At 49.6% G+C, this 117,960-nt stretch overlaps 4 protein-coding genes and 1 long non-coding RNA gene across 15 annotated transcripts; 2 read left to right on the top strand and 3 right to left on the bottom strand.

Moving 5' to 3' along the window:
• Positions 1–308: 308 nt before the first annotated feature.
• LOC123387631 lies at positions 309–7,379 on the bottom strand. 2 transcript variants are annotated; one of them, XR_006602092.1, is made up of 4 exons: positions 7,011–7,379; positions 6,409–6,607; positions 5,839–6,305; positions 309–1,273 (listed from the first exon to the last, which is right to left on the bottom strand). It is a non-coding gene; the product is annotated as an uncharacterized LOC123387631 (long non-coding RNA). The 2 variants fall into 2 exon arrangements; XR_006602090.1 differs by lacking the exon at positions 7,011–7,379 and having other exon boundaries at positions 309–849; positions 1,144–1,273; positions 6,409–6,538.
• SPTBN2 (spectrin beta, non-erythrocytic 2) lies at positions 6,413–36,753 on the top strand. Of its 2 annotated transcripts, none has more exons than XM_004759484.3 (36): positions 6,413–6,569; positions 10,940–11,091; positions 11,538–11,711; positions 12,544–12,635; positions 12,795–12,875; positions 13,202–13,317; positions 15,112–15,224; positions 15,360–15,547; positions 16,821–16,938; positions 17,303–17,461; positions 17,808–18,110; positions 19,053–19,206; positions 19,387–20,257; positions 22,221–22,358; positions 22,727–23,483; positions 24,087–24,289; positions 24,640–24,730; positions 24,975–25,121; positions 27,246–27,509; positions 28,677–28,901; positions 29,210–29,299; positions 29,621–29,881; positions 29,966–30,096; positions 30,361–30,565; positions 31,069–31,443; positions 32,135–32,379; positions 32,479–32,617; positions 32,897–32,981; positions 33,235–33,431; positions 33,760–33,902; positions 33,990–34,065; positions 34,157–34,207; positions 34,430–34,650; positions 34,949–35,122; positions 35,664–35,706; positions 35,894–36,753. In XM_004759484.3, exons 1-36 carry the CDS (start codon positions 6,413–6,415, stop codon positions 36,125–36,127), a joined length of 7,173 nt encoding a protein of 2,390 aa, XP_004759541.2. In that variant the 3' UTR covers positions 36,128–36,753. The 2 variants fall into 2 exon arrangements, with proteins under 2 accessions (XP_004759541.2, XP_012915369.1); XM_013059915.2 differs by lacking the exon at positions 6,413–6,569 and adding an exon at positions 8,550–9,017.
• A 5,378-nt stretch (positions 36,754–42,131) lies between these two features.
• LOC101682611 (RNA-binding protein 4B) lies at positions 42,132–52,595 on the top strand. Of its 4 annotated transcripts, none has more exons than XM_004759456.3 (4): positions 42,132–42,355; positions 43,023–43,446; positions 48,803–49,479; positions 51,104–52,595. In XM_004759456.3, the coding sequence occupies exons 1-3, from the start codon at positions 42,152–42,154 to the stop codon at positions 49,468–49,470; spliced, it is 1,296 nt and encodes a 431-aa protein (XP_004759513.1). In that variant the 5' UTR covers positions 42,132–42,151; the 3' UTR covers positions 49,471–49,479; positions 51,104–52,595. The 4 variants fall into 4 exon arrangements, with proteins under 4 accessions (XP_004759513.1, XP_004759512.1, XP_004759514.1 ...); XM_004759457.3 differs by having other exon boundaries at positions 42,136–42,355; positions 51,985–52,595; XM_004759458.3 differs by having other exon boundaries at positions 42,202–42,336; positions 51,985–52,595.
• Positions 52,596–75,355: 22,760 nt separating this feature from the next.
• Positions 75,356–83,036, bottom strand: LOC106003383 (RNA-binding protein 4). Of its 3 annotated transcripts, none has more exons than XM_045065463.1 (4): positions 82,898–83,036; positions 81,518–81,940; positions 78,267–78,345; positions 75,356–75,801 (listed from the first exon to the last, which is right to left on the bottom strand). In XM_045065463.1, the coding sequence occupies exons 2-4, from the start codon at positions 81,927–81,929 to the stop codon at positions 75,591–75,593; spliced, it is 702 nt and encodes a 233-aa protein (XP_044921398.1). In that variant the 5' UTR covers positions 81,930–81,940; positions 82,898–83,036; the 3' UTR covers positions 75,356–75,590. The 3 variants fall into 3 exon arrangements, with proteins under 3 accessions (XP_044921398.1, XP_004759509.1, XP_004759504.1); XM_004759447.3 differs by having other exon boundaries at positions 75,614–75,801; positions 77,652–78,345; XM_004759452.3 differs by lacking the exon at positions 78,267–78,345.
• Positions 82,959–98,845, bottom strand: LOC101680596 (RNA-binding protein 14). Of its 4 annotated transcripts, none has more exons than XM_004759451.3 (3): positions 98,400–98,845; positions 92,879–92,989; positions 82,959–83,091 (listed from the first exon to the last, which is right to left on the bottom strand). In XM_004759451.3, the coding sequence occupies exons 1-3, from the start codon at positions 98,734–98,736 to the stop codon at positions 83,072–83,074; spliced, it is 468 nt and encodes a 155-aa protein (XP_004759508.1). In that variant the 5' UTR covers positions 98,737–98,845; the 3' UTR covers positions 82,959–83,071. The 4 variants fall into 4 exon arrangements, with proteins under 4 accessions (XP_004759508.1, XP_004759510.1, XP_004759502.1 ...); XM_004759445.3 differs by lacking the exon at positions 82,959–83,091 and adding an exon at positions 89,862–90,748 and having other exon boundaries at positions 91,525–92,989; XM_004759450.2 differs by lacking the exon at positions 82,959–83,091 and adding an exon at positions 90,535–90,748.
• Positions 98,846–117,960: the final 19,115 nt, after the last annotated feature.

Raw genomic sequence — 117,960 nt, 5'->3', positions numbered from 1 at the left:
CCCGGGCCTCCCGCGGGAGCCGGCGGCCTGCGGCAGGGGGGAGGCTATTGTCCTCCTTCCGCGGCGCCGCAGTCCCGCCGCTCGCGCCCGCGCGCCGCCACGCGCCCCGCCGCCGCCGGCCCCGCGCGCCCCCCGCGCCGCTCGCGCCCCGTGACAGCGCCCGCCGCCGCTCGCCGTGCGCCCCGCCGCCGCCGCCCGGCCACCCGCCGCCGCCGCCCGCAACCGCCCCTCGCGGCGGGGCTGCGGGCGCGGCGACGACCGGTGCGCCCCCGTCCGCCGCACTCCCGCCTGGCCGGCCGGCGCTCCGCACCGAGGTAGGTGCCGGCGCCCGGGCCCGCTTTGTCCCGGCGGCGGGGCGGCGCGCTTTGTGCGGCCGCGTGCGGGCGGCGGGGTTGGGGTCGGGGTCGGGGCTCGGGGCCGGCCGCGGGAGCCGAGGAGGGAGGATGCGGCGCCTGGCCCTCGCTCCCGCCCGGTCCGGGGGACAGGATGGAGAGTCATGTGCCAGCCACCCAGGTACCGGGGGTGAGGGTCGAGGCGTGGGGGACGCGGGCCTTTCCGGAGCGGAGCGAAGAGTCTTGCAAGAGTTGCGGCTGACAAACGCGTTGAGGGCTCGGGCCGGCTGTGCTCAGAGCGTGTGTGACAGCGCCGGCTGTGCTGGTGGCCGCCGCTCCTCCGCCGACCGCCGGCGCTGATCCAGGTGCTGCGGACACGCTCTGCCGTCGTCTGTGCCCGGCGTGTGCGGACGCCCGGCTCCCTCTCCGGAGCTTGCTGGGGGCTTCCCTCGGGAGCCGGGGGTGGGCTCCTCCTAAGCCTCTTTGGTAGCTATCCCCATGCGCCCCTTTATGCTTCCTGTGTGAGAGGGGACACGGCTGGCCGTGGGGACCAGAACGCTGGCAGAGGGAGCATGCAGCCCCCTTCGGCCGGTGGGGAAGGAGCGGCGGAAGGTGTTTCTGTGGCCGGGACATCCGGACGGCTTAGAGTCCGCCCCGCACACAACTACCCCGCAAGGCCTCCGCGCTGGGGTGTTCCAACTCCAGCACCACGGTGGGCATTTACTGTCCACTCTGGCGCGGGACGACTTCACCCCACTGACCCCGTGGCGTTGCACGCTCGGCTGCGCCGCGGGCTTGTCCCTTTCCTAACCTGCTGCATGTTGTCTCCGCGGGTTGCTTCTCCGCCGCCCTCCTCCTCTCCCTCGAGCCGCCACGGTTCCAGCGCTGGCGAGCCGGTCGGTTCAGGCAGGCACGGGCAGGGTATCCACGAACCAGTTTTCCTTGAAGGTGGAAGGGGCAGAGTGAGTTCCAAATATGCGTCGGGTGCTGGACCAAGCTCTTGGTCAATTCGGAAGAGGAAAGGTTTAGAGAGGAAAAAGTTATTATGGATCTTAGGTTTGTCCCTTGGAGAAACTGATGTAACCCAGCCGGTGCAGGCTTGGGGGAGGGGCATAGCAAGGGAGTGAAAATTAGTCTGAATAATTCTGCCTTGAGTGGAGGATTCCAGAGAGGATCAAACAACAATTCAGTGCCACTCTTCAGCCTGGTCCTTAAGTTCCGTGGAGGAGAGTCCCTGCGTTTCACCAGGAATACAGCCTTGAGGGAAATGGGTTAGGATGTTTTTCTCTGCAAGGGTCTCTGATTGCCCTGAGTGCGTTTTCTTTGGCCCTCCTAGGAGCCCTGAGTTTATTTGTAATCCCTTTTTCCTTTTATGTCTCTGCCGGTCCACTCAGACTTTGAGTCTAAGATTTTTATTTGGCCAAGGTCCCCATTTCTTCTCATCTGTTACTCACCCTGCTGTCATTTGGTCAACTCTCCTCCCCCCCACCGCCCATAGCATCTCCAGCCATCTCGTCCTTCTTCCGCACATCTGTGATTCGCCTGTGTCCGGGCCTCCGCTCTATTTGTCTCATTAGATCCAGAGTTCACTCTGTCTTCATTTCCTCTCTCATCGCCTGACCCTTCTGGTTCTTTGTGGGTCTTGAAGTTTCTCAGAGAAGTTACATTTTGAGTTTAGCATTGGATAGAGCCTGAGTTAACCCACCCAGAAGTTAACCTCGGATCACCCTCACCCCTGAAACTTGGTGTCTCTTCAGTCCTCATAGCTCCCCTAGCCAATTCTATCGCTCCTCATCTTTGGACAAGGGTACCCTCAAATCAGGTCTTTAGTGTCCTCTGGGAACAAGGAGGAAAAGCAGGCTCCTGGGCCTCACCCCAGATCTACTGAATCAGAAACCTTGTGGTGGTGGTAAGGGAGGAAGGGGACAAGGGGGCCCTCAGGTCAGGGCCCAGTGGTCTGTGTTTTAATAGCCTCCAGGTCATTGTAATTCATGCAAGTTGGAGAATCCCTCATCCTGAACTATAGAGTTTAACCCTGAGCGTACTTCGACAGAGGGTCTCCTCCATTCCTATTTTTATTCTTTCCTTGTGTCTTTCTCCAGCTCTAAGAAAGACATTAATTGGCTGGCAAAAAAAAAAAAAAAAAAAAGAAAGAAAGAAGAAAAAAGAGTTACGGTCGAGTCATTCACTATTTCTTTCCTGAATGCCTCTTGTACCAGGCTGGGAAAAGACAAACATGAATAAGACGCAGCCCTTGCCTCCATGGGTTAAAAATGGAGCGCACAGAGAGGCTCATAAACAAGCAAGAGTAATACAATGTGACGGGGGCAGTAATAGCTTCTCTCCCATGTGCTGTGGGATCTCCGAGGAGAGAACCATCAACTGTCTCTGAGGGAGGCAAAGACTTAATCAGGAGCAATATGTGGCCAGAGGAGGAATTAGGGTACAAGACAGGCTATATAGCCAGGGGATAGGATTTCGAGCGTGCATGCCAGCTGAAACGGGAGGAAAGGGGAAGTGGGACAGCTGCCCTTGAGGATCCGCCCGCAGCTGAATCCAGCAGCAGCCGGTGGAGAATCCAGCAGGACCCCCAGGCTTGCAGCTGGTGGGAGTTGGCTTTATTCTAGCATGAACAATGTAAGCTACTTGGGCCTGGCCTCGAGGTCAGTGGCTAAGAATAAGGTGCCGGTGGAACTGTAATCTGGATTAGCTGCCGTGCCATCCTGTTGCCGGAGTTTGGGAATCCATGGGGAGAATGAGGATTCTTCAGCATACAGACACTCAGGGGTCATGAGTCTGGTGGACAAGCAGACTAAGCAGATGTGAGTATGGAGACCCAGATCCTAGGTGAGGAGTGATGTACTCAATGAAAGAACTCGGAGCAGGATCTATGTAAAGAAACTCCGTAGAGAACTGTAGGAATCTAGAGATGGCAGCAGGGGACAGAGAACACCAAGTATTGTCCCAAAGGCCAGGGACTGCAGAGCGCAAATGCTTGTCAGCCAGACCTCAGAGGCAATAGCACTGAACAACACCAGAGAGCACTATTCACATGCAAGTCCGTGGGAACCAACTCCTTGGAATCCCAACATGTGGCCCTAGAGAGATCCGTAATCGAAGGACACCGGTGCCATCCTGGTTCTTATCTATCTGACGGCATCCCTGGGAACTCAGGACACAAAGCATGTGTGTCAAAATTTGACTTGGCCAAAGGAGCATTTAAGTAGCTGAATTTTTCTTTGGGAGGAGGGGAGATTCCAAATCCATACTTTCTCTGCAAAATGATAGGATTCCATGGAGAGGCTCTAACAGCCAGACCTCACTGGGAGGTCTGGATCCCACGCCTGGGTCCCACTACGGGAGGACCAGGTTGGATCACCAAAAGGAATCCAGAGTAATACATGTTTGAGTTTTGTGCAGGTTATGGGGCCCCAAGGACACACAGTGGTTTGGAGACAGAGTCAGTCTATCTCTTTAAGGGTCTGCTCTTTGGTAGTACTAAGATATAAAGGAAGATTTAAGAATCTCGAGGTCTTCGGGGCCCCAGAGGTGACAAAAATATGTGACATGGGGGTGCCTGGGTGACTTAGTGGGTTAAAACCTCTGCCTTCAGCTCAGGTCATGATCCCAGGGCCCTGGGATCGAGCCCCATATCAGGCCCTCTGCTTAGCAGGGAGCCTGCTTCCTCCTCTCTCTCTGCCTGCCTCTCTGCCTACTTGTGATCTCTGTCATCAAATAAATAAATAAAATCTAAAAAAAATATATATGTGACATGGCTGGGAAGGAGAGAGGGAATGGTGGGGTCTGTAGAGAACTGGAAAGTGCCAGGCCCACCTAAAGGAATCCAAACTCAGTTGTGTATTTTGTTTGTTTGTTTTTGTTATCTTTTAGTTTTACTTGTTTAAGTAATCTCTATACCCAATGTGGGGCTCGAACTCATGACCCCGAGATCAAGAGTCACATGCTCTTCTGAATGAGCCAGCCAAGTACCCCCCAAATTAGTCCTTTTTAAACAGTTTATTGGCCATAGGCCTGGGGGCTGGCTTTAGTAGGTTCTGTGACTCTTGATAAAAGGAAAAAGGGTTATGGAAACAGAAGGCTGAAGGGCATTGTATGTGTGTAGGACTTTTGTGGGGAGGTCTATGTAGAGAGCATGTGAGTGCTGGAAATGTCAATCCCAGAGCTAAGTGTGAGCATGGCTACTGGCAAGGAAGCCTGGACCTGAATGGCTGAGAAAAATGGAATTGGTACCAGTTCGGGGCTTAAGCTCCTTCCCTGTTCAGTGCCTGCCAGCGTTAGGTGACTCTAGTTTAGGTCACACCTTGCCCACAGCACTCTTTGCTCAGGGTGACTCAATTCTGCCCTAGAATTTATTTTTATATAAATATTTACAGAGCAAATTCAAAGACTCTGTTGGGTATTAAGAGAAATGATGAATTTTAAAGGAGCAAGGTGTCCCAGCTAGTGGAAATTAAGCTCTTTTCCCTATTACAGGGAATGCAAAACCCAGTCTAGGAGCCTTAGACCTTAGCTCCCTCACACCTCATTAATGCTACTCCCAGGGAAATCCTTGTGCCTGATTTCTCTTTGAGAGAAAGGGAAGGGGCAGACAGTCCTGGCTCCCTGTGGGTCAGGGTCAGGTTCAGCTTCATGGAACCAGTTAATGACAGAAGCCAAGTTCTGCTTTTGCGTGCCCAGGGGAACACACCTCCCTACCCACCCACAACTCACCACCCATCCCTTCTCCTTTCCCCCAAACTACACACGAGGTCCTCCTGTCCACCCTCCCGGAACCAGAGACTGCCAATATCATAGCCTTCACCCTAGGAAGTGGTGTTAAGGGTTAAAATGTCTTCATGTTTGAAAAGTACTAGGAAAATGAGAAATGCAGACTTGGGGTTCTAATGAAGTTGCAGACCCAGCCCCCTCCATTCCCTTGAACGGCTGCTGAATGCTGAAATATACAAGAAACTGGACAGTAGAGGGTTTTTTAAATCCCGAGCAGCTAATCTGAATCTCCTTTGTTCGTTTTGAGAAGGACAGAGTTTGCATAACGTAGACCCATGAGTAGTGCTGGCAAGCATATGTGGTCCTAATTTCCCTAGCCTGGGCCCTTGAAGGGAGCCCCAGCTGCTGATGCTTCCCAGGGAGCTCCAAAGGACTCCAGGATGCTCGAGGAACATGTAAGTGTTATGATTGGGAGCTTGTTCCCCAAAGTCAGAAAGAACCTCTCTCTGGAACCCAGCTCTGCTCCTTCCAGCTGTGTGACCTTGAACCATGACTTAACTTTCACCGTGCAGCTTCCTCTATGAGTGGGGATGACCATGAACCCTTGCCCCGTAAGGGTTGTGGTGAGGTGACACATGTACATAGCAGGGCCACGTCTCACAGCTGACATTTACCTAGCACCTGTCAGGTATTCCCTGTAGCAAACAAAAGGAAACAAAGGGGGAGAGAACCATACCGTGTCCTCCTCTGAACTCTTGGGCACTTTGTCTCTACTTACCTAAGAGTGCATCACAGGCTTCCTGGTATATTCTAAATCCATCTCAGCTGGAGAGCAGGATTAGGGTCTTTTCATCTCAGATCACGTACTGGGTATAAGAGGTCGTCTTATGTGGAGTGGGACCTCCGAGCAGTTTGTGGAACCACGAAATGGAAGAACTCCAGTTTAGACTAGGGTCCTACGTCTGCTTCCTGTGCTACCCTGGTTTGTGCACTGCCCTCCCGAGCCATGCTGTTAGCCATCGTCATTTTCAGTCTCCAGCTTCACCCACTGTCCCTCCCTGGAGCCTGTTTTCTCTGCCACAGCACTCTGAGACACTCTTGCCTTCCTGTCCCCCTCCATGTTCATCTCTTGGGTTCCTGTCGCTCTGCTTCCCCACTGTGGCTTCCCCTCTCCCACTAGGGGCTGATCTCCATTGACAAGAGAAACCAACCACAGCCTTTGGCCCTCAGGAGAGTGGAGAAGATCTAGGGCAAGAGGAGAGAAGGACATGGTGAGTAGTGGGCGCAGTGGTCCTGAGATGCCCCTCACCAGCCACGTTCCCCCTTGCAGGAGCAGGCGGCCACCTACCACCATGAGCAGCACCCTGTCACCCACAGACTTCGACAGCTTGGAGATCCAGGGCCAGTACAGCGACATCAACAACCGCTGGGACCTGCCCGACTCGGACTGGGACAATGACAGCAGCTCAGCCCGCCTCTTTGAGAGGTCCCGCATTAAGGCCCTGGCAGGTGAGGTCAGGGGAGGGCCAGGGGAGATGCTGAGGAGGCTGGGGAGAGAAACTAGTCAGGCAGAGTCCTCCACTGTCACAGGAAGACCAACTTTCTTTCTAAGCTGCCAGCTGATCCGGATTACCCCGTCAAGCCCCTGGTCCCCAACTGCAGTTCCAAGAACAAACTTCATACAGTCCAAAATGTTCCCCATCTTCCCTTCCCCAAGCACAGGACGCAGCTCTGTTCCCCTCTGCCCCTGAGTCATGGTCTTTAACTCTCTGGCATTTAGTCCTGCCATGTCCACCCATCTGTCCCTTACCTTTCATCCCCTCGTTGGGGCTTCCTTGGTTTTCCCTGTCACCTGTCACACCTGTTATCTCTCCCAGTCCATGACCCTCCCCCTTCCTTCCCCACCTGTTCCTTCCACCTGCCTCCTGTTCCTCCCATTATTTCGTCTACCTGTTCCCTGAAACAGGTTCCCTCCACCCGCCGCCGGTTTCTGCAGCCGCCCATTCTCCTGGGTTTGTTCTCAACCCGCCTCTTCCTCTGCCCTCCCCTACGGCCTGGGCTCTTCCCTCAGCTCCGCTGAGCACAAACAAACCCGTCTGACGGGCCTCCCTGCGTTCCGGGAGGAGTTGTCATGGCAACAAGAGTGCAGCTGCCACCTGACACCGTCAGCGGCTGGCTGGCGTGGGGCTGAGTCACCCACACACCCTAAGGCCACCCACCCCGTCTGGCTTCCCTCCTCCGGCCCACCCTCATCTCCTCCACCGACCTGCTGGCCTTCCAGCCCCATGCCCTGGGAGGAAGCCACAGCCACGCCCAGCCATCGCAGGCAGAGTCCCCAGTATGAGTGGGTGGTGGCCTCCTGGGAGAAGGGAGACACTGAGGGGGTGGTTCCCAAACCGGGCAGCACTTTTTATAGGCTCACCCAGGGACAGTTTTACAAATACACATCCCGAAGCCCCCTCCTAGATGCACTGAATTAGGATCGTTGGACCCATATATGGTCCAGAAATGAGGATTTTTTAAAAAGCTCTCCAGGTAATTCCTCTCCGGCAGCACAGCATCCCAGGACCCTTGCGTGGTGGCTTTAGGTCTGGGAAGCCCTATCGTGTATTTTCTCCCCGACGTCTCTGCCCTTCTGGCTGAGTCTCAAGCTGGCTTGTGAAATACTCATTTCAGTGTTTCTGCAGACAAGAGAAGACAGAACAGTGGGTTGTGGACAATGTCACCTCTTTGAGGAGAAGTTTCCCTGGTACCCCGGTTTTGGGGTCATGATGTCTGTGCACATGCCACATGCCACCCAGGACTGTCCCCATGTTTGTAGCCCAAGTGACACATGCCACTTTGAGCTGTCATTTCTCCACCACCAAACCGGGCTCTCCTGTGTGGGCTTCACCTAGCACGGCCCCTCGCACCAGCAGGCGTCAGAGAAATGATGAATGAAGACAGGAGAGACGGAGAGTAGCCTGTAAGGGCCAGGAGCTGAAGCCCAGGGAGAGGTGGGAAGAGAATCTGGCCGACGTCCCAGCAGCAGGATGCACTGGGGGCCCGGGATGGCCTGGTTGAGGAGGGCTTGGTGAGCCTCCCGCCAGGGAAGGGTCGGGAACCGGAGGCGGTGACAAACAAGTGGGGAAGACCGGAACACCAATTTCACAGATCAGAGAACTTAAGCAACCACCCAGCGGAGTGCCCCGCACCTACGGAGCTGGTTTCACCTCTCCAGGGATTTCTCTCTCTCTGCCCTACGAGCTGGGGACCAGAGCTCAGGTCCTGAAGGGGGGACCTCCTACAGTCCCCCCAAGAGGGGACCATCCTTGTCCCACCTGCAGACCTTCGAGAGGCAGGAGTTTGCTTCGGGGACCCGGGGACCCGCGCTGAGCAGCTGGGGCCCGGGGCGGGGGGCCGGTCCGCACGGCGCCGGCGGTTCCCTGTTCGCCGCGCAGGGCCGGGCCCGCCGCCGCCGCGAGCCGCGCCCCGCCTCCCGCCCCTCCCCCGGCACCGTCCGACCTGTTTGTCGGGAGCCGCCTCGGTCTCCCCTCGCCGCAGCCAGGTGTGCTCTGCCCACGGGCCCCGGAGCTCGGGCGCTCAGACGGCCGGCGCTCGGCTTCCCGCCGCTCCGCGACACGTCCCCTGCCTTCGGACCGACTCCCCGCCGGGAGCCCGGGCGCTCGGGACCCCGCGCTGCGGTGGGGCAGGGGGGAGGCGCGGAGCGGAGCCGTGGCGCGCGGCGCGGGCAGGGCATGGACGGCGGGCCCCGGGCCGCGTGAGAGGCAGCGGGCGGCATGAATGGGAACGGGGTGAGCGGGGCGCACGGGCCCGGCCTCAACGGCGCGGGCGACTTCTACTATGAGGCCGTGGAGGGGGCTCAGAGCCCGGGGGGCCTCCTGCTGTCGCCGGCCGCCTTCATCAACCCGGCGCAGTACGCCAGCGTGCTGGAAGGCCGCTTCAAGCAGCTTCAAGGTGAGCGGCCGCGCCCAGGGGCCCCGGGACGGAGGGGCCCGAGCAAAGCCGGCGAGACCGTTTGCGCGGGGACGGACTACGAGGGACCCAACCCATGGGCGCCTGCAGAGTCGGGAAAGGCTTGGGCCCCCCTGGAAGAAGGGACGTGAGCGTGGTGGCAGCGCCCGGGTCAGCACCGAGCCGGTCCGCTGTCCCCGCTAAGGGTTTGGAGGAGAAGCACCTGCTGGGATGGCTGTTAGGAGAGACAGCGGTCACCCCCCGGAGGGCCGAGCCACCCAGGGCTTGTCCCTGTGGCTTTTGTTTTTTGAGTGGGTGTCTGGAGCTGTGTGTGTGTGTGTGTGTGTGTCAGGGAGTGTGTCAAAGGGAGTTGGTGCAGACGGGCAGGCCTGTGTTCATTCTGGCACGGATATTTCAGTGTATTTCCAGGACCACTGAGTCCGGGGGGGTGCCTGCGGATGTTGTGGACACCTTGTAAAGTGATGCTTTATCTCTGGGCCTTGGCTTTGCCCAGTTTTCTCCTAGCTGCTACGGATTTGGTCTTCCTCTCTTTTTCTACCTGTAGGCCAGAATGGCCTCACCCCAGTGTGCCTGGCATCAGGGCCATCTTCACGCCTCCAGCCATGGCCGGTGCTCTGGGCAGTGCTGGGCTCAGGCAGGGCCTGGAGACCCTGAAAGGCGGCCCACAGAGCAGGGGCCTGCCGGTGTAGTTGTTAGGACCCGGAGGAGGCTGGCTTAGGTACTGGGCTTGGAGGTAAGAGAGACAGGAATAGACGTGGGTGTGTCGTTATGTTTTATGGGTGAGGTGCACAGGAATGTGAAATTCAGGGATGGGTCTTTTCGGTTTCTGAGATGCTGGGGCTGAGAAGGGAAACAAAAGTGACTCTTCAGGCCTCAACCCCTTGGATTGGGTCCTCGCACTGGGCTCCTGTGGGGGAAACAGGCAGAAATCCGAGTGGCCAGACCCTCTTCCCTCACTTTGTCGTTTATAACGTCTAAAATGTTAAATTTTCCTATGGAACCTAGAAAGCATGCTTCATCAGCAGCCTGTCCTGTGGGCCAGGCAGCAAGGCATTTCCTCACCTTCTTTGAGATCGGCACCCAGCTCTGCCTGTTTTATCCTCCCTGTGTGTCCTGGGCTCAGCGATTTCCTTATTCCCAACATTCAAGATTGTTTTCAGTCTTAGAGTTGGGATGTTGCTGTCCCAGGACTGGATCCCACTGAATGAACTGAATGAGCCTACCCCAGAAGTAGAGGAGCCCCATCTTTTCTTTAAATTATCCCAGAAGAACAAGCTGACTCAGGAGGCTAGAGCCTCTGTAATGTCTTGTCCTTCTAATGACCACTTGGAAGAGCTGCTGGTGTCATTTAAGTCTACGCCCTGTCCGCCAGCAAAGAGAATGGCCACGCCTCCTGCTGCTTCCGAGAGCTCTGGGTCTCCTTCGGGTTAGATCATGCCCGGATAACTGTAACTCATCAAGGAGCAGGCATCATGTGTGCGGGGCAGCTGACGTACATTGTCTCATTTCGTCAACAGTCACGGGTTGAAGTGGAAAGTCAAGCAGTATGCCCATTTAACAGATGAGGACAGCAAGACTGATGATGATAACAGTGTCTCTCCACTGTTATAGGACAGCCCTGATCCCAGATCCCAGCCCTTCCTCGCATGTCTCACTGCTTCTAATTTCTTTCCTCCTTTCTTCTCAAAGCCTGTTTGCTCATTTCTCTTTTTTACCCTATGAGCTCATCCCAATTTCTTTATTCCCTGCTTTTTAAGTCAGGGATTTTGTCTCAGGCGTTTTCCTGCCTAGACCTCACTTCTGGGTCCTCAAGCACCCCCCAGCCCCCCAACCCCGACAGCTGGTGTTTAGAAGCAGGTGCACTGTACTTGAAGGACAGAAATGACCCCTTGTTGCCACCACAGATGAGCGAGAAGCTGTGCAGAAGAAAACCTTCACCAAGTGGGTGAACTCGCACCTGGCCCGGGTGACATGCCGGGTAGGAGACCTGTACAGTGACCTCCGGGATGGACGTAACCTCCTGAGGCTCCTCGAGGTGCTCTCGGGAGAGACACTGGTGAGCTGTGGTCACAGAGGGAGGAGGGAGCCCAAGAAACAGTGGTCAGGGGGACAAGCTGGGTGTCGCCCTTTGAAGAGTGACGGCGCAGAGCGGGAAGCAGTTGGCTGCCCTCTGCTCAGAAGATGGTTTTGTTTTGAGAGGCTTTGCCACCTGGATTAAATAAGAGCATTGCTTCACGGAGACAGGAACAGTGGCCCCATTGAAAACTTTTCTTTTCCCACCCACTCTGGGTGCAATTAATTCCCTTGGGAATCTTAATCTGCCCAAGCCACTTCTGGAAACTGCACTTTGGCTCCTGAACTTGGGCCCAGGCTTGGGGGCTGTACCCGCGTTTCCAACGGGGGTCCCGGGGAAGGTGCGTAGAGCAGGGCCCTGAGAAGGCTAAGAGGGAAAGAGGAGGAGCCCCACAGTCCCATGTTGTTGTGTCCCCTGTCCCTTCACAGCCAAAGCCCACCAAAGGCCGCATGCGGATCCACTGCCTGGAGAACGTGGACAAGGCCCTCCAGTTCCTGAAGGAGCAGAAAGTGCACTTGGAAAACATGGGCTCCCACGACATTGTGGATGGAAACCACCGTCTGACCCTTGGGCTGGTCTGGACCATCATCCTTCGGTTCCAGGTAGCCCGGCACAGCGTCTCGCAGAGTGGACGTCACACATCGGTGCCGTACCGCCATCGGGCACTGCCAGTCCACAGCGGGACTGACGAAAACACGCAGGGTCTAGAACTTCATAGAGTGTTTGAGGTTGCTGCGCTATCCAAGCCCCAGACCCAGACAGCCTCCCCCTCCCACGGGGTAGAGACCAGTGTGGGTGTTGTCAGACTTCTGTGGCAGGTCCCCCGTGGCCTGGTCTGTTCACTGGCCACATGTGGTAGGACCACATGTTGGTCCACAAGGGACGGGAGATTGTACAAACTGGACCAACCTTCACCCCTGAGAGTTTGAGAACTCTACCTGGGGCCTGGTCATTGGTCCACTTTTCCGCTTCCAACTCTGCTTGCCTCTCTAGAACAGTCACCCTGTTGCTTCTTATGCTCTGAGCATAGGCAGGCCAGTGTCCCCGTACCATCGCAGTTCTCCCGGTGGTCCCCTCACTCCCCGGCGCTCCTCCCAGCCTGGAGCAGAGCTCCATCGGTGCCCCCTTGGAAACCCAGCTCCCAGGCAGCGCTCTCACTCGCCCCCTCACCACTCCCCACTCCAAGGAGCCAGCATCCTTCACTTTGAGGCCCTTCCACTCTTCTGACTTCTGACCCCATCCTGCTGCCTCAAATCCTTTTGAACTGATGTTTTGTGGTCATTATCCCAGGAGGAAAAGTCCTCCGGCTCCATCCCGGCACCCTTCTTCCAGGAGTCTACAAAGAGCAGTTTCCTGCTGTGTATCTCCGAGTGTCTCCGATAACTCCAGGAGCCCCTGTTGGGGGACTGAGGCGCTCCCTTCTTTCCTTCTTAGATCCAAGACATCAGTGTGGAAACAGAAGACAACAAGGAGAAGAAGTCGGCCAAGGACGCCCTGCTGCTGTGGTGCCAGATGAAGACGGCGGGGTGAGGCTGCCCAGGGACCGTGGCCTTGGAGGGTTGGCTGCACCGAGGCTGTGCGGTAAAGGAGGGATGGGCTCCCGGAGCCACGAGCTGGGGATCCATCCTTGAGTCACAGACCGGGGCTAGGCCCTACTCACTGTTCTTCCCGGTCTCCATTTATAGGTATCCCAATGTCAACGTGCACAACTTCACGACCAGCTGGAGGGACGGGCTGGCCTTCAACGCCATTGTGCACAAGCACCGGTGAGGGGCTGGGGTCGGCGAGCCTGCCGGGCGGCCGGACGGGCTCATGGCCCTCGGGTGCGCACACGCCCACACGGACCATGAGATGGGCTACCCGGCAGTGACGAGGGGTGAACGTTCAGACGAGAGCTGGGATGTGGGGGCACCACGCTGCACAGAGGGCAGTGGTGGGAGCCAGGGCGGGTGGGAGCAGTGGGTGTGGGCTTGGGGTGCCTGGTTCGGGACAAAATGGAGTTGGTGGCAGGGATAAAGACAGGGGTGGCTTCACTTTTCCTCTTTAGGGGCTCACGTGCTCTTGATACCTTCTCTATCCCCTCCCCTTGTAGGCCGGATCTGCTGGATTTTGAGTCTCTGAAGAAATGCAATGCACATTATAACCTGCAAAATGCTTTCAATCTGGCTGAGAAGGAGCTGGGGCTCACGAAGTTGCTGGATCCCGAAGGTGGGTCAAAGTGACGGAAAGAAAGTGCTGTGGGATAGAGGCAGAGGCAGATGAGTGGGGGCCAGGGGCTGAGGGCAGGGGGCTGGGGTCAGGTGACTGCTAATGGGTATGGAGTTTCCTCTGGGGGTGATAAGAATGTTCTGGAATAGATCATGGTGAGGACTGCACCACTTTGTGAAGGTACTAAAAGCCGCTGAATTGTCCCCTATAAAAGGGGGAATTGTATGATGTGAAAATTACATCCCTCCTCCAAAAAAAGATATAGGGAGACGGGCAGTCCTATGGCAGAAAGAGCCCTCGAATGTGGTTCTATGCCAGCCCCGCCACAGAGCAGCTCTGTGACTTAGAGCCAATCGCTTAACCTCTCTGTGGCTCATTTTCCTCATCTCTAAAATGAGAAGATTGGTCTCTGAGGTCTCTAAGGTTCCGTCTTCCTCTAAAATTCTAGGGTTCTAACTTAAGCTGCGTGACACTGAGATCTCACCCAGCTCTGGCCTTAACGGTCAGCGGGCCCTGCTGACTGGCCCCGCTGGTTGTGATCTGGATGTTGCTGAGACAGGCAGTGGTCCCTGGCTCTTATTTCGGACCTGGCCCTGCACTCGACAGGCTTTACTCAACTCAGTCCTCACTACACGCTCTGGAAATCAGGGCCGTTACTGTCCTCAGTTTATGGAAGAGAAGATGGGGACCTATCCACCGGGTTAAGTGGCTTTCCTGAGGTCATACAGCGGGTGGGGCAGAGATCCAAACTCCAGACCTGCTTCCTCAGCCAGTTCTCAGGGAGAGCAGGCTCGGTGCTGCCAGAAAAGGGAGGCAGAGGAGGGCCAAGAGGCTTCCCTGCTGGAAACGCTCCTCCCTAAGCTCACTGCGCAGACTTGCGTCTCTGTATTTTTCTCCCTGTTTTCTGTCCCACCATAGCCCCATCTCAGTCCAGAGCGACACTCATCAGCCATCTAGCGACGGAAGTCGCGCACACAGGTTCCTGGGAAAGCATTTGAGAGGCACAGTTATGATAAAGAACATTTAAGTAAAACAAAGTCTCCTATAACTTTATGACATGACTTCGATGGGCCCTTCTTGCCTGTGGACTTTCAGAGGGGACCACAAGAGCTTCCAGCCCTATAGTGTTCCCTGTAGGTAGGGTGGAATCAGCCGACTGTGGGCGTAGAACCCAGGCCTTTCAAGTCCCAGTCTTGGTCTTTGTGGTAGAAGCTGGTTTGCCCAAAGGACACTCACCTCCTTAGACTCACAGCTGAGCTTTGGGACTGAGGTCAGAAATAGCCATGACTGAGCCCCAAGATGGCCCTGAGAACAGCTGGGGCTCGCTGGGCCCCTCCCTCTGCACATTCCGGCTTCAGGAAGCTTGGTTTTTATCTTCCGTGTTGCTGCCCCCAAATCCACTGATTTCTTAGACAGTTTTCCAGCCCCTAAGTACAAGATCCATCCCCAAACTGGAATGCTGTTTCTTTTCTTGCCTTTCCTGCCCTCAACAGCTAATTTTGGTCTCCCTTAGAAACACTGGGTAAAAGTCTCCTTGGGCTTCTGCATTTTGTCCTCTGCTTGTTTCTAGAGCAGGTGGGGCATGGGGAGAAACTTCACTTCCTCATGTCCTTTTAGTCCAAATGATTTATTTGTCTTTTTGCCCTGAGAGGAGCAGGAAGGATGTCAGTTTCGGAGGGCTGAGGTGGGGGCCCTGGGATTGGGGTAAGCGCTCCAAGTTGCAGGTGTACTTCTGGAAGGCAGGTTTCTAATCTCTAAACATCAGGGCCTGACCTGAGTGTTCCTTCTTCTCAGATGTGAATGTGGACCAACCAGACGAGAAATCGATCATCACTTATGTGGCTACTTACTATCACTACTTCTCCAAGATGAAGGCTCTGGCCGTGGAAGGCAAAAGGATTGGCAAGGTACCCCTCTGCCGTGAGGCGGGTAGGACAGAGCTCAGGCCTAGGGGTCTTCCTTCCTGAAAGCAGAGACAGTGGGGAGCTGCTGTGCTGGGCCAGGGACCCCGTCGGCAAGACCCCCTTGTTGCTGTCTCGCAGGTGCTGGACCATGCCATGGAGGCCGAGCGCCTCGTGGAGAAGTATGAGTCCTTGGCCTCGGAGCTGCTGCAGTGGATCGAGCAAACAATTGTGACCCTCAATGACAGGCAGCTGGCCAACTCCCTGAGTGGGGTCCAGAACCAGCTGCAGTCCTTCAATTCTTACCGCACCGTGGAGAAGCCACCCAAGTAGGTGTCCCTGGGCCGCCCCCGGCTGCAACGTGCCAGCCCTGAGCCTAAATTAGGATGGCCTTTTGGGAGGGAGATTTGGCAGGACATAAATGCAGGGAAGGCTCATTTCCCCCAGTTCAAAGTGCCAGAAGCAATTCCAAGATAAATTTTTTAAATGATGATCCATTAAAAAAAATATATATCACGTTGGGGAAATGCTTACTATGGTAGGTAGAGTCAACGCAATCCACTCCGATATTACTGGCTGGAGTGTCCCAGAACCCAATGCCAGCTTAGGGCCAGGCGGACTGGATCTGACGGGCAGATCATCACCAGCAACACAGGAGTGTGGCTGCTTCTGCGCATGCTGCAAAGGCTCTGTTGGTCTGCTTTAGAAATGGACTTTCTAAATGGGATCGCCAGGAGGCAGCTCTGTACGGCACATGCTACAGCCTCCGCTTGCCCAGTATTGAGCTCTTCCGCAGTTAATACGTTTAGCCCCCAAACTAATACTAATCCAGAAAACGTCTGTTCCTACACATTCCAAGAATGGTTTGAGGTGAGGCTTGAATGGTTGAGGTTTGGGCCCCGTGACCCAGAAAGCCCTCTGCTTTCTGGAAGTTAGAACTTCCGGGATGTTCACTCACCTGACCTTTGTAAAAGAAAAATAAGTCCGGGGAGAGCCACTAGAGATCGTGTTGAAGGAATGCACTTACTGGCATGAAAAGATGTTCATGAAACGGAAACGAAGAAGCAGTTTACAGACCCGCGTATTTGTAGGCGGCAGGGAGCACGTGGCTAAGGGGTCAGGTTCGAAGTACCTGAGTTAAAATCCTGCCTCTGCCGTCAAGCAGTCATGAGGACTGGGCAGCTTCTCCGGCCTCTCCGTGCCTCCGTTTTCCCAACTGGAAAATGAAAGTGATGAGAGAATACGGGTGACGGTGAGAGCCAGACACAAGCAGGGCCTGCCTCATGGTGGATGAGTCCTCAGTGATCGTCAGCCATGGTTCTGGAATAATCCCGTCTGTGTAACCAAAAAAAAAAAAAAAAAAAAAAAAAAAAAAAAAGATAAAGGAAGAAGAAGAAGTACACACATGCCGAAGTGTAACTGGTCATTTCTGTCCGGTTTTCATTTGTTTTCAAATTATGTTCTTTTTGCTTGCCCATATTTTCTGGCTTTTGCACTGAGCTCACGAGAAGACAAGCACCACAGGTCCTTTCGGTTTGAAATGTAGAGTCCTTGTGCCTGTGTGGCCTTTGACTCTGACCCCAGCCCGGCCTCCTGCCTCAGGTTCACCGAGAAGGGGAACTTGGAAGTTCTGCTCTTCACCATCCAGAGCAAGCTGCGGGCCAACAATCAGAAGGTCTACACGCCCCGCGAGGGCCGGCTCATCTCTGACATCAACAAGGTGCCCGGCCCCCCTCCTTGCCCCACAGATGTCCCATCCTTGGCACCAGCACCCCCACTGCCCTGATCGGAAGGCTTGTCCTGGCCTCCTGCATAAGATTAATATAAGTGATAAGGTTCACCTCTAGTCCCACCACCAGAGACAAATCCAGTGGTCTTCACTGTTCCCTGTCCCTTTCCGGTTTTCATGCGTAAGCAGAAGTGCTTTCATGTGGTTGCGTGGCCCTCATGCTGTCCGTTTCTCCTGCTTCCATGCACAAGTGTCTCACTGACCACACCCGCTAGACGGAGCTCCTCTGGGACTCATCATGTGCCCCCCAGTCCCGATGACCCCTCCTCACCAACCCTGTCCCCCTACCTCGCAGGCTTGGGAGCGGCTGGAGAAAGCGGAGCACGAGCGCGAGCTGGCCCTGCGCACCGAGCTGATCCGCCAGGAGAAGCTGGAGCAGCTGGCCGCCCGCTTCGACCGCAAAGCGGCCATGCGGGAGACCTGGCTTAGTGAGAACCAGCGCCTCGTGTCCCAGGTAGAGCGAGGGGGGCGGGGGCTCTTGGTCTGTGCAGGCGGGGCAGGAGGTACAGAGAGAGGGAGGGGGAGAGGGAGGTGGGTTAGGAGGCCTGCTATGTGGGGAAGCTAAAGAAACAAGGAGGCCATCACCAGAAGACAACCCAGAGTCCCCGGAACCGGGGGCACCAGGGGCCAGAGGCTTGAACTGGGGAAAGGGAGCCAGGCTGGGACAGGATAGAGAGGAGACGGGCCACCTTGTGGAGTTGGCGTCTCGTGGCGGGAGTGCCCTGGAGGGTAGACGCGGCCGGTGGGCCGAGCTGGGGGCCTGCGTTCCCCCACTTCCCCTTGCCTGCCGTCTGCCCCAGGACAACTTCGGGCTGGAGCTGGCGGCCGTCGAGGCGGCCGTGCGCAAGCATGAGGCCATCGAGACGGACATCGTGGCCTACAGCGGCCGGGTGCAGGCCGTGGACGCCGTGGCCGCGGAGCTGGCGGCCGAGCGCTACCACGACATCAGGCGCATCGCGGCGCGGCAGCACAACGTGGCGCGGCTCTGGGACTTCCTGCGGCAGATGGTGGCGGCCCGGCGGGAGCGGCTCCTGCTCACCCTGGAGCTGCAGAAGGTGTTTCAGGACCTGCTCTACCTCATGGACTGGATGGAGGAGATGAAGGTAACCGACGGCCCAGGGGGCGCGGGGGAGCCTCTCGGGGGAGCAGGTCCCCACACCGGGCCTCGTACGCAGAGCAAATGGGCCCTGCCATCGTGGGGCTCACCTTCTAGTGGAAGGAGGCTGCCGAGGGAACCCCTGGGCCTGTCATGAAACAGAATAGCAGGCAGACCCTCTGGGGACACAGGGCCGCAGGGTGAGGTCCAGGAAGGCCTCTGAGGAACCGCAGACCCACAAGGAGCCGGCGTGGGGAGGTGTGAGCAGGGAGTGTCATAGGCAGAAGAACAGCCCTGGGCCTGCACAGGCGTGCGGCGTTCGCGTCGGAAGGAGGGCCAGGGGCACTGGAAGAACAGGAGGGGCCGTGGATGAGGTAAGGGTGGGAACAGCCAGCCCCGCACCCCCACTTCCCTGGGCCTGCCAGGCCTGCTCAGGCTTTGGGTCTTGTTCAGAGTAGCATGGATCACTGAGCGTGATCAGAAGTTTCTGGAAAGGAGAGACATGATTCTGCCTTCATGTTTTTAAAGGTCACTGTGACCACAATGTGCAGGAGGGCCGTGGACAGCCCACGGGGCAGTTAGGTGCGGTGCGGGGATCTAGGCCAGGGACGGAGAGGACGCTGGGTCTGGAGAGACCCTGGACTTGCTGGGGTGCAGGGGGCTGAGCAGTGACCCGCAGGAGGGTGGTGAGAATTCTGGGGCTGAGAAGATGAGTCAGAACAGAGATTTTGGGAGCAAGATTTAGTAAGAAAGTCGGTCGTTCCATAGGAGGGCAGTTGAGTACAAGGTGACGGGGGTGCCGGCCCAGAGCCGGGGTGCCACTGCCTGTGTGAGTGGGAGCCCACGGACAGGGGCGGCTGTGCTCCTCGGGGTGTGACCCCCGCAGCCACCCAAGGAGGTTGGGTGGGAGGCCCTCGGGTGGGCACCGGCATGCCGCCTGTCCCCGCAGGGCCGGCTGCAGTCTCAGGACCTGGGCAAACACCTGGCCGGAGTGGAGGACCTGCTGCAGCTACATGAGCTGGTGGAAGCCGACATCGCCGTGCAGGCCGAGAGGGTGCGCGCCGTCAGCGCCTCGGCCCTGCGCTTCTGCGACCCAAGCAAAGGTGAACCTGGGGAAGGAGGAAAAGCTGGGACAGGAAGCGTGGGGGCAGATGGGAGGGGCTGGGGCTGGGGAGGGGGCCTCAGGGATGGGGGCGGGGCGGTGGAGATTCCTAACCAGGGACTGGTCGGGGCAGCGGGCGGGCTGGGCTACAGCTCTCAACCCTCCACCCCAACCTTTTCAGAGTACAAACCCTGCGACCCCCAGCTGGTGTCGGAGCGGGTGGCCTCCCTGGAGCAGAGCTACGAGGCGCTGTGCGAGTTGGCCGCCACCCGGAGGGCGCGGCTGGAGGAGTCCCGGCGCCTCTGGCGTTTCCTCTGGGAGGCGGGTGAGGCCGAGGCCTGGGTGCGGGAGCAGCAGCACCTCCTGGCCTCGGCAGACACCGGCCGGGACCTGACCGGCGCCCTCCGCCTGCTCAACAAACACACGGCCCTGCGGGGCGAGATGAGCGGCCGCCTGGGGCCCTTGAAGCTGACGCTGGAACAGGGCCGGCAGCTGGTCGCCGAGGGCCACCCCGGCGCCAGCCAGGCCGCCGCCCGCACCGCCGAGCTGCAGGCCCAGTGGGAGCGGCTGGAGGCCCTGGCCGAGGAGCGCGCCCAGCGGCTCGCCCAGGCCGCCAGCCTCTACCAGTTCCAGGCCGACGCGAACGACATGGAGGCCTGGCTGGTGGACGCGCTGCGCCTGGTGTCCAGCCCCGAGCTGGGGCACGACGAGTTCTCCACGCAGGCCCTGGCCCGACAGCACCGGGCCCTGGAGGAGGAGATCCGCAGCCACCGGCCAGCCCTGGATGCCCTGAGGGACCAGGCCGCCGCCCTGCCCCCTGCGCTGAGCCGCACACCGGAGGTGCAGGGCAGGGTGCCCAGCCTGGAGCGGCACTACGAGGAGCTGCAGGCCCAGGCAGGCGAGCGTGCGCGGGCCCTGGAGGCGGGCCTGGCGCTCTACACCATGCTCAGTGAGGCCGGGGCCTGCGGCCTGTGGGTGGAGGAGAAGGAGCAGTGGCTCAATGGGCTGGCCCTGCCCGAGCGCCTGGAGGACCTGGAGGTGGTGCAGCAGAGGTAGGCCCCCCCCGCAGACCTCCCCCAGCCCCACCACTGCAGGCCTGGCGAGTGGGGCCGCCCACGTGTGGGCCGCCGGCCCTACCATAAACCGCCTGCTCTTGCTACGACCCTTTGAGTCTTTTTTTTTTTTTCTTTTTAAGATTTTATTTATTTATTTGAGACCGGGAGCAAGAGAGTGCAAGTAGGGAGAGGGAGAAGCAGGCTCCCCGCTAAGCAGGGAGCCCCATGCAGGGCTTGATCCCAGCACTCTGGGATCATGACCTGAGCCGAAGGCAGAGGCTCAACCACTGAACCACCCAGGCACCTCCGACCCTTTGTGTCTTAACAGTGGTCTGGGTTTTGTTTTCTTGAAAAATGTCAGACATACTCAAAGGGAGAAAACCTACCACAAACTCCTACATCACCATCACCAGATTCAGCGATAGTCAGCGTCTTGCTATATTTGATTATTTTTCATTTTAAAAATTAGCAGACCTCCAGGGGTGCCTGGGTGGCTCAGTTGGTTAGGTGGCTGCCTTTAGCTCAGGTCATGATCCTGGAGTCCTGGGATGGAGTCCCACATCGGACTCCCAGCTCCATGGGGAGTCTGCTTCTCCCTCTGACCTTCTCCTCGCTCATGCTCTCTCTCGCTGTCTCTCTCTCTCTCAAATAAATAAATAAATAAAAATAAAATATTTTTTAAAAGATTAGCAGATCTCCAGAATATCATTTCTCTTCTGTGTTCCCCACGATGCGTCCTCTAAGAATTAGGAAGAATGTATAATATATAATAAATTATTTTTTAATTGTGGAGACTTAAAATAGTGGAGGCTTTTATGTTATAGACCTTTAGATAGGTACCTTCCGAAAGGTCGACGAGTACTTTTGAGAAGTGAGCTGCATCCCTGTATTTACAAGATAATACATCTTAAAATCCGTGAGAAAGGAAATTTTTTTTAAAGGTTTTGTTTTATTGTTTATTTAACAGACAGAGATCACAAGTAGGCAGAGAGGCAGGCAGAGAGAGAGGAGGAAGCAGGCTCCCTGCTAAGCAGAGAGCCCAGTGTGGGGCTTGATCCCAGGACCCTGGGATCATGAACTGAGCCGAAGGCAGAGGCTTTAACCTACTGAGCCCCAGAAATTTTTCTCTTAGAACCACCCTACTGTTAGTTATCACATAGAACAGAATTAGCAATTCCTTGATATCATCTATTACTCATCCTATAGTCAAATTTCCTGATGGTTTTAAAAATGTATTTAGGATTTTTTTTTTTTTAAAGTTTCCAAGATATGCTATGACAGGGATCAGCATACTATAATTCTAGTGGCAAATCCAGCCTGTTGCCTTTTTTTTTTTTTTTTTTTTAAATAAAGCTTTATTGGAACAGAGCCAGGCTCATTCATTTCCATATCATCCCTGGCTGCTTTTGCACTACAACAGCAGAGCTAAATACTCGTGACAGGGACCTTCTGGCCCACACAGCCTGGAATATTTGCTCTCTGGCCCTTTATAGAAACCGTTTGCAGGCTGTGAGAGTATCACAGAAGTTGGGCTTCACACCCTTATCACTCAAACAAATATTTTTGGTTATCAATTCATTCTTTAACACCTGGTAGTAGGATGCGACCCAACCAGGCGGCTAAGGGGTCAGTCCCAGGAGGAATAGGGAGGATCTAATAAAGAACGAGGCACTGGGCCAGGCCTTACGTTGGTTCGTGCGCCTGTTTCCGATATTTAACTACCATCATCTACTTGAGTCGCTCTAGAGATGACTGCTCTTCTACTTGTCTGGGGGGACTTGGGGCTCCCCACCTGACCCACAGATACTGCAAACCTCATAGGTTCAGATGTGCAGATGTCCTATAAATCAGCCACACGTTGACAGAGAGGCATTTTCCTGGGCATCTAGGGGAGGTGGGCTGGTGCACCACCACGTCCACGACCCATGGCCACCTCTTGTACCGTCTTTCTCCTGCTCAGGTTCGAGACCCTGGAGCCCGAGATGAACGCCCTCGCAGCCCGGATTACTGCCGTGAACGACATCGCGGAGCAGCTGCTGAAGGCCAAGCCACCGGGCAAGGACAGCATTGTCACTACCCAGAAGCAGCTCAACCACAGGTGGGCTTGGGGAGGGGAGCCCAGAAAGGGGGCAGCAGATGGGGATGGCAGCCGCAGGGGAGTCCTGGAGGGCGTGGTACGGAGACTGAAAACGAGGCAGGAAGGCCCTCTGGTGTACCTTGCAGGGCAGAGGCGGGAAATGAGGGGAGGAGTGCAGGGGGTGAAGGTAGTCCAAGCGGGCTTGAGGCTGGACAGGGAGCAATCAGGGGTTCGGGGGAGGAGGAGCCAGGAGCGGCCTCTTTAACACAGCAGAGCAGGTGGTAGAATATCCCAAAGCAGAGGGAGGCAGGGAAGAAGCTTCCAGATAGACCCGGGCAGCGCAGGGCAGCTGAGTGACTCCAATCACCAGACCCTCCCTCGACCCTCAGGTGGCAGCAGTTCCGGACCCTGGCCGACGGCAAGAAGGCAGCTCTGACGTCAGCCCTGAGCATCCAGAACTACCACCTGGAGTGCACGGAGACCCAGGCCTGGATGAGAGAAAAGACCAAGGTCATCGAGTCCACCCAGGGCCTGGGCAATGACCTGGCCGGGGTGCTGGCCCTGCAGCGGAAGCTGGCCGGCACCGAGCGGGACCTGGAGGCCATCGCCGCACGGGTGGGCGAACTGGCCCGAGAGGCCGATGCCCTGGCCGCCGGCCACCCCACCCAAGCCCCTGCCATCCACGCCCGGCTTGGAGAGGTCCAAGCCGGCTGGGAAGACCTGAGGGCCACCATGCGGCGCCGAGAAGAGTCACTGGGCGAGGCGCGGCGGCTGCAGGACTTCCTACGCAGCTTGGATGACTTCCAGGCGTGGCTCGGTCGCACACAGACCTCCGTGGCCTCGGAAGAAGGGCCAGCCACCCTGCCGGAGGCAGAGGCCCTCCTGGCCCAACACGCCGGCCTGCGGGGAGAGGTGGAGCGGGCCCGCGGCGAGTACAGCCGGCTCCGGGCCCTGGGAGAGGAGGTGACCAGGGACCAGGCTGACCCACAGTGCCTCTTCCTGCGGCAGCGCCTGGAAGCCCTGGGCACCGGCTGGGAGGAGCTGGGCCGCATGTGGGAGAGCCGGCAAGGCCGCCTGGCCCAGGCCCATGGCTTCCAAGGCTTTCTGCGGGACGCGCGCCAGGCCGAGGGTGTGCTCAGCAGCCAGGTGAGAGCCCAGGGACACAGAGACTCCCCACCCCCCTCCAAAGAAGGGACTAGGGACCGGGAAGTGTGGACGAGAGAGGTGGATGGGGAGGAAATGGCAGCAGGCGGAAAAACTGAGAAACCAGGACGGACAGGGAGACCGTGCAGGGAAATATGGATGTAGGAAAAAAAAAAATAGATGTAGGTGCCCAACTGGCTTAGTCAGTAGGACGTGTGACTCTTGATCTCAGGATCATGGGTTCAAAGCCCACTCTGGGTGTAGAGCTTACTTTAAAAAAAAAAAAAAAAGATGTAAATATAATTTGCCAAAACTGACTTGAGAAGAAATAGAAAACCTGACTTGTGCAGCTGCTGAATCAAATCAGTGGCTAAAAATAATTTGAAACAGGATTTGGGCTGCTAAGTTCCTCTGGCCCAGCTCCGCTGTTACTTTGCAAGCCCGTGGGGTAACGGGGCGCCCCCCCCCACATGGTCTTCGAGCCAGACCACCCACCCTCCCCTCCCCCGCTGGCCGCCACGTCCGATGTGTCCTCGTGGTAGGGCCCTTCCGAAAGGTCGACGAGTACTTTTGAGAAGTGAGCTGCATCCCTGTCCTCCCGCACAGGACTACGTTTTGTCCCACACGGAGATGCCGGGGACGCTCCAAGCTGCGGATGCCGCCATTAAAAAACTGGAGGATTTCATGAGCACCATGGATGCCAACGGAGAACGGATCCGCGGGCTGCTGGAGTCTGGGCGCCAGCTCGTGTCTGGGGGCAATATCCACGCCGAGAAGATCCAGGAGAAAGCCGACTCCATCGAGAGGAGGTATGGTGATGGGGAAGCAAGCGAGAGCAGCCCGGCCTGTTCCGCTGATGGAGGCGCTGCAGAACGCAGCATGGACAGACGGATGGTGGTGGGGGCTGACAAAAAGCAGAGGAGGAAGAAGTTAGTGGCCAGAGAGGGATGAGGCCATGAGCTGGGAAGGTCTGCCTACCCCCCACCAGGGGAGGCGACGTCCGCTGGCCTAGCTGGACGCCGGATATCAGTAATCCCGGGTTAGTGCTCCTGGAAGGCATCGAGCCCGTAGCAGGAGGACTGCAGGCTTCTAGGTTAATTAGAGGGTCATAACCCTTTGACAGCAAGTTCGAGGGCTTCACAAGGGCCTGTCATTACAGACACAAGAAAAATCAAGAAGCAGTGCAGCAGCTTCTGGGCCGTCTTCGGGACAACCGAGAGCAGCAGCATTTCCTACAAGACTGTCAGGAGGTAAGGCTCCCTATTCCCCCATGTCCCCTCCCGCATTTCCCAGCCATCCGTTTGCTGACGTGCCCTGGCTTGCTGAGCCCAGAGTAAGACCACTGCAGTGGCTCCTGAGTAAGCGCGTGGACCCCCTCTTGGCCTGGCGTCTCCCCGCAGCCAGCTCTTCTCCCAGCTCGCCTCACCCCCTTGTGCCTCCGCGCATCTGAAATGTACTCTGCCCTTCTCTACCCCCGCTCGGTGCTTGGTGCAGCTGAAGCTCTGGATTGACGAGAAGATGCTGACAGCCCAGGACGTGTCCTACGACGAGGCCCGCAACCTGCACACCAAGTGGCAGAAACACCAGGCGTTCATGGCCGAGCTGGCCGCCAACAAAGACTGGTTGGACAAAGTGGATAAGGTGAGTGGGGTGACAGCAGCAGCAAGAAGAGAGCCCCGGGGCCGCCTCAGGACGGGATCCTGGCTTCGGGCTGGGGTGCTTTCAGGGTCAGTGGCCATGGGGTCTCTGGTGCCAGTCCTCCAAGATGGAAACTTAAGTTCTGGGGAACGAAAGTCTTAGGTCTCTGAGACAGTGACTCCAGAACTTTGGAAAAGTGCAAATCAGTAGGGAGCCAAACTGCAGCTTTGCATCAACGTGGTAACTATCCCTGGGTCGGGACCACGATGACGGTGACCCTCTTCAGCAGAGGTCAGCAAACTTCTGCCAAGGGCCAGGTGGTAAATATTTTTGGCTTTGCGGGCCACACGGTTTCTGCTGTGACTACTCAACTCTCCGTAAAAGCAGCCATTGAGAATACATAAGGATTGAGCGTAGCTGTGTTCCAATAAAACTTTATTTATAAAAACAGGTGGGGGCCGCATTTGGCCCGCAGAGCCCAGTTCACCAACCCCTGCTTATGAGTCTTATTGTTCCTGGTGCTTAGTCTCCAAACCCACCACTTCCTCTAGAGCCGAGCATAGGTAAAACTTTATTTCAGCTCAGCAAGTATGCCTGGGCAGGCGACCTTGTGTGTGCTCAGCACCCTGCAAGGTATGTGAAAAGACACTCTCCTTCCCTCAAGGGCAGGGCTGGGGAGAGGAGGAGACCAGTGTATGTCTGGTGTTTCCGTTTGTTCAGCAAATATTTACTTGGCGCTACTATATGCGAAGCATTGTACAGGGCCCCGAGAGCCGGAGTGAAGGAGATTCTGCTGCCGGTTGCACCATTGAGAAATGACGCTACCGCCAGGATTTGAGACAGATCCACAAACACCAAAGTTACATCCAAAGCAGAATATGACAGATGCAGTTAAGAGAGGGCCTGATAAAGCCTGGTTCCTCTGCGTGTGCCCGTAAAGCTCTGTGCCCATAAAACTCTGCTTACAAGCAGAGAGGAGGTAGAGGAATCCTAGGGGTCCGGAGCCTCCAGGGCAGTCCCTGAAGTTTGAGTAGAATTTGGACAAGCAGAGATATTTGAGGAATGATGTTTTTAGGCAGAGAAAACAGCACAAACAGGAAACCTGAGGTGTGGAAGTGGGGTGCCTGTACGGGAACAAGGGGCTAAATCAGTCTGGCAGGAGCACAGAATGGGGAAAGGGGCCCCACGGAAGAAAAGGTGGGAAAAGCCTGCTCAGCCAGGTCACTAAGGGCCTTGACCATACAGAAGGACTGTGCGTCGATGTGTGGACTGTGCCGAAGGCTCACGGAGTTGCCCGAGCAGTGCTAAACACTAGCTTTTCATCCTGGCAGCCAGGCATAAGACAGCCTCAAGGCAGCACCTTGGTTTGTGTTCTAGAAGCGGACCCCGAAACGAGACTTCCAGTGCGGGCCACTTATATGGGAGATGAGCACAGAAAACACCAGTAAGGGAGTGGGGAGCTGGGATAGAAGAGGAAAGGCGTTCAATAACGGGTCCTCTGCCACGTCAGTCACCCCAGGGGGCAGCTGGCACTCGGTCCTAAGGAGGCACCTTGGGAGACAGTGTAGAACACGCATCGGTGTTATCCCAACCAAGGCATAAGGATGCTGAGTGTTTGCCCGCCAGCTCCTGGGCTGCTTCTCGGACACTTCCGGTCTGCCTTGCACACAGGTCAAGAGACTAATCCTTCCCCCACCTCCCCAGCAACCAAGGTCCTCCAGCAGAAAGGCTGGGAGAGGGGAGAGCGGGTACATAACTCAGGTGAGGGGTGACTCGCTGAGAAACGGGAGAGGACGGCGGGTACACAAGACCACATGTGCACAGCCCCAGAAGCCATAAGCACGAGGGAGCCCAACAAAGGAAAGGTCTCTGTGGCTTCTTCGTTGATACGAGGTTTGAGCTGGCCCTTGAACAAGTAGGGTGTAATCAGCAGTGGGAGGCGTGGTTTAGGAGCGGTTTGAAACCTTTGAGACGAGTGTGTTGCAGAGAATACCCAAGAACTTGCACTTATGGCCTACGCCTCAGGTTCCTACTGCCCTTTAGCTCCCTGGGCCGCTACTGACCCACAAGGTTCAGTGGCATCTAATTCTGACACTGACCCCGTCTGTGTCCCTCCCAACCCCCCAGGAAGGGCGGGAGCTGACCCTCGAGAAGCCAGAGCTGAAAGCTTTGGTGTCCGAGAAGCTGGACGACCTGCACAAGCGCTGGGACAGGCTGGAGAGCACCACCCAGGCCAAGGCCCGCAGCCTCTTCGATGCCAACCGAGCCGAGCTGTTTGCCCAGAGCTGCTCCGCCCTGGAGAGCTGGCTGGAGAGTCTGCAGGCCCAGCTGCACTCTGACGACTACGGCAAGGACCTCACCAGCGTCAACATTCTGCTCAAAAAGCAACAGGTGCTCTGCAGGCCCGTGGTCGCGATGGGGACGGTGAACTGCGGCAGAAAGGAGGAGGGGTCTGTGGCTCCTGAGACTTGGCAGGTCATTCTAAGGCCTCACAGACAGCATCTTTCCTGGTATTCCTCAAAGCGAGGTCCATGGGCCACTATATCAGAATCTCGAGGAATGCATATCAGTCGGGTCAAAGTCAGGAGACAGATCCCACACTCTAACTTGAACAAGGAAACTTTAAGAAAAAGAAGTATCAATTAGTAAAAGGTGCCTAACTACCAAAAAGGGTAAAGAGAATTCAAAAGTAGGGATCAGAAAACTATAAGGAGACAGACAGTAACAGTTTGGCTCCTTTAGGTCATACGGTGTCCGTCACAAGAACTCTATTCTTGTAGTGTAAAAGCTGCCATAGGCAAAATGGAAAATTATATGTGTAATGGGTAGGGCTCTGTGCCAATAAAACTTTATTTGCAAAAACAGGCAGGGGGCAGGACTTGCTGGTCCCTGCAATAAAGAGTACAGGAGTAGCAGCTACTACCTCCAGGGCTGGGGAGGGGTACCCAAGGAGGAACAAGGTGCCCCCCACCCGCCACCACCCCAAGGTGGCGTTTCAGACCGTGGAGAGGGCCGAGGCCCACTGGGTGTTGTAGAACTTTGCCAGGGTATCATGGGACCAAGCAGGTCTAAAGCTGGCAGGCCAAGACGGGCCACCAGGAAGCTGCTGATGGGATGCCACCAAACTTGCTGGAGGGCGGGAGCCCCTGGATTTCCTGCACAGGATGGGCTAGTTTTGCCCCAGGAGCAAGAAGAAAGGCAACAGTGGAACCCGAGCAAGCAGTTGCTCCTCCTGCGTCTTGTAGTGTCCCTCTAGCGCCCCCTACTCACAAGGCCTAGCATTGCACCAACACTGGCAAGTGTTGACAGTTCCCTTGCGAGGTCTCAAAACAGGGTAAGATGTTCCTGGCACGGAGGTGAATTTGGGTCCGAGAAGCAATAAACGGGAGGTGGCCCAGTTATCACACAGCCCTGGACTCGTGTGTTATGGGTTGAGCTCCACCGAGTGAGGCCATGCGGGGATGCTCTCTCTGGGGTGAACCCTGGGGATGAGAAATCTCCGTTGACTGCATAAGCTGTGCGCGCCCTGACCACGGCTCCTTCCTCCCCGGGTCGCAGATGCTGGAACGGGAGATGGCGGTGCGAGAGAAGGAGGTGGAGGCCATCCAGGCCCAGGCAACAGCGCTGGCCCAGGAGGACCAGGGTGCAGGGGAGGTGGAGAGGACCTCGAGGGCCGTGGAGGAGAAGTTCCGGGCCCTGTGCCAGCCCATGAAGGAGCGCTGCCAGCGCCTGCAGGCCTCTCGCGAGCAGCACCAGTTCCACCGGGACGTGGAGGATGAGATCGTGAGTCGCTAGGGCTGCGATGCGGTCGCGTCGTCGTCCTGGCGAGTTGCGCCCTGCCAGTCGCTTTCTAGTCTCCTTCCTGGATGCTGGGGCAATGCCAGCAGCGCTGTTCTCTGTAACGTCTGGCGCTGAACAGAGACCCTTGAGGGACTCTTGGGGATGCCCTTCCTGCCCGACTCCGAGATGGCTGTTCCCAGCACACACTTACCGGGAGACCTAGAGAAACCTTCCTGCAGGTCTCCCCACCGTCCGATCCCTCCTCCTGCTTTGCCCTCAGGACCTCCACTGACCCCCTCTTTCTCCTGCAGTTGTGGGTGACAGAGCGGCTGCCCATGGCTAGCTCCATGGAGCACGGCAAGGACCTGCCCAGTGTCCAGCTCCTCATGAAGAAAAACCAGGTGAGGCCAAGTCTAAGGGCAAAAGAAAAGGTCCCAGGAGCCTCCCAGACCCGGAAGTTTGTGTTTTCTTTAAAAACCTTGGGGTTTCTCTGGCTCGCCTCAAGGCTGTGTGGGATCGCACACCGCAGGGGTGGGCCTTCCCTCACCGCGGGAGGGGGGTTCCCTCCAGCGCAGACCAGGTGGATTGAAAGGGAGCAAGTGAGAGTGAGGAGGGAGAACAAGACGTGGGAGTGCGGGGCTGGCTGCGGAGCAGGGCTGAGGGGGAACGGGAGGAGGAGGAGGGGACCCTGTCAGAGTGACCTCTTCTGCCACTGGGGACAGACCCTGCAGAAGGAGATACAGGGCCACGAGCCGCGGATCGCGGACCTCACGGAGCGGCAGCGTGCCCTGGGCACCGCGGCGGCAGGCCCCGAGCTGGCCGAGCTGCAGGAGATGTGGAGACGCCTGGGCCGCGAGCTGGAGCTCCGAGGAAAGCGACTGGAGGACGCCCTGCGGGCCCAGCAGTTCTACCGCGACGCCGCCGAGGCGGAGGCCTGGATGGGTGAGCAGGAGCTGCACATGATGGGCCAGGAGAAGGCCAAGGTGAGAGGCCGGGCAGAGCCAGGCTGCGGGGCTGCCGCTCTCTCCCCGCAGAGGCCGCTCCCTGACGCCCGCTGTCGTCCCCAGGACGAGCTCAGCGCCCAGGCGGCGGTGAAGAAGCATCAGGGGCTGGAGCAAGCCCTGGCCGACTACGCTCAGACCGTCCGCCAGCTGGCCGCCAGCAGCCAGGACATGATCGACCACAACCACCCCGAGAGGTAAGCCCAGCCCGCAACCAAGGGAGAACCACCCTGGGGACGGGATGGGGGTAGGGGGAAGACACTGGGACGGGGCCGGTTCTGGGGCAGTGCGGGGACTGGGGAGCGTCCAGGACTGCACGTGTGCAGACCTGTGTAGAGAGCTGGAGGAGCAGAGACCTGGCAGGCAGTTCGGGGGGCGCCGAGGGGACAGGACTCTACGGAACAGAAGGGGGATCAGAGCCTGGCATCCTAAGCCCCGCAGTGCCTGTCCTGCCCCCGCAGCACACGGATATCGATCCGCCAAGCCCAGGTGGACAAGCTGTACGCCAGCCTCAAGGAGCTGGCCGGAGAGCGGCGGGAGCGGCTGCAGGAGCATCTGCGGCTTTGCCAGCTCCGCCGGGAGCTGGACGACCTGGAGCAGTGGGTCCAGGAGCGCGAGGTGGTGGCGGCCTCCCATGAGCTGGGCCAGGACTACGAGCACGTGACTGTGAGTGCGGGGTGGACACCGGCCGCAGAGCCGCCCCGGGGAGGGCCGGGGACAGAGGGCAGGAGACTGGGCTGAGGGGAGCCATCCTTGGGTATCCGAAGAATCGTGCAGAATGGAGTCATGGGGCTGCATGTAGACGGGCCAAAAAGGAAATTTCCAATCCTTCTTTCCCAACAGAACTCACCAGCATAGGGGCCTTGAGGTTCCTCTGCAGAGTTTGGGGGCTTGAACCCTCATGAGTGCAGATATATGGACCATAATTAGGGTATCCTTGTCTGAAGGCCAAAGGTCCCCGGCACCCCCCAACCCCCGTGCTTTTGCTAGGGCCTGGGGGCATCAGTCGCATCGGGGGTAAATGGAAACCAGTTGCCCCTGGAAGAAACCTGTTTTGCCCCATGGGGCCCAGGGACAGAAGTGGGCTCTGGGTTTGGGGGGGAGAAGACTCACGGGTCAGGCAGGGACTGTGTCCGCCAGCGTGACGGCGCTGTCCATGTCTCCTCCAGATGCTCCGGGACAAATTCCGAGAGTTTTCCCGGGACACGAGCACCATCGGTCAGGAGCGCGTGGACGGTGCCAACGCTCTGGCCAATGGGCTCATCGCCGGGGGTCACGCCGCCCGGGCCACCGTGGCCGAGTGGAAGGACAGTCTCAATGAGGCCTGGGCTGACCTGCTCGAGCTGCTGGACACACGGGGTCAGGTGCTGGCCGCAGCCCACGAGCTGCAGCGCTTCCTGCATGGGGCCCGCCAGGCCCTGGTGCGGGTCCAGCACAAGCAGCAGCAGCTTCCTGATGGCACGGGCCGTGACCTCAACGCGGCTGAGGCCCTGCAGCGCCGACACTGTGCCTTCGAGCACGACATCCAGGCCCTCAGCACCCAGGTCTGCGCCCCGTGCGGCGAGATGGGGGCTGGCTTGGGGAAGACTTGGTGGGGAAAAGGTGGGGGCGGGGGGGGGTGGCAGAAACGCAGGGAGGGTGGCATTCTCTGGAGCGACACTTAGGGATGAGGTTAGACCAGTTCCAGGAAAACATCTCTGGCCAGGGCATGTCAAGCCACGCCGTCCACAGCCTTCTTGAGGACCCGTGACATTTTCAGATGGTCCTAATGACAGGGTTCTTCATACTGCACTGAAATCCGCCTGTGGGTCCCGCCCTGCTTAGTGCTCTAGACCTCCGCCTAATAAGCATGGGTTCTCCCTCCAAGTGTTTAAACCCAATCAGCCACTATCCGTGTCCCTTCTTGGCTGGAAATCTCATTCTAGCAATCTTTGAGGTCCCGCATGTCCCGGAGAGGCCTCTGAAAGCTCAGGAGGCCAGTGGTCCCATAAAGCCCTGCTCCCCCGTACCTGCAGGCCCCCTCCTGAGACCCAGCAGGGTGGGGTGTGACAAGGTTTATGCTGGGCACCAGCCTTCGTTCTTCCCAGACCCCATCCCTCTGCGCTGCCTCCTGCTTCTCTGGCTGATAAAATGGACAGGAGGGCGAGAACGGAGACCCGAGACCAGGACTGGGAGGCCCCAGCTCCTCGGAATCCTCCCCGCCGGCTCTCCCTCACTCTGAGTGGGGCCCCGCAGGTCCAGCAGGTGCAGGACGATGGCCTCCGGCTCCAGAAGGCCTACGCTGGAGACAAAGCCGAGGAGATCGGCCGTCACATGCAGGCTGTGGCCGAGGCCTGGACCCAGCTGCAGGGAAGCTCTGCTGCCCGCCGCCAGCTGCTGCTGGACACCACGGACAAGTTCCGCTTCCTCAAGGCTGTCCGGGAGCTGATGCTGTGGATGGACGGCGTGAACCTGCAGATGGACGCCCAGGAGCGGCCCCGGTGAGGCCCCCCCCAGTGCTCTGCGGCCTCCACGGGGTGTGGACGGGCGGCCGGGAGAGGATTGTGGGCCCAGCAGTAACGTGGTCTCTGGGCCCCCAGGGATGTGTCCTCCGCAGACCTGGTCATCAAGAACCATCAGGGCATCAAGGCAGAGATAGAGGCCAGGGCCGACCGCTTCTCCTCATGCATCGACATGGGCCAGGGGCTGCTTGCCAGGAGCCACTACGCAGCCGAGGAGGTGGGTGATGTGTGCGCGCCGCCGGGTCATCCTCTCTGGGGGAGGCCCGAGTGCCGATGTCTGAGTCTCCCTCCTTCCTCTCATTCTTCCTTCGTAGAAACCTCTCTCACGTCAGTGCTGTTCAGGGATTTCCCCATTCCAACTGTAGCCCCCCCAACCCCCCGAACCGTCTGCCTCCTGACATCAGAATTCACTGGTTCCCTGTGTGAGTCCTCCAGGGATCCTGGCAAGGTCGCGCTGGGGGCTAACTCACGTCTCTGGCCGCCCCCCTCCCCCCAGATTTCAGAGAAGCTGTCCCAGCTGCAGGCACGGCGCCAGGAGACCGCAGACAAGTGGCAGGAGAAGATGGACTGGCTCCAGCTTGGTGAGCTGCCGTGGGGGCCAGGGCTCAGGAGAAGGGTAGGTAGATAAGACCAAGCAGACCAGAGTAGGTAAGACCAAGAGGCCTGGGCATGGAACTCAAGGTGCCCACTCTTGGCACTACCCGGCTTACACCATGCTCCTGTTCTGGAGTACTGGCTTCCTCCGGGTCTCTGTTCTCGAAGGGCTGCGGCTGCAGTGCCCTGCTGCTGCTCTGACCTGCCCTCTCCCTGTGACCCACCCCCCAACCCCTGCAGTTTTGGAGGTGCTCGTGTTTGGGAGAGACGCGGGTATGGCGGAGGCCTGGCTGTGCAGCCAAGAGCCGCTGGTGCGCAGCGCTGAGCTGGGCTGCTCCGTCGACGAGGTTGAAAGCCTCATCAAGCGGCATGAGGCCTTCCAGAAGTCAGCAGTGGCCTGGGAGGAGCGTTTCAGCGCGCTGGAGAAGCTCACAGCGGTGAGGACTGTGGGACCCCAGGGCTGCCCGCCCCCTCCACTGCCCCAGGCCCCTGCTGTCCCCTCTGCGCCAGCCTCTCCCAAATGGGAGCCAACCGTGCCGCTTGTCAGCACAGCTGGAGCCATCAGTCCACCCCGACCCCACCCCGGCCAGGGCGACGCGAGAGACACCATCTGCCCCGCTGTTTCCAATCCGCACCTTCTTCTGGAATTCTGTTGCCAATCCTTTCTGTTTCATCAGGCTTGAGCTGAGGCATGTCAGCTTTCCCCCAGGCCCTGGTCCTCTTAAGGGAGACCTTCTGTGCTCTGATCCCAGAATGTTTTGACAGCTGGAAGAGCAGGAGAAGGAGCGGAAAAGAAAGAGGGACGAGGAGGAACGGAGGAAACAGCCCCCTGCTCCAGAGCCCACAGCCGGGCGGCCTGCCGGGGACCTGGTGGACAGCCAGACAGCTCCCGGCGCCGCCTGGGACGGGTGAGCGCTGGGACACTCCGGGGAGAGAGGAGGCGGAGTCCGAGCCGCCCCCGGCTTCACGGTCTGTGTCACCTCCTGCTGTTCCAGAACCCACCCCCGGCTCCCGGCGTCCACCCAGCAGGCCAGCGTCAACGGAGTCTGCGCAGACGCAGAGACCCCACAGGTGAGCCCCGCTGCCCTGTGCACCCCCATCGGGACCTGAGCACACCACCCCCTCCCCGGGCTGGTCTTCTGACAGCTTCTTGTCCTTGTAGCCCCTGTCGGAGCAGCAGAGACTGGAGCAGGGCACCTTCGGAGAAGGACCTGTGAGTTTCTCCCGGAGGTTTGGGTGTGAACCACCGGGAGATGGAGGGGCGCACGGGGGCGTGAGCCAGGCAGCGGTGACGCTGGGTACAGGAGAGGCCGGCGGCCCAAGGGACACGCGGGGGCCGGGCAGGCCAGCTCCTGGAGGTGAAGCTTCATGACCTTCAGGCGAGCTATTTCCCATCTCCTCCTATGAGGCCGACCGTCTTCCGTTTTCCCCACAGGGGTCTGGCCCTGGGGACGAGGCCAATGGGCCCCGGGGAGACAAGCAGAGCCGCACGCGGGGCCCGGCCCCTCCCGCCATGCCCCAGAGCAGGTCGTCTGAGTCAGCCCGGGTTGCCACGCTGCCGCCCCGAGGCCCCGAGCTCTCTGCGCAGGAACAGATGGAGGGGATGCTGTGTCGCAAACAGGAGATGGAGGCCTTTGGCAAGAAGGCTGCCAACAGGTACTGGGCCCGGCCACCCGGCACTGGTGGCCTCTCCCGTTCCCGCCTTCTGAAGAGGCAAACCCGCAAACCCTTCCTCCATAGACGGGTAAGGGGTGCTCTGGAGGAGGAGGGGCCTCAGGGACCGGGAGAGGACCCAGGAGGAGAGCGGGGCCTCAGGTGAGGGTCCGGAGCGGGGAAAGACAAGGAGCCCACCGACGGGTGGCACTGGCAGTCCTCGGACACCCGAGCTCGTCCCAGGGGTCTAGGCCCCGCAGACACCGGCCACCCGCCTCACCTGCACCACGGTCCCTCCAAGGTCATGGCAAAACGTGTACTGCGTCCTCCGGCGTGGGAGCCTCGGCTTTTATAAGGACGCAAAGGCAGCCAGCGCGGGAGTGCCGTACCACGGAGAGGTGCCTGTCAGCCTGGCCAGGGCCCAGGGCAGCGTCGCCTTTGATTATCGGAAGCGCAAACACGTCTTCAAGCTGGGGTAGGAGTGCGAGCTGCCCTCGGGGTGGGAGGGCGGCAGGGGGTGATGCAAAGGGAAGCCACTAGCTCGTCGCGGAGGCAGAGTCACAGGGCTGGGGGTTTGGGGCCAGCGATGGAAATCAGGGAAAGGTGGGGGGGTCCTGGTTCTAATCCACAGTAAGGGGGCACAGGAGCCCCAAGACGACGATGGCAAGCCAAAATGCGATTCTGGGTGGGAACTCGGAAGGCGGGGGGCCGGTGCTGCCCAGCTGCCGGGGACCTCCCAGGGCCTGCCCCTGCCCGCCAGCAAGCGGCCGGAGCAAGAGGCATGGCCTGGGGTGCAAGTGAGCTCACCAGGCTCCCCGGCAGCCGGGCTGGAAGGGTGCGCTTCTGCGCGGTCCTGGGAATCGGAAGAATGTGCAGAGCGTGTCTGGTCCGGCGCTGAAGGCCGCGGCCGCCTGTTCCCCAGCCTGCTCTCGGCCTGACGCCCGAGCTCTCCCCGGCTCTCAGGTAGCCCTCCCACATTCTCAGCTCTGCCCTGACGTTTCTCTTTCTCCCAACAGCTTACAGGATGGAAAAGAGTATTTATTCCAGGCCAAGGATGAGGTGAGCTGGCCCCCTCTCCTCCCACGCTCCCACCTTCCCGTGCCCTCCTCAGAACATTCCAGCTGCGGATTCCCCTTTCTTCCCTGCCCTCCCTTTTTGTCTGCCCACTCCTCGGAGGCCCGCCTGCCGTCCGCCGGCCCCGCAGCGGCCTCACGGCTGAGCCCCGGCCCCTCTGTGCCCCGTGCAGGCCGAGATGAGCTCGTGGCTGCGGGTGGTGAATGCCGCCATTGCCACCGCGTCCTCTGCCTCCGGAGAGCCTGAGGAGCCAGCGCTGCCCAGTGCCGCCCGGGGCATGACCCGGGCCATGACCATGCCCCCGGTGTCACCGGTCGGGGCGGAGGGGCCTGTCGTACTTCGCAGCAAGGACGGCAGAGAACGAGAGAGAGAAAAACGCTTCAGCTTCTTCAAGAAGAACAAGTAGTGGGGGGCGAGACTCCCAGGCCGGCTTCTTCCCTCGATTCAGGAAACTGCCAGGGACTGCCAACAGGGACCACCCTCTTGTCAGGACAACTGCCTGCTGCTAGGGTCTATTGCCAAGGTCAGCCCATCACCAGGAACTGTCTCGGAGGACAAGTCAGTGTTCCCCAGGGCAACGCTCCTCTCCTGCTATTTAATTCCAGACTGGTGGTGGGACCCAGGCGACCCCCAATTCCACTCCCGCCTCCCGAGTTCTTCCCTCTCCCCCCAGCCCTGTGCCCCAACCCCGAGCCGGGTGCGGACCGCGCTGCACCCTCCGCGTAGGCCACGTGGGAACGGCTGCCCCTGCCTCAGGTCACTCCCCCACCGCAGAGAGGGCACTTCCCTCAGTCCTTTGCCCCTGGGGACCAGCCAGGAACCTGTCAGAGCTGAAGCAGGACCTGGGGGCGAGGTTGCCAGATGGCCGAGTCAGAGCCCCCGAAGCTCCCCCTTCCCGCCTTGACTCCTCCTCTGACTCGAGCGGCCACTCCATCTCCGGCGACGCTCCGTGGCTTCCCGGTGTGAGTTGTTCGGGGCAGCCACAGCCTGGAGCCTGGCCAAGGAGGTGATTAAACAGCTCAGCTTCTCTCACTGCTTCCGGGTGTCTTTGCTTTCCCGACCACAAGCCTCCCTGCCTGTGTCCACATCCTTGCCTTTGGCTCTGGTCTCCTGTATGTCAGGTTTCCACTCTGCCACCAGCCTCCCGGCCCTCAACAAGCCACATTATTTTTTTTTTTTTTTTAAAGATTTTATTTATTTATCAGAGAGAGAGGGGGGGAAAGAGCGAGCACAGGCAGACAGAATGGCAGGCAGAGGCAGAGGGAGAAGCAGGCTCCCTGCTGAGCACGGAGCCCGATGTGGGACTCGATCCCAGGACGCTGGGATCATGACCTGAGCCGAAGGCAGCCGCTTAACCAACTGAGCCACCCAGGCGTCCCTTCTTTTTTTTTTTTTTTTTTTTTTTTTTTTTTTTTTTTAACAAGCCACATTATTTTGAGAGCCTCCCTACCCTGGTCTCATCTCCCCATGATGAGGACCTCCCGTCTGCTGGGCTGACCAACGACAAGCCTCTTTTTAGACCAAAGAAGTTCTCCGTGGGTCAGGGTGAGGGTAACAAGCACTATCAATGTTAAAAGGCAGCAAACAACTCCTTCCCTGGCACAGCTTTCTTTACTCATGACTCTCTCAACTGTTTTCAAAAATGGAAGACTGAATTGCCCAAGCAAGTGTCAGCCACCGCTCAGCCCGACAGTGGAAAGTGGAGCGCATGAGGGTGAGGACTGACCCCATCTTCTGTCTCCTCCCCAACAGAGAGGACAAAGGGGGGGGGGTTAGACAGGGGTCATAGAAGTGGCAAGTTCCCAATCCACTGACCCATAGGATGACCTCACTCTGGGAAGCCACCAGGTACATCCAAAGTGTGTAAACACACAAAACACAGAATATATTCTAGATCCGGTGAAGTATTAAAAAAAAAATTAGTTTACTCCCTTGTCTCGGGCTTGGCAATCGGAGGGTAAGAGTATGATTGCCTTTTCTCCTACAGGAAAAGCTTTGTTCTTTCATTGTTTCCCAGAAACATACAAACAACCATTTCTTTTGGGGGCTCAGAGGAGATCTCTCCAGAAAAGCAGCCCTACCTATATATATTTTTTTTAATTTTAAATTCCAGTACAGTTAACATACAGCATTCTATTAGTTTTGGGCGTACGACATAGCGATTCAACATTTCCACGCATCACCTGATGCTCCTCACGACAGACGCACCCCTTAACCCCCATCACCTATTTCACCATCCCCGCACCTCCTCCCCTAAGCAGCCCTATCTTTAGCACAAGTGGCCAAGGACCCTGGACGAGTAGACCCCTGACCACCATCAGCCATGACAAAGGGTCAGGTGTGTGCAGGCCCAGGACTCACACAACACAGCCCAAACCAGCATGGTCTCCGAACATGAGATCTGGTAGACCAGACAGCCCACAGAATAATTCTCCCTTCCTCTTAAGACAAGCAGATTCAGAAGTACTCCACAGTCAGTATGTTGGATAGATGTAACTGGAACAATCTGTCATGGGACTACACGGGATGACCCATCAGCTTCTCTTGTCTTTCTGGTCCAACTGTGCAAAGGAAGAAAGAGACATAACATTGTAGAGTGCCCAGGGAAATGGGTTTTCCACTGCAATGTGGCAAGCCTGAGAGTTGGGAGGAGAAGCCATAATGGGACATTTCAGAGGGAAATGTATATGGGAGTGAGAAATAAATGAAGAAAGGCTCATTTTAGTGTGTAAAATGTGAATGGAAATAGGGCAGCCAAGTTCAGCCGTCTGGGAAGATGGAGTCAGTCCCTGCGAACAGAGACGTCATGAAAAGGTGCTTTGAGCGTCATCCAGGTGACCGGACACAGATAAGGATAAACATAAGGTCAGGAAGTAAGTCTTGAGAGACACCTTCAGATATGAGTGGAAGAAAAAGAAAGTTCCAGAAAGAGACAGAATGAAATGGGCTACGAGATAGATTAGAACACAAAAATACAGTCTGTGCAAGCACCACAAGTCCGAAATATGGACAGCTAAACATGGATTATTTGGAGAAAAACGAATTTGCCTTCTCACCAAACATGGCTTCTGAGGGCGAACTCTAGAGCTGCACTGTCCGAGATAGTAGCCATGGGCCACATGTGGCTGCTGAGCCCTTGAAATGGGACAAATCCAAAGCGAAACGTGCTGTACGTGTAAAATGCTCACCAACTTCAAAAACTGAAGAGGAAAAGAAGAACTTGAAGTATTTCATTAATACTGTTTATATTGATTATATGTTGCAATATTTTAGCTTTATTGGGTTTCCAAAGTATTAAAATGAACTTCAGCTGTTTTGTTTTACTTTTTAAATGTCTTTACTGGAAATTTTTAAATTACATAAATGGCTGACCTTATATTTGTCTGACAGCCCTGCTTTTGTTTTTCTTTTTAACATTTTATTTTTGAAGTAATCTCTACACACAACGTAGGGCTCGAATTCACAACCCTGAGCCACGAGTTCCACTTACTGAGTCAGCCAGGCACCCCAGGATGGCACCACTTTGAATTGACTACAGATCTAAATGTGGATAGTTTTTATTTTATTTTTTTTTTTTTAAAGATTTTATTTATTTATTTGACAGAGAGAAATTACAAGTACACTGAGAGGCAGGCAGAGAGAGAGAGAAGGAAGCAGGCTCCCTGCTGAGCAGAGAGCCCGATGCGGGACTCGATCCCAGGACCCTGGGATCATGACCTGAGCCGAAGGCAGCGGCTTAACCCACTGAGCCACCCAGGCGCCCGAAATGTGGATAGTTTTTAAAAAAACTACTTTTAATAGAGGAAAATGTAGGAGAATACACTTGTGACTCGGGGGTAGAAAAGAACAGCTTATACAAAACTGCAAAAGCACACACTTTAAGACAAAAATTTATTAGATACCATAAAAAATTAAGAATTTCTGTTCAATGAAGGGCACCATGGACAAAGTTTATACATAAAATAAGTTGGTGGAATGATGGAAAATATTTAAAGAGATCCCTGTCTAGAATATACAAAAAAATCCTGCAAGTAACAACAAAGAGGAGATTGCAACCACTAAGAAAGTTAAGCAAAAGATATGAACAGGAAATTTACAGAAAAGAAATCCCAAAGAAACTAATAAGAGGAGATCCTTAAGATCATTAGTAATCATGCAAATTAAAACAAGTGCTATATCACTTTATTACACTAGCAGAAATTAGAAAACTGGACAATGTCCAACACTGGCGGAGTTATTGATACACAGCCCCCTCACGCGCTGCAGGTGTGAGGGGTGACGGATACAGTTCTTCAGAGAACAACCTGGCACTACTTAGACGAGTTAGTTCCATGGGTTACATAATGTGCAGCAACACGGGTATTTAGTGCAAAAACTAAAACAATGAGCCCTGCAACGCAATTTACATAAATACATAATTTACCCAAATGCACAACCGATGGACCTTGTTATGATCCACGTTAGAAGACAATTGCAAAAAGGCATTTGCCACAACCTAGGGGAAATGTTATTATAAAGATTAGATAATGTTAGTGTAGTCCGGATGTCTTATTTTTTTCTTTTAGATTTTATTTATTTATTTGACAGAGATACATCAAGAGAGAGAACACAAGGAAGGGGTAGTGCGAGAGGGTGAAGCAGGCTCCCTGCCATCCAGGGAGCCCGATGCAGGGCTCTATCCCAGGACCCTGGGATCATGACCTGAGCCGAAGGCAGATGGTTAACCCTGAGCCACCCAGGCGCCCCCACAATAAAACATTTTTTATAATGGATAAAGCAAATGCGCACTGAAAGGATATGTCAGGCAAGATCACAAACAAAATAGTACATATTAAACTCATTAGCGCGGTTGCCTATGAGGGAAGGGGACGTGAGATAAAAGGAATAAGAGTAGAGAAATAGAAGCGGGGAGGGAGACAGAACGGTACAGTCAGAGCTCTGAGGAGCAGTATAAAAACACGGGAGAAGAAAATGCTGAACGAAATGAAAACTTTAGAAGGGTGAAAACTTAAAAGGACATTAGCTTTGGTGACCTCAGAAAATTTGGGGCATTGGAAGAGGTGGACGGAACCCAAAACCATGTACAAAGGTGGGCAATAGTTGGTTCAGACTCCCCATTTGCAAAGCCTCTGACCTGGAACACAAGGAAGGACCCCAAGATAGAAAACATTAATAGTGAAGGTGAGTGGAAGGTATTTCAGAAATGGGTAAGGAGGTCCCTATACATGTTTTAGAAGTCTGAGTGTGGGAGAAACTGGAAATGGCCAAGAGGAGGAGAAAAGGGAGAAGTAGATCGAATTAGGTGGGAAAAATCATGAGTCGTATTAAAATTGGAAGGACGGTGCCTCTTCTAAAATGGCTGGGAAACAAAAAGAATTCAGTGAAAGAAACACATCAGAGTAGCTGGGGAGGAGGAGGGAAGCCTGGGGAATTTGTGCCTGATGGTATCAGAAAAGCTTCTATGGAGCCACCACAATGAAGAATGGTGACTGACAACCACCCCAGCATGCTCCACTCAGAGATAAGCTGGATCCATCAATCTCTATAAACGTCTATTCTTTGTTCAAGGGGGACAGTGACTAATCCACCTACTAGCTTCTCTATTGCCACCAGGAGGCACCCTTGGACCACAGCAGAATTTTGAATGCTAGAAAGCGCCCGGAGTCCCAGCTGCCTAGACCGCCAGCAGCTTGGTGTGGACCTGGAGACCCTTCTTCACCCCAGTCCCTCCGCCCCGCCCCAAACAAAGAACTTTTCTGGGCCTCTGCACCAAGTGCTCCCTTGGTGTAGTCACCACGGACCGGGAACCGTGAAGGACACACAATTAGAGCTAATAGTGTTAATTGTGTAACTAAAGAGAGAAAAACAGCCCACACACATCCGTGAGCAAACAACATGTGACCGATAAATGCAGCGTGGACACAATGCATCTTAGAGCTCTCCCAGCTCTGCCATCTTTGGTTCTGCTTCCTCACCAGGAAGAGGCTTGCAATGGAACGCTGAGTTACATTTACAGCTGTACAAACATGGACTACGTTTGCTTAAAATGTGGCTCTTCTGTGTCTCTAAAATGCTGACCCAAGCTACCGAGGTGGCTGGCCAGCCTGCTCAGAAAACCCCCATTTAGAGGACCCAGTGAGATAGCCCTTTGTCATTAGCTCCCCGCCCCCCCCCACGCCCCAACTGGCCCAATAGCACGATCCATTGTGATGGTTAGCGACTCCCCGGGCTTCTGAATACGCCAAGGTAGTGGTTGCGTCCGGAGCCCTCCTGACGCTGGAGCGCAGACCCCCACCCCACCCGGCTTTCAGAGTGCTGATTGGCTAACCGGGGCTGGGGGCGGGCTGACCTCCGCTCCGCAGCGGCGTCACCAGCTGGCCCCGCCCCCGTGCCGGGGAGGCTGGGAGCCTAGCCTGGAGCAGCCATTTGTATGCGGCCGCGGGATTGGTCGCCCGGCTCCCGCGAGGGGGAGGGGACGGAGGCAGCGCGCACTCGCGCGTGCGTGAGCTGGCGCGCGAGAAAGGGCCCGGTCGCGCCGAGGCTCGAGCGGCCGTCGCCATTTTGTAGGGTTCTCTCTGACGCGGGAGCCGCCGCCACCGCCGCCGCCACCCGGAGGTGCGAGGGGATCTTCTGGGTGTGTGGGGAGCCGGAGGGCGGGTCGGGCTGGGCCTCTGGCGGACGGGGCCGGCCCAAGGTGTGGGATTCTCTTGCCGCGGGAGGTCCGGGGAAGACAACGGGAGGAGGCGGGGCCGGGTCTCCGGAGGGGGCGGGGCAGGGGTCGGGTCGAGTCTTTGTTGGGGCGAAAAAGCTGGAGGTTGGGTCGCTGGGGGGGGGTCCCGGGTTGGGGCCAAGGAAGCCTCTTTATTCTTCGAGTGTCGTAGACGGTAATACCGCACGGAGGAGAGGGACACCGATTTCCCTCCAAAACCTCGTTACCGGGGACACTCGAGATAGACGCCTCTTGCCCTCTCCTTGAGCTCTGCTCTTTCCTGTCCCCCAAAGAGAGTATTTTAAGACCTAAAACAGCCAACTTTGTTATTTAAATGCTCATTTCACGGAGATGATAGACGGTGCGATGCCTGCTGATCCCAGCCTCCGTTGGGGTGTCACACAGGTCTCATGCTACCTCTTAATGTACAAACCTTTTCTCTCTATTAAGAGAAAAATAATGAACGTTTATGTAGGGGGTCCTGAATCTTGAAGGTGCCAAGAACTTTTTTGGAGAATTAAACCAAAATGCAATGCACTGAAATTTCCCACTCCACCCCTCACTTTTGGACATCTTATGTGTTCCCTCCCAGGCTCTTGTCAGGATGGTGAAGCTGTTCATCGGAAACCTGCCCCGGGAGGCCACAGAGCAGGAGATCCGCTCACTCTTTGAGCAGTATGGGAAGGTGCTGGAATGTGACATCATCAAAAACTACGGCTTTGTGCACATAGAGGACAAGACGGCGGCCGAGGATGCCATCCGCAACCTGCACCACTACAAGCTGCACGGGGTGAACATCAACGTGGAAGCCAGCAAGAATAAGAGCAAAGCCTCAACCAAGTTGCATGTGGGCAACATCAGTCCTACCTGTACCAACCAGGAGCTTCGGGCCAAGTTTGAGGAGTATGGTCCAGTCATTGAATGTGACATCGTGAAAGATTATGCCTTCGTACACATGGAGCGGGCGGAGGATGCAGTGGAGGCCATCAGGGGCCTTGACAACACAGAGTTTCAAGGTGAACTGCCCTGGGGTCTGGGTGGCAGAACTGAGTAGCGGGGTCTAGGACAAGACAGAGACAAGAGCACAGGACCAGGAGGCTGGAGGGGAGGTGTCTTCCATTCTGTTTTAGCTGGATGTAATGGAAAGATTGTGTGTTTTCCACTGTTAAGTACAGTTTACTCTTGGAGAAGCAAACACCCCTTTTGCAGATTTACTTGGCAAAATGTTCCTCAGCAGCTGTGTAGAGGCACAAACTGGGTTACTTCATCCCGCCGTCTTCATTCATTTGAGTGCTGCTGGAGGTTTAACCTGCCTAGGCAAATGAGTCCCTGCCTCATGGGAGAAGAGAGGAGAAATGTCTGTGGATTATCTGTTTTTATTATCAAAAAGCCTTATATTGAGAGTTTAAGTGCTTAGGATTTATACTCTTTACAGCCTGGGGTGATAGGTTGTTGTGGGAAAGAGGAACAGAGACATCTGGAGGAATCCCTATATTCTAACTCTGGATGGTGAACCTGGATTTGGGGAAGTATCTTTTGAGGGCTCAGATTTGTTCAGTCTGTCAGCCCAAAGCCATGCACTGGATTGTTCTCTTCTACCTACTATTATTTAACCCTAATGGGAAAAAAAGAAAATTTTTAAAAATACTAGGTCGAACAAGATGATGGTCCTGCTTCTGTAAGTTTCCAGTAAGGATGTTATGGAGCCTATTATATAATTTTACCAATTATAAAGCTCCATAGGTTATAATTTAATACTTTGAGGTTGTCAGAAGACTGCAACTGAGCCGTCTGATATGGTAGCCCCTAGGCACATGTGGCTATTACATACATTTTAAATTTCAATTTTTCAGTTGGACGCACGTTTGAAGCACCCAGAAGTCACATGAGTCTATTGGTGACCATATTAGTGTAAAGGGAAAACATTCCCATCATTATAAAAAGTTCTGTTGGACGGCGCGGTTCTACAGTTTTTTATTGACAGTTTCATCTTGAGCCACGCATTTCCAGCCACTTTTCAGGTTCATAAGTTAATACCATTTTTTCCCAGTGCCACTAAAAGGTTCGTTGAGAAGTACTTAAGTGTCCTCTGCTAAACCTAGAAAAGAGTCAAAAAAGAAATGCCAGAAGAGGAAAAGTTGATTAGAAAGGGGTAGGAAAGTTTGCAAATAGTGTAGATTATAAAGAGCGCATCAGATCTCTTTGGGTTCAGCCTGTGGTGTCCTGGCCTTTAGCTCTTCTCTAAAGCATAGGGCGAGAGTCACAGATGACTTGCTACCATTAACGAGATGTGTGACTTTGGACCAGTGTTTTAATCTCTCTGTGCTTCATTTTCCCCTCTTACAAAGTAGAATTAATGATCCCTGCAGTACCTCCCTCATGGGATGGTAGTAAGGCGAGAATGAGGTAATAGATGTGAAAGTAGACGGACGGTAAGCGCTCCGTGATGAAAGGCGAGTGTTGTCTGTAGCAACTGAAGTGTTTGCATTACAGTCGGAAGCTGACTTAAAAATGATAGCTTTCCTCACTTCCCTCTCTTATATATATATATATATTTTTTTTTTAATTTATTTTGGAAAGCTGTTGCACTTCAGACAGACTTAAGAATATTCTTAATTATTTCTCACTTGATGGAGATGGGATCATGAATGGACAGTGTTGGGGGGAAATAGAGGTTCTCTCTTGACAGGTAACAAAATGTGGGAAGAATGCAATTAAAGTCGGGTCCAGACTCTGCAAAGATGTCACAGTAATATAGTACTGCATGTCCTTACCTTTTTAACAACAACTGAATAAAAGGATAAGGGCAAAAGTACACACACAGAAGTTAGTTGACTGGGGGAAGTTGGCTTGGGAAGAGTGTGTTTTAATAAAGCAAGTTTAATTACTCTGGGAAATGGATGTTGGAGTAACAGTGATCCATGAAATTCTTTAAAATGTCATCATTGGAAAAGAAGAATCCTTGACTTGGTCTTCATGTTCTTAGCCTGTCCACTCTGGAGAAAGCACTCTACTCGGAGTTACACATACAGACATTTTTATAACCAGTTCTGTTTTTTCCAGCTGACCAGAGAAGGTTTGGCGTGGGATAATACGTTGCAGTTTTATAGAAAATATAATCAAGATAGCAGCTTGTCACCTTTGTCTATAAAGCTTTTTTAGTCAGCTGCCAATGAAGGCGGCCTCTTAGGAGTGCCACTTTGAACATCCTCTGAACCTTTATTTTCTTTTTAAATATTTTATTTATTTATCTGACAGAGATCACAAGTAGGCAGAGAGGCAAGCAGAGGGAGAGGGGGAAGCAGGCTCCGTGCTGAGCAGAGAGCCCGATGAGGGCTCGATTGCAGGACCTTGAGATCATGACCTGAGCTGAAGACAGAGGCTTAAGCCACTGAGCCACCCAGGTGCCCTGAACCTTTATTAATTGTTGCCATTTAGGCTTCTGCATTTATCTTATCAGAGGAAGGAATCCTTATCAAAGGAAGCAGGGGAACCTGAGTTAACCTGGCTCTTTCAAGACCTGTTTCCTGTCCACAAGCAGCAGTGAACTTGAACCACTGTTGAGTTGGCAAACAGTTTGCACTGGAAGACTCTAACTGAAAAAGCTGTTCCCAAGTAACAGTTCAAGCAACTGAATTGGGAGTGATGTGTAAGAGGTCAGGTGGCTTGGTTTTCGCTATACGCAAACAAGCACGAAGCTGGAGCGGTGTTAGGGAGCAGCTACACCCCCAGCCTTCTCGGGGTCCTGGCACATGCTAGGAGCTCAGCACTTAGAGGATCCCAGGTTGCCCATCTCTCAGCATTTTAATAATCTTTTTTGTTCCAGCTTTCAAAAGAAAACACTTCTGTTAGGCTGGTTTTCTGGGAAATGTTGGCAACGTATTTCAGTAACTTTTGAGGTCTCAGAAAATCTTTAAACTTTTGTCCTCTCCAAGTGTAGCAGAGTGGTGGAATTTAGTCTTTCAATTTCCTTTGCCCTGGTTCCTTAAGGTAATAGAGTAATAGAAGCAGAGTATTTTTCAGTTATAATAACTTAAGCGGATTTAAATTAAAAACCTAGTTACAACCTAGGAGAGATTGGGCGGGGGGGGGGGGAATGGGCCCGGGGTGGGGGGGGACGACTAGCACTTCTATTACAGGGTTTTTTTAGTTTTAGTTAAAAATTTCTTTTACCTGAATCCTTTTCACAGCTGCTTACAGAGGTAGATTATAAACATAGATGTTTATAAACTAGGCGTTCTCTCAGTAAAACTAAAATGAAGATTGGATGTAGTAACAAATACCAAAGAAAAATCACTGGGTTTTGTTTCTCAACAACAACAAGAAGAACAAAAACTGGGCCAGAATCTATAAAAGTAAAAAGCAAATTAAATTGAAAAATTTTTTTAAATGTACTTCTAGGTCTCTGAATCGGCTGCTTTTTAGATTGGCAGAGTTCCTGTGACTTCAGAATGGGAACAGTTTATGTCTATCACAGAGGTTAAAGTCACCATGCATGTGTGAAAACCAAGTAACTATTGGTCTTCCAGTCAAACTCTACATTTGAGATAGAAATTGGGGCAAAAAAATCTGTTTCTGTTCTAAGCATAGTTAGCATGTGGCCCTTAATAACTTTTTTTTTTTTTTTTTTTTTTTTTTAAGATTGATTGATTTGACAAAGAGAGACAGCACGAGAGGGAACACAAGCAGGAGAAATGGGAGAGGGAAAAGCAGGCCTCCCGCTGAGCAGGGAGCCCAGTGTGGGACTCAATCCCAGGACCCTGGGATCATGACCTGAGCCGAAGGCAGACGCTTAATGTCTGAGCCACCCAGGCAGCCCAATAATTTTTAAGAATGAGGATGGGAGTATTTAAATCTCTGAAAACAATGGGTGACTAATTGCTACATTCCAAGATTTGTTATCTCTTGACTGTCAGTGGTGATGATGGACACCGCCTCTCTGCTGGCAGCTAGAAGTAAAAACCTGAGCACTTTGGTTTCTGCTAAAGAAGGGGTTTTAAGTTGGAGGTGGCAACTACCAGAAACCAGGGTGGTTGGAATCTTAGACATTGGGCAGAACTGCGTTTGACTAAAGTGATACTACTGCACTAACCCGCTCCCCTCTCACGGTCAGTGCATGGCGCTGTTCTGGCTGCCGTCCTGAATCAGGCGTTTCCAACAGGATGGTGGAGCACGAGGCCTCCTATCGCGTAGCTGCATCCAGAACAAGGTCTGTTAAAGAGAGAGCAACTTGCTGATCGCGGAGGGGGGATTTGTTCTGAGCAGCCCTCAAGAGTGACCTGAAGTCCCTGTTCTCTGCATCTGTAGTGGCTGTGTCTTTCGGTTACATACAGTTTGAGAACTACTGACTTGATCTCCAAAGTCTTAGGCAGTTTGGGACAGAATCCTGCCAAAATGATTCCTTTCCTCAAACTGCTTTTAAAGACCTTGATGTTTTCATCAGTAAGGGCCCCTAGGCAGAAGCCCAGAGCAGAGATGGTTTCTTCTCGTAGCTGGTCATGGTGCTGGCCATTTCCTGGAAGAATCGATACTGCTTGTTTGTATGGGTGCCCTGAGGCTCTTAGGGCAAATGCTGCATTTTTCTAACGAGATAATCCCCTATGAAGGATTGTAAGTTACATGTCAGGGTGAAATGCTGAATTACGTGGGTACACATTGTCCCTAAAAAACCCAGTACTGCTTCAGTATCTTCCTAATTCTTGCTGTTGAGAGACCTTGGTCAAGTTTTCTTTTCCACATAGGCATGGATCGCCCTTGCTGAAAAACACAGGGGCGGGGTTGAAATCAGGAGGGTTGCATAACTCCTAGAGGGGCTGAGGTGCAGCAGTGTATGGTGCGTGTGTCAGCATAGCCTTCGGGTGACACCTGTCAAAGAGGCCGGAGGAAACAAGATGGACAGGGTGCCGTGGTTTTTAAGCTACAGTAAATGCTGGGGCCTTACGTTGCCCTGAGTAAATCAGTAAGAGGCTGGTAAGATGCTTTTCAAGTGTGGCATAACTGAGGTTTTGTTGACTGTTTGATTTGGAGGAATTGGCAGGTCTTGAATCAGGACAGTTGTAATCAGTCTTAGTGGTAAGTGGAAAAGTTGTCAGTTTCTGTGTTGGGGGCCAGAGGAAAGGAAGGGACGGTCGTGGACACACGAGCCGGGAGTCCGGCTACCTGATGGGAGTAGTGTTGCCTGCTCTCCGAGGACTCACAGTTTCTAGCTGTCATCTGTATCACAACTTGAACTGCTTTTGGAGGGGACCGCTGACATAGGGTTCCCGGAGCGCGTGTATGTCTGTGTGTCTTACACCAGCTAGCTTACTTTCACGTGGGGTTGGATTAAGGAACGTCAGTGAGTTATAATCTTCTTACGTCTGTTTCCTCAAGGCAAACGGATGCACGTGCAGTTGTCCACCAGCCGGCTTCGGACTGCCCCCGGGATGGGAGACCAGAGCGGCTGCTATCGGTGCGGGAAAGAGGGGCACTGGTCCAAAGAGTGTCCGGTAGATCGTACGGGTCGTGTGGCGGACTTTACCGAGCAGTATAACGAACAGTACGGAGCGGTGCGCACGCCTTACACCATGGGCTACGGGGAATCCATGTATTACAACGACGCGTACGGAGCCCTCGACTACTACAAGCGCTACCGGGTCCGCTCTTACGAGGCGGTGGCAGCGGCGGCAGCGGCTTCCGCGTACAACTACGCGGAGCAGACCATGTCCCATCTGCCTCAAGTCCAGAACACGGCCGTGACCAGTCACCTCAACTCCACTTCTGTGGATCCCTACGACAGACACCTGTTGCCGAACTCAGGTGCCGCCGCCACCTCGGCTGCCATGGCTGCCGCCGCTGCCAACACTTCCTCCTATTACGGAAGGGACAGGAGCCCCCTGCGTCGTGCTGCCGCTGTGCTCCCCACAGTCGGAGAGGGCTACGGCTACGGGCCAGAGAGTGAGCTGTCTCAGGCTTCAGCCGCTGCACGGAATTCTCTGTATGACATGGCCCGGTATGAGCGGGAGCAGTATGTGGACCGAGCGCGGTACTCAGCCTTTTAAAAACTGGAGGTGAGAGTGGGGTCGGTGTGGTTAAGAGACTCGAGTTTCCTTGAAAGAGATCTGTGCTGCATAGAGGAGGCTAAAGCCACGTGTTTGTTTGCTGCCAGGACAGTAGCCACGAGACAGAAATTTACATTTTAGTCTTAAATATTTCTCTAGCTTAGGCCAGAGGTTCATTTGGCCTGTTGAGGTGTTTTAGTGTATGACTCCAACCAGCTGGCTCCTTCGGAGAGAACAACAACAAACTCGGTTAGGAGGGTATTATTTAATCGAATGTAAGCCATCTGCGTGACAGAAACATAGTTAAGAGAACACTTACCGAGTGCCCTCATTGTCCATGATAGCATTTAATCTACACCAAAAGCCTTTGAGATATTTTCTCTTTTACAGAGAAGGAAACAAAGGCTCAGAGAGGTTAAGTACTTTGCCTGAAGTCATGTGGATAACTGAGAGGCAGTCAGAATTCAAACTCAGGCGAGGTGGGCTCCAAAACCATTCTCTTCCCACTAGAAAAGTCATTGTGATGTAGGTGGAAGAATACAGGTTCAGGAATTGGTCATGAACGTCACAGTGAGAATTTTAACTACAGCTTTAAACTACTCACTTCCTAATATAGCTACTACTTAGGTCATTAGTTTTGATCAGCGGAAACTCTTCTAATATCCTAGATCTATAGGCCAGATAAAGCCCTGAAGGCTTTAGGTGTTGAGTTCTAAGACCCTTGAAAGCAAAATGTTCCGGTGCCCCTGTCCCATGGAGTCCTTTCCTTATTAGTAATCCAGAGCACCTTACTCTGCCTGACCTGAGCCCTTGAAACCGTATCTCGGCATACCCTGTTACTATCATTTAGAGCCCCAACACTTTTCTTTTTCCCCAGCAATTTTTGTTTTGGTGTATGTTCAGGAGGAACACGTAAGGGTCTAAATAAACAGGTAATTTCTGAATGTGTATAAAATCCCACTGGTGGTGACCCCAGAAATTTAATTTTTCCTGCTTTAGAAAATGTACACCAAAGATGTTGGAATGGCAAGGATAATTAGTAGGATTATCTGGGTAAATTTCATCTGAGTGGAAATGGCATCGTGACAACTTTCTCTTCTCATGGTTTTCCTTGTACCTTGAAATTGAGCATCACTTGACCAGGACGCCTACTCAAGAACCTACTCAAGAAGTTAAATGGAGTTTCCAGGGTTCCTTACTTAGCCTGCTGATATATATGTGTAGAAGAAACTAAAGCAATAGGAATTTGCCCTTTTAGGTAGTGAGAAGCAAACAATGGTTCGAACCTGTGGTAAATTATGTCCTAGATGCCCATGACAAGACTGATCTCCTGAGAACATTGTGTAGCAGCAGCGTGTTAATGTGTATAAAGTACACAGTCTTAAAGCTTGTGTAGATTGCCTTAATTTTTATTTTTAATGCAGCTGGATCTGCCACGAAGTGGGATAGTTCTCTAAAGGTGGTATCACCTACCAGATAACTTGTTTTCCTCGAATGTGTTTTATAGTTAAGTTAGTGTATTACAGTCTTTAAGGGTATCGCTAAGGTATTTTAAAGTGAATTTTGACTGCAAGCCGTGGTTGTTTAACTAACCTCTTTTTAGTGATGACTTTTAAAGAAACTTACCTTCCAGGTGTGAACCTCAAATGGACTGAATAACCCTGAGTTGGTTGCAGTCCCAGGAGCCTGATGTTAATGAGGCTGCCAGGAGGAAATACTCCAGAACTGTTGGGGATCTGAATTTGGGTCTCACCCTAGCAGAACTGATTCAAGAACGTCACAACTTTTGAAGTCGGTTGGTACAGATCAAGACCAAGATTTGGCCCTTTGTCTGTAATAAGTAGAGGAACTTGGTGTGAGTTAACTTCTTTTTTCCCCCAGCCATTGGTGTCTGGAGTTCCCATCATCAGTGGAAGAATTAGAGAATTTTAGGGTTTCTTCTTTTGATTTGGTTAAGGGAGATTTGACCACGTAGGGGAACTGCTGGAGTTACGGTTCTAACTCTGGGACAGTAGGACATGTAGGTATGTTGCAGGACAAATGATACCCTTTGTGATTGCCATTTCTGAAAACTTGTTTACTGTGAAACCGTGACATGAAACAAACTTAAGAGTAGTGCAGTTGGCAGTATTCGAGATCTTGGCATCATCTGCTTTTTTGGGACTCAACTAAATTAATGGTTTTTGATACTATCGTGTATGCCCTTTGTTGCAGTGACAGTAGCTTTGTATCACAGAGGTTGTCTTGCCTAAAAGATGGATTAAAAGATGAGAAAGATAGATTTTATCGGCAGCACAGCAGTCTTCCAGAGAGACTGCTGCTCATTCTGTACATAGCTGTGAGTAGATCCCCTGGTAATGACACGGGATGTAAGTTTGATCCAGTCTGACTTGGTTTTGTTTTGTTCTTTGTTCTTTTCCCCCTGGAATACAGGACGGGACCAGGGCCCTTGTACTCGGAGCCAAGCTGCTCTCCAGGCATTGTGTAAGCTTCTTGTGTTGTGCTCTCTTTCAGGTAGGATAATTGCGGACTGAACCCTCGGGCTGCGGTCATATATGAGAACTTGCTCCGCGCGGTCCCCTTTGCCGGGATGTTTCCATTGCTTCATGTTTCAGTAAACAAAGGAGTTTGTGACCAACTATGTTTTCTTTCTTAATTTAATTCTTCTAAGTTGACTTTTCTTTCCTCCTGATACTAGTTTCTGTAGCCTTTCACTCTGTTCCTTACATTCTCAGCCTCTGAGCGGCCCTAGGTAAGGATTATGCTGGCATCCCCTCTTTCCTGTACAGTGGAGCCCCTCTTATCTTGCTTTCCTTAGGAGTTGAACCCTTCTCCCTGTCTACCTGCAACATCTCCTTTCCCTTTAAAATGACCATGTAGTGGCAAGCGACCTTTTACTCTTCTCTGTTAGCTCTGGACTCTAACATTGAAGCTAATCTTCTGAAACTGCTAGGACCATTGGGGTTTTGGGGGTGGGGGTGTTGTTGTTTTGTTTGTTTTGTTTTTTTATGTCTGACCTGTGATCGTGGTACAGCATTAGCTGAAATTTAGCCTGTTTTACTCCACTCCTCCCACTTTTTTTTTTTTTTTTAATATTTTGACAAATAAACGTTTCTAACACTTAAGTACCTTTTTGTGTTTGTGTTGACTGTTATTTACCACCAGGATCTCTGGTTTGTTCTCAGTTGTGTTGAAACTCTAAAATTTGAAGGACTACACACTGGAAATTTCGATGTACAAGGAAGGATTTAGTGTGATCTAATAGGCCTTAGCAATGGGCAGAGGAAAATCATCCAGCATCTCGAGACATCGATAAGTATGCTACTGCTCACAGTAAGGTTCCATCCTTCTATAACCACAGCTACTCTTTCCACTTTACAGGCTAGCAGACCCAGGTTAGAACCCATGTGTCAGGAAAAAGTTAAGTCAGAATATTGCCAAGGACCTATCGGGTTGAATCAGTTTGACTTCATAGTACATAGTCAATTAAATTCACTTATGAACTACTTAAAGAGGTCTCCTGTGGTGTTAATACTCTGCTAGGTGCAGACTACGGCTAAAATGAATAATCATTATGAGAGATCCAAGAGGGAGAACAGGTGATGTTTTTTTAGCAGAAAAGCAGGGTTATTAGTGATTAGCAGTGGACGCCTGGGTGGCTCAGGTCATGATCTCAGGGTCCTGGGATCGAGCCTCGCATCAGGCTCTCTGCTCAGTGGCAGCCTGCTTCCTCCCCATCCCCTTCGCCTGCCTCTCTGCCTACTTGTGATCTCTGTCAGATAAATAAAGAAAAAATCTTTAAAAAAAAAAAAATGATTAGCAGTGACAACATTCTACAATTACATGTCTCTATAGACTTTTTTTTTTAAGATTTTATTTATTTATTTGACAGAGAGAGATCACAAGCAGGCAGAGAGGCAGGCAGAGAGAGAGGAGGAAGCAGACTCCCTGCTGAGCAGAGACCCTGACGCGGGGCTCGATCCCAGGACCCCGAGATCATGACCCGAGCCGAAGGCAGTGGCCCAACCACTGAGCCACCCAGATATGTGGACATTTTATCATTGCTTAGTTCCCCATAAAATCAAGTTCAGTGATGGACTCCATCCTACTTAAGCTGTATTTATTGAAACCTGTATAGAAACACTAATGTGTAAATTCTGACTACCTGTGAATGTCAACCTAATTTTATAGCACTTTCCCCACATACTTGATACTTAAGCCTGACATAGGGGCACCTCGGTGGCTTAGTCAGTTAAGCATCCAACTCTCAATCTCAGCTCAGGTCTTGATCTCAGGGTCATGAGTTCAACCCCAGTATTGGGCTCCATGCTGGGCTTGGAGCCTACTTTAAAAAAAGCCCTGATATAGGTGAAGCAAAATTTTCCCTGGTGTTTTGGGGGTAGGATACAACAGTGAAGAGGTTAACCTGTCCATGCACCATTGCAACAAGTGGTAAAAGTATTCAAGGCCCACATTAGCTTCAACATTCCCCAAGAGGCAGGGCTGTCTGTTTCACGTAAAGGAAAAAAAAAGAGGTACTAGGATTTCCTTTGCACCAGGCAAAACAAAGAGAAATATGTACAGGTTTTATTGGCCACCTCAAAATCTCAGGTACCTCTTCTGTGGTTTTTGTGTGTATGCATGAACACTTTTAAAGTTAAGTTTAACATTCCTTGATTTCTGTCTTGCTGGCAAGACAAAAAATAATGGGAGTCTGCAAAATAGTTTTGCATCAGCTCTGTCCAATAAAACTTGGCAGTGTTGGAAGTGTTCTAGATTTGTACTGTCCTCAGTTTATAGCCATTAGCTATATGTGCCTGTTAAGTACTGAATGTGGCCTGTGAAGCTGAGAAACTCAGTTTTTTATTTAGTTATTAGCCACAAGTGGCCAGTGGCTTCTACACTGTACAGCACAGTTTAGATGGTTAATAAGTTCCTTTGGGGAGGGGGGGCTTGTAGAATCCTACAAAATATTTTTCCTTTAAAAAAAAAAAGCCTTTGGGAGGGCGCCTGGGTGGCTCAGTGGGTTAAGCTGCTGCCTTCGGCTCAGGTCATGATCTCAGGGTCCTGGGATCGAGTCCCACATCGGACTTTCTGCTCAGCAGGGAGCCTGCTTCCTCCTCTCTCTCTCTCTCTCTGCCTGCCTCTCTGCCGACTTGTGATCTCTCTCTGTCAAATAAATAAATAAAAATTAAAAACAAAAAACAAAAAACTTTTACGCCTGAGTGGCTCATTCGGTTAAGCGGCTACCTTTGGCTCAGGTCATGATCCAAGGGTCCTGGGATGGAGTCCCACGTCAGGCTCCTTGCTCAGGGGGGAGCCTGCTCCTACTTCTTCCTCTACCTGTGTCTGCCACTTTCCTTCTTGTACTCTCTCTGAACAAATAAATGAAATCTTTAAAGAAAAAAAAAAAAGCAAAAACCTTTCATGGGACGCCTGGGCGGCTCAGTCGGTTAAGTGCGTACCTTTAGCTCAGGACATGATCCTGTCCCATAGCGGGCTCCTGGCTCAGCAGGGAGTCTGCTTCTCCCTGTCTCTCCCCCTGCTTGTGTTCTGACAAATAAAATCTTGAGCAGGGGGGAAGAAAAACACCTTTCATGGTGCCTGGTGCCTGGGTGACTCAGCTAAGCATCTGTCTTTGGCTCAGGTCATGATTCCAGGGTCCTGGGATCGAGCCCCAAATTGGGCTCCCTGCTCAGCAGGGAGTCTGCTTCTCCCTCTCTCTCTGCTGCTGCCCCCGGCTCATTCTCTGAAGTACCTAATACCACTTTTAAAAAAATCCTTTCATTCCCCCCCAAATAGGTATACTGGGAAAGGGGTTAGTTTCCAGCCAATGTAAGGAAATTGTTGAGTAGGAACAAATGTGTTTATTTCTAAATCTTTTATTACCATGAGAAATTGCATGTTGTGGCCATAAATCCCTTTTATTCACTAAGACCAGGTTTCTCATTGTAGACCACTTCAGAGTCCCATGAGGTCTCACACTAAAAGCGCCTGTGAATTCATCTATCAGTGACTGAATTCCTACGTGGGTCAGGATTTGGGTGATGAAGGCAGCCTATGTGGTTCCTAGCAGAGAGGCAAACCTTCATTACATCTCTGATCGGTACTGTGGAGGGTGGAGGACAGGATGCTAGGAAAACAGCAGTGACTGATTCGGGAGGTTGGGGGAGTGGGGCAGTTGCCCGTCCAAGTGAGGAAGCAGTGCACGTGAAGACCCCTGATCAGGCAGAGCGTGGCACCCACGAGGAACCAGGAAGGGAGCTCTGTGGCGGAAGAAACAGCAGTAGGCATCTGAAGGAGGTGCGTTACAGGCACGACTCATTAGAGCCTTACAGGCTGTTAGGATTTTCATCTTCACTTCAAGACTAACTGGAAGCCATTAAAGGATTTTAAATTGGGGGGTTAACAGGACCAGACTCATTTTTCTTATTAAAAACTCACTCTGGAGGGCGCCTGGGTGGCTCAGTGGGTTAAGCCGCTGCCTTCGGCTCAGGTCATGATCTCAGAGTCCTGGGATCGAGTCCCGCATCGGGCTCTCTGCTCAGCGGAGAGCCTGCTTCCCTCTCTCTCTGCCTGCCTCTCCATCTACTTGTGATTTCTCTCTGTCAAATAAATAAATAAAATATTTAAAAAAAAAAAAAAAAAACTCACTCTGGAAAAGAAAGAAAAAAATGAATAGCATCACAAAGGTGAAATTTATGTGATACAAAACAGAGGTCTCTCCCCTAATCAAGAAGCCCAAAAAAAGGTGACACTTGAGGAGAAAAAATACGTGCCGAAGAAGATCATTCATAAGGACAAGGGATGCAAGGGGCACTCAAAGGGGTAGGGTTTACACCCCTGAGGTTAATCAATCCTTAAATAACAGAACGAGCTGTGCCTCTCCCACCCTAACATCTGCCGAACACCTGTTGTTGGCCAGGCCCCAGGGGCTCTGCACGAGGCCCCACCGAGGGGCAGAGAGGATGAATGAGGTACCATCTCCGCAGAGAGGATGTTACGACAAAAACGTTAATTGCTAGGAGAAAGGTAAAAGCACTGGGTGGGGTTCAGAGAAGGGCAATTATTTCTGCAATCCTACCAAAATTACTGCTTATTCTTTGTGCCTTAAGACCTCTCTCCTTTGCAACAAATAAACTGAGCAGTGTACAGAGACTGAAAAATGGAGGGATAATGAAGGCCAAGGGATATCCCTGACCCGATCTGGGCGTGAGGAATAGCCCGGGTCTTCCATCTCCATGAATTTCTTCCTGAGGGGTCCACTGTTTGGGGTGGGATTCTGAGCATCTACCCACGCAAGGCCCAGCCATACCAGCAGCAGCATAAGGCGCTTCTGGTACAAAGCAAAATCAATCCTAGCTCGACTTGAATATTGCTGCCCAGGAGAAAGGCGTCCAGATCCCCCCAGGCGGTGTTTGAGAACTCCCTGAGTTCCACTGCAACGCCTTCCCGGGGGTAGGAGGGAACACAGATCTGCCACGGCTTCTAGCTGGCAACAGCCGACCGCAGCCCCCAAGGCCTGCTCCACCCTGCAGGCCAGCAGCACTGCAGAGCCACACGTGGCACGGGAAGATACCAGGCCCTCAGCACTCAACGCATTGCCCAGAGCTTGTCTGAAAGGCAAGAAAGGGTTGGCAGGCTGCAAGAGAACCCAGAGAAGAGAAGCAACTTGCCCAAGGTTGGCTTCATGGCTTGTCAGGATTTGGTTCACAGATCTGGTCCTTGCCCCAGGAGATTTGGAAGGAGGAAAGCAGAGATCAAAACGCTTTCCTGGGAAAAACTGTCAGCTTGTCAGAATAACCCATCTTGGGGCTTCAAGGTCTGGGCTATGTTCTACTGCTGAGGAGAACGAAAGTACCAGAAAGGACGTTAGCCCCAGGAACCCACAAGGGAAGAGTAGTTAAGGTCTGGTGAGATGATTTTAGTCAGCAGCAGCTTAGTTCTGCAGGCCCTCTGAATCCCAGCCAAATTCAAACTGCACAACGGCCCTCGAGATTTGATTTAGCCAGCACCTCTGCTAGTCCATAAGAGCCCAGCGAGGTAGCATCCTGGGCCGCCCTGGTAATGAACGCAGCAGAGGTTTAAAAGGGAAAATGACTTGGCTCCCCTACCCCAATGCAGCGCTGAGGGAAAGACTTGGGATTCCCAGTGCTTGCTCTGCAGCAGAAAGCCACAGTGAGAAGCTACTAGAGAGAAGGAGCTGGCAATCAGACGCGGCAGTCTTAGGGACAGACCCTACCCGCGTGGAGGAGGAACAGTGGGAGGTTTCTGAGCCTCTTCATTTGGCAAGGTGAACTAGACCCTACAGATGGTGGCCCTAGACTGCCCTTGGCTCTGGTATCTCTGAAGCAGGGCAGTGGCCATGAGAATTAGGAAAATGAGTGGTCAGGGAACGCGTTCGCCCCACCCAAGTTACCGTTCTATTCCCGCCACCTTGGGGTGTGGCGTGCTTCGGCGGCTGCGGGAACTGTCCCCCGCTCCACCACAGAGACACAGTGAAGAATTTTAGACAAGACCGTTGAAGTTGGGCAGCTGGCCAGTGCTCCTGGGACCACACTGCTGCTCGTACGCGTCCCCACCTGGAAGCACTGCACAGGAGAGGCCTGGGCGAACCAGGCTTGCATCAGATAGGCCCAGAACCCTGGGCCTCACAAGGAAGCCAGAATCCTGGGTGCAACTCACAATAGAGCTCACCCAAGGGCAGAGCTGGGTGCACTGCCACAAGCCTCTGCACACTCACCGAAGCCTGCAATTCAGGCTCTAGAACTGGAGCGCCAAACTGAGATATTACCCCTTTCTGTGCCTTACGCATGTTACTTAACCTCTCTGAGCCTTTTTTAAAAAGATTTTTTCATATTTATTTGAGAGAGAGAGAAAGCGAGAGAGCACATGAATGGGGAGGAAAGGGAGAGGCAGCCTCCTCAGGAGCACAGAACCTGACGTGGGGCTCGATCCCAAGACCCTGGGATCATGACCTGAGCTGAAGGCAGATGTTCAACCGACTGAGCCATCCAGGTGCCCCTCTGACTGTTTCAGCAGAAAATGGGAATAATAAACTTCCTGTTAAGAGCTGTTTGGAGGGGGCACCCGGATGGCTCAGTTTGTTAAGTATCTTCCTTCGTCTCAGGTCACAATCCCAGGGTCTTGGGATCGAGCCCCAAGTCAGGCTCTCCGCTTCCTGGGAAGCCTGGTTATCCTGCTCCCTACCACTCCCCCTACTTGTGTGCTCTGTCAAATAAATAAATAAAATCCTTTAAAAAAAAAAAAGAAAGAAAAAGAAAAAGCTGTTTGGAATACATGTAAAGCACTCAACTAGCCATTCCTATCACAGATGAACTGTGATGTGGGCAAGCAAGAGAAGGTTCCACCCCTTCTGGAGCTCACCAATTAGTGGAGTAGGCGTAATCTCAAAGATACAATCTATAATGACAAACTACTAAGAGGGCGATACATGCAGAACGGTAGAGGAAGGAGAGCTGACATCATGCTCTCTCTAGTCCTTCGAGGATTCCAATTCCTCCTCCCATTCCTTACCCAGCTCTGAGACCCAAAGACAAACCCACTTGCTCAGACCTTAGGGATCATCAAATCTCAAAGGTCAAAGGCCCGCCGAGGTTATCAAAGAGTTCAACCTTCTCTGCTTTTTACGGACTTAACTCTTATGGGATACAACTCCAGCCCTAAAAGTAGGTATCCAGCAATCCTCTGGTCCTACTCCAAGGCCTGGTTCTATGCGCACACTCATTTCCTGAGTGACTAGGACTGCTAAAGCAATGAATGGATGGACAAGGGCAGAAGGTATTATGTTCTCAAGGAGAGCACGTAATTCAAATGCTAGCTTGCACATACGCATTTAGCATTCAACGTCTGTGACGTGTCAGGCACTGTTGCCCGGCACCGGGGCAATTCCCTATTCCCTAGCTTATACTTTTGTGAGGAAAACATTCAGTAAATAAGCAAAGAAAGTGGGCTAAGCACAAAATACATAAACTGGGCACAATGGTAGGGAAAAATGGAAGGGGGCATCTACTTAGAAGTTGACAGGGAGGATTCTCTGATGCTTGATCCTGAAGATAAGATCTTAAGGATAGAAATTAGCCCTACAGTGGTCAAAGGGAAAATCCTTCCAGACAGAAAGAAGGCCCCGAGGGAGGAAGTGTTTAGTGAACTAGGACCTGAAAGGAAGGCCAGTGTGGTTAGAAAAAGATGGGTGAGGGGGCACCTGGGTAGCTCAGGCAGATGAGCAGCTAGCTCTTGATTTCGGCCCAGCTCACGATCTCGGGGTCCTAGAATCAAGCTGTCCTCCTCTTTGGGCTTCACACTCAGTGGGGAGTCTGCCCAAGCAAGATTTTCTCCCCCTCTGCTGCTCCTACTTGCACACTCTCTAAACATAAATCTAAAAATAAAGGAAAGAAAGAAAAATGGTGGGTGAGGGGGAAAGGTCCTGAGATTAGAGTCAGGTTGAGGCCAGACATTTCAAAGCATTTTAGGCTGAAGTAGAGGACTGGCATTGTTCCAAAGCAAATGGAAAACTGCTGAAAGGTTCAAAGTTGTGGAGTAACAATCAGATTTATATTGAACAAGATCATCCCAGCTACTGAGTGGAGATTAAGTTGAAGGGGAGGTGGGACCTGTATCGCTCAGGCATTAAGCGTCTGCCTTCAGCTCATGATCCCAGGGTCCTGGGATGAGCCCCATGTCTGGCTCTCTGCTTGGTGGGAAGCCTGCTTCTCCCTCCCTCACTCCCCCTGCTTGTGTTCTCTCTCTCCCTGTCAAATAAATAAATTTTTAAAGAAATCTTTTAAAGGGGCGCCTGGTGGCTCAGTGGGTTAAAGCCTCTGCCTTCAGCTCAAGTCATGATCTCAGGGTCCTGGGATCGAGCCCCGCATTGGGCTCTCTGCTCGGCGGTGAGCCTGCTTCCTTCTATCTCTCTCTGCCTGCTGTAATCTCTGTCAATAAATAAATAAAATCTTAAAAAAAACACATCTTTTAAAAATTAATTGAAGAGAACAAACAGGAAGACAGAAGACAAACCAGGCGAAGGTTACTACTGTATGTAGTGGTGGGTAGGAGATGAGCATATGGTCTTGACTATCACTGTGACAAAGACATAGACACAAGTGACAACATTTGATACAAAATGTGCTAAAGAACATAAGAAATGAGAAACAAGAATCAAGGATGACAACCAGAAATCTCCTTGGAGCAAGTCAGTGAATGGAAACACTATTTAAAGATATGGGAGGGGCACCTGGGTGCTCAGCTGGTTAGGCATCTTTGGCTCAGGTCATGATCCCAAGGGTCCTGAGATGGAACCCTGCATCAGGCTCCCTCCTCTATGGGGAGGCTGCTTCTCCATCTCCCACTGCCTGCTGGCTTCCCCTGACTGTGCTGTCAAATAAATAAAAATCTTTTTTAAAAATTGTAAAAAGAAAGAAATAAAGATACAGGGAAGACTGGAGGAAAAATCACTTTCGGAGTGGAGAGACTGGAATTCTATTTCAGACATATAGAATCTGAGTGTATTAAGATAACCATGGAGGGATGCCTGGGTGGCTCAGTTGTTAAGCGTCCAACTCTTGGTTTTGGCTCAGGTCATCTCGGGTTGACAATAGAGCCCCGGGTCAGGCTCCACAATCAGCACAGAGTCGGCCTGAGATTCTCTTTCTCCCGCTGCCCTCCCCCCCCCGCCCCCCGCCCCGTCCCCGCTCATGCGCCCTCACTCAAACCAATCAATCAATCTCTGGGGCTGCCTGAATGGCTCAGTGGGTTAAGCATCTGACTGGCTCAGGTCACGATCCCAGGAGTCCTGGGAGGGAGACCCGTGTCAGGCTCTGAGCAAACAGTGGGAGTCTGCTTCTCCCTCTCCCTCTGACTCTCCCTGTTCGTTCTCTCAAATAAATAATACCTTAAAAAAATAAATCTTAAAAAAAAAAAAAAAAAAAAAGATGACAACCACGGAGAAAACTCTGTAGGTCTCTGGATCCCTGAACTCTGAGCACAAGGAGAGGTTTGGGACAAGAGAAGTAAATTTCATTCTTTAGCAGCCAGATTGGTATAATCCAACAGAAGTAACGTGAGCCACAAATGCAAGCTACACATGCAGTTGACCCTTGAACAAGATGGGGGTTGGGGCACTGAGACCCTGTGTAGCCAAAAAATCCACATACAACTTTTGAGTCCCAAAAGCTTAACTACTAATAAGCCTACTGTGGACCGGAAGCATTACTGATAACATAAACCAGTTGATTAACATGTATTCTGTATGCTTTATACGATCCGTATCGTATCCTTACAATAAAGTAAGCTGAGAAAATACTAAGAAAATCTGTAAGGACGAGAAAACACAGTTACAGTATTGTACCGTATGTACTGGAAAAAACCTACATAGAAGTGAATCCACACAGTTCAAATGCATATGGTTCAAGGGTCAGCTGTAATTTGAACACTTCTAACAGCCGGCCACATTTATTTTTTTTAAAGATTTTATTCATTTGAGAGAGAAAGAGCGAGAGAGAGCATGAGAAGGGGGAGGGTCAGAGGGAGAAGCAGACTCCCCACTGAGCAGAGAGCCCAATGTGAGACTTGATCCTGGGACTCCAGGATCATGACCTGAGCTGAAGGCAGTCGCTTAACCAACTGAGCCATCAGGTGCCCTAAAAGCCACACTTAGAAAAGTAAAAAGAAACAGGTTAAATTAACTATTTAATAATTTAGCCCATATATCCAATATATTATTTCATATAATTTATATGAGCACTTAAATATGAATGTCTTAAATTATTTTTCATACTAAGCTTCTGAACCCCGCTGGGTATTTTATGCTCACAGCACAGCACCCTATAGGTGTGTGGTTACTCTACGGCTCAGCACAACTCCAGCCGGAATACAAAACCAAAGGAATTCATAATTGCCTAGAACAGGGTTTCAACCTTGTTCTAGGCAATTGAGATGCGGGGCTAGTTAACCCTTTGGGGGGAGGAATTCTTTCCCGTGCACTGTAGGATACTTGGCAGTATCCCTGGACTCTGCCACTAGATACCAGAAGCATCCCCCCCGTTTTGACAATTAAAAACTTCACACTGCCCAATGTCCCAGCAGAGGGTGGGGAGCAGAGAGGGGAACCCAGAGAGAGACTGTAGACAGAAGAGGGTCCAAGAGAACTCTGGGAACATCTAGATTTAGCATCCACCTTAGGTAGTTTACATAGAGGAATTAAAAGGAACAAAAAGGAAGGACGGGGTATTGGTGATTTCACCTGAAGACCTGAGAGATCCAGTTTCTAGCACATAAAAAACCCAACCAATGTCTAATAGCTACATCAAGAAGTCTTTCCCCACCATCACTGGTAAGAATTAAGTTTTTCTCTTTTCTGACCCTTTCCATCTAGACCAAGGAATACCCATGGAGTTTCAAAAGCATATACCGAGGACAACTGACTGTCCTCAAAGAAAAATTCCATATACCCTTTTGGAGAGAGCGGCAGTTATCCAAATTAGAGGAAACCATAGGAACAAATTCGAATCACACTTCCACTACCTTTTGGACAATCAGCCTGCTTGGGCATAGAGAAGAAAAGCTGGGGGCTGGAGATGCACATGTGGGAAACTTCAGAATACAGATGACAGATGAAAAGCCAAGGGAATTGGTGATACCACTAAAATGGAGAGCATGGAGAAAAGAAAGAATAGAGCCCCAGTTTCATTTTCACTGCCCTGAAAACTTACCAGCTTCCTTTCACCTTGAAAACCCAAATCTGCTGTTTAAAAAAAAGGGGGGGGTACTTTAAGAAACATCTAGAGAACAGCCAGTATAAATGCTAAGGGAGAAGAGGCCTGGCTGTAAAAAGTCCAGGATATGGTATACCTGAAGCCCAGTGAGCAAAGGAGTAGGACAGAGAGAGCTAAGGTGAGAAGTGGGGCAGATCATGGAGGGCTTTACAGGCCTTTCACTGGATTCTGACTCTGACTGAATGAAAGGAAGAGCCCTTAGATGGGGTAGGGGGATTGAGGGGTGGGGCATTTCATACTATCTGATTTCCACTTTAAAAGCTTCACTCTGGGGGAACCTGGGTGACTCAGTCGGTTAAGCGGCTGCCTTTGGCTCAGGTCATGATCCCAAGGTTCTGGGATCAGGCCCCGTATCGGGCTCCCTGCTCGGTGAAGAACATCCTTCTCTCTCTCCCACAACCCTGCTCATGTTCCCTCTCTCGCTGTATGGGTCTCTCTCTGTGTATCAAATAAATATATATAAAAAATTAAAATAAAAATAAAAGCATCACTCTGAGGGGCACTGGTTAGCTCAGCCAGTAGACCATGGAACTCTTGATCTCCAGGTCCTGGGTTCAAGCCCCACATTAGGCATGTGGCCTACTTAACTAAAATAACAATGATAATAATAAAATAAAATTGAAAAAAAAAAAAAAAGGACCACTCTGGTTGCTATGCTGTGAACAGATGGCAGATTAAAGGAACATTCCAGTTGCTATATTGTGAACAGACAGTTGATACTGTAGAAGCAGAGACATCAACTGGGAAAGAACTTAGGAAATCCAGGGGAGAGAAGATGGTGGCTCTTACTAGAGGACCAACAGTCCAGAAGATTGTGAGAAGTAAAACCAGCAGGATTCCTAATGGACTGAGCATGGGTGTAACCAAGTTCTTGGCCAGAATAACTGAAGTATGGAGTATCAACGGAGATAAGGGAAGGGAACAAGAGTGGTGGCAGCAGAGGGGTTACTTAACAGATCAAATTTACACAAGTTTTGAAATACCAGATGCTTGAGCAAAAATAACAAATGGGCAGTAGAATATGAATCTGAAATTTGGAAGATCTAGACCAGAGATTTAACTTGGGAATTTTGATATATAGATGGCATTTGAATCCACAGGATCACCAAAGACCCAGAGCTTAACTATGGAACCTCTAACATCAAGAGGTCAGAGAGAGAGGAATGAGCAGAGGAAAATCAAAAGGTAGAAAAACCAGGCATCATGTCCTGTAAGTCAAATGAATTAAGTGTTAAGGGAATAGAAAGTGGGGACGCCTGGGTGGCTCAGTTGTTAGGCCTCTGCCTTCGGCTCAGGTCATGATCCCAGGGTCCTGGGATCAGCCCCACATCGGGGGCTCCCTGCTCTGGGGGAAGCCTGCTTCTCTCTCTCCCACTCTCCCTGCTTGTGTTCCCTCTCTCGCTCTGTCAAATTAAAAAATAAAATCTTACGTAAAAAAAAAAGGAACAGAAAGTAGTCAACTATGTTAAAATACTAATACCAAAGACAGAAGTAGACAGATGACCTAAAAATTGACCAAGGGCTGAGGGAAGTGGGGAGTAATTGCAAAGCAGCACCAGAGCCTTTTGGGGTGACAAAAATGTTCTTCATCTTGTAATTTATCAATGTATCAAACTATATTCTTTTTTTTTTTAAGATTTCATTTATTTATTTGACAGACGGAGACTACAAGTAGGCAGAGAGGCAGGCAGAGAGTGGGAAGCAGGCTCCCTGAAGAGCAGAGAGCCTGACGTGGGGCTCGATCCCAGGACCCTGAGATCATGACCTGAGCCGAAGGCAGAGGCTTAACCCACTGAGCCACCCAGGCACCCCTCAAACTGTATTCTTAAAATCAGTGTTATTTTACTTCACAGAAAGGACACCTCAATAAACCTTTTTTTTTTTCCTTTATAAAAAGTGTGTCACACACCTCACAGAGGGCCTGCTAAGAGTCAGCAGGCCCAGAGCAAGCATAAGCGGGTGGGGGCTCCCGCTGTGCAGGGAGCCTAATAAGGCTCTGGATCCCTTAGATTCAGAGTATTGTGACCTGAGCCAAAGGTAGATGCTTAAATGACTCAGTCACCGAGGCATCTCCTTAAAACCTATTTAATCAGATTTTTACTCCCACCATTCCACAGGAACATTGCTTATGATTTTATGCTGCTAAGTCATGTGGTCACCTTTTTTTTTTTAAACTAAAAAGATCAAAGCTTATTTCTTGCTCATATCACGTGCCCATTGTGGTGGTGTAGTGGCTCCTCCTCTGTGTTAGTCCAACGACTCAAGGGTTAACGGTGAACATAGGAAACTGTGTGTTAGGGAACAGCTTTGTATTAAATTGTTTTGTCTCTCTCTCTGTCAAATAAAAAAAATAATTAAATTTTCAAAAAAGTTTAAGGGGTGCCTGGGTGGCCCAGTCACTGGGTGTCTGCCTTTGGCTCAGATCATGATCCCAGAATCCTGGGATCCAGCCCCTCATCAGGCTCCCTGCTCCAAGGGAAGCCTGCCTCTCCTGCTTCCCCTGCTTGTATTCCTGGTCTGTCAAATAAAAAAATAATAAAACTTAAAAATTTTTAAAGATCTATTTACTTATTTGACAGCAAGAGAGGGAACACAGCAGGAGTGGGGGGGCAGTGGGAGAGTGAGAAGCAGGCTTCCAGCCAAGCAGGGAGCTTGGTGCTGGGCTCAATCCCAGGGTCCTGGGACTGTGACCTGAGCTGAAGGCAGACACTTAACGACTGAGCCACCCAGGTACCCCAGGAAATAGCTTTATATTAAAAAGGGAAGAGTTGAGGGGCCCCGGGATGGCTCAGTGGGTTAAGCCTCTGCCTTCTGCTCAGGTCATGATTGAGCCGGAGGCAGGCGGGTTCCCTGCTCCGTGGGGAGGCAGCTTCTCCCACGCCCTCTGCCCGCCCCTTCCGAGTCTATCTCGCTCTCTTTCAAATAACTAAAACCTTGCAAAAAAAAAAAGAAAAAAAGAAAAAAGGAGGGTTTAAGAGCAGGTGCCTTGGTGGTTGAATCAGTGCCACACCTGCCTTTGGCTGAGATCATGATTCTGGCGGGAGCCTGCTTTTCCCTCTCCCTCCTGCTCGCTCTCTACCCCCAACTCAAATAAATAAAATCTTTAAAAAATAAAGAGGGTTTAAGAGAAAATGGACGGGGGCGCCTGGGTGGCTCAGTGGGTTAAAGCCTCTGCTTTTGGCTCAGGTCATGATCCCAGAGTCCTGGGTTCGAGCCCCGTATCAGGCTCTCTGCTCAGCAGGGAGCCTGCTTCCCTCTCTCTCTGCCCACTTGTGATCTTTGTCAAATAAATAAATAAAAATTTAAAAAAAGAGAGAAAATGGACGGCAGTAATTACTGACAGAAACCAAGGAAAATGCTTTTGAGGAGTTTTGCTACAAAAGGAATTAAACAAAGTGGTGGTAACAAGCAAGAGAAGTAGTCAAGAAATGTTTTTAGGGGGAGTTACAGTATTTGTAATGCTAATAAGAATGACCCAGTAAAGAGGCAAACTGGATGACAGCAGAGGCAAAGAACTACAGCAGCAGCAGGGCCTTACGGGATTAGGTGGGGCACTGGTCCTCGGTAAAAGCAAGCTAACCAGAGGGCATGTGATGTGGCTGCAGATACTAGAAGGGACCAAGTGTGATGAGAAGGCGCAAACTCCCTCTGGTTGCTTGTTTTCTTAGTGAAGCATAAGTAAAGTAGGCCAGTAGGTGAGTTAGGCCTAAGAGAGGAAGTGAAAGAGACAGAGAACAGACTGGGGACCTGTAACTCATGACTGCCCGGCAGAACCACAGGTCTCCTACACAAGGCAAGGTTCGTGAATCCTCATCGAATTGAGACCAGTCACTGAGACTGTTTTTCTCCATCACCTTCAGCCTCATCTATCAATTGACTATGAACAGATGAACTGGATTTAATCTGGGAAGTGGTTCTGCCAAGTGTGTATGATGAAGCTGGGGGACTGGGTAGCCCCAAGGGTTGCAAGGAAAAGGTTGTAAACAAAGAAATGATAATGACTGACACATATTTCAAGTTGGGTAAGGAAGTGAGAATAGAAGGGTGAGGGACAATGGAAAGTTGCATCAGTGAATTAGTTCCAATGGCATGGAAGGGTTGGAATCCTGAAGAAAGCAATCTGGAAAGACACAAGGTGGCTGACATAAGAACAGACGGTAAGTTCTGAGAAATTAAGAGGCTGACATTTTGGAAGGACTGTCTCCAAACCAAAAAAAAAAAAGGCACCCTTCCACGTCGGTTCCTGCACCACCAATGTGATTTATCCATCACTGCCAGATGTCTTATCCACCTCCTATCTTAAAAGATGTCCAACACTAAAACCTAAAGGAAATTTGTTTCAAGAAACTTTATAACTAACTTTTTTTTTAAGATTTTTTAATTTATTTGACAGAGAGAGAGATCACAAATAGGCAGAGAGGCAGGCAGAGGGTGGGGGGGGGAACAGGCTCAGGCAGAGGGTGGGGGGGGGACAGGCTCCCCACTGAGCAGAGAGCCCGATGTGGGGCTCGATCCCAGGACCCTGAGATCTGACCTGAGCCGAAGGCAGAGGCTTAACCCACTGAGCCACCCAGACACCCCACAATTGATTTTTTTATGATGTCCAGCTACCATTTCCATTATTCACTTTGATAAAAGTCTAGCATTATGATTCTAATTTAACTTTCTAAATCCAGTTATATGAGCTACATAAGAAATTAGTTTCTGATGAAAAACCACCTGCCAGTAGGAATGCTAGTCAACATAATACATCACGCCATGTAAAGTCTATCAAATAGTTTAGTAAAATTGGGAAAGGTGGAGGCAAACTCTTCTTGCTGCAGCATAAGAATGCAGAAGAATTGGATGCCAAAAAGGGAAAATAAAAACAAAACACAAAACCCATGGCTCTGGACACCCAAGAAAGTAGACATCTGCTAATTTAGCACTAGAACCTATAACCTGACCTACAACTACTATGGAGAAGCCACTGGGGTAAAGGTTCAGCAAATCTACTGCTCAGCTGAAAACCTGATGGATTAAGAGCTCTACTAGGCCAACATAATGGCCCATAACCTGGGCCAAGTCGAAGATTTATCTTGCAGCCAGATAACTTACCTACTGTACACAGCCTATTTCAAGGAAATGGCCGTAAGACCTGAATAACTCCTCAGAGAGCAAATATAAGAACAGGTCACAGAGGCCAATGCAGAGATGGAACAGGAGCAGCCCCATCAAGTAAAACGAGCCCCTCAGCAAATATGAGCAAAGAAGTTTTGTCTTAGACTACCAATGAGTATAATTTGCCAAAGAAAATTTCAAGGAGTTAAAACTTGTGAGTCTACCCCCAAGTTGGTATGTTATGCTTTCCACCAGAGTTAGAAAGTGTTACAATGTAGAGAAGAAAGAGGTGAGGAAGGAAAAATCAGTCTCATCCATCTTGACCAAGAGATAGGCCCTCATCCTGATAGAGAAGTCCTAGGCACTGGGGAGCACCCATGGGTGGGGACTGGGGAGCACCACCGGGTCTTCATCAAGCTCTGTAGGTTGAATCCTACAGAATGAATCCTGAAGAACAGGCATGCCAACCCCAACAAACCTGATTAACACTCCATAAAGTAAAGCCTACATACTTTAAGCACTCTAGGCACAGATCCACAAGGGTTGATTTTGCTGCCAGGCCAACCGCTAGAAAGTATGATTTAATAATTAGTCTAAGGCAGCAATTCCTCTCTCGATAAGCAGGGTTTGTTGAGTAGGTAGGAAGCATCTATGTCCTGTTCATTCCAGTCTTTCATCAAAAAGGGTGCTAAAATTTCTTCCTTCTTATAATCAGGGAAAAAAAGAGGTATGTTCTAAATAGCATTATTTTAATCCCTTCATTCCACTGCAATTGAGATTTCTTTCAATTAGTTCCCCAACTGAGTTGCCATCTGGAAAAAAGGTTAGAGATCCCTGTCACACTTGATATAAACTCCAAATAGATTAAAATTCTCAATTTAAAAAATGAAACCAAATAATACCAGAAAAAAAAGCTAAGAATTTTCTTTTTTTGTTTTTTGGTAAGACTTTAACAACTTATTTGACAGAAAGAGACACAGTGAGAGAGGGAACACAAGCAGGAGGAGTGGGAGAGGGAGAAGCACATCTCCTGCTGAGCAAGTAGCTCAACTCGGGGCTTGATCCCAGGACCCTGTATCATGACTGGAGCGGAAGGCAGACACCTAACGACTGAGCTGCTCCAATTCTTTTCTTTTTCAAGTGCAGAAATCCCAAGTATGATGCAAAATCCTCAAGTCTTAAGAAAAGGCTGGAAATTCAACTACCACACATATAATTTTTCTACATGACAAAAACATCAAGTGACAAAAAAACACTGGCAACTTAGATCACAAAATTTCCTTAATTTATATATTGTTTCCACAAATTAATAAAACCAATACTCTTTTTAAAAAAGGTTAAGAACGGGGTGCCTGGGTGGCTCAGTGGGTTAAAGTCTCTGCCTTCGGCTCAGATCATGATCCCACGGTCCTGGGGTCCTGGGATCGAGCCCCGCATTGGGCTCTCTGCTCAGTGGGGAGCCTGCTTCCCTTCCTCCCTCTGCCTGCCTCTCTGCCTACTTGTGATCTCTGTCAAATAAATAGATAATTTTAAAGACAAAAACAAAAAAACCTTTAAAAAAAAGGTTAAGAACTGAGAATTAAAGAGAAAAAGGAAATACAAATGTCTGTTAAAAACAGATGACTTACCGCACTCTTAAAAACATGTTAAGTTTAACTACATATTTTTTTCAAGATTTTATTTATTTAACAGAGATTACAAGTAGGCAGAGTAGCAGGCAGAGAGAGAGAAGGAGGCAGGCTCTCCAATGAGCAGAGAGCCCAATGCGAGGCTTGATCCCAGGACCCTGAGATCATGACCTGAGCCAAGGCAGAGGCTTTAACCCAGTGAGCCACCCAGGCGCCCCTACCTATATCATTTTTAACTATTAGGCTGGAAAAGATAACAATGCACTGTATCTGGGTTTAAGGAAACATTTTCATACCGTGCTGGAGGGAATATAAACTGTAATAACTTTTTTTTTGTAAAGATTTTACTTATTTTAGAGAGGGAGGGAGAGAGTATTTCAAGCAGATGTGTGGAGGAGGAGGATGGAGTCCAATGCGGGGCTCAATCCCACGACCTTGAGATCATAACCTGAGCTAAAACCAAGAGTCAGATGCCTAATGGACTGAGCCACCCAGGAGCCCCTCAACTGTACAGCTTTTGAGAACAATAGGACACGTACCAAAATGTAAAATGCCATTCCACTTCTATGAATATAGCTTACAGGTACATTTGCACTCATCAACATAACCATATTTCATTTAATACAAAAAGTCATTGATTTTAAGGTGCATCATTGTTTCACATACCACTAAAATCCAGACACTGCTAACTATGGGTATCAAAATACATTCAAATTTCAGAGATACTAAAAGATATATAATCCTATAACCTCATATTAATTTCATTCCATGAAACTTTTTTTAAATTGAAGTATATTCAAAATCTGGTTCCCCGTCTTTTGCCAGGTCTTCAGCATTTTTATACATGGTACCATGGTAAAGCTATAGGAAACGTTTTTTGGCATCTTAGCTCCCAGTCCCAGACTTTTCAGGAAAAACTTTGTTCATTACTCAAGCCTGTTATTCAAACCATTTCTAGTCTATAAATAAACCAGAAAGTCCTACTCCAGCTCAAGTCATTGGGTAAAAACTATCTACTGTCCTCCTGAAACAGCCTGGATGATATCGATAAGACTGGAAGTTCTATACTCAGGAAGCTCCAGCCCCTCACATCTGGTTTTAATATTTCCTACATGGTGCAATTGAGAGAGGTCCCATCTTGTTACACAATGGAGTAAGGACAACTCAGCATGTTGGATAGAGGTGCTGAATGAAACCAGCAGGCTCAGCCCTTAAAGGAAGAACTAGCCCCGGTGGACAAAGAGCAGCGCAGTTTCCCTCTGCTGGCCTTGACAAGTTAGACCAAACAGGAGCAGTAATAAAATGCTCAGGGGCGCCTGGGTGGCTCAGTGGGTTAAAGCCTCTGCCTTTAGCTCAGGTCATGGTCCCAGGGTCCTGGGATGGAGCCCTGCATTGGCTCTCTGCTCCACAGGGAGCCTGCTTCCTCCCCTCTCTCTCTGCCTGCCTCTCTACCTACTTGTGATCTCTCCGTCAAATAAATAAAATCTTTAAAAAAAAAAAGAAACTAGATGGAAATGTAAAAAAACAAAACAAAACAAAAACAACCCCCCCAAAAAAAACACTCAAAAAACCAAAACCAAACAAAAAATGCTCAATTCCGTTTTTAATGTTTACTTACCAATAAGCACTTCCTTTCTTGGCTGTCTTATCTAGGTGATGTGATGGACTGCTAGCACCATCCCTGCCCTGGTATCTCAGAAACGCTATTTACTGGTCAATAAAACAGTCCCCGCTCCTTTCAGCTGAAAAGGTTCACCTGAGTGTTCAGGCATCACCTCAAGCTTAACAAACTGTTTGCATAAGTTTATTTTTATCAAAATAATCCATGAGGGGTGCCTGGGTGGCTCAGTTGGTTAGGCGGCTGCCTTTGGCTTGGGTCATGATCCCAGGGTACTGGGATGGAGCCCCATGTTGGGCTCCCAGTTCAGTGGGGAGCCTGCTTCTCCCTCTCCCCCTATCTACTGCTCTGGCTACTCATACTCTGTGAAATAAAATCTTAAAAAAAAAAAAAAAAAAATCGATGAACATGGTTTAACAAATAGTTATGTAAGGTTTTCAAGTCTATCTTGTTTCTCTCCCCAGAAACTTTTTATAGCTGTTCTTCCCTTTATGGGACTCAGCAAGATAGTCATTATCCTCCATTTACCACTTCTTAAAATTATGTTAATTTATACTATGGAATGAGTTTTGCTCTTACACATCTAATAATTCACTCATCCACACTTCCCCATTCTCCCAATTTAGTTAGCTGTCTGACAATGTACTACTACTAACAGTGCTGACATGATCGTGACTAGGTTGAGCCCTATAATTCTATTTTACAAGTTTTGGTAAAACATTTGTCTTTTTCATTTATTTTCTATGTACTTATCAGGAATTCAAGCTCCACACTCTTCAAATGTACCAAAAATTTCCTCAAAATATTAAAATACAGGAATTTTAAAATTCTGTCATGGAATTCCCTTCTGTAATTCTACTTTGCTCTGCTTCAACCAAGACTATATACTGTTCTCCAAGCCCAAAGCAAAGTGTTCCTGGGACTTCCCATGGTCATTATTCTGGGAGTTCTTTTTTACCTCAGCATGAGACCTCATAAAACACCAGTACTTAGCAAACATTACTCTAGTAGTTTGCAACAGCACTTAACCCCACAATCCTGGGGCGCTCAGTTAAGGGTCTGCCTTCAGTTTGAATGAAGATCCCAGGTTCCTGGGATCAAGCCCTGCATCAGGCTTCCTGCTCAGTGGGGAGCCTGCTTCTCCTTCTCTGCTGGTCCCCCTGGTTGTACCCTTTCTCTCTGTCAAATAAATAAATAAAATCTAAGAAGAAAAAGCCCAAACAAAACCACAAAGCTAATGTTCTACCTCTCAAGACTCCGTCTCCCTAGAGTCTAGTTTAGTGTGAGGCAGCTCTGGGCTAAGGAGCCTGATTTGATTTGGCATTCACCCAAGTCAACCCCAATTTTGAGGCCTGGAAGACTCTTTTATGTCAAAGTTAAGGTCTACCACCAAATCAAACCCCAATATCACCTTGAGAACATCTCTCCTAAGTCCTCTGACCCATCCAGAATGAGATGGGTCAGATCTGGGCCAAATGCCAACGCTACGGAAGCGTGACCATTCCCATCCCCACCTGACTTTCAGTGATAAAACAATTAGCTGCACACCCAAGACCTAGACAGGAAGCTGCTTGCGGACAAGGTGAGGACAGGTATCTTTGTATTCTCTACCAAGTGTACTTAGACGTACTAGGTGACCAACCAGTCAAGTACTTCATAAACTATATTTAAAGCAAGCTCTCAGGTGCAAGCTAAGCACACTTCACTCAACAGTAGGAATGGTGAAAGGCTACAGAAATCCGTGTATGAATGCATTACTCTTCAACTACCACAGGACTCCTGAGCTAAGAGGAATCATATAATTCTATTACACAGAGCAGACTATGTAGCCTCAACTCAGAGGTACATCTAACCGGAAGCTTAAACACTAATTTCAAAAAAACTTAATGCTGAAATACCAGCAAGTCCAATTTAAATAAAATTTTAGAATTTATTTCCATTGTTCTTAATAGTTTTGCCTTTTAACAATAATCAGAGAGCACAGTAGAAATGAAGCATTAAACCGGCCAGATTCTGACAGTCATGAAAAACTGCTTAGGCTGTTAACAGGGAGACATGCTCTGAAAAAAAAGAACTCCCTTAAAATTTTAACCAGACACTGTGTTTTATGAAGAAAAATATATTACCTCCATAGCTACTCTACTATGACATGCCATCACCTCAAAAAAAACCTTCTCCCACTACACACATCTAAATAAAATTCTCTATTTGACATTACTTTGTCCCCCCCATACCGTAAGCTCCAGAACTATATCCAGCACCTACAACAATACCCTGCAGAATATAAAATTATTTGTTGAAGCAAATACGGTTACAGTCTCCATCTTTTGAAATTTGCCAATTCCACCTATCAGACCAATGGGTGCACCAATGGAAGTGCCCAAGAGAGATGGGTCCGTCTTTTCAGAGAAAAGGGAATCAAAGTGGGCACCACCCTCCAAGAAGTAGACTGGCAGACCCAGCCAAGAAAGAGAAAAGAGACAAATGCAAGGAAAGTTAACTCTAGACTATACTCATAATCTTCGTTATTGACCACTTCTTACCTGTAGAAGCCAGTAATTCTTTTCAACTTTAATCCCCTTAGCTCCACCAACAGTTTTCCTGGAACTGTTCTCTTAGTCACTAGACCTCCCAATCATAGACAGCCTCTGTGTTCAGCAATTGATTGTATTTTGAGGGTGAAAGAAATCAAACAGAAAAATGGTTGCTGGCAGTATTAAATGAGAACAAATGACCAATCATGGGGTTTCATACAGAGCAAACATTCAGTAGGTTACAAGTCATATACATACAGTTATTTTCATCTTGGCCATCTATGAATTAGAACCAGTCACAGGTAGAAGCCTGAAGTAGAAAAATTGAGAATTCGCTCCACTAAATACCAGATCCTTTTTATTGCCCATCCTAATCCACCTTTCCTAAAGGGATACCATAGATGCTCAATATTTATTAAATGAATGGTACTAGAAAATACCCTACATAAAGTCTTACTATTTATAATGTTAAAATTTGCACCAAGGTACAGAGAAGAAAAAAAAATCTGGGAGACAATCTGACAGAAGCCTGGAACTGAAAGGCAGTGGCTCATTCTTGCACTCATCCCCATGTACCTTACTAAATATTCTAAAGCTCATTGCTGGGTCCTTTTCTGTACCTATCATTCTAAAGGCTCTAAGTACAAGTTAATGAGGTGCTAATGGTACCATTCAGGTATTCTTTGGATTTTGGCAGAGCTATAAAAGCATGGCGAAAGGCATCAAAATATGTTACCTATTGGCCTAAGGTAGCAGCAGAATGCTGAGAGCCACAACTTTATTTTTCCATACGGCATGAAAAATGAAAGCTGACCTATTCCTTCAAACACTTCCTTTTCCTAGAACTCTATCTTGGCAATAAATCAGGCTTGATGTACTGACTGGGTGGTTAGAATGGTAGTAAGAGGGGCATGATGATTGCTTTGCAGACAAGGAAAAACCTGTATCTCAAAACTACTAGTAACTAGTTGGTTTCATTACAAATGTGGACTAGTGGGAAGAAGTCTTTACTGGAATAAGGCTACCTGGGTTCTTCTGCACACAACCTCTTTTTCCTTTTGTACCTATAAGTTCTATCTACAATAAAGTAACAGCAATGATGTTCACCCCGAGCTCAATGTCAAGCTCCCTGAACCTCCCCTTCTCTTCCAGGGACAAATAAAGAATCCAGACACAAACCCAAGCAAAAACTCTCTCAAAGCACACATACCCTAAGTTGAAAAACCATTTATTTCACCGGAAAAAAAAAAAAAAAAAAAAGTTATCCAACTCTATGTGTATACCCGCCACAAGCCTTTGGGCCAAAAAGACTCAGGAGTAGTGACATTCCCAAGTCATTCCCAAGTCCAACACCCACTGGAAGCAGGAGGCGGGGAGACAGCACAACCCCCACCACAGTTTCTGCACACAATGAGGCCTGCTGGGAGAACAGAACATAAATGGGAAACTACAGAAGTATTAAAGAACAGGAAGAATGGGAAAATGGGCAGGAAGGAGGAAAGGAAGAGGTGGTCTGAACTTTAGCAAGGTAAATTAAGGTCCACGGTTCCTGAGGGACTGAACGTACAGAGCCGAGAACGTCCCGGAGATGGGGTACCACGAAGGGTGTATTCTCATGCACAACCGCAGCTCGGAATTTCAGCCCACACACATCCCACCTGAAAGAGAGCACAATACAGGGGCTTTACAGCAAAGCTCAAAAGGGCTTTCCTACTTAAAACTTCAAAGAGCATCTTTGTGAATTCTGGTAACTTGACAATCCTTTTAAATTTACTTGTACCCATTCCCAGTATCACAATAACCTCTACAAGTGAAAAGAGCTTGAAGGCCAGAGAGTAACTGGGAAGGTCAAACAATCCCAGGCTGGGCCTTTCTCTAAATAGCAAATACTTTTTCAGGAAATTAAGCAAAGACAATGCACTTCTCTTGAAGTTAACGTTAGCATTCCTCAGAAAAGGTTATTTCCACATCAGAAATTATCACTAGAGAGCAGAAAAAAAAAAAAAAAGGAAAGGTTCCAATTAGCTCTCTGCTGTAAAAGTCAAAAGTAAGTTTGAATCTGGGTTTACTACCAAGGTCCAAGTTAAAAATCATTCAAGGTCCAGGCAAAAGTAGCATCGTCTGAACAAACTTTAAGACCTGAGGGCATCCAACTCTGCCTAGTGAAGAAACTAAGACTGTAGAGGAGGGTATGTATAAACTACCTATCAAATCATTCATTCTTTTCCAGCCCTATCAGAGATTTCCTATCCTATAATCCCGGGGAAGTCACATATACCTTCTGCCTTAACTCAAAGATGACAGAATGTCACTCACCCTGTCACTAAAAAATTATGGATTAAAGGTACTGTCTGGGATATACTGGGGACTACCCCAAACAAAAGGTGTTGAGAACCACCCTTTAATGCAACAGCAATCTCCAACACCTAGAGCCCAAAGCTGGCAAACATCAGAAAGCATATACTCAAGTAGAGCCAAATGGATCATGAGGTTCAAACTGTAGAGCAGAGGACAAAGCCAGAGGGACTCAGGGTAGAGCTGGTGGTTCAAGAGTATTAAATGCCCATTATCTAGTGGGAAGACAAGGGAGTGATTTGCTTAAGGCAAAGCTCCCAACCCTGGTGTTTGTACAGATCTGTATTACTATACAACTTGAAGAAGGGGTGAGGATGTCCACTATAACACTGTGGGACAGTTTAAAAAAAAAAAAAAGGAAAAAGAAAAATACTGAGCGAAGTAAACAGGCTCTTATAGGACAGATTCAAAGACAAACCAATGGAGTGGGCAATCTATTCAGGGAATGAATCTGTGCTAAGTGGAGAAGTTGGATTTGAGTCTATGCCCCAGACTCCTTGTTTAAAGCTTTATAAATTAAGATCTCTTTTCTCCTCTTTGCCCCAACTTACCATCAAAGAAGACTTTCCTATAAAGCTCACAGGGAGTGAACTGTTCAGGAATGTTAGAAAAACACTGCTTCAAGATTAAGATGATGCCACCTGGGTAGTCTTCATAGTAACTGGGACCCAAGCAATGATGACTAGTTAACTAGTTATCAATTTTATATTACTATAGGTCATATCCGACCTTTCACATAGCACGAAGCAGAACAGGAAACTTGCAACCCTTAATAATGTCGCACACCTAGGAATTTCAACAAAGGCTCTGGAGAAACAGCACACCTCAGTCTGAATATATGGGTCCCAGGTTCAGTTCAATTACAGCACATAGGTGTGACCCAAGATTCAGCACACCATTCTTTGCTTTTCCAGGCACAAATAGCATCAGACGGACTCCCACTATTAGGAGCCCTGAAAAATAGCCATGAGGGCTACGGATGTTTATATATTTCAAAAAGTTAGGTAGTTAAGGTCTTCTCCCTAGCCTCTGAACCATGCTAGTAACCTTACCCTGACCCAGCAAAAGCAAGCAAGCAGGGCAGCCTAACTGAAGCCTTTAGGCTGCAGGAGGGATGGCAAAACCAGAACAGGGGACACCCCACCACTCTCACCTCAAGCCTTAAAAGGCTGAATACCGCGCCCGATCCGCATACTGCTCCCGCTCATACCGGGCCATGTCGTACAGGGAATTCCGCGCGGCCGCCGAAGCTTGGGACAACTCACTCTCATGCCCGTAACCGTAGCCCTCTCCAACAGTGGGGACTGGGCCTGTAGCGCGACGCAGGGGGCTCCGATCCCGCCCGTAATATGAAGTGGAAGCTGCGGTAACAGCAGCAGCGGCTGCTGCAGCAGCAGCGGCTGTAGCAGCAGCAGCTCCTGAGGTCGGCAACAGGTGTCTATCGTAGGGATCGAGAGAGGTGGAGGTGAGGTGACTGGCCATGGCTGTGTTCTGGACTTGTGGCAGCTGGGACAGGGTCTGCTCTGCGTAATTATACGCAGAGGCAGCTGCAGCCGCCACTGCCTCATAGGACCGGGCAGCACGGCAGCGCTTGTAGTAGGCATCGAGCGCTCCGTACGCGTTGTTGTAATACAACGAATCCCCATAGCTCATGGTGTAAGGTGTACGCACTGCTCCATATTGCTCATTATATTGCTCGGTAAAGTCTGCCACTCGGCCCGAACGATCTATCGGACACTCTTTGGACCAGTGCCCCTCTTTCCCGCACCGATAGCAGCCGCTCTGGTCTCCCATCCCGGGCGCAGTCCTAAGCCGGCTGGTGGACAACTGCACGTGCATTCGTTTGCCTTGAAGAAACAGACGCAAGAAGGGTTGCTATCACTCTTAGTCATAGCCCACGCCCCTACCCCAGACACTGGTCATAGCAATGGCTTTACCTAGACAACTCTAATGCAGAATTCATTGCCAAAAAAAAGTTTAAAAAAAAAAAAAAATCCACTATACAAATTCAATATAATGACTTGATTTCAGGCAAAGATCAGTTAGATGAGGTGTTTCAGCTGTAACACTAATTTAATGCTTGTTCCCAAAAACAAGCACTTCATCCTTTGCCGAGTCACTGCAGACAAAAACTACCCTGAACGATGGCCCACTGTCCAAAGAAACTACAGTAAGACTCCTGCAAGATTCTGCCATTTCCCATCTTCACCACCAAGACTGATTTCCTTAAGGGGGATAATGCAAAGGCCAGTCCTCTAGCTTCCCACCCCAAAATCAAAGAGATTAAGACCCTAGAGTTACCACTGATGGAGAACATGACCCAAACATGATCTGTGGCTGAATGGGATAAGTAAGTTTCAAGATTTCTGGAACAACACTCATGAACTGGGGGAAAAGGGATAATAAATACACAATGAAGGACTGCCTTTCTCCTTAACACAGTCCTTTCAATTGCTGGTCCTGACAGTCATTCCACCAAAGATTCTTTACAATCTGATGGCTAACTTCAGTGACCTCCTAAGGAAACAGGACAGGCAATTCACAAGATGCCTGAATTCTTAGAAAGATTTTGAAAAACATGGAAGAAAAAGGGGAAGAAAGGGGAGAAAAACTAAGACTAACCAGTATTATTAGTGGATCAAAGAGTTCGTTTTAACAAGATTAAAGTACTTTTTCTACTTAAACTAGGCAACCGAGAGATTCTAAAAATACACAGCTATCTTCTGCTGAAAATTACAATTTATATTCTGAAAATAAAAAAATATTACTTCTGGAAAACTTTACAAAAGAAACTTTTCAAGAAGTTTAATGTTTAAAATCTTTTCACAGTAAGTTTCCAGCTAACATAATCTACCAATTTACCTGTAAGCAAAATTCCAACAAAAACTTCCAATGCAAGTGGCTATGATGTACCCAAACATGCAGATGTCAAAGTGAATGGTTAGAAGCAGGAGAGAGTGAAGAGACAGGTCTTCTACTAAGATCTAACAATACAGAGGTTGGTAAATGGACCATTTCACATGCAAACTTAGAAGTCCTGGGAAGCGGGAAAAGGAGGTGAAGGATCAAACTACCCCAAAAAATCCTGCTATAAACATTACATCTGGTTGGTGTAGACAGACTGCAAGTTAAGAACTAAGATACCCAATTAAGTACTTAACTGTTTTAAAGTGCTCACCTATGTCCCTCTGGCATTTGCCCATGGGGCCACTTTGGCACCTAACAAAACCAGAGAAAACAAACCTTGCACATTCATGACATAAAGGTCATTAACTAACGCCCTGACCTAAGGATGTGTCAATTCCAAAGCGGGGGTGGGGGGGTGGGGGGGCGGTGTCTTTAAAAATACCTACAATTGATGTCTTTTAAGTGAGCAAACAACAGAGAACACAACAGACACTGAAAAACTAAAAGGGTTAAAAGACCACTTAATAAACACTGCTACTCCTTGTACACAAAGAACTCTACTGAACAGTACTAAGGAGAATGACTAACAGTAAGAAAAGCAGTGAAAATAAAAATAAGCCTAAGTGGCACCAGACAGCCTACAATTCATATGCCAAAAGTTATGCCGTCCTTATCGCATAAGCTGTCCTGAACTGGTACACACTGGCCTCCCCTTAACACGTGACTGCTACAAGCAGGCACAGCCACCCATCCTATGACTGGATTAAAGTGGAGAAGAGTGTCCAAAAATTAGGTATCATATCACAAACCCTCCACACAAAGGCAGTCCTGACCCCAATTAAGTTGTTGACAACAAACAATTCTCAACTTACCAATTAAAAAAGAAAAACTAGACCTGAGAGACTAGTGACACTTTTAATAATGCACAGCAATACCCACGACACAGTGCATCCGTTACTTGGAGGAACGATGATCAGACCTCCAGCTCTAAGAAAGGTCCAATTTAAGGGAAATAAACACCAGAACAGCAGCAATGACTCTTAACAAGAGTACTCAGGAAAGGAAGCAGTAACTACCCTGCCTGGGCTAAAAAGGTTGGAACATACTTTAAAATGTAGCAAGAAGTTGTGGCAGTATCCTGTTTAACTCAGTAGCAGTCACAACCAAAAAGAAATGGCTTTTTGATACTAGGGACACAAAAGGGAGGGGGGGAGGGGTGGGAGAAGAGTTAGCAACTCACCATGGTTACCACACTCACCCTTCCCGATTGCCATAGGAGCTCAAATCTTAAACCAAGAAAAGATAAAACCTTCCATATAAAGGGACAATCCATACCATTACTCATGCTGCCCTCCAGGCACACTAACAATCTAGCCAAGGCTCTAAGGTTAACACCCATCTAGATGCTCTATTCACCAAGGATGTTTAGTCTACCTTCCAAGAGTAAAAAGGCATTGCCATTATTGCCCCCCAAGCCCCCAAATCTCCTCCTCAGAAACTCCTAAATCAGACCTGTATTCTGGAGTAGCCTCAACCTCCAAAGAGAACCTCTTGGTACAAGCATAACAGAAAACCAATAAGAGCAATAAGCCTTTAAAGACACCAGCTATCTCGAGACTAGTTATTTAATGATCACTTATCTTTACTGGGAAGTTATGAGTTGGGACTGGGTGGGGGGGTGTTGCTTAACAGGGATCCTGCTCCCTAAAGTGTTGCTTAGGATACTCTTGCCAGATTCTTTATATGTAAAATAAGATATAATGCTGATACTGGGCTGAGGCAATAAATTCAGAGTGAACCAATGGAACGTGCTCTACCAAGAAAAGGGAAAAAAATTAAAAAGACAAGAGAACTGGGGATATCAAAGGAAAAGTATTTCTGTGCTACTAGGCATAAGAGTCTTAGGGGTTCCAAACTGAAGCCATGTGGTAGACATGGCCTAAGGTAAAGCCTCTACATCCCATGCATTCTCCATTTTAAGTCCATCACCCACAGTGCTTCACCATCAACACCAACAGCTGTATCTCTACCCCAAACCCCTCCCTTTACTTATCCAACCTATTTTCTGCACATAGCCTGCGTTCAGCCCTCTTCCCAAAGAGGGTGGTTCACCTTGAAACTCTGTGTTGTCAAGGCCCCTGATGGCCTCCACTGCATCCTCCGCCCGCTCCATGTGTACGAAGGCATAATCTTTCACGATGTCACATTCAATGACTGGACCATACTCCTCAAACTTGGCCCGAAGCTCTTTGTTGGTACAGGTGGGACTGATGTTGCCCACATGCAACTTTGTGGAGGTTTTGCTCTTATTCTTGCTGGCTTCCACGTTGATGTTCACCCCGTGCAGCTTGTAGTGGTGCAGGTTGCGGATGGCATCCTCGGCCGCCGTCTTGTCCTCTATGTGCACAAAGCCGTAGTTCTTGATGATGTCACATTCCAGCACCTTCCCATACTGCTCAAAGAGTGAGCGGATCTCCTGCTCTGTGGCCTCCCGGGGCAGGTTTCCGATGAACAGCTTCACCATCTCGACACAGCCTGCACGGGAAGAAACAAAAATTCCTAACAAAAGACCTAAGGCTTACGTTGATTAAAACAAAACAAAAAACTCTAGCGAATATTTCCAGTTTTCCCTTTCTCTTACACGCCCACCTCCAAAGAACAATCAAAGGAAAGTGGGAATAAGGAGGCCCACGACAGTACAAAGGATAGAACCCGTAGGAATGGGAAAGTCTGTAACAAAAAGGTCCTTAACAGACAAAGGGTTTGAGAAGAGTTGGGCAGCTTCTAAGCAAATGGAAATGAAAGCGAGGGCGTACACGCAAGGCTAGAGATACTGGGCTTTTCTAGCCACTGTGAGGTCAGAAAACGAAGGTCTAAATACTGGCTGGCTGAACTGACTACTGAAATTACGAATTAGCTCTTCCTCTTGCAACCAAGCGAGCGGCCACCATTTCCGGGAAAGTGGGCCTTATTAATGGCTACGTTTTCGGGTTTCCTTTGGAAGCAGTGAACCGGCGACCCGAGCCGGAGAGCTCGGCAGGAGGAAATGTACGGTAAGTGCAAGAGCGGAGAACGCCTCTCCCGAGGTGCCATCCTACGAGCTCCCGCAGAACGGGGAAATGCGTGGCCTGAGAAGGGGCTTCAGACTCTTCAGCCAGACAACAGTGTCTCGGGGCCCAAGGAATTCTAGAAAAGGGTTTCAATTTTCCTGAGTCCAAGGAAAACGCGGTTATCTCTATGGAAACCTCTAGGCAGGAAACCGAGCCAAGTCGGGTAGAAGGCAAGGTGGGGAGAAAGCAGGGTATTCTCGGGGGAGGTCGTGGGGGAAGGGCTGCTTCAGGCTTACCGCGCAGTGCCCAGCACCGAGGTCTGCTCTCAGAGACGGGTGCGGAGGCCGCGACCCCACTACGATACCCCAGAAGCCCAAAGAAGTGAAATAAGATTTAACAAGACCAAAAGAAAAAGACAGTGGAGGGGCTTGGAGTCTCTCACCCGCACGGAAATCAGCAGGGGCTCTTCCTCGCGGCGCAGACGCTTCTGACAAAACGCTAAAATGGCGGCGGCCGCAGCAGTGACTCTGGGTAGAAGGGGAGGTGAGTGTACCAGCGGATTGGCTGCTCAGTTAAGTTAAAGGCAGGCGTTCCCACAGTTCCTCTTCCTGATTGGTTACGACCAACGCCAATTACCTGAGAGGCCGGGAAGAGGTGGAAACGTCAGTAACCCCGGAGCTTTTATGCGAATGCCAATGAGCGCCTATCTGCCGAAGCCGAAGTCACTGATTGGGCAAGAGGTCGGCGTGAGGGAGGAACTACAAACGTGGGCTTCGCCGGCGGGGTGCGGCCCGCCATTAGGCGGAGCGAGCTGAGGCCCCGGTGTGGCGGTCTTTAGCTTCATGGCGCCAATTTTATGAAGCTTCCACGTTTTGCCACCGACACGTGCACATCCTGACACTCTCCCCCGGCCCATTTTGCCTCCTCCAAATTTCTCCTTCTACACTCCCAACCACCGACCCCTCGCAGCCAGGATGCTACGAACGATTAGCAGACCCAAACGCCAGGTAAGAAAAATAACAAAGCGTCCCCGTCTGAAGAATCAACCTCCTCATTTGCCCAAGAATCCACGCTGTAGCCCCAGGAGTCCCGGAGCTCCCCCCGGATCAAAACTACTGACATAGATGGTGAAAGGAGTTCTGGAAACGGTTAATGGGCGCGGCTTCAATTGGTTTATAACGGCCCCGAAGTTGGCCCGGTCGGAGGCTGCGTTACTCAGACGGCGCTGAGACCAGCTCCCGCGAGGAACCAGCCTCCCGGGGTGGGTCCAAGATGAAGAAAAACGGCTTCTCTGTGTGACCTTGAAGATTGAAAACGCCCCCACCCCGCCCTGAGAAAAAACTGGAGCAGCAAAGTTTTTTGTTTTATTTTATTGGGCACCATCAGCCAGAGCTGCAGGTTTAAACTCCTAGAACCGACCTTTAGGGGAGCCTAATCACATCCAGCTATAAACAAAATACAATCAAGACAGCATTCTCCAGAGCGTCCGGCTCCCTCATCACATCTTTCTTATCCTTTGGCTTCTTCACGTAATCCCATATTCCTGGAGCAAGCAATGACCCTTTGCGAGGCAGCTTTTGAGGAGAGAGTTAAAAGCTGGAGTGCGGAAAGGTGCTGAATGAAAGAACTTAAAACAAAAGCAGTGAGTTATCTATGAGGCAAGGGATGACATTTGAGTATAACATGCAACGGTCCAACACAGCCCCCAGAAAGAGGGGTGGGGACCATAAAAAGAAAGGAGTCAAAGTTATGGAAATGAGTTTTTAAACTGGAATCAAGTGGTGGAAAACTGGTCAAGACTTATTCTAGGGTGGGAAGAGCAAAGGACCTAAAAACATTGAAATATAACATTTACAGGTGTAGTCATTAATGGTGGTCCGTTTTCATTGTGGATTTTGATACTGAAACTCTGAGACTGAGTAAAGGCCATATAATCAGTGATGAAGAAAATCAATTCCACGTTAGTCAGCTGTGTGTGTGCCCTTTTGAGGGGGCCAGCCATCAGATGAGGGTCAGCACTCAATCTGCAGGGAAACACATCTGGTATAGAAATCCTCTCAGCTCCTTTCAGTCTGATCTTCCAAATTTTGTGTGTCCCAACGCCCTGGAGATAAACTTTCTTCCAAAATAACCAAAGCAGAAGAGACCCACTCACTCTATAAACTAAGAATCTCTCCAGGCCCAAAGGGGAGAGGACTGGGAATATAAATCTCAGGATCACAATCCATGCCAGTTTGCAGACCACAGCCTCCCCCCCCAATCCTGTCCCCAACACCCTCAATCTAATTACTTGATTTACCTTCTGAAAGCCTTTAAGGTGAAGTAATCACAGGTTTCATTTTGCACGCTCATCCAACTCAGTAAAAGCACATTAAATCATCACCCGATTCTTAAAACCCACTGCAATTGGAAAATTGTCAAACTCACCCTGCCTGATCTGGTTCTTGCCAGAATCTCCTTAACAGCCCCCACCCCGACACACACAGTGCTCCACCCCACACACCCCAAACCCCAATTATGCTCCAGTACACTGGCCTTTTTGTTCCAAGTTCATTCAGGCTGGAATGTTCTTTCCCCAAGTCCTTTGGTGGCCACCTCACCCCCTACCCCAACCCTACCTTGGCACTCCATGCCATGACTTCATGTTATTTTTCCAAATACTTACCACCACTTGAAATTCTATTTGTTCATTCCATTTCTTTCCACCTTTTCCCCCCTCCCTCATCAAATACTTGTTCAAGGGCAGGGACCCTTTCTTTGTCCTTACTCTATCATCAGTGTTAAATGCACCTGGAACATGGCAGGCACTCAATTATTTGTTGACTAAGTTAACACAGAGGTGAATGAATGCAAGACTTCTCGGGAACCAAAAGGAGTAATACTTCGGATTTTCAGTCAATATCAGTTTAAGACCGTTCGCCCTTATTTCCAAAAACAAGCACTTTTACCCCTATTACCTAGTATGCTCTCCAGTCTCCCTCAAACAGAAAAAGCAGGTACTCAAAAGCCAGGGGGTAACTATGGTACAGCTTTTGATCATCAGGAATACCTACTTGACACATGCTAAAAAATGAAGCTTTAGGTAGAAACATCTGTTTGTAGTTCAAGCATCTCCATAATGATATTCACCTATCCAACTCTATTGTATTGAGCACTAAAGCAGCTAAAAACCATTAAGATTTACAAATCATCTGGTCCAAATCCTCTACCTTACCAACCCAACTTTGCAAAATAGGATTGAATGCAGAGTTTTAAAAGCACCCTGTCCAGTAACACTTTAGGTGCTACTTGGGTGATTTGCTGATAGAGTTACCAAGCACCTAAAAGGAAAGCGACTTGTCCAAAGTCATCTAGACAGCTGGTATCTGTCACAGCCAAGCAAAAATACACATTCTCACTGCAGATCCCAAAAAGACAGAAGTCTGGACTCTTCAAAGAGCAATAAAGGAACAATCCAAACTTAAGGGTGAAACACTGATGTCAGTGAAAACCATTCAAATGTGAATAAACAAATCTACTACTATAACACCCTTAGGGGTAAACATATATAATTTATACATGTTAAACTCTGGCTCCTACCCAGAAACGATTACTGGTTTAACAAGAGCTCAAATTAAAAATCAGTATTCTCCAGGGATGTCCAGATTAGCCTTCCTTGACTAGGCCAGTCAAGCAAGCTTCCTAAACCTCCAATCCCACTGGCAGCTACACCCTCTTACCCTCCCCCTTAATGTTTCTGCAGGTTTCCTACCCCATATCTTTCTTTCCCACGCCCAAAGAGAATCTGATCTCAAGACACTGAAGTGTTGTCTGAGACTGCAAGTGACAAAAACTGGTGTGGTCCGTGTCCTATTTCACTCCTAGGTACCACTCATTCAAAAAATCCAGTTTCACGGATTCATATGTGCTGCACTCACACCTACATCCAAAGTCCTTTGCTCAAATGTGTTCTACTAGGCCACCCCAATCTCTCCAGAATGTTCTAATTCCTGTCTGTGAGATAGCTAGCACTTAAAGAGCAGTGGCTATATATGAGGCCCTACACTTGTCACATGTTCTCATCTGATCCAAGTATTATAATAATTACAAGCAAAGTCCTGGATAGTTCAATTCAAAATACTGATTCAATCCCTTGATCTACTTTCTAACAAAGTGAGAATTTTTTCTTTTTGTTATTTAACCTACAGCCTCAACTTCCCCATTCATTAGATTTAAAAATACTTAAATGGCACTTGGATTGCAATGAAGATCAAATGAAATTCCTGTATGAAATGTACTTTTAATGGTGCTTAGTAAGTGTTTCAATAAATGTTAGCTATTATCTTCATTTTATAGACGAAAAAACAGGCAGAGTTCCTGACACGTCCAAGATCACAAAGCTAAGTGACAGAAACACGATTCCAACTCAGGAAACCTGGTTTTAGAGTCAACACCCTTAGTCATTCTCTCTGTACCAAGTCAATTTTCCAACCGAACAGATCCTATTTCCAGAAAGTTGTAACTAGTGGAACTGCCTTGTATCTTTCACTATCCTAGTATTGTTTATTAACTGTAAGTAGTTCACTGAGATAGGTCCTACCTCCCCATATTATAAATTCAAGGTCAGCCCAAGGGCTCAGCTACTTCGACACTGTTATTTCCAGTAGTATAAACACACAATATTTCAAATGATTTAGAGCTACTTGAAATAATTTTAGGAACTTTTTTCCTTGGAAAACCCCTTTTGTGATCTCTCTAAAGGTAACTATAAAATTTAGGTGAACATAAATTTTTCACCTGCTCATCTTTTTTTTAAGATTTTATTTATTTATTTGAAAGAGCGGGAGCACAAGCAGTGGGGAACATCAGAGAGAGAGAGAAGCAGACTCCCCGCTGAGCAGGGAGCCCGACGCCGGAGACTCGATCCCAGAGACTTGATCCCAGGACCTTGGGATCATGACCTGAGCCCAAGGCAGACGCTTACTTAACCAACTGAGCCACCCAGGCAGCCCTCACCTGCTCTCCACCTTTTCTTCTCCATTATTACCCAACCTTCTATTAGATACAGTCCATAAATCTAGGAAATTTGTTTTCATTATGACCTCAGTCATCCCCTATTATAGTCAGCTTACTTGGCTGGATAGGGCAAAATGACTGGAGAACCAACAGTCTGTGCAGACACTGGTAGAGCTTAACTGATGTGCATAACTAAACAGCAGCCTACCGAGAGGCTGACCCAGTCGCAGTGACAGTCCCATTGCCTCCAGTACAAGGGATAGGGCCCCAGGTCTACCCCAGGCAGAATTTGAAACAAAGTCCAAACCTCAGAAGGGAGCAGACTAAGGCCGGAAGCCCCTATGTGATCTTGTTCCAGGAATAAATCATCTTAAACTTCTCCAATGAAGGCCAAGTTGTAGAGGTAACAGATGCAGAAGTGCAAAAATCTGAAGACACTGGGAGCCCATATTCCCCACCCTCTTATCCCAAAGCACATAGTATGTCTGTCCTCCCATTCACTCAACCCAACCACCTCCAAGTTATAGGACCCAGGAACTCAGAAATCCACAAAAAGCAAAGTATGAGTGGGCTATAGGATTAACACAGGTGGCATATTTTAAATAAAAGAGGAAGGGAATTTTAAAACAATCTGCAAGAAATAAGAGAATGACATGATTTAGCTTTGTACTTGCTTCTACTTAAACAACGAAAAACCTCAGGGCTGAGGCAGCAAGGGCATCATGACCTAAAGATGCTAGTGATCCTCTAGGGCCAGGTCACTCTGAAGAACGTGGGCTGCAATACAGAATGCTGGCCCCAAGAGCACATTTAGCTGTTTTTTTTTACAGGAACCCTGGGATTAGGGTAGTGGCAGCACCCTCACTGGAGAAAAAGGAAGACAGAAAGCCACATGACAAAGAAATATCACAAATACAAAAGCCACAATCACAGCCCTATAATCAACCAACCCTCTATTTTCCAGAGTAATAATCGGAGCTAAGCTTGTTAGCTTGGCCCTCAGATCACCCCACCCTCCCTGCAGAAAAGTGACAAGAAACCCATCGATCTCCCCCTCCCAGTCCTGTAAAGAAATGAAAAGGAACAGCGAAGCACCTGGAGGCAAAGCAGTGAGCAAAAAGAGAAGCAAGGACAAGAGCTATGGCCCCAGTAACTCCCCGAAATTACAGTCAGCATACACAAAAGCTCATGGTTATCAAGATTATATACTTCTGCCCACTGGGCAGAGGGAAGAGAACATCTGGGGGAAGCCACTGTCACAGGCGAATTCACGAGAAGCCAGTGAGAGGCAGAAAAGAATCCACCTGAACTCCACCTGATTTGACAGACAACTCCCCCCAAATCGCCTTACCCCAGCAGGCTCCCATAATCCAATCTCTAAAGCCCCCTTTCCCAAAAGAACATCAGCAGGTTCCTACCCAGCCAGTTTGCTTCCATTCACTCATTATCAGTAAGCCCAAACTTCCATCTGGTCCGTGGCTGGAACTTTTCTTTATTCTTTTTTTCTTTTTCTTTCTTTCTTTCTTCTTTTTTTTTTTTTTTTTTTTTTTTTTTTTTTTTGCCCAGGCCCTCTCAACGCCCCCCAACCCCCCACCCACCCATCCCAGAATTCAAGTATAGAAAGAATCTTCCAATTCTCACCCTAACCCAGCAACCCTTCTTGGGTTATGCTTGTACCTCACCCCTTTCCCAGTCTGTGAGGACACCTTCAACTATAAACCCAGCAAGAAAACATCTAGAAACCCCAACAAATGGAGATAAGGGAAGTTGAGTCTCAGAGCACTATTACGGCAGAAGTTGGCAGGACGCAGGAAGGACGCTCCATGGTGATGTTCAACAGGCGGAATACCGGGTCTCTAGCCAGATTCCCCAGACCTGCTTCCGACTGTCCCTGCTCCTCCTCTCTCTAACCACAGGGAAGTACCAGACACTGACATCACCCCTACCCCACCACTGGCTCCCTTCTGGGTCCCAGCTTCAGCACTCAAGCCCACCCTCTGGAGAATCCTCTAGACTTTAAGCACCAAAAGCATTTCACTTCCCCACTTCTCACTTGAGAAGCCATACCCCAGAACCACCCCGCTGAAGCACAGGTTGTTTCCGACCTGGAGATAAGTTAGGGGGAAACAGGCAATAAATTTACTGCACCTTGGTGTGATCAATTCAAGTTAAGGGCTGAGAAAGTCCAAGCAACTTGGTCTGGACTCTCCAGTCCTAAAGATGGCAGACTAGCAGGCCAACGATGACCTATATCCCTCTGGACAGCAGGAAAATCACTAATTCCCACATTCAAACCCCTTTCCTTATCTGCCCTGGGGTTATCCAGCTGCCTTTCCCTTTGCTGTCATGACTTCCTGGATGTCAAACTGGCTCCTCTGAAACTGAGTGCAATCAAGACAATGACAACCAGGTTTCCAAACTGCAAATTGCCCCAAGTTTTATTTGTAGTCCATACAAAAGGGAAAAAAAAAAATCAAGGTTTTCTAACACCACCTACTTGGGGAGATGGGGACGTGGGACTGTGCCACTCAGCATCAGCTATAACATCGGGGGGACAGTAGGGATTTGGACGTATACCAACCGACTGTCCCGACAGGAACTCAGTCTCAACACAGTCCATAGAGGGACAAAGTCAGGGCCCCCTGGACTGCTGGCACAGCTTGGCGCATAGGAAATGGTTAAGCTAACCCTTTCCTGGCCTCCCTCACATCTAAAAAGAAAAAGGCGCCGCCGACCTCAGCTGCAGGTTGCTTCCCCATCCAGACGACCTTAAATATCGCGCACAAAAATAAAAGGGAGCCAGGAAAAAATAAAAACGTAAAAGAAATTCCCATCCTGGGAGATGGGAAGCAGGGGAGAGGGGAAACCGCAGATCTAGAGCCAGTAGCAAGATTTGCTGCTGAGGCGAAGGAACAAAGTAGATTACTGCCGAACACTCAAAAGGATCATCTCCTGGGGAAGGCCCACAGGGTAGAGGGGATGAAAAACCGCAAACGGGAGAGGTATGGGCCAGTGGTTATAACCCGGGTCTGCACCCTGCCCCACCTCTCCTCTCCTTCCCTCCCTGTGGTGCCCCATCCCAGGATGGCCCTACATGCGGCGCTGGTAGCCAGAGTGCATCTGAGCTGCCCGCAGGTAATCATTATAGGAGCCCGAATAGCGTGCGTAATCGGAATGGGCATCGGGCAGGCGACGGTAATCCAGCGAGGACTTTGTCGGCGAGCGGCGGAACGAGAGCTGCGACTCTGATAAACGGCGGTAATCAGAGAGCTCGGCTAAACGCCGGTCGGAACCATACCTAGTCGAGAGAAGAAGACAGTTGGTGAATGAGACAATTGAGGGGAGGGCTCCAGGTGGGCATGGGGGAGATGCCAATGGGGATAGGGAGGGTGTGATCAGATTGGTCTCCAACAAACACGATTTTGTCAGAAGGCTCATCACCCTATCCAGGGCAAGAAATCAAGCCTGGTTCAACTCAGTGGGAAACCAAGCCCACCACCGAAGCCCTCCCTTCTCAACTGGCCAAGGTGGATTTGGTCTACATTCCCAAACCACAAACAAACTATCCCCCCTGGGCCCTGCACAGAAAGACCTTGGTTGTTTATCAACAGAACGGCGGACGAAAGCAAGGTCCCCAACTTCCCAAAGAGTGGACGCACCTCCTACACCTTGCCTTCAGCCGGTGAGTGCCAAAGGGACTACTCTTTCAAACCCACCCCACCAAAGCCAGGACAACCACGTAACAGGCTTAAGGATCCTTGAGACGGTGGGAAAGGCTGTAGGCCACAATCCTGCAGGCAGTAGCTCCAATGGCACTTGGGCTAGCCTAGACAGGTGACACTCTTCCCAGCCTGACTAGCTGGTACCACCCCAGGCTGAGCACTAATGCTCCACCTGAACCCTGGTGACCAGAAAAGTTCACAGACATCAACCCCTTCGGCCTTTGGACATCCCATGGGAGTAGAGGAGTGAAGACCAAAGGAGAGGCCAATGGCTCCAGTTTCCCTCCCATGCCAACCTCAGCCCCTTGCCCTAAGCCCCAGCTGGGGGCAGAGGCGGGGGGGCATACAGTACCTTTTCGACATGGCGACAGCCTTTTTGTAGGGATCGTCGTAGCTGGCCCGGGGTGGGGAGAGGCGGGTACGCTCATAGGGCGGCGGGGTGCTGTTGGCGTTGGCAACGGCCCCCTGGGACATGGACAGGTAGGCTGCAGACGGCTGACCTGCCCCATCGTAGGCATTGCCCGGCTGGCCACGGTAGGAGGCAGCAGCCTGGGGATGCTGCTGGGCAGCATAGGAAGCAGCCAATGAGGCTGACGACTGAGTGCGGTACGGAGCTGCCAGGGTGGCAGAAGGCTGGGCCCCATAGGCAGCTGCAGCACCATAGGAGCCGGTGGCTGCGGCAGCTGACTGAGCCCCATAGGAGCCTGACAGGCCCATTGATGCTTGAGCCCCGTAACTGTTCAGCTGGGTCTGAACAACCGGCTGGGCCCCATAGGAGCCAGCCATTGGGGTAGTGGCTTGTGCAGCGTAGGCAGCTGGTTGGCTGGCATAGGCAGCAGCTGTAGCTGGCTGTGCCACATACGCAGCCGGCTGGGAAGAGTAGGAAGCAGCCTGTTGTGCAGCGTACGGGGCAGACTGCGCATTGTAAGAGGCTGAGGGCTGGGCATTGTAAGAAGCTGCCTGGGCCCCATAAGCTAGTGAGGAGGCTGCAGACTGGGCCCCATAAGAGGCTGCCTGGGCCCCATAAGAGCCTAGGGAGGAAGCTGCTCCCTGGGTGTTGTAGGAGGAGGCAGCCGCACGAACCCCATAGGAAGAGGCAGCCTGCGCGCCGTAAGAGGATGGCTGGTTACCATAGGAGGCAAGGGAGGAACCCTGAGCCCCATAGGAGTTGAGCGAGGAAGCCGCAGCTGGCTGACCCCCATAGGAGGACAGGGCCGAGGCTGAGGGCTGGGCTCCACCATATGGGCCAAGCGAGGAAGCTGCAGCAGACTGGGAGCTAGGGCTAGCCAGCTGGCCCCTGTATGGGGCCCCAAGGGATACAGAGGGCTGAGCGCGGTAAGAGGCTGCCTGGGCTGTCATGGGCTGAGTCCGATAGCCGACACCCAAAGAGGCAGAAGGCTGGGCCCTGTAGGCAGCTCCCAGCGACACTGAGGGCTGGGCCCGGTAGGTGGCTGGCTGGGCCGTCAGAGGAGCCACATAGGAGGCTCGGGGAGGTGAACGGCGCAGGGGGCTGCGGTCGCGACCAAAGAAGGGTGGTGTGGGCTGACGGGCTTGCCCATCAAAGCCACCAGTGCTGTTGCCAAAAGCCTGCTGGTAGTCGAAGGTGGCAGAGAAGCCACCAGTTCCAGGGAATGCCGTATCCCCAGCCCCTGGTTTCTTGGTCTTGTCCCCAGACTGGATAGCCAGGCCGGGCCCCTTCTTCTGACCCTTGGTTGAGAGTTCCACGTTGATGCGCTTGCCCTTCACTTCTTTGCCGTTGAGCTGCGCGATGGCGGCTTTGGCATCTGCTTCCTTCTCCATGTGAACAAACGCGTAGTCTGATAAAGCAGCAGACAGAGGGTTAGCAATTAGGGGGGCAGGGCATGCTACCTGATGGGTCCCAAACTGGACACACAACAGCACCCAGCTGTTGCCAGCTACCTCCAGGCCTCCAAACCCTCCTCTCCAGGAGTATGTCATGAAACATGGCTCCCATGTATCAAAGCTTCCGACCGTCCCAAACAGTCACCTTTCCCTATGGCCTTCTCCCCAGTCTCCCCTATCCCCCTGCAACTTCACCCAACTTTCTGGCAAGAGAAGAAAGAGCAAAGATGAACTGTAACACCAGATGAAAATCTTTCCAACTCCTGTAAGTGTAAACCACGGACAAAACACAGAAAGGGTCCTGGATCACTCAATTATTCAGTGTTCTCTAACCCAAGGTCACCAAACACTACTGCTCACCTTTGAAGCTTAACTCTGAAACACTGGAAATGACCACTGTCTTAACATGACCCATGTCTCAGCCCAGGGTCCAATTAAAGCAAGAGAGCTAGACTCCAATGCACACTTCATGAAATTCCTCCAATGTGATCTCCCCCTTTCTCAGAGTACTTCCACGCACAGGCCTTCATCTGGGCCTCACAACAATCCTGGGAGGCAGGCAGAGCAAAAGATCGTGATCTCTACTTTACAGGTGGGGAAACATACTCAGAGAATATTTACATGCCCTGCCCTAAATCAAAATTTATTAGAGCCAGGAACAGAATCCCAATTCTTCTGTGCCCCTTCACTACCCGTCTATCCCTGAGAAGTCAGTGTGTAAGGCAGAACCGTGTAATGTGACTAGAAATTTTAAACTTACAACAGAAGCTGGAACGCACGTAAGTAAGCCAGTGAGGTGTGGGAATGGAAATCAAGCCTCTTGGCTGAGTTCAGGCCTAAGCCCCCTCCCCCAAGCTACAGAATATCCTCTACGTGTTCCTCTTTAAAGGACAGAAATACACCTTAACCCTCGGACTCCTGTTCACAGGGCGACTGTTTACAGGGAAGATCTGGTTTCCTAGACTCAAGGGGAGAAACTGCGATTACTGCAGCTTGTGGGCTCTGCTAAGCAGGTTACCCGTGAGGTCCTCATTCAGGATTTCAATGAGCTGTGGTGGGATACAAACTCAAGACAGGACGCTGATCTCAAAGTCCTCAGCTACCACACAGAAGGAGACAATTTTAGATTAGAAGAGGGAGGAGTGGGAAGAAATTCTTATTCATGCTCAAACTCACAAACCACAAAGGTGCAAGGAGGAGATGAAAAACAAGGAGAAGATCACGCTCTTGGGAGATAAAGCCATGCACTTAAACCCATCTGAATCTGTGGCTACTTAAGTACTAAGTACCTGCATGCCATCTCGCTCATATTAGTTTAGGAAATGAAGAACTACCTGAATGAAATCACTAAAATTCCATTCTTGAAGATAAGAAATCCTTTTAAATAGCCTTGAAGTAAGTGTCCTCTAATTTCTAGAAACTTTCATACTGGGATGCCCTCTCTAGCTGCTCTGAGAGAGCAAGTCATTTTTTCTCAATGTGAGGCATGCCACCAACCTGCGTCTGGTACAAATGAAAATAAAAATGTAATTAACAGGTACAAATCATAAGTATGGTACAGCACAAGGAATCCTGGGTTAGGCACTTAAAAGTCTCAGTTATAGACCCAAATATCACTGACTTGCCAAATCTGTCCTACCCACCTCAGAGTTAGGAGATTCAAATAAGAAAATAAAAGTGCCTTGCAAAATATAAATAGCTATATGATAATAAAGAATTAGATGATTATTTAAGTCTAGAAATAACCAAAAGCTTCTCCCCCTACAGAACACTTTCCTTCATTTTTAATAATAAAAAACAAGTTACCGTAACATTTGTATATGCAAACTTAGAACCTGCCAGAGATGATAAAAAAACAAAACGAAGCATCACAACTCTCAATCCTCACACCCCCATGATCAGAACCTGATTTCCCACCTACCAATTTAGGCAGGTGTTCCTTTTGGCTTAGCCACAGGGTACCAGAACTGTCCCTATGGTCTCTCACCTCCACTTTGGGTAAAGGTAGCTAAAAATAGATACTATGGTCAGAGATCTCCTTAAAAACAGGCTTGGCTGACCCTCCAGAGAATGCAACTGGTAAGCAAAAAACGGGAGCTTGTAGGCAGATTAAGAAAAATGAAAAAATCTCCAGGCACTATGAGAGAATATTAATGAATGGTATTATAGTCCTGGCTAATCCACCAGCAGATCCAAGGTAGGAAAAACACCCAACAAAAACTTCAAACGGTTTACAATAGCGACAGGACGTCCCACTGTCTACTCCCTATTTAGCTGGGTTTTGTTAAAAAAGCAGACCAAATTGAAATCTGAAAATTGGGATTTCACATGTAGAATTCAACTGACTGCCCAGATAAGTTATATCACTGATTTTTAGAACTGATTTTTTAAAAAGCCATCAAATACACTTAAAATCAATTAATACCAAAAAGTTCCTAAGCCAGACATTATAAAGAGATGTGTGACTTGGTTGTACAGCTGATTCAATGACATCAGGGCTTACTTACCCTATCACAGCCAGGAGCCAAACCAAAACCTAGCCCTATCAAAGATGCCCAGGAACCCACTTAATCCTAGGACGATGTAAAACCAGAAATCTAGAGAACTCCAGGACCCATATGCCTGAAGAGCTAGTTCAAAAAACAGTAATCTCTGAAAGAAATCCACTGCATTTAAAGGCACTAGCGAACAATCTTTCAAACAGATCACCTACGGTCTGGTGGCATCACAATTCCTCTAGCACCAAAGTTAAGAGAATCTAGAAAAATGAGTTTTCTTATCCTCAGAAGAGTGAAAATCTCTTAACTTTAAACTACAGATTTGTTTCAGGAGAGTAAAATGGCCCCCTACAAAAAACAAAAACAAAACAAACAAAAAAACCACAAGAACAAAATAAAACAAAAAAAAAAAACCACAGAGGAAACCATTTCCTCTTCTGCCTTACAGACCTCCCCCTGAAGCCCAAATGGTTCCTAAAGCTGTCAGCAACTCTCATACTTCATTTCTGAACAACCAATAGAATGTGACCTGTGGACAGTAGTTACAATCCCTGTTGCTATGGAGATTTTTGCTCTGTAAATCCAATCACATCTAAGCTTCAAGGGTAACCAGGCAACTATGTTTTCCCTCGGTGAAATAAAACAGAACTGGTCGGCTGTGCAACCCCAAGCTTCTGTGCTATTCAAAGACCCCCACAGCCCAACACCAAAAGACTCGATCATCGAATGCCCCATTCCCAACTCAAGAAATTCGTGTTTATAAAGCCAGAGCCAGTCTCTTCTGCCAAATTCCCCACTTAAAAACTTCACTTTCTTGCACCTCATAGAGACAGAAAAGCATCAGTGGAGAATATGACAGTCAAATCTTTCCCAGAGTCTCTTACATCAAATGTATCAGGACCTCTGGTACTTATCAGGCTAACTACAAATAAGAGCTAACCACTACTCCTTGATGTAATTAACACATTTCTGCTAACTGAATGTTTACAAAAGGATAATAGTCATAACTTTCGCTTTCTCACTAGAAGTCTACCAGTTCTATAAACCACATGCTATTATCCACTTCACCCTCCCCACCACTGTAACTTGGTCTCAGTCCAGAGCGAATCAAGGCAAATTTTCGGTTTCTCTACCACCTGAAAGCAAGTTCTTGACCAATGAGTTCCATGGAGACTATCCCCTCAGATGCTAGTTTCTAGATTCCCAATATAGTAGGCACGTTGCCTGAGAACCACAAAGGAAACTTGGTAGATCAATTAAACACAGAACTCTCATAATGAGTCATGTACCCCCATCCATTTCCTGGCCAGATGCCCAATCTAAAGTCCTTTCTACTCTTAACTCTAAACAAAAACAAAAATCAATGCACCACAAAGCCTGCCTTAGAGCACCAGCAGGAAAGCTTGATTCTGGATATTTGCAGACTTGCACAACCTGAGTTCAGGAAAACAGAATGTGATATTAACGCAAAACAAGGAACTGCTCCGAGCTGTGGAGTCTATGACCCTTCACACTTTCCCAGTTACAAAAAATACAAAGAATGGCCCAAAAGATACACCTTTCCAAGAGAGCAAATGAAGTGTCTTGGTGGAAAGAAGCACCTGCACCCACTTATTTCCTATCCCCTAAACTTTTCACACAGGGTAAGTAAGGGCAGGTATGAATCCAACACCCAGAGTAGGGCATCAGATGCTCCCCCAGGCTGCAGCCTTGACGATGGCAAAGTTAACTCTGATCTGTTCCCAAGCGGAACGGAAACTAGCCACATACACAAGGGTTATGCCAGCATAAAGGAAACAGAACTTGCGGGATAGAAACCTAGACTACAAAAGTTAACACTGGGTCCCAAAAAGAAGTCCGGCCTAAATTAGGGATACATTTTTCTCAAAGGCCAACTAGGGATCTACCCTAAGGATCAGACTACTCCAGCAAAGACAAATAGCAAGTAAATGTGTTTTGCCAATGTTTAACCAAGAACCCTCACACACCGCTCTCAATGTCCCCCTCAGCCACAGAGTATACGCCCCCTTGCCAAATCACCGACCTAATAAAAAAACACAGCCCCAAGGGCATGGGCTGGCAGGTAAAGGTTAAGGAAGAGAGGCCTTCATAAAGCAAGCCTCCTTCCACATTCGAAAGGTCCGGGTTTCCAGTTTATAGATGTAAAATCGAGCCCAAAGTAAAAAAAACCCAAGTTTGAGGGACTTGGAAAATAGCGTTGCCACACCTAACCCACCTAACGATACTGAAATGCCAAAGTGATTCGGAAGGGGCCCCTCCTGTACCTACGAGTGAGTAGACCCATGCCACACAAAGCTAAAACATCCCAGCCCGAGAAACGTCCAAGGGCCCCGTTACCTTCCGCTCGGGAGCATTCATCGGGAGGGAACACGAGGGTGGCCTTGGGGCCTCAGCCCCCACCTTTTCCCTCTTCCCTTGCTCTCTGACCGACGTCTGGAGAGAAAGTGGGGAAGTGGCGAAATCTTCCCCGCTCCATGATCCGGCTTGTGCCCGTCACTTCCCAATTTCCGCTCGGTGCCAGGCCCAGGAGACCAGTGGAAGACGCGCCCCCGGTACACTCGCAAGTCTCAGGCGCGTCCCCGGCCCCGTAGCTCGGCTCACATCGGCCGCCGAACCCACCCAGAGCCGCTTCCTCCCATCTGGAGAATGGTGCTTGACCACAGGGGAGGAGGGTGGCTCTACCCAACGCGCCCCCAACACCTCCGGCCTCGCTCCCGCGGACTTCCCCACCCTCCCCAACCGCGCGGTGATCGGACCCCCGGGAAAGGGGCGTGGCTAACAAGCAGAGTGCCCAGAGCGCGCCCGCGCCCCCGCCCCCGCGCGCCCCCGCGCGCCCCCGCGTTACCTTTCACCACGTCACACTCGATGACGCGTCCGCGGCGCTCGAAGAGGCTGCGCAATTCCTGGCTCGTGCACGCAGCCGACACATTGCCCACGAAAATCTTCCAAGTGTTAAGAGGCCGTGGGCGCGACATCTCCACCACGAGCGCGCGCCCCGGCCGCAGCTCGTGGCCGTGCAGAGCCTCGATGGCGCGCAGCGCGCCTGCGTTCTCGCGCATGTGCACGAAGGCGAACTGTTTCATGACGGCGCAGCTCATGACCGTGCCGTAGGGCGCGAAGAGGGCTGCTAGCTCCTCTGGCGTTGTATCCGCCCCATCGACGTTTCCCACGAATATCTTCATTTTGTCGCCGCAGCCGCCTTCCCGGGGAGCCGGGACCTCTCCTCCAGCGACAGGCGAGACGTCCGACCGGCCGGCAGTCCTCCCCAGGAATGGCTGGCGACCGAGAACCCCGCCGCGCAGGCGCCCTGACCTAACCAATCGGGGCCCACATCCCGCGCGTCCTGCATCCAATCATAGAGGCTGAAAGAAGATGCTCTCAGGCGCAGCCAATCCCAGAGGGTCTGGAGCCCGCTCGTTAGCGGAGGGGGCGGGAAAGGGACGACGGCGCGCGACCAACCGCCACTGCCGGGGGGAGGGGGAAAAGAAGGGTTGGAGAAGGGGGAACGCGCGCGGGGAGCGTCGGCGGCGGAGAGGCCTAGTCGGTGAGATGGCCTCTGGCCGGGGTGGGGCCGGGATCGGCGGGCGCGAGGAAAAACTTTGTTCAGTCGGAAGTCGGAGCTCCTCCCATTCTGGCAACGTAGGGCAAACCTGGAGGCGGCAGCCGGCCTGTCCACGAGAGGGTCGGGCCTGGCCGAAGAAACCCGGACAGCCGCCTTCAGTCCGCAAACTGCCGCCTCCAGGACTGTGCTGGGCTGTCCGTGGGGCCCGAGAGGCATCTGCCCCAGAGAACCCTCGTGCTGTTAATTCATTCTTTGGAAACACGTTCCCTGATGTTGCTGAGGTCCTGGAGGAAGATGGAGAGTGAAAAATCGGACTTTCGTCCCTGCCGTTATGGAATTTCCACAAGAGGAATAATGAGATGTATCTCTCTTGCGTGCGTTGAAAAATTTTCCACAATGAAAAGTTTAATGAAACAATATTAGGTCAGAACAGTTCCTGAGGGAACAAAAGTTGAGGCTTAAAACAAAATAAAAAATTCAAAACCAACAGGTGTATGTAAATAAAAGTATTTTGCATGGCTGAAGACATCAGAAACATAAACACATGCGACAAACTCAGGACAATATTTTACCTGCAACATGCGCATTCTCCTGATTCTATTGAACACCTACCAAATGGGCAGCACCAAGAGTACAGCTGTGAACCAAAAGTGACCAAAATGCTGACCTTGGAATTTACACTATGGTGGACAGAAACATAATAACGAAGTAAAGCATATAGACCATTAGGACATAATACCATGAGATGGTATTAGGGGCGCCTGGGTAGCTTCTTCGGTGGGGGGACCCACTCTTGTTTGCAGCTCAGGTCCTGATCCCCGGGTTTTGAGTTCTAGCCCCACACTGAGCTCTGTGCTGAGTGTGGAGCCTACCTAAAAAAAGTAAGAAGTGGGGCACCTGGGTGGTTCAGTGGGTTAAGCCTCTGCCTTCAGCTTAGGTCATGATCTCAGGGTCCTGGGATCGAGCCCAGAGAGGGGCTTTCCGCTCAGCGGGAGCCTGCCTGCCCTTCTTTCTCTGCCTTCTCTCTCAGCCTGCCTCTCTGCCTATGGATCTCTGTCAAATAAATAAATAAAATTAAAAAAAAAAAGTTTAAAAAATGGTAGTGCTAAAGATTTGAAATGACAGAGCAAGCGATTTTAAGGAGACTCATTCCAGCCAGAAAGTAACAAGTCAGTCTTGGGGCAAGAGTATGTCTGCCTGTCCGAGGAACAGCCATGTCCGAGGAACAGCCATGTGCCAGCATGGCTGGAGACTGTAACAGAGTAAATAATAGAGCATGAAGTTTAAGGGAAGGTTGTAGCACCACAGGGGCCATTGAAATGACTGGTTTCACTTGTTTTAAGTCTTTATTTTATGCAACATTTCCATACCTCACCAGGTTTGCATCACAAGTGCACTTCTTAATTCCCATCCCCTGTTTAACCAATCCCTCACCCACCTCCCCTCTGGTAACCACCAGTTTGTTCTTTATAGCGAAGCATTTGTTTCTTGGGGGCCTGGGTAGCTCAGTCAGTTAAGCGTCCAATTTGATTTCAGCCCAGGTCATGATCTCAGGGTTGTGAGGTGGAGCTCCACATCAGGCTCCACACTGGGTGCGGAGCCTGCTTGAGATTCTACCCCTCCCCACCCCTCTCTCTCTCTTTCTCCTTCTTAAAAAAACAAGTCTAATTCTTGGTTTGTGTCTTTTTTCCCTTTATTCCCTTGTTGTTGTTGTTGTTGTTGTTTTAAGATTTTATTTTTTTTATTTGACAGAGATCACAATTAGCCAGAGAGGCAGGTAGAGAGAGAAGAAGGGAAGCAGGCTCCCTGCTGAGCAGAGAGCCCGATGTGGGGCTCCATCCCAGGACCCCAGGATCATGACCTGAGCCGAAGGCAGAGGCTTTAACCCACTAAGCCACCCAGGCGCCACTCTCCCTTTGTTTCTAAAACTCAACACATGAGTGAAATCATATGGTATTTGTCTTCCTCTGAGCAGCTTATTTTGCTTATAGCATTATACTCTCTAGATCCACCTATGTTGTTATAAATGGCAAGATTTCATTCTCCATAATATTCCATTATATATACATTATATATACTGATATATATTATATATTATATTAACATGCTATTATATATATATATATATATATATATTCTATAATAGCAAAGTGCCAGTATGGCTGGATGGATAGACAGACAGATAGATCTATATATCTCACAGCTTCTTTATCCCTCATCAACTGATAAGACACTTGGGCTGCTTCCGTATCTTGGCTATTGTAAATAATGCTGCTATAAACATAAGTGTGCATGTATCCCTTTGAAATAGTGTTTTGTATTCCTTGGGTATACAGTAGTGCAACTGCTGGATCACAGGTTAGTTGTGTTTTTAACTTTTTGAGGAAACTCCATACTGTTTTCCACAGTGGCTGCACCACTGTGCATTCCCACTAACAGTGCAAGCAGGTTCTTTCTCCACATGCTTGCCAACACCTGTTGTTTCTTGTATTGATGATTTTAGGCATTCTGACAGGTGTGATATCTCATAGTGGTTCTGATTTGCATTTCCCTGATGATCAGTGACGATGAGTATCTTTCCACGTGTCTGTTGGCCAACTGTATGTCATTTTTGGAGAAATGTCTGTTCATGTCTCCTGACCACTTTTTAATTAGGTGTTTTCTGGGTGTTGAGTTGTAGAAGTTCTTTATAGGTTTTGACTAACTATTTATCAGATATGTCATTTGCAAATATCTTCTCCCATTCCATAGGTTGCCTTGTAGTTTTGTTGATTGTTCCCTTTGCTGCGCAGAAGCTTTTTATTTTGATGTAGTCCCAATAGTTTATTTTTGCTTTTGTATCCCTTGGCTCAGGAGACCTATCTAGTGAAAAGTTGCTGTGGCTGATGTCAGAGGAATTACTACCTGTGGTCTCTTCTAGGAGTTTTATGGCTTCTGGCCTCACATTGAGGTCTTTAATCCATTTGAACTTATTTTTATATATGGTATAAGAAAGTGGTCCAGTATTCCCAATACCATTTGCTGAAGATTTTTCCCCATTGGGTATTCTTCCTTGCTTTATCAAAGATTAGTTCACTATATAGTTGTGGGTTTATTTCTGGATTTTCTATTCTTGGATTGCAAGAGTGGTCCACTATTCACAAATCAATGTGATACATCACATCAATAAGAGAAGAGATAAGAACCATATGATCATTTCAATAGATACAGAAAAAGTATTTGACAAAGTACAACATCCATTCATGATAAAAACCCTGGCTTTTACTACAAAGTGAGGCTGGAAGTCTGTGGAGGGCAAAGAGCAGGGAAGTTTATCTGATATGGCTTATCTCCCATAGCTTTACAAATATCTTTTTTGGCTGCTATTGAAATGAGCAAAAACCAATGGAAAACAGTTGTTATGTGGTGCCTGGGTGGCTCAGTCATTGGGTGTCTGCCTTCAGCTCAGGTCATGATCCTGAGGCCCTGGGATCGAGCCCCGCATTAGGCTCCTTGCTCAGTGGGAAGCCTGTTTTTCCCTCTTCCACTCCCCCTACTTGTGTTCCCTCTCTCTGTGTCTCTTTCTCTCTGTCAAATTAAATACATAAAATCTTTAAAAAGAAAAGAAAAAACAGTTTTTTGTTCAGAACATCACTGCTAAAATCCAGGAGAAAGATGATAGTGACGGGGTGCCTGGGTGGCTCAGTGGGTTAAGCCTCTGCCTTCGGCTCAGGTCCTGATCTCAGGGTCCTGGGATCGAGCCCCGCATTGGGCTCTCTGCTTAGCGGGAAGCCTGCTTCTCTCCCTCTCTCTGCCTACTTGTGATCTCTCTCTCTCTGTGTCAAATAAAAAATCTTAAAAAAGGGGCACCTGGGTGGCTCAGTGGGTTAGGCCGCTGCCTTCGGCTCAGGTCATGATCTCGCGTCCCGGGATCGAGTCCCGCATCGGGCTCTCTGCTCGGCAGGGAGCCTGCTTCCTCCTCTCTCTCTCTCTGCCTGCCTCTCTGCCTACTTGTGATCTCTGTCTGTCAAATAAATAAATAAAATCTTTAAAAAAAAAAAAAAAAAATCTTAAAAAAAAAAAAAAAAGATGACAGTGAGCAACTTGGAAGCATGGAATTGTCATTTACTGAGATGGGAGTGGTTGTGGGAGAAGCAGATTTTCTGTGAAAGACCAGAAATGCAGTTTGGGTCATGGTTAAGTGTGAGATGCCTCTAAGTCACCGAAGTGGAGATGCAATGGGCAATTAGATAGGTGTGCGGAGTTCAAGGTGCAGGTCTGAGCTGCATTTGTAAATTCGGAAGCCTAAGGAGTTAATTTCTAAACTGTACGAAGAACTCCTACAAATTGATGAGAAAAAAAAAGATGAGATAAGTGGGCCCAGGATACAAACTGGCCATGTTATTGGAAAGGAAGTACAAATAGCTAATAAACCAGAAACTTCATTGGTAGCCAAGAAAATGCACTTTCCTAAGAAAACGAGAAGATTTTTCACCCTTGAATTTGAAAACAAAAAGAAAAAAAAAAAGATTTATATCTATTGCTGGTAAGGGTGTGAGAAAAGTACACGCGTATTGTTGACAGTTGTGTAAACTCTATATCCTTCTTGGGAACTATTCTGGCAATTTTGAAACTTTCGATGTGGTGATTCTTTAATATTTTTATTGATTTATTAGAGAGAGTGTGAGAGCAAGAGAGATCACAGAGGGAGAGGGAGAAGCAGACTCACCACGGAGCAGGGAGCCCGGATGCGGGGCTCTATCCCAGGATCCTGGGATCATGACTGGAGCTGAAGGCAGACACTTAATGGCTAAGCCTTCCAGGCACCACAATGTGGTGATTCTTTAACATAGTAATCCAACTTTGGAAATCTAGTGTACATAAAAGCTCTTCAATAAGAATATTGGTATGAATTTATTTATTTTAGCATTGTTTGTAGTAACAAGCAATGGAAGCATCTGTACGTCTGTAAATAAGGGAATAAGGTATTGCCTTAAGATAGAATATTATGGGGGCGCCTGGTTGGCTCAGTCAGTAGAGCATGCAACTCTAGATCTTGGGGTTGTCAGTTTGAGCCCCATGTTGGGTATAGAGATTACTTAAAAATAAAATCTTAGGGGTGCCTGGGTGGCTTAGTGGGTTAAAGCCTCTGCCTTCAGCTCAGGTCATGATCCCATGGTCCTGGGATTGGGCCCCACATCGGGCTCTCTGCTCAGTGGGGAGCCTGCTTCCCCTCTCCCTTTGCCTGCCTCTCTGTCTACTTGTGATCTCTGTCTGTCAAATAAATAAAATCTTTTTAAAAAATAAAATAAAATAAATTCTTAAAAATAATAATAATAAAAACAAAACCCTAAAAAAATTCTTAAAAATAATAATAATAAAAACAAAACCTTAAATATTGTGTTGCTACTAAAAGCAGTTCAGAATTTGTTGATATGGAAAGATGACCATAATTTAAGAGGGAAAAGCACACTGTAATTGTATAATGTTACATCTTTCTAAACTACAGGGGGGAAAAGTCCTCCATATAGGTGCATCTTTTTTTCAGCAGAGAAATAACATTGGTTATGGATGAAACGGGTTCTTTTTTTTTTTACACTTTTCCATAGCATTAGACTTATTTTTTTTAAAGATTTTATTTATTTATTTGACAGAGTGAGAGAGCACAAGCAGGCAGCACAGCAGAGGGAAAGGGAGAAGCAAGCTCCCCGCTGAGTGGAGAGCCTGATGTTGGGGCTCGATCCCAGGACCCTGGGATCATGACCTGAGCCAAAGGCAGCTGCTTAACTGACTGAGCCACCCAAGTGCCCCATATCATTAGACTTTTAACAGTGAGCACCTAATTCTTTTACAATTAAAAAAGTACCATTTTGATACCACTCTGGTATCTTTGCAAATCCTAGCTGCTGGCAGTATTCCCAGACTGAGTATCAGTAGGCCCCTGGCCACCCCAGCAAGCAAGCAGAGCCATTTTAAGAGTATTGTGGGGCAGTTCTATCTTTGTTCCTATACTGCTGGTAGGGTGTAGAGTCAGAACCCTGTGAAACAGAAATATAATGTAAAACCCATCTGTGATTTTAATTTTTCTGCTATCCACTTTCAAAAGAAAAATACAAGTAAAATTAATTTAACAATACATTTAACCTAATCTATCTAAAAAACGATCATGATGTAATCAATATATAAAAATTATTAATATTTTACATTCTTTTCCTTATACCAAGTCTTTGAAATTCATTGTGTATTGTACACTAACGGCACTTTGAATTAAGAGCAGTTTGAATTAAATACATTTCAAGAATTGAGTAGCGATGGGGCACCTGGGTGGTTCAGTGGGTTAAGCATCTGCCTTCTGCTCAGCTCATGATCTCAGGGTCCTGGGATTGAGCCCCGCATCAGGCTCTCTGTTCGGCAGGGAGCCTGCTTCTCCCTCTCTCTCTCTCTCTGCCTGCTTCTCTGCCTACTTGTGGCCAGTGGCTGCTGTATTAGCTACTGCAGGTTTAGCCTTCCTCCTGAAATGGGCTTCAGATCCTGGAGAGACATCCTTTGGAAAAGCAGAGCTTCAACGTTGGTGATCTATCTGATTTTCCAAAATAACCCACTATCAAGGTGGTGGTATTACTGGGGTAATTCAATGTTCTTTCCATTATGCCAGGTCAGAGTTAGATCATAATTCAAATCACAATCTGCCAGTTGTGAAAACTTGAGCAAAATTCTTCACATCTATGAGGATCCCCTCTTTCACTTGCAAAATAACTGGCCTTCCGACAGGGAGTTTTGGGTTTTGTTTTCTTTCTTTCGTTCGTTCTTTTTTTGTTATTCACCCATTCATTCCTTCATTCATTCAGAGGGCTCCACACCCATCATGGAGTCCATCCTAGGACTTGAACTCACTACCCTGAGATTAAGACCTGAACTGAGATCAAGAGTCAGATGCTTAACTAACTGCGCCACTCAGGTGCTCCTTGTTTTCTCTTTAAACAAGTTTTACGTATGTGTGTGTGCAGTAAAAATGTACATGACATCAAATCTACTATTATAACCTTTTCTTAAAAGATTTTATTTATTTATTTGACAGAGAGAGAGCGAGCAAGCATAAGCAGAGAGAGCAGCAGAGGGAGAGGGAGAAGCAGACTCCCCACTGAGCAGGGAGCCTGATGCAGGACTTGATCCCAGGACCTTGAGACCATGAACTGAGCTGAAGGCAGAAGCTTAACCAACTGAGCCACCCAGGCACAACCCCCCCCCATTATAACTATTTTTAAGGGTAGAGTTTTGTAGTATAAAGTACATTCATTCACATTGTTGTGCAACCACCACCACACTCTATCTCCAGAACTTTCTCATCTTTCCCAAGTGAAAATCCATACCCATTAAACTAATTCCCCATTCCCTCCTCCCCTCAGCCCCCAGCAACCACCGCTCTCCTTCTGCCCCTATGAATGCAACCACCCTAAGTTCCTCATATACGTGAAATCATACAAATATGTGTCCTTTTATAACTGCTTAGCATAATGTCTTCAAGGTTCATCCATGCTATAGCGTGAGTCAGAACTTCCTTTTTAAAGCTGAATACTGTTCCATTGTATGTAGATACTACATTTGGTTTATCCATTCATCTGGCCATGGTCGTTTTGGCTACTGGGAATAATGCTGCTATGAAAACAGGTGCACAAGTATCTATTTGAGTCCCTACTTTCACTTCTTTGGATTATATACTCAGAAGTGAAATGGCTGGATTTTACTTATTTTTTTAAAGATTTTATTTATTTATTTGACAGAGAGAGAGAGAGAGATCACAAGTAGGCAGAGAGGCAGGCAGAGAGAGTGGGGGAAGCAGGCTCCCTGCTAAGCAGAGAGTCCGATGCAGGCAGGGCTTGATCCTAGGTCCCTGGGATCATGCCCTGAGCTGAAGACAGAGGCTTTAACCCACTGAGCCACCACCCCTGGATTTTCTTTTTTAACTAAAGTATAATTTACATACAACAACAATCTCTGCTCTTCTGTGTTGAGTCCTTTGAGTTTTGACAACCATATAGTCACAGACTCACCACCACAGTTGAGATAAAGACAGGCCCATCACCCTGAAGTTTTCTTCCGCTGTTCCTTTGCAGTCAAACCCCCCCACCAAGCCCCAGGCCCTGGGAAACAATGATCTATTATCTTGCATTACAGTTCTGTCTTTTCTACAATGTCATACAAATGGAGTCATAGAGTGTATCACTTTTGGAGTCTAGTTTCTTTCACTTACATAAGGCATCTGATATTCATCAAGGTCCTTGCCTGTATCAGTAGTTAGTTCCTTTTTATCAATGACCAGCATTGTCTGGATGTGCCAGTTTGTTTTTCCATTTCCAAGTTGAAGGACATCTGAATTGCTTCCAGTTTTTGGAACTTATGACTCAAGCTGGCATACAGGTATTTGTGCAAACAAGTTTTCATTTCTCTTGGTAAATACCTATGAACCACAAGGTCGTTGAACAATAAAGTGTTTGACACCCTGTAAGGCACATTGTCAGCTCAATAAATGAAGCAATTAGAAGAGTCTGCCACAGGATTCTATGAATCCTATGAAATAAAAATAACCTTTAGTATCCCAACTAGAATTTTATTAAGCACCTACTATCTGCCAGGTGTTCTTCTAGTGTTTCTGGAACAACATTCAGTTAGAATCATGAAGTCCTATGTGTTTAAAGACAAAAAAAAAAAAAAAAAAAATATATATAAAAAAGAAAAAAAAAAATAAAGACAAAAATAAAAATTGCTTCCCTTTGTTTTCCCCATACTTCAAGCCCACAATTAGATCTATTTCTCTGGTGACGAAGCTCTCCTTTCCCTGATCCTTCACCTCTCCGACCACGTCGTAAGCCACTGCCATACCTAGCCCATCACTGCTGTCCCCAGTGCCTTTAACTGCAATGAAAAGGAGAGCTAAAAAGATATTTCTAGGGGCGTGTGGGTGGCTCAGATGGTTAGGTGTCTGCCTTCGGCTCAGGTCATGATCCCAGAGTCCTGGGATCGAGCACCACATCAGGCTCCTTGCTGGCTCACCAGGGAGCCTGCTTCTCCTTCTCCTTCTGAGTCTCCCCCTGCTTGTGCGCTCTCTCTGCCTCTCTCTCTTTCTCAAATGAATAAATAAAATCTTTTTTAAAAAATAAAAAGACATTTCTAGTAAGATAATACATATCATATAACAAAATATGTCTTCTGGTCAGCTACAAATGTAGACCGATGCAGAGCTTTTGCGTTAGTGACTCAGGTGGTACTAGGGACACCTTACCACCAGCAAAACCACTCTCCAAAATGGTGAACAACTCTTAGTAATATTCGAAACCAAAGAACAAGATACATCAGTGTATATTAAAACTGCACCAAAAATACTGTGTTTATAAATATAATAATACACTAAATAAATGGGCCTCTAATTATAAACATGTTTTTCACCTACAAGGATATCGGGTAGGACATTTGCAAGTTGGGCAGATAATGGGACCGTTGGTTTTTCATGTGTCAGACTATCCTGAGTACTGCAGGTTGGCAAGGATCCCTAGTTTTCCCCCACTAAATGCCAGGACTGCCCCCCCAACATACACACACTCAGCATTGTCACAACCAAAGAAATCTCCCTCACAGAGTCTCAAAAGTCTCAAAAGTGTGAAGTTTATTGTAAAAATTCATTGCTGATATAAAATAATCTGCTAGGAAAAGTCCTTATCTCTTTACAGTAAATAGAAGGAAATGTTAGAAATTCTGTCCTCTAATGGCAGGAAGAGAGCCCACACTTACTTATGACCTTGGCCTCAGTTAATTAAATTAATAACCCCAAAATTCTTTGGTTTGATAGGTCATGGTAATAGGTCAAAGGTGTCAGGTCCTAATTCCTGGCATCTGGAAACATTACCTTATTTGGAAAAGGGGTCTTTGCAGTTGAAGTTAAGGATCTTGAGATGGGCAGATTATCCTGGGTTATTCGAATGGGCCCTAAATAGAGCACATGTATCCTTATAAGAGGGAAGCAGAGGGAGAATTGGTACAGATAAAGGAGAAGGTGTTGAGAAGACGGAGCTGAGAGAGATCTGAAGATCTGGGCCTTGAAAATTGGAGTGGGATGGCCACAAACCAAGGAATGCCAGCCATCCCCATAAATTGGAGGATGCAAGGAATGCATATTTTCCTAGAGCCTCTGGAGAGACTGGCCCAACTGACACCCTGATTTCAGCTCAGTGTTAGGAATTTTGAACTTCTAACCTCAAGAACTATGAGAGGATGAAGTTTTGTTGCCTTAGGCCACCCAATTTGTGGTCGTTGGTTACAGTAGCCACAGGAAGCTAATAGTCATAAGTTACACTTTCTTAACAACATGGATGAAGGCATTTTCACAGCATGGACTTACACGATGTTCCATAGATGTTCCTCCCCCATAAAGGGCAAGAGCTTTTTCCTTTTCACCTCCTTCCTTCCTGCTACCCACCTTGACCTTGCCATGTGTTAGCATTTGAGGAAGGGAGGCTTGGCCATGCAACCAAAGAGGAGAGGGGCGCTAAGAGAAACCACAGTTCAGGGTCATGTAGTGTCCTGACACCATGAGCCACTGGACCCACTCTGAAACCTGTAGTCTGCTTATCTTACGAGATAATACAACATCTTATTGCCCTGGCCATTACTATCAGAACTCTCATTACATGCAGAGTTCATCCTAGTATAGAAGTCAACAGACAATATCAAGATTGCACATAAGAAATAGCAATACAGTCTTATTGCCTAAAAATATGAAAGTAAATCACAGAAGAAATGGCCAAGGGCGTTAGGTACCTCTAGGAACTGGATTTCAGAAGAGATGAGACAGAGGTTTTCATCATAAACCTAGTAGTACTATTTGACTTATTTCTTGTATGCATATATTACTTAGATAAAAATAGAACTAGAAGTTAGGGGCACCTGGATGGCTCAGTCAGTCAAGTGTCTGCCTTCAGCTCGAGTGGTGATCCCAGGGTGCTGGGATCAAGCCTCATATCAGCCCTGCTCAGCGGCGAGCCAGCTTCTCCCTCTCCCTCAGCTGCTCCCCCACTTGTGCTCTCTCGATCTGTCAAATAAATAAATAAAATATGAAAGAAAAAAAAAAGAGGACTAAAAGTTAGGGGTGCCTGGATGCCTCAGTTGGTTAAGCATCTGACTCTTGATTTCAGTTCAGGTCAGGTCATGATCTCAAGGTTGTGAGATCGAGGCCTGTGTTGGCTCTGCAGTGGGCATGCTTGCTTAAGATTCTCTTTCTCTCTCTTTCCGTCTCTCGCTCTCACTCTCGCTCTCTCTCCCTCCCTCTGCCTCTCCCTGCTTCTCTCTCTCTCTATCTAAAAAAACAATAAATAAAATGTAAAGTACCTTAATGAAGGGATGCCTGGATAGCTCAGTCATTTAAGCGTCTGACTTTGACTCAGGTCATGATCTCAGGGTCCTGGGACTGAGCCCTACAATGGGCTCCCCTTCAGCAGGGCGTCGCCTTGTCCCTCTTCCCCTCCCTGCCAAGGCACCCCCCAACTCGTGCTTGCTCTCTCTCTCAAATAAAATCTTAAAAAAAAAAAAAAGTACCTTTACTGAAAATAAAAGAAAATCTACAGGATGCAATGGATATTTGGGAAAAAACTTTGAATTTTTTTTTCTTTTGAAAGAGAGTGTGTGTGCAGAACATGCTCAAGTGCTGGAGAGGAGAGGCAGAGGGAGAAGAGAATCTTGAACAGTCTGCACACCCAGCGTGGAGCCTGACGGGGGTGAGTGGTGTTCAATTTCACAACCCTGAGATCATGACCTGAGCCAAAATCAAGGGTCGGACACTTAACTGATTGAGCCACCCAGGTGCCTCGAGTTTAATTTTTAAAGTACTAAGTTTGTTGGGGCGCCTGGGTGGCTCAGTGGGTTGAACCTGTGCCTTCAGCTCAGGTCATGATCCTGGAGTCCTGGGATCGAGCCCCGAATCGGGATCTCTGCTCAGCAGGGAGCCTGCGTCCCCCTCTCTCTCTGCCTGCCTCTCTGCCTGCTTGTGATCTCTGTCACATAAATAAATAAATAAATAATAAAAATTAAAAAAAAAAAAGATTGGACAGCATGTACATTTTGCTGACATAAAAAGCACAGAAACAACGTGATCGGAAAGATGGGGGAGAGATCTTATTTCACGTTACATTTACACAGATTCTACCTCCTATGCAGCTAAACAGCAGCAGAGGGCTTCCTGAGATGGTTGCAGGTTCTTCCTGAATTCCTTAATGAATGAAAGAATGAACGAGTGAGTGGAAACAAAATAATAACACGGAACACTGAATACTAAATTTGCCGGGTGCTATTCTTTGCACGGGCAATCTTGTTGGATTATCATAGCAGGCCCAGGAGTTTGGTCTATTGTAATCCCCGTTTCATAGAGAAGACTGAGAGGCATTCCCCAAGGTCACATAGCTAGAAAGCAGTAGACCTAGGATCTGGACGGCCCCGAAGCCCCACTCATCGCTATTACAGTTTCCTGGGTATATGCATGAGTAAGAATGATTATGAAACATGGCCATACATAGACCATAAATGCAGTGTTGAAAACACTAGCAAGGAATTCACTCATTATGGAAAGATGCTGCTTTGTGGTAAATACATTTTCAGACAGAAAAAGATCTGTCCTTAGAAGGACAAGGAGAAGGAGAGGGAGGAGGAGGGGGGAGGAGAGGAGGGAGGAGAAAGCGGGGAGGGAAAGAAGAAAAGCCAACCTCTAGTAGATTATCTGGGTTTAATTCGATCAAATCAAGAAGAAATCTACAAGTGTGGGGGTGTGGGGATAGGGAGGCAATTTACACAATTTTTATTGCTTAGATCAGGTAATAAAATTAAGAGATTATGGAAACATACCTTAGAGGCTTAATCTGAATTTAGGGACCATAGTTTGTAAAACCAATGCCATCTGAAGGGTTTGGCCTTGGAGTTCCGTTACCACAGCAATGATTTAAAGCAGACAGACCCAGCAAGTACACTTATTGCAGAGGAAGAACTGCCCTTGACGCGTGCAGTCCCAGAGGTCAGTAGCTCCTGTCCTGGGGACTGTAGCCCAACTTCTTTTCAGCTGAGAAAGTGTCCTTTTAGTGGGTAATCTATCTTAATCCTGGGAAGATAAAGAATTAAAACCAAACGTACTGAGGTAAAGAAATACATACCGGTAATAGTTTTGAGCTCGCAAGTAGATTTTTGTCATATTTGGGGAAGCCTGAATATTTTGAAAGAATTTTTAAGAAATGCGGACCTATTAGAGAATCTGACAAATCAGTCTTGGTTTTCTAACTTAAAAGGAATACTCAAGAAACTGATTTTATGAGCCAATCACGGAAGAACAAATATTGTATGATTCCTCTTACGTGAGGTCCCTAGAGTAGTAAAGTCCATGGAGACAGACAGTAGATTGCCAGAGTGCTTGCTAGGTGCTGGGGGACAGGGAATGGAAAGTTGGTGTTTAACAGGGAGAGAGTTTCCGATTAGGAAGATGAGCAAGTTCTGGAGATGAATGATGGTGTTGGTTGTACAACACTGTGAATGTAGGCAAGCCACAAAAAGGTACACTTAAATAGGGTTAAAATAGGTTAAAATAGGGGCATCTGGGTGGCTTCATTGGTTAAGTGTCCTACTCTTGATTTTGGTTCAGGTCATGATCTCAGGGTTGTGAGATCAAACCCTGCTGTGGGCTCCATGCTGGGCCTGGAGACTGCTTAAGATTCTCCTCTCTCTGGGGCCTCTGGGTGGCTCAGCTGGTTAAGCGTTAGCTTTCGGCTCAGGTCACGATCCCAGCCTCCTGGGATGGAGTCCCGCATCGGGCTCCTTGCTCAGTGGGAAGCCTGCTTCTCCCTCTGCCTGCTGATCCCTCTGCTTGTGCTCCTTCTCTCAAATTAATTAGTTAACTAATTAATTTTTTAAAAGATTCTCCTCTCTCTCCCCATCCTCTCCCCTCTCCCTTTCTCTCTCAAGTAAAAAAAAAAAAAAAGGTCGAGTGCCTGGGTGGCTCAGACAGTTAAGCATCTGCCTTTGGCTCAGGTCCTGATCCCGGGGTCCTGGATTCTAGCCCCACGTCGGGCTCCCTGCTCAGTGGGGAGTCTGCTTCTCCCTCTGCCTGCCGCTCCCCCTGCTTGTGCACGTGCTCTCTTTCTCTCCCCGCCATTCCTTCTCTCAAACCAATACAATCTTTAAAAAAAGGGTTAAAATAATTTTCTGTTATTTTTATTTCAACAAAATAAAAAAAGGAGTTTTAAAATTTTATTTTTACTTCTCTTTTATTTTTTTATTTTATTTTATTTATTTATTTGACAGAGAGACATCACAAGTAGGCAGAGAGGCAGGGAGAGAGGAAGGAAAGCAGGCTCCCCGCAGAGCAGAGAGCCCGATGTGGGGCTCGATCCCAGGACCCTGAGATCATGACCTGAGCCGAAGACAGAGGCTCAACCCACTGAACCACCCAGGCGCCCCTTTATTTACTTAACTTTTAAACAGGATTTTTATTTTATTTAATTTTAGATCTTATTTATTTGAGAGAGAGAGAGAAAGGGAAAGGGCATGCACAAGCAGGGGGAACGGTGGGCAGAGGCAGAAGCAGACTCCCCACTGAGCAGGGATCCCGACGTGGGGCTTGATTCCATGACCTGGGATCACAACCCAGGACAAAGGCTGACGCTCAACTGACTGAGCCACCCAGGTGCCCCGGGGATAATGTTCTTATTTTACCAGATTTGAAAATAGAACAATAAGTTTTGAAATTAGAACTTAAAGGCTTAAGGAAAACAAAGTTTTACATGTGTTACTTTAATAAAACTGAATCCTAACCGTGCTGGCTTCTTGGTGGCTGTTGTAAGACATCACCACAATCGGCGTGACTTAAAGCAACAATTCATTTTCTCACAGTTCTGGAGGCCCAAAGATCAAATTCTTAGCCCAGGACTGAAGTCACGTTGTCAGCAGGGCCATCCACGCCCTGCCTCTCGCAGCCAGCTTCCAGGAGCTGCTGGCACTCCTGGGTCTGTGGCTGCAGCAGACCGAACTTCAAGGTCAGCTTCATTCAGTTTTTCCCTCTATTGTCCTCCCATCACCTTCTGTGTCAAAACGCTGTCTCCTCCTTGTGAGGATCCAGGTGCTTGCATTCAGGGCCCATCCAGATAATCCAGGATAATCGCCTCATCCCCCCCAATCTTTAACTTAATCACATCTGCAAAGACTCAGATAAAGTCACATTTATAGCTTCTAGGGATTAGGACCTGGTAACTTCAGTGGCCATTATCAGCTGAATCACAATAGTTCCCCCCTCCCCAAGTCATCACTAACCGTCTTTTCAGGGCACCAGTACCACTAGCGCGCATCATAAACACAGAGACGGCTCTTTCCTACTGAAACTGTTCATGGTATTAGCAGGCAACCAAGCCATGGGAACCCTGGGTGCATTCCTTTGCTTTAAAGCCGTGTACGCTCTTATGGTGATTCCCTCACTTTGGTTTTTAGATATAATCTCTTTGTCTCTGGCTAAGACAAAGCAAGTCCTCCTTGGAAGTAGGTATCATATATGTATTTAAATTTGAAGAGAAGTCTTTGGGGGCTGGAGGACGGTCCCGGACCCTGCTCCTACATGAAGATAGAAGACAGGTATACACGCAGCTCTGGGAGGGTACCAGACCCGGAGCTAACCATTTTTTTAAAAGATGAGACTAGTAGTTCTCAAACTTTAGTGTGTTTCAGAATCACCTAGAAGGCTCTTAAAACAGATTTCCAGGCTTCACCCACAGAATTTCTGATTCAATGAGTCTGGAGGGAAGCCCAGGAATTTGCCTGCAAACCTTTCCAAGTGATGCTCATGCGACAAGCCCCCCCCCCCACCCCGAGAGCCACTGGAGAAGACAGATGAACAGGAAGAGGGATTTTCAGGAGCCAGAGTTGCAGCTGCCTTCAGACACAGCCCTACTGCTTCCTGGGACCCCCACTGGCAGCCAGGAGTCCCCAAAAGAGGCTCTGCCACTGCTCTGGAAAGGGGCTCCAGTTGGGCCCCTCTGCCAGAGTTCTGCTGGGGAGAAGGTGTCTCCTACTTGCGAAAATAGGAGGTTCCTTAAATGTTCACAGCTCTACAAATCCAGTGCGGAGCCCCAGGCAGCACTGAGAACGGGACGCCAGGAAGGGCAAACCCAGAGTGAGGAGGGAAGGGAGAGAGGAGAGGTCCCCAAGACGTGGACATGAGGCTGGGGGAGTGCTGGGGACCACTGAAAAAGCACCTGGGTCCGAGGAAAAGTAATAAGTGGAGGCAGAGAACCGGAAACAAAAGAAAGTGTCTGGGTTCCCTGAAACGCAGTGTAAAACCACTGGAGTGACACACAATTTTGGGGTGGCTCACAGAACAATTTTTAATTTTTAATATTTTTAATATTATTTTAGTAGCTATGTATGTATTTTCTTTCTCTAGCAAATTCCTGTTTATGACAAATCAATCCTACTTCCCATACCTTACAGTGGTTAGGAGTGTAGGCCTCGAGCTGGCCCGCCTGGGTCTGATCTGAGACGCTGCTGTGGGACCTTGGGCAAGTTACATAACCACCCTGTGTTTCAGTTTGCTCATCTGTAACACGGGATAACAACAGAAGCTACTGTGTGTCATCACCTTGAGGATTACATGAGTTACTGCATAGAGTGTTTAGAAAACACTTAATAATCACTAATAGGTGTTAGCCAAAAATGATAAAAATTTCATTTTTAATTAAGTTTAAAAGTGGCTAAAAAATTTCTTAAGTAGTTGGTAAATGATAGTACAAATGGGCTTGTGGACATGGTAGAGACTGAGACACAACACAAACATGACTGAATTTGGCAAAGATTTTCAAACTGTGCTCCCAGGAGCCCCAGGACTTTTTGGAACTTTAGCCAAATTTCCACATTTGCTTCACAGTTAGGCCTTTAAGAGCCGTGTTTGAACCATGTTCTGTGGTTTAAAACCAAAGTTTAAAAACTACACAGTTAGGAGTGCCTGGGTGGCTCAGTCAGTTTAGAGGCTGCCTTTGGCTCAGGTCATGATCCTGGGGTCCGGGGATCCAGCCCCACACTGGCCTCCCTGCCCAGTGGGGAGTCTGCTTCTCCCTCTGCCCCTCCCCCTGTCATGCTCTCTCTCTCTCTTTTTTTTTTTTTAAAGATTTTATTTATTTATATTTGACAGAGAGAGATCACAAGTCGATGGAGAGGCAGGCAGAGAGAGAGAGAGAGAGAGGGAACCAGGCTCCCTGCCAAACAGAGAGCCCGATTCGGGACTCGATCCCAGGATCCTGAGATCATGACCTGAGCCGAAGGCAGCGGCTTAACCCACTGAGCCACCCAGTTAAAGGGCACCTGGCTCTGTCAGGAGAGCATGTGACTCATGATCTCAGGGCTGTAAGTTCAAATTCCACCTTGGGTGGAGAGATTACTTAAAAATAAAACCGTGGGGCACCTGGTGGGCTCAGTGGGTTAAGCATCTGCCTTCGGCCCTGGTCATGATCTCAGGGTCCTGGGATCAAGCCCCGCATCGGGCTCTCTGCTCAGCGGGGAGCCTGGTTCTTTTCCCTCTATCCTTCCCCGTCCACCACGTGTGCCTGCCCCCTCTCTCTCTCTCTCAAATAAATAAATCTTAAAAAAGATAATAAAATCTTAAAAAAAAAAAAAGCAATGCAGTTAAGAGTTCATTTTTTTGGGAAGATTTTTATTTATTTATTTGACAGAGATCACAAGTAGGCAGAGAGGCAGACAGGGGGGCGGGGGGGGGGGAGCAGTCTCTCCACTGAACAGAGAGCCCGATGCAGGGCTCGATCCCAGGACCCCAAGACCATGACCTGAGCTGAAGGCAGAGGCTTAACCCACTGAGCCACCCAGGAACCCCAATGGTTAAGAGTTTAAAAGAGAGAAAAGCTATGGGGATGCTGATTCTTTAAAAGTGGGAACAGAGTGGTAGGGTTTGGTAGGGTTTGGCCATGGGAGGGTGAAATCCAGCTGTCGTTCCAGAATGAAGGAGAGAGGAGGCCAGGCGCTGGCTGTGGGCAGGGTCCATGAGGAGCTCCTGCAATGATTTGGGGCGGGGGAAGATAGCCTGGGTCCCATGCTTGAAAGGGGTTTGGTTCCCAGGAATCAGGGGAGCTGGAAAGCAACCAGCACAGGCTTGGCAAGAGAGAGCAGGGTCCAAGGGCTAGGGCTGGGCGCAGAGCCGGCGGCCTTGAGGGAGAAAGAGGAAAGGCCTAGGGAATGGGAACAGAGTCAGGCACAAGTCAGCAAGGTCAGCAGGCTGGAAAATCACCTGCCTGGTTCCAAGCAGACATGGTAAGGGGCAAAGTTTGTATTCTGACAGTCCACTGTGTTATCAAAGCTGTTTTGTCATGGATGAGCAAGCCTGGCAAAGTCCAGTGGGGGGTTAGGAGTGTCGGGGGAGGGAGGCAAAACGTTAAGTGGGGACGCCCAGAATCCCTGGCCCCACAAATTAGTCCTTGGATACCGGCCATCCCTGTGAGAGCAGGGCTCAGCTGGGGCAGCCTCCAGGGGCCCCGTCTGGCCTCAGAAGCACAGCCACCGGTCCCTTAACTTCCTGCGTGCCAGGTCCTGCGCCAAACACTCTGCTTATTAGGTTAATTAAAAGTCTTTTACTTGTGAATTAAAAAAATCAACTCAAGCCAAACTAATTCAAAAAGCAGGAGGAGGGGATACCTGGGGAAAATCCAGGAGTGACTCCTGACCCCCCCCCCGGGTCAGGAAGCAGGAGGCCTCAGGAAAGGCCCAGAGCGGGCGCTCGGGGGTGTCTGACATTACCCAACAGCTTAGAGGAGCTCCCTGTGACTCTGCCTGCTCTGCTCCTCAGCAG

This window comes from Mustela putorius, unplaced genomic scaffold, assembly GCF_011764305.1.
Source record: "Mustela putorius furo isolate JIRA1106 unplaced genomic scaffold, ASM1176430v1.1 tig00000127_pilon_pilon_pilon, whole genome shotgun sequence".
Taxonomy (NCBI): Eukaryota; Metazoa; Chordata; class Mammalia; order Carnivora; family Mustelidae; genus Mustela; species Mustela putorius.
This window is presented reverse-complemented; position numbering and strand designations above follow the sequence as displayed.

Excerpts from the sequence above, each read along its gene's own strand:
- SPTBN2 (XM_013059915.2), top strand. The coding sequence starts at position 8,840 with ATGAATGGGAACGGGGTGAGCGGGGCGCACGGGCCCGGCCTCAACGGC. Across the intron at positions 12,876-13,201 it reads GCCATTGTGCACAAGCACCG|GCCGGATCTGCTGGATTTTG; the intron begins GTGAGGGGCTGG and ends CTCCCCTTGTAG. Across the intron at positions 32,982-33,234 it reads GATGGACTGGCTCCAGCTTG|TTTTGGAGGTGCTCGTGTTT; the intron begins GTGAGCTGCCGT and ends CAACCCCTGCAG.
- LOC101680596 (XM_004759445.3), bottom strand. The coding sequence starts at position 98,736 with ATGAAGATATTCGTGGGAAACGTCGATGGGGCGGATACAACGCCAGAG. Across the intron at positions 92,990-98,399 it reads CGAGTGTGACGTGGTGAAAG|ACTACGCGTTTGTTCACATG; the intron begins GTAACGCGGGGG and ends CTGCTTTATCAG. Across the intron at positions 90,749-91,524 it reads GCTGTCGCCATGTCGAAAAG|GTATGGTTCCGACCGGCGTT; the intron begins GTACTGTATGCC and ends TCTCTCGACTAG.
- LOC101682611 (XM_004759456.3), top strand. The coding sequence starts at position 42,152 with ATGCGGCCGCGGGATTGGTCGCCCGGCTCCCGCGAGGGGGAGGGGACG. Across the intron at positions 42,356-43,022 it reads GGTGCGAGGGGATCTTCTGG|GCTCTTGTCAGGATGGTGAA; the intron begins GTGTGTGGGGAG and ends GTTCCCTCCCAG. Across the intron at positions 43,447-48,802 it reads TGACAACACAGAGTTTCAAG|GCAAACGGATGCACGTGCAG; the intron begins GTGAACTGCCCT and ends TGTTTCCTCAAG.
- LOC106003383 (XM_004759447.3), bottom strand. The coding sequence starts at position 81,929 with ATGGTGAAGCTGTTCATCGGAAACCTGCCCCGGGAGGCCACAGAGCAG. Across the intron at positions 78,346-81,517 it reads TGACAACACAGAGTTTCAAG|GCAAACGAATGCACGTGCAG; the intron begins GTGAACCACCCT and ends TGTTTCTTCAAG.